At 45.8% G+C, this 144,179-nt stretch overlaps 3 protein-coding genes, 1 long non-coding RNA gene and 1 pseudogene across 4 annotated transcripts; 2 read left to right on the forward strand and 3 right to left on the reverse strand.

Moving 5' to 3' along the window:
* The first annotated feature begins 7,675 nt into the window (after positions 1-7,675).
* On the forward strand, positions 7,676-17,942 carry CHMP2A (charged multivesicular body protein 2A). The gene is made up of 6 exons (XM_066607401.1): positions 7,676-7,801; positions 9,469-9,651; positions 11,876-12,055; positions 12,978-13,108; positions 13,897-13,958; positions 16,117-17,942. Exons 2-6 carry the CDS (start codon positions 9,484-9,486, stop codon positions 16,236-16,238), a joined length of 663 nt encoding a protein of 220 aa, XP_066463498.1. The 5' UTR covers positions 7,676-7,801; positions 9,469-9,483; the 3' UTR covers positions 16,239-17,942.
* A 2,682-nt stretch (positions 17,943-20,624) lies between these two features.
* Positions 20,625-56,236, reverse strand: LOC136632475 (uncharacterized). Its single transcript, XR_010793171.1, has 3 exons — positions 55,987-56,236; positions 31,342-31,437; positions 20,625-21,227 (listed from the first exon to the last, which is right to left on the reverse strand). It is a non-coding gene; the product is annotated as an uncharacterized lncRNA (long non-coding RNA).
* Positions 56,237-85,830: 29,594 nt separating this feature from the next.
* On the reverse strand, positions 85,831-87,178 carry LOC136631422 (heat shock protein 30C-like). Its single transcript, XM_066605709.1, has one exon. The coding sequence runs from the start codon at positions 87,018-87,020 to the stop codon at positions 86,376-86,378; it is 645 nt and encodes a 214-aa protein (XP_066461806.1). The 5' UTR covers positions 87,021-87,178; the 3' UTR covers positions 85,831-86,375.
* A 1,913-nt stretch (positions 87,179-89,091) lies between these two features.
* Positions 89,092-90,075, forward strand: LOC136631423 (heat shock protein 30C-like). The gene has a single exon (XM_066605710.1). It carries the CDS (start codon positions 89,256-89,258, stop codon positions 89,898-89,900), a length of 645 nt encoding a protein of 214 aa, XP_066461807.1. The 5' UTR covers positions 89,092-89,255; the 3' UTR covers positions 89,901-90,075.
* Positions 90,076-109,690: 19,615 nt separating this feature from the next.
* Positions 109,691-110,273, reverse strand: LOC136571751 (heat shock protein 30C-like; annotated as a pseudogene).
* Between the last annotated feature and the right edge of the window lie 33,906 nt (positions 110,274-144,179).

A 144,179-nucleotide genomic window follows, 5' to 3' on the forward strand; every position in this document is an offset into this window, starting at 1 on the left:
CTCAACAACCCCTTTAAAATCAATGGCAATTAAAGGAAATGTGCAATCAGAAATATAGATTTTGTTTAAGATTTTTTGACAGTCCCCCTCCACTTCCAGATCAGTCTAAATTTAAACAATCCTGTTGTGTTGCAGTTTTCACACTGATGGCTACTGCTAAGCCTAAGGCCTCATGTCCACGGGGAAAATCAGGCCCGCTACGGATTCTACATGTAGAATCTGCAGCGGGTCCCTCCTGCCCCGCGGACATGAGGGCTGAAAATAGGAATTTAAAAGAATTTACTCATCCGGAGCGGGCGGGGAAAGTCTTCTCTTCCTCACGGCCGGATCTTCTTTTTCGGCCGGCGGATGAACTCGTCACGCCGGCGGCACGTCGCCGGGCACATCCGCCGAGCCGAAGCAAGAAAGATCCGGCCGTGAGGAAGAGAAGACCTTCCCCGCCCGCTCCGGATGGGTAAATTCTTTTAAATTCCTATTTTAGGTCTCCCGCGGATCCGGACGGCTTCCATAGGCTTCAATAGAAGCCCGCGGGAGACCCGCATGAAAATGGAGCATGGTCCAGATTTTTTTCATGCTCCATTTTTTTTTTTTTTAAATCCCTTTTATTGACCATCCGCGGGTATTTATCTACCCTGCGGGTGGTCAATGCATCCCTATGGGGTGCGGATCCGCGGGCAGGAGAAGAGTTAAAATCTGCTGCGGATTTTAATTCTTCTTTTGCCCGTGGACATGAGCCCTAAGGGTACATGCACACGAACTTGCCTCCAATCCAAGTGGGTGCATGTACACAGGCTTTTTGTTTTACTTGGACTGACAGTCCCAAGAAAAAAATCGCAGCATGCCATATTCTTGTGCTATTTGCGTTTGAAAATTGGCCATCCGTATGCGGTATTCAGTACATGAATGGAATGTCAGTGTGCTGTCCAATCCAAATTGCTTTTGAGGATCTCAGGCGCAACCTTACCGTGTGTACATATACCTTAATAGTCTTCCTGTTCTGTAGAGATAGCTTCTCAGAAATCCTCTATCACAGGCAGGATTACAATAAAAGATAACACAGGATCCTTCATTCACTGTAGGTGATGGTCACCTCTCACTACCTCCTCCTTCCTGCGCACTGACCTCCGTGCAGGTTACAGAGCATGCCCACAACATTCCCAAAGAAGTTCATTTTCCAGTCTAGTGTCTATGGGGCTGCTATACAGAACAAGAAGTGTCTATTACTAGTGGTCAAAATATTTAAAGAGGCACTAACTTTTCAGACCATTTATGCTCCTCTAATGGCCTGTGTGTCTCATCAATCTTGTAGTATAATTTCATTTAAAATGTTTGCTTGACCACTGTAAATCAAGTTTGAAGTGCTTGCTATTAAATATCTCCCTACCAGCTTCTGCAATCCACTGCCTGTTGTTAAGCATTCAGCTTCTCTAGCAACCAGGATGTTAGGATGTCATCTTGGTTATGTGGAAGGGGCCATCTTCACATGCTGCTCTCTATATATACACACACCTACACTACCCCTCTTGGATCTGCAGTCAGTGTGTACCTTTTCCAGATATTTTATTTTCCTAACCTGGCATGTGCTGTTTTTATGTTGTAGGCAAAGCAGCATAGTTCTTATCGGACTTAATCTTTATTTGTTGGCTTATTAGGTCCCGTGTGTTTGCATGGTCACAGCATATATAAAGATCTAGTAAAGCAGCTAATAAGAATCAATCCAATAAGAAATATGCTGCTCTGTCCACAGCAAACTGGAGACACATATATGCTACAACATAAAGCTAAGTGCACATACCATGTAGAGTAAATAAAACCTTAAAGAGGCAGTTTGTGTACACACTGGCTGCAGATCTGAGGGCTGTGGAACTGCAAGGAAGTTAAGTCTGTGAGGACAGCCCATTCACCACAGAAGACTTCCAAACGTCCTGTTTGCTAAAGAAGCTGAACGCCTAACAAGCAGTGGATTGCAGAAAGGCTGCACTTCAAATTTGGTTTACACTGGTAAAACAAAGTACATTACAAGGTTTATGAGATGCACATAAGTTACACAGTCCTTTAACGCTGCACGATAAACTGGAACAACCATGTGACCAGCGGTGAAGTAGCGATCATGTCTAGTCTGCTTGCCATGCATTTACACTGTACAAGAATTGGGTTGTTTCGATTGATCATTGGATCATAATTGTGTCTCTAGTCTTACATTCTGCCTCTCTGTTCTAGTCAGCAAATCGTTACACCTGCTTATCTGAAAGGATTTAATGCAGACTAACGGCTTTTAGGTCTGAATGAAAGATCCGATCGTAACGAATACGATTTCTAGATCAGTCGCTGTACACCTAACAATTCAGTGGAAGCATTCAACCTAATGATGATCCGCATAATTGTGTTGTCGAAGGGCGCGTTCGCACATTGTGGAAACACTGCGTTTCCGCAGCAAAACCACAGGTTAGACTTACAGTAGTTACAGCGGCAAATCCACAGCATTTGTTCCCTCTACATATGAACAGGATTTGCTTTATTCTCATTCGGTTTAATAGGAAACGTTTCCGCTGCACAAAAACTGCAGTGTTTAAACGCAGCCTAGAAGGGGCTTTAGTGTCCTTTTAACAATAAGCGCCATTTTCTGATGACCTGTCTCCTGTTAGTTGTTGTAAACTATACCACTCAGTGTGAAATGGTGCGACTATCTCCACGCTGCTTGCCTGAGTCTGTTGTAGATGCTTTACCAGGCCAGCTCAATAGGACAATCCTATCTGATTATCTGGTTACTATGGATACATCTTAAGGGCAATAGCCTTTTGTATGAGCTAATCAAACAACATGTTTAGCAACCGGTCTGTTTTGGCTGAATTGACTGCATGACTATTATGGGACTACACACTAGGTCTGTTTGTAGTCTGTAGCTATGGAGACACTTGGCTCTGCATAGGAGCTGTAAACTCAAACAGTAATGCAATGTGAGCTAAAATCTGGATGTGGAACCATAGGTTATGACTTCTATGTCTGTCGTGCTGGGATAACGGTCAATAAAAGCCACAGTTTTATGGATACTGGATCCCCTTCGTTTTTTCTTTCTATGTTCTTCTGAGCCAAACAAATCCTTGTATCTACATAATGCAGGTGAGATGGAAACTTTCATATTTGTTTTAGGGTGTGTTCACACAAGCGGATGCTACCCGAATCGCAGAGACCCTCCATCCATGCGCTGTGCAAGGTCTCGATGCAAGAGAAAAATCGCCCATGTAAGTTGACCTATTAAAAATAATGGGTTCTATTTTCGTGCACATTTGTGTGTCCTCGTAATGTACAAAACTCACTCGATTTGTATCAGCTTTGTGACTGCCGCCTTATGGGTCAGGAGGGGTATCGTCGTTCCTTAAAGATAGCACCCAGAAGGTGTGAGGAGACTATAAGGGCATGCGTACTCCTCTGGGAAATATATGCAACTAAGGCCGCCTGCACACGGGCGGAAATCCCGCGGCGGGATTTCCGCCACTGAAAGTTTGCATAGGAGTGCATTACAATACGCACTCCTATGCAGACGGCCACGGTTTGGCCGCGCAAAATCTCGCGCGGCAAACAAACCGCGGCATGTCCTATTTTTGTGCGGGGCACGCACTCACCCGGCCGCCGGCTCCGGTCTGCGCATGCGCCGGCTGCGCCGCAGCCGGCACATTAAAGAGCCGGGGCCGCCAGGTGCGGGTGAGTACGCGCTCATCCCTGCAGGCTCTCGGGTCGGGTCCCGCGGCGAGAATTCTCGCTGCCGGATCCGACCCGCTCGTCTGCAGGCGGCCTAAGGAAGATGGAACAATTCACTAGCCAAGCCGGGATCCTACTGCACACTGATGAGGGGAAAACGCCCTGAAACAGCTGTCTGTATATGGATTCTGGCTTGGTTTTCAATTCCCATCATTGTTTTAAAGACTTGTTTAAAGGGTCTGACATTGATTAGAAGGAATGCTGCCATCCAATAGGTGGCGCTGCAGAGGTATTGTTCCATCTTCCTTATTTGCTCCCTTATGGAGACACTTCGCTCTGCATAGGAGCTGCACACCCAAACACTAATGCAGTGAGAGCTGCAATCTAAATGGTTATTACGAGACCTTTGCATTTTTGCCCCTGGTCCTTGCTATACAGGACCCATACAAAAATGTAAAGGTAAGCCTATGAATAGCGTCTAGCTCCTATTTGTGACTAAGAATGTTTGTAATGTCCATTCTCCATGGGAGCTTACAGTGAGTGTACCAGGGTCTGATGATGCGTTACATTATGTCACCAAAATTTTGATTGACCTCTTTCACAAGCGAATTTTTGGCAATAGCATTCTGTGTTATCAACGGTCCTAAAGGTAGACTTTATGGGAGCCTCTGTACCAGGCCCAGGTCTCCAACCTATAGAAGATGTTCTAGCATGTTGCTAGGATGCCATAATTGATCAGGAACTTTTGAGCCTCAGAATAAACGAGCCTGTGACCCATCTGCTTCTCCACTGCACAGTCGCTTTGCTAGGTAACCTCCACATCGCCCCGCTCACATCATCTGGTAGGAAACTCCCATTTACACCATGTTCACACGTGTTGGATCCCCTGAAAATCTGCACTAAATAATGCAGATTTCAACCCCCCTCCACCTTCAATTTGAAGAGGTGAAAATCCACAGCCTAAACTGACAAGCTACAGAGTTATAATCCGCAGCACAGGTAAATGTATTTGCATGCAGCGTGTGGATGGGATTTCTGGAAGTCTCATCCATGATGCTTGTACTCTAAAATGCTGTGGATTAAATGCAGCCAATTCAGCTGTGGAATATCTGCAATGTCTGAACACGCTCTAAAGCCACCTTCACACGGGCTACAAACTCATCGCTACAAAACGCATGTATCTGAAGCCCATGGTTTCCAATTGGTTCTTTCAGGCTACAAAAGATCTCATGTGAAAGAAACCACTGTAGCCTGATTTTGTAGCCGGTGTGAAACAGGCCTAAAGCCAGCTTCACACGTGGAGTATTTGCTGCCGGCATTCCACAGTGGAAAATCTGCAGCATATGCACTTACAGGGTGCAGATATGGCCATGGTTTTAATTGCAGATCTGCAGGATTTTACCCTTGTTTTTCAAGGATTGAAATCCGCAGTATAAATAGACATATTGTGGATCGAGAATCTGCAGTAGCAGTTTTCAAAAATGCTGCAAATTCGTTATGTAATTTCCACTCGTGCAGGATGTTTTAGAGACCACCTCCCCGTGGCTCCTGCTGTAAATACTGCAGCACTTCCGCATTTAGGGTGCCTTCACACTTGCAATCGCGATATCGTGGTTTTTTGCGCAAATGTCAATAGGACTTTCTAATGTCTTTTTAACATTAGAAAGTGCTATTGACATTCATGTTGAAAAAACACAGCGACATCGCGATCACAAGTGTGAAGCCACCCTTACGTGGTGTGTAAAGCTGGCCTAAAGGGGTTTCCCAAGCTTTAGTAAAGTGTGGCACAGCTAACTGGATAGAAGAATGCAAAATCACATTCCCCTCATATGACCGCTGTGCCCAGTGATTGGCTGCAGGGGCTTCCTAGACCAGAGCCGCGCTTGCTGGAGAGAACACGGAAAAGGTGAGCAATGCTTTCTTCTATCCAAGTGTTAATACATCTCGTCCGCACCCGCCATGGCCGGAGGTGTAAAGTGAAGCTCCAGGGCTTGGCAGGTGGTCTGACGTTCGGCAATACGATGCGATTACAGAGCAGAGGATCATATCTAAGACCGTTTTGACACAGACAAGAAAATCGCGCACGATTTGTGAGTTGCATGACACACAAATCTTGCACTAATATTCTTTTGAATAGAGTCATATACATGAGTTTTTTTTTGTTTTTTTTTTTACCCCGCATCGTACTGTGATGCGGGGAAAAGAAAATCACGGCACATCCCATCTTTGGGTGTGACCTCACATCGCATTACCCACAGTTTTGAATGGGGGCGGCTGCAGCATCGCACCACATGCTATGTGATGTGAGGTGTCCCTGCTGAAAACAATTGGAGGAACTCCACGATCGCTACTGCAGCGAGCCAGAGGTAGCTCGATTGGGTGGCATCAGTTTACACTTTGTCACAGTGGCAGCTACTCTGACAGATATGGTGACTCGCACAGCAGGTGGTTTGTAAGAGTCTCTGGGTAGCTTAGGTACTGACTGATATCTGTACGTGACGCCAGTGCCTTTATAGGAGAAAAACTTTACTTGTGGTAGTGACCAGTCCAACTCGATGCCAGTAGACGGAAGGCATGCAGTTTACTATGTAATGTCAGGTTATAGAGACGGTTCCCCCCTTGTAAATTTGGGAGCAATGATAAGTTACATTGTATCCACATTGACAGTGTCAGATGTCTTACTTCTCCCAGGGTGAAAGTTATTTGGATACAATAAAGATTCCCTTTACTCTGTCTGGAGCTGTCAGCGACTGGCTGGAGGGCTCATGCAGGGTACATTATATCCCACTGTTAATTAACTGCTCAAGGGGAGGTAACAATCAGTATTATGGTGACCTTTCTTCCTGACTGGCTCCAATTTCCTTACTCAGAATGGAGGAGAAACTCCACTACTCTCTGTTCTTCCTCCCTCTATCTCTTCTGATGACACACTCGCTGTCTCACCGCACTATATCCCTCTCCTGCTCTTGTCTTTGTGTCTGCTCTCAATCTCCAACTGACAGCGTACGCACACTAAAAAAATAACCTTTTCCATGTGGACACGGGTGTTGCTAAGCACCAATCAGTAAGCTGTTGCTAGGATAGCTATTTCAGGAATAGCAGCTTCTATCTCAGGTGGGGCACCTCCTATGTCCCCTAGAGGCTCATAGTGAGATCCCAGGACCTTATTAACCCTCTGACTACCCTGTAGGACCCTCCACTACTTCCCTGAAGTGATGCAATCGGTTTTGATATAAAAACACCTCACATCTGCAGTGAAATTGCACTCGGCCGCGTGAAATAAGCCTTGGGGGGGCTGCACATGGGCGTATCTGCACACACAACACGCAGCGGATAGAGCTCATTGATCTCAATGGGCTCTTTCTCAAAGTTCTTCTATGCAAATTGTGCTTGTGTGAATAAACGCTTCTTTATTTTTGAGAACATTTGCGCACCCAAAGTCTGCAATGCACACAGATATATGTGCGGTTATGCTCAAAACACTGCGCATACCCATGAACACTGGCAGATGGTTAGGCTTATTAGCCTTCTAAATCAGGGCAGAGGTGACTCCCCACCCGTGTGAACGAGCGGTGCCCGCGCAACAACGCTCAGTCTTTGTGCAGGCATGGGTGCAAATACATTGCGCACGAGCCACCGCCCTACAAACTAGGTTGTGGTGAAAAACATGGCTGTTGTCCATAGCAACCACTTACATACTTTTATTATCTAGGTTTAATGAGTTTGGCTGTCCAGGAATATATATAATGAGCCCCCAGTCCCGCATCACTGCCAACCAAATCCTACAACACGGCCACAGCTGGACTAATGCCCAACCAGAAGCCATACTGACTGCATTCCGAGCACTGAAGAACAAGTGGGCGCACAGAACATGTCTCCGCGGCGGCCATTTGCTTGAAGACCACGTTGTATTGCACCCATAGCTGACAGTGACGTCACGCACTGCCGCAGGCAGCCCCTCCCCTGCAACTGCCCTAGCCACGCCCCCGGTGACGCAGCGGCGCTCCCGCGTCCCCCGTGACCGCTGACGTCACGGACCGGACAAACAGGAAGAGAAGTAGGGAGATAGGAACAGAGAGCGAGCAGTCTGACCCGGACGGAGGTTAGTGACGACGGGGCTGGGCGGTATGTGTCCGGCGGTAGGGAGGGGGACCAGTAGGGGGCGTTGTGGCTTGGGGTCCACAGTTTACTAGTCGTTAAAGAGTACAAAGCTGGGTATGTCCAATACTGTGATTGCCAGTGTCATGCTGGGACTTGTAGTGCCCTTCCTGTACAACCTTTATAAATACTTGCTGTCAGTGAAGCGCCATAACTGAGCCGATGTGACAGATGCTCTGCGCTCACACGGGCTGTCGATCCGTTAACGACCTTCATCACCGCGCAAAGAAATGTGTTCACTGTTGTTTGTAATTAATATATTCTGCGGGTGGCGCCAGGAGGTCAGGGGGTGGGGACGGTGTCAGGCGGTCGGGGGGAGGGCAGTGGCAGGAGGTCGGGGGGTGGGGACGGTCCCAGGAGGTCAGGGGGTGGGGACGGTGTCAGGCGGTCGGGGGGGGGGGGGGGGGGGGTGTGTGGCAGTGGCAGGAGGTCGGGGGTTGGGGATGGTCCCAGGAGGTCAGGGGAAGGGGACGGTGTCAGGGGGAGGGGGGCTTGGAAGGAACCATTATCATTCATATAATCGTCTAGTGTAAACGCGGCCGGCGAGCGATAATTTGTCTGCTTCCCATTCATGTTATGCCGGCGGTAAACCCTTGTTTGCTGCTCGTTCTGTGTAAAGCCGTGCTCACACCACCAGCACGCAGGCATGACGCCATGACACGTGTACTTGCTGCGCCCGCCAATCCCCATGTTCTGTCTCTGCGTGTGACACGTAATACGTGCCAAGCAAGAGCGTGCTGAAATGTTTCTCTTTCACGTAATACGCCAAAAAAGCGCTGGTGTGAGCATCCCAATACACATGTATGGGGCACTGGCGTCACGGGTGGTAAATGTGCAACGCCCATACGCCCGGAAGACGATCGTCACAGACCAGCCCAGGGACTTTCAGACTCCCTGACAGGCCAGCGATAGAGCGGAAAACCGATTATCTGCGCGTATAAACGGACGTCTTTGGAACGCAAACGGTTTGTTCGCCCATTTCTACTTTTAATTCCTCTGTGTAAAAGGACCCTAACTTGTTGCCTAGCAACAGGTGACCGCCCAGCGACTGCAAGCTCTTCTGGTCACCTCCCATACTAGGGAGGAGCCGCTGGACCCCAGAACACAAGGGGACCTTCATCCTAGAGATCAGCGGCGCCCCAGCTACAGGACCACCAACAAGGGATATAAAGGTCCCTTTACCATGCTAGCTACTCAGCGTGAGGCTTCATCCCTGATGCTCTGTGTCCTATGACAAAACTTCCTGTCATCCACCTCTGATGGACATTGTAATGACGCTTGTCACCATCCACGTCATCGTAATCATGGTAGCTACATGTAGATATTGTGGATCTCAATTGCTATGGCAGGATGGTGATAGCATAGAGCAGGAAGTGTTGTCATGGGGACACAGCAGCAAGTATCGGGCCTAGAACTTCAGGGAATGGTCCTTATACGTGGGACAGCTGTCTCTTGTGAGTTCATAGGAGAGTGATGGTCACTGTGGTCACGAGTCCCTGGTGTTGGCGACGACATCCTACCGCAGGGAGTGACTATCTGGATAGCCCCTTCAAGTGGCTGTTTTTCTGAGGGTCCGTGACTTACTTGCATCTTAATGGTTCTTTCCATCAGATCTAAGAAGTAAAGATGGATTTTTTATTTGGCCGCCGTAAGACCCCAGAGGAGATGTTGAGGCAGAACCAGCGGGCCCTCACCCGGGCCATGAGGGAGCTGGACCGAGAGCGGCAGAAGCTGGAGCAGCAGGAGAAGAAAATCATAGCCGACATCAAGAAGATGGCAAAACAGGGGCAGATGGTGAGTGAGGAGGGCGTCTGTGCTGTGTAGGCGCTTAACCCCTTAGGCCTCATGTCCACTAGCAAATTGAATAGCGGATTCCGTGGGTGAAATTTTGCCCATAGGAAATCATTTGCCATCTGCAGGTCAATTTATTTGAATTTTGCACCTGCGGATAGCATTTTAATCGATTTGCGTTTTTAACGCGTGGAAAAAAAACACAGCATGCTCCATTTAAGACCCCCTGTGCACGGGCGATGTGAAGTCCCACGGCAGATCTCCGCCGCAGGAGCCGCTGCCCGGGAGCAGGAGACGCCGCTGATTCTGCACCGGTCAGCCCTATCTGATAGATAGGCTCGCATGCTGCGAATTGCCCGCTGCGAACAGAGAATCCCAATGATTCTCCGCTCGTGGAAGGTGCCGGCGCTTTCCATAGCAATGCTATGGAAAGCGTCGGCCGGAGTGATTCGCCGGCGGTAAATTCGCCAGGGGAAATCACGCCTGTGGACAGGCACCCTTAGTGCGGATTCCGTGCGGATTGGCCACATTGCTATCACATAAGGCCTCCCTCACACAGGGCGTTTTGTACACCATTTAACTCTGCCTTTTCAGCCCAGCGCTAAACGCTGTACAAGGCTCCCATTCATTTCAATGGGGCTGCTCACACAGGGCTGAAAACGCAGCGCCTTCCAACGCTGCGCTTTGACAGCGATGCATGTTCTATTTTGGGGCGTTTTCAGCCCTGCGTTGCCCATTAAAATGAATGGGCAGTGGTTTCAGCACTGCTAAAAACACGGCAACACTTGGTGCCTCGTTTTTGGCAGAGTTAACCGCTCGCTGATTTTCGGGCTTAGGGCTTGCAATAGAAGCCCTGCCCCGAAAATCAGTCCCAGCTACTTAGAGGAAAAAAAGAAAGCAATACTCGCCTAGCCACTGCGGTCCGGGTCGCGGCTGCTGGTCTCTGCCGCTCATCCGGGCTTCTCCAACACCCCCAATTCTATTGCCGTAGGCCAGGTTTGAGAACCCCGCCTCCAGCAATAGAGTGCTGTGATTGGGCATCGAGGGCGCCGACAACCAATCACAGCCCTTCATTGACTGTCTCAGCCAATCGGCGCCGGCAAGCTCTGAAGGATTGTATTTTTCTAGTGGACATGAGGCCTTAAGGACCAGACACTCTTTAGAGGTTTTACTGTCCTATTTCTATTTTTTTGTTTTTTTGTTTGCATCAACTATATATATATTTTTTTCCCCCCCACATTTTTTCTTTTTCTTTTCTTGTTCTGTTAAGTTAAAAAGCTTTTAATTTTCTTTTCCTCTTAATTTGTAGTTTGTTTTTAAAATTTGTGTATTTACACTAAAATAAAGTTCAGGATCGGGTTCCTCATTTTGTTTCAGATGTTTTGATATATTTGTATAGGTTTGAATTACAGGGCGTGTGTGGCAGCACTTTGGGTTGGTATTGGCGGTGGGTCATTTTCTTTGTTTCATGTATATATTTTTATGTTCTGTAATTTTTCTTAACAACTGTGTCTCCCAAGGTGTCATATAAGACCTCTGGGGGTCATTCACATTGTCCTTTTTTTGTTGTTGTTGTTCCACTGTAGCTTGGGCATCAATAGCAGTCTCGTTATAGGGTAACCATCGTGACAACTGTCACTAACAGAGCAGGGTCTGCTAGGACCCTGCAGCTCCACTGTTACGGGGGCACCCAGCAGGCACGTGATCGGAGGGGTGCATAGTGGAAGTAACGCTTCCACTTTTTCTCTTTAGTACATGGCTATATAGCCTGGAAAGGAGAAGGCAGGAGTGGTTAAAAACTGCTTCTCCTCTGGGTCCTCTGCTGTGTCTGACATCTGAGGACTTGTCCTGCCCCTGCTTGATTGCAGAAGCTTAAATCCCACGCCGTACTTTTACTATTGGCGGGGCTTAAAGCCCAGAACCAAGTGCCGTAAATTTACTGTACTTAGACCTTAAAGGGTTAATACCGTACAGGAATCGTGACTACATGGGCCACAATGGTTGAAAGTAAGCCACTGTCCCCTGTTATCACCCAGTGTTGGAGAGGCTTTTTAGTGTTTATCATTGAGTTGATAGACAGCCGATTCAGAAGACTCTCTGCCCCTGTGATCTCCTTCAGACGCGTATGGCCATCAGTTGCCCCTCTTATAACCCTGCTGCACCTGGTGCCGCTTTTCTCGTTGTCTGGTTGTACCTCGTGTAATGACTCTGTTTCTGTCTTCCGCAGGATGCTGTGAAGATTATGGCTAAGGACTTGGTCCGCACACGACGATACGTGAAGAAGTTCATATTGATGCGAGCAAACATCCAGGCTGTGTCTCTAAAGATCCAGACCCTGAAGTCTAATAACTCCATGGCTCAGGCTATGAAAGGGGTGACTAAAGCCATGGCCACCATGAACAGACAGGTACAGAGTGGCTCATCTGCCCCTTGCTGTGCATCATTAGGTGGGAGCTACAGATGTATCCATGACCCGCCTCTAGACTGCCCACCGTAAATCAATAGTGGGCCATCCTTAACCCCTGACCAGTGTATCTTTACAGAATGGCTTTAAGCAGTCAGTGTGATCTGGTGCCCAGTAGTCAGGGACCCTGATGAGAAAGCATCTGCAGTTTTCACTGCTTCTCTCTGCCCTGTTCTCACAATGCTACACATACAATAGAGGTACTGCCTCTACTAGTCATGTGACAAATCATGGGATCGCCGGATGATCCTAGTCCCAGCACAGACCTAGTGATAATAGTGCAGCCCCAGCTACAATGGAAGGGTATGGTTCAAGTCCACTCTTGGTCTTTTCTCACCTCTTGAGGGACAGAGCATTAAAAGCTAACAGTCATAGTCCTAAATGAATGCATACAAAGATGGTGAAAGGTGTACGGTCCTAAAGGCACATGAGGCAGATAATAGCAGATGGCTCCAACTTGTAGCTTCACAACAGCTGAAGAACCACAACTCCCAGGATATCCTGGAGGGTCCCAGATGGGAGACCACTAGTGTATGGGATGAATTGTAGTTACATAGGTTACAATCAAAGCGGCTCTACAGTGTGAGGATTCCATCACATGGCTCCCCATATTCGGGAGGAGGTGGACTATTGCTGTAACTAGTTATCCCTAAATATTTCACTGTTGGATGGAGCTTGGTTGGAACCAATGTGCCCAGAAATGTGTCACTGGCTGCTTCCACTTTACCTTCTCTGTGAAAGTTCTTATCAGATCACTAAAAACGTCAAGTTGGCTTCACAACCCCTGGTTTGTATGATGAAGTATGGAAGACTTCATCTTGGTCTCCTGACTTCATGACTTTACTTTTCCTGCATTCTCTTTTAGTTGAAGCTTCCTCAGATCCAGAAGATAATGATGGAATTCGAAAAGCAATCAGAAATTATGGAGATGAAGGAGGAAATGATGAATGACGCCATTGACGATGCCATGGGTGATGAAGATGATGAAGAAGAGACGTACGTAGATTTGTCCCTAAGTTTGGTGCCCTTCAGATTTGAGTGTCCTTTTAGTATGGACTGCAAACAAACTGAAGACAATGCCGATAGTCAAATGAATTATTATGCTTAATGGGCAAGTCCACTTAAGAGTGACCTTCTGTCCTGTCATGGAGACAGAAGGTCACAGTGCTGCAGTCTGTGGGCTCAGGTCACTGCTGATTTTCAAGGCTATAGAGCCCTTTGTCTTGGCGCAGAGCTGTCGGCCACTGGATGCATTATTTGAAACACAGGGACCTTCAATGTAATGAAGCTTTGTTAGAATGTCATGATTTCCTGTAAATGAAGATGCCAACGGGTGTCCTGAACAGCCAGAGCCCCTTTGTGTTGAGATCATTGGTGGTCCCAGCTGTGTACTTATACATCTAATGGTTGTTTTTTTTTTTTTGTTTTTTTTTTGACGTCTCACCACCATCCTTTTTTTTTTTTTTTTTAACTTAAGCTATTTGAACTTCCATCACATCACAATGAATTAAAATCGTGGTGACGACAGATAACACCCCAAAATGTTTTTGTATTCTGTCTATCTGTATAATGGGCCTTACCACATCATCCTTATCCAGTTATTGATGGTAGTAATAGGGGTGATGCTCTGACAGCCACTCATATATGTTTATGTGGTTGCCATCACTATGGAAAAAAAAAGAATCTGGTGTTCTTATAATGAGTGCACAGAATGATGGAGGGGTTCCCCATAAAGCACCTTGTCCCATTAGTGTCCTGTAATGACTGTGGTCTTTCCTCTGCAGGGACGCTGTGGTCTCCCAAGTCCTGGATGAATTGGGCCTGACGCTGACTGATGAGCTGTCCAGTGAGTACTTTTTATCTGTTGTCTTTACCTTGGCATTTACTTTTGCTGCATTTTATTTTTTTTTTGCTCCATGGGACTTTTTATATATTAGAGATGAGCGAACCTACTCGGCCACGCCCCTTTTTCTTCCGAGCGCCGCGATTTTCGAGTACTAAAATAATCTTCATGAAAAAAGCCAGCTAATAATGTTTGTAAAAACTGCATGCAATTGTATAGGTTGTTTGTTTCGTTTTCTTCAGTTTTGTTTTGTTTTTTCACCACTTTCAAAAAATTGCTACTCTTCTATTTATCGATCATTGTAACTGTCTGCAGGCTTGTTTCTTGCACGACATGTTGTATTTGTCAGCGGTACTGCCGATCTCTCTCCATACACACCCCGCATGCCCAGGATGTACATGTATGCCCTGGGTCATGAAGGGGTTAAAGGGATTCTCTGGGAAAACTATTGATATACTCAGCTTAATGTTGGGGGTCTTGGCAGTTGGACTCAAACTAATTACATATTGGTGGTTATGAATGGCTTTTCCCAGAAAACCCCTTTAATCATTTGTATCAGCTGGTGGGTTATGATTGCTGCTGATCCTGTGGTGTCACGTGGCACATCTCTGGGGATAATCTGGGATCTCGAACTTGTTTTTTTTCAGTATTTCAATGACCGACCTTATTTTTGGATTTTGTATGAGATTTGATAAGCAAATATCCACCCACCCCCTACTTCCAACCGCACCCGCAGATATGTGCTTTGTAGGCATTAGATTTTGTTGCAGCCACATAGTTGCAATTTGGTGCCTCACCTGTGGCATTTTCATGTGACACGCTCAGGACAACCAGTGTCCATACATCCTACATGAGCACATGCATGTCTTCGGCCTCTGGCACACTAGCGTATTTTAGGGGAAGTGCGCTGTCTGCGTATTTCCATGCATAACACGCGGCCCCATTATAGCCTATGGGTTGTTTTTTTTTTCACACAAACAGATGGCCCATGTGGGAAGAAGAAAAGAAAAAACCCACATGGCATTCCCATATCCTGTCTGTATCATGGGTGAGCAATGGGACATGTCAGTGTGCTGTGGCCATATATATTGGAGAGCACATGGAATTGTGCCCACATGCTGTTTGATGTGACTTGGGCACAACTCCTAGTTACAGCTAGAGGGCACCTTGCCTTAGTGTATGTTCCCATGTTGGATTCAGATTTTTCCCCGCATTTTCTACCTCTAAACCCGTGGCTAAGCTGCATAATCCTTTAGGCTTGTCAGTGGACAAAATCTGCATGCAGAATATCCAATGTGATAACGCACAGATCCGCTTGAAGAAGTGACATGTCGCTACTTTACATGGATCTGTGAGAATTCGCATCGGAAATTCCACATATGAATTTTGCCTATTGACAAGTCTAAATCCACGTGCGGCTTTGCAACAGAAATATGTAGCTCAGCTGCCAATTTCCACCATGTGAACATAACCTTAGAGTGGACCCTCCTGTATTGGGCATTGTTTAGTCTCAAGGACTTTCTGCAACCACAATTGCTTTTGATGGGTGCCATGTAATACTAGAATTCCCCCCTACAACTTTCTCAGTAATGTGCAAACAGCTAGACCCTCAGTTCATTGTTAAGCTGCTTTCACACGGCGAGGAAATCGTGCGAGATATGTGTTGCAAGATGCACAAATATGAACTCCACTCTTTTGAATTAGGTCATACACATGAGCGATGTTTCCCTGCATGGTACCACGATCCTATGCAGGAAACAAACTGCACCATGTTCTATCTCCCTGAGTGCTCTCGCATTGCAGTGCCAATTGTTTTTAATAGGGACAGCGGCAGCATCGCACCACGTGCTAGGTGCATGTGATGCAACGTCTCCCATTGAAAACAATGGGGGAAACCCTGCGATCCTCCGAAAATCACTACATCCCTAAAGTGTTTTGACATATAAAAGCACCTCGCATCCGTGGGGAATTCACATGGTGGCGAGCGTGATGTGATATGCCATGATTCATGACGTGATATCTTGCTCGCCTGCATGAAGTTAGCGATGGATATATATTTGGAGGATCTGTCATTGCTGACTGTCTCCCCTATTTCTCACCTCTGTAGACATATTCATACCATTTTCTTTGGAAGCTTCTGACCATTCTTTTCCCGTTGCAGACCTTCCCTCTACTGGAGGTTCCCTCAGTGTGGCTGGAGCGAAGAAAGGAGAACCCACGGCCGCTTTAGCTGACGCTGACGCAGATCTGGAGGAGCGGCTGAACAATCTCCGACGGGACTGATATGTCAAACCCTGCACTACACAGACTCTGGGTTTTATTTTTTTTCTGCATTACACACGGGGATGTAGGGGGATGGCTCGGAGCCTCCTATACTGAACGTATTAGAATGGCTGGATTGCATTTGGTGTGTGTATCTCCAGTCCCTGGCCATTGGCTGCCCCAGATTCGGCTCCCGTCCACGCAGTAGTAACTGGACGAAGAAGACTGTTCTGATTTTATATGGTTACTTTGTGTTGCTGAGCTCTTATTCTCGTCGTCCTATCTTTACTCTGCTTTCATACAGGGCGACAGGTCCCGTTTTCTGGAAATAAAACCTGTCTGAAGAACCAAAGCCTTTACACCACTCCCTGTGTGTCCCCAGAGTGCCGCTTCTTAACAAAAAAAATAGGAGCAGAATAGTGAATTGTCTTCATATGTATATATTTATCAGTGATTAATGCACATTATAGTCTTGGTAGCAAAACGGTCTGCAGGAAGACTTGACCATTGCAACCAATCGGTTCCACAATTCATTCTTCCATTGCATTTTGGAAAATGAAAGCGGAGTTCTTCATTGGTTGCGACGGGCAGCCTTTTATTCTGAGATTCATCGCATCCATTGTGTTGATTAAAGTGAATCTCAGCCTTTTAACAATGTTGTTTTAAATTCCTGTATTCTTCTCCGATTTCCTCGTATGTCCTTGGAATATGTTCACATGCAGTGGATTGCCTGTGGCTTTTTTCCGCTGTGGAAGATCCACTACAAGTGAACATAACCTTAAAGTGGTCGGAGCTCCGGTTTTGTGATACAGGGCTCCAAATTGCCAGCTTGGATAGGGTTGAATGACAAAATCTTCCTGCCACCACCAAAAGCGGGAACCTATTGCACAGTGTTTAATTATTGCGTTCAATGGTTAAAAAGTATCCAGTAAGACCCCGTCAGTGGTGGCTGCAGGAAATGCCAGGTATCAAGTAATGAGAAGTCTTGTTGCTTGCTCTCTGTGGCTGCAGTGTGAAGATCATGCTTATTCTGGGGTTACCATTGTAGCCTCAATGGCTTTCTCTGCATGGACTTGTAAGATGGCAGGTCATGTAACTGGAAGTCCATGCACCAGAGATTTACTCATATTTACAAGGCTGCATTGAAGTGTAACTAGACTTTTTAACAACTCCTGATATGTTATAGTGAGAGGTGCTGAGAAACCCATTGATCGCTACAAAGAATGGGCAGAAGTGTTTGTCTGAGCACTGTGCCCATTCGCCTATTTCCATAACTTCTTGAAGTGGTGTATAGGCTCCTTAGAAGTTCTATTGGGTCTGTTCACCACTCGCGATGACACCTGAATAGGCACAGGGCTTAGCTGAGTTCTTCTGTCTAGTCATTTTAGCGACGGGTGGGCATCATAGCACCGGGACCCCAGCGATCGATGCTTTTGACATCACTGTAATGTCAGGAAGAGTTAAATAGTTTAGTTACACTTTAAGGCATAAAGCCCCTTTTAAGTGTGACTAGATGTTTGCACCACTGGATCTCTTCTCTCCCCTTCCCCTGAAATTCCCACACGAGGGGTCAGATTAGCGTTCCCCTGAATTGACAATCTTCATTTACCTTGTACCGGTCAGTCTTACAGGTTCTGACATGTTACAAGGTATGTCGTTCTCATAACTTCTAATGATTACCAGTTTCAATTTTATTTAATAAAAGTGTTGATTTCTTGTGATGGATATGCCTGGGATTCTAAGATGTATGGGCGCCCTTGCTGCTGCGGGCTTTCTGTTTGTGATGCCTATAGTCCTCTGCCAGAACTCAATGGAAAGTTTTTGTTATGGTCATGTCATTGATGGGTTACTTATGTCACATGAAATTATGCTAAGGTTCTGTTCACATGGCAGAAACCAATGCGGATTTTTTTCTGTGTGGATACCGCCTCTGAAAACTGGGGCATAAATCTGTAGCAGCTATGCCAATATATGGCTGAGGATCCAGAGTGCACGTGGACTTGATATCTGTGTGCGTTCCATTGAAGTCAATGGCAGCCGTCTAGCCTGCAGCCCTTTCGCAATGATATTGCTGAAAGGTTGCGGATTTGTTGCTATTGCTTAACGACAATGCCGGAAAAGCTGGGATTTAAAAAAAAAAAAAAAAAAAATTTAACTATTTTGCTCGCCATGCAGGCCATCCGCAGTACAACTGGCGAAAGAAAAAGCAGGTGCGCGCTGATGCCGGCTGAGCACAGGGTTGGATTTGGCATGTGGAATCTGACCCGTCCGTGTGCAGGCGGCCTAAGCTGGCATAGACTGAGCTGTAGTTTCACAACAGGTAGACATGAGCCTTCCCTTCTCAGCTGACTGACCTGGGCTCGGTGATGAACGATGGCCATTCAATGAGACTATGAGTTTTACTATGGCAATTTTTGGATTCTTTCATTTAAAGGGCCTATCCTGGTGCAGGCCTCCCCCTCCGGTATGACTGGTTTCGGTCTGGCATGTATACGGATCTTGTGTGTTGATAAAGTAAAATATGATTGCATCTGCTTCTTCCTCTGACTCACCGACTCGTGACCACTGTGAGGTGTTCAGTGGTTAGATCACCTGCATGCTAGGGCGGCTCCATCGTCATTCAGGTCATGTGTCTTATGTAAGGAAGTAAGAAGACATTGAAGGTGCTTTAAAGGGACACTAATGCTCTGTACAGGTATAAGTGGTTTCAAAGTCTGGTTCTTAATCAGATCGAGGACAGGAAATGCTGGGGGTGAAGTGATTCTATCCCCCATAGCAGTGTAATTTGACCCAATCATAGCTATGCAGGTAGGTGAGTAATCTGAGTCTGTATTGTAGTGGTTCACATCCCACTGAGATTGTGCCACTAAGGGCTGAAGTGCACAAGGCGAATCAACACTGCGTATTATATGCATAAGGGCTTATTCAGACGACCGTATGCGCAAAAAAAGCTTGCTGCAGTGCAATGGATTTGCACATGTATGAGGTTTTTGAGGTAGATTTGCGCTTGTCTGCGCATAGTTAAAGAGGTCTAGATGTGTTCTCTTCCCTGCAGTTTGTGCAATGTTTCACGCTTTCCGTTGTGTATTTGTGCATGTCTATTGGAGCCTTTGCTGTGCAAAACCTAGAAGGATAGAGCAGGTCCTACTTTTTTTTCCACGCACACAAAAAATCCACAATACCTGCGCAAACACAGTCGTCTGAGGAAGCCCTCATACACAGAAGAAATTTACTCGTGAGGGAGGCCTAGGACCATATACTCCCATAGTCTGCTACTTTCAGAACTCCAGAACTACTTGCCGAGTCATCTTTACACTACTGATGGGCTGGGTCCCTCTGGTACGTAGCCACTATTTAAGTAGACTAGATTGACACGGTTTGCTATGCGAACATAAAATGGGTTCGTTCGAATTAGCAGTGTTCCCTGTATGACACCGTGTTGTGATGCTATGGAGGGAAGAAAATTGCAGCATGTTCTTTCTTCTTGCGATATTGCCCATTCCTTTCAATGGGACTAGCGGCGGCAGCAGCAGCGGCCCCATTGAAAACAGTGGAAGAAGATCGTGATCCCCTGCTGCGGCTGTGACTGCTACAGCAGGGGATTCCTTCAGCCCTGCAGGGATGTGAGGCTGCTTAATGTGAAAACGCCTTGCATCCAGGAATTTCCACAAGGATTACGAGAGCGATATCGAGCTGTGATTCACGATCTGATATTGCCCTTGCCCGTGTGAAGGAGCCCTGACTCTGCCTGGCGGTGCTGTTGGCTAAAGCACAACAGCGCCACTAGACTTACCATAGGAACTTTCACCTTGCCTGACAGGTCACTCAATGTATCACAGTCAAATTTTATGATCTTACAGCAGTGGTGAGGATGACACCAAAATCATCCACCAAAGGTCATGGAAAGAGGTCAAAGTGTGGTTCTAGAAAAAGCCTGTAGGCTTATTTATATTAGAGTTACCATAGAAAACAGATCTAAAAAAAAAAAAGAGACCCTAACAACTGTATTGAAAAGGACTTGAAAGTGACTTTACCAGTAGACTTGATCAAAAAGCTACTGCTCTAGGTATGCAGCTCGTATGCAAATGAATGTGTCGCCATGGTTACAGACTGCAGACAAAGCCTCTGTAGTCTGATTCTGCAGCCATGTGTTAAGGTGCTATATCTGCCCCCCTCTTAGTGGGACAAGGAAGAATAGGAGGTGCAATGAGTAAGGGCTCTTTTACAGGGGCAGATAAATTATTCAGATTCGAGACCCAGTGAGAATCTGTATCGTTCAGTGTAAAAGCACAGCAATGATTATCGTTGGGCGGCCTGTGTAAACGGGCCTTAATGGACAGGGCATGGGTTCTGTACACGAATCACCAACCATGTGTAATGGGCATGTAGTTAGGTGACTGGTTTCCATTCAACAGGCAAAACATCTTCCTTTTATTGGTTGATTCAATTTGAACACATTTCTTACAAACTTTACGGGTTCCGGGTCTGATGCTGTTCAGGCCATTGAGTTTAGAGACAGAATAACCGTCCAGTGTGCTTGAGCTTCCTTAACATTGTACAGTAAGTGTACGCACCAGATGGGCAAAACTGATCTACAATGCAGAACCCAGAAATTGGTTATTTAAAAAAGATTTCCAGCCACTTTCTTTCCCGTCCTGATGTCAGTCGTCTTTCCTGTTGAACTTTATTAAACTTTTCTCCTAATGTACGTGGCATCTGCATACAATCATACATGGGAAATAAGATAAATTCTAAACATATACAGTTTCATGATGGTCGTCATGGTTCCGAGGTGTTTGGCGCCCAAGTCTGCGTACGGCCCATTGACAGGATGAGTTGTACAAGGTAGATTAACACAGGTGACCAGCGGCTGGGACACGATTAAACAGTGCAGCATGGAGCAAGGCTCTCCCATCTGTCCATCCCAAGAGAATGGTCGGATTTAAAGGGGGACAGGATGATGGGGAAGTGGAGGACTCGGAACACACAGACCCTCACAGAAATAACAACCTGTTGAGAAAAATTATAAGAACAAAAAATCAAAATAATTCACATAATTACCAAGCAGATTTACAAAAAAACTATTTTCTTTATTCGACCAGAGCTGAAATCACAATTCAGCTTCTTTTTACTAGGAAGGCAACAGCAGGCTTGTTCTCAGACGCACTCCTTACAGCTTATCTGAGTTTCTATTGTTCAGGGGGTAGTTTAGTGTTTCCAACATCAGATGACTATATAGTACTTGTAAATATTCAAAGCAAACTCTGTAGCTACTGCAGAAACCGAGAATGCTGGGAGACTTCAGAAGCATGTGTGTATACAGTAGAATATAGGCTGTAACTCGGGATCACTTCACTAGCAGAATAAGTGCAGCTCTGCAGTAAATGATAAGTAATGTAATACATGTACACAGCGATTCCAGCACCGGAATAGTGAGTGCAGCTCTGGAGTATAATACAGGATGTAACTTGGGATCAGTATAGGGACAGTAAACAGATGACTTCTATATGTAAACTGATTTTGCATTTCTGAAAAAACTTATTTTGTGGAATTATTTACTGTCTGCCAGATTTATCTCCGATGTGAAGCTTGAGGAGGGCTCAGATAGAGCAGTAGGGACCTTCAACAGCATAGCCAGAGTCGCCGGGGCTCTAATGCACTCTGTACTATGGGGCCCCAACGCACTCTGTACTATGGGGTCCCCACCTACTACATGGCATTTACCCAGACTCGTCATAACTGGTGAAGTGAATAATACTGACTATCTAGTGATAATAGCAGGAAGCGAACAGTCAGTTCTTGAAGTGGATGTTATCTAACCAAGAACAATGTGCAAGTCTAATGAACTGGGCCAAATTGTGATGACTGGGTCAGAGCATCTCCAAAGCAGCAGTTCTTGTGGGGCATTCCCGGTATAGAGGGGTTAGTACCCTACCAAAAATGGTCCAAGGCTGGGTGACCAGTTAACTGGAATATATATGAATGGAAAAAAAAATCACTGCTGGCTATGATGGAAAGGTGTCACGTCATCTCAGCTGAACGCCTCTTTCACACAACCATATGCATTTTTACGCTCGCCGCATCACGGCCAAAAAATGTGTGAAGGAAGATTAGCCACGATCAAGTCCTGATCTTATTTAGAGTTTTCTTGTCCATTCACATAGGCTGTGTATCGGTGAAAAAATGTGCTGCTGCGCAGAAATTCCTTGGAAGGCTATTAATGATTAACTAGTGCCAGCGGTCTTTATTTCCCAGCGTTGGACACAGGTAAACCCCCTCCCCTCCCTTTTTTTTCCAGCTCCCATAGAAGCCTATGGGAGTCTCTAGCGTATCTCAGTAAAAGATGGGGAGAGACCTATCTTTTCATGCACTGCATAAAATTGGTCGTTGTTTTTGGAAGCCCATGTCCTATTTTTCCCTGCGCATTTTTTTCTACGTGGCTAAAAATCACTCATCTAAATAAATACATTGGAAGCCAATGCTTGAGATGGTTGTGTTTTTTTTATTTTTTTTAATGCGACTAAATTTGCTGAGTATATACAGTCATGTGAATAAGGTCTAAGGCTCTCATGCCAAACGCAAGGCCCACGGGCTGAATCCAGCCCCCTGCCTCATTTTATGTCATCCACCAGTCGTACGTCAAACCTTAAAGGGGTTATCTAGACAGCACCATCTGTCTGTTGTGGGCGGAGCTAAGCTCCCACCCTCTCCCCGTCCCTTGTCCATAGTCATCAATGGGAGGAGGTGGGACGGGCTAGCTCTTAGCTCTGCCACCGTCCCAACCACTCCCATTGCAAAGAACGAGCTGGAGGAGAGGACAGGTGAGCCTGCGATGGGGAGGGAGGGAAAAGAGGCGAAGGTATGGTAGTCTCGGCGTATATGCGCTGGTACCCATGCCGTTTGAACGGGCGCACAAACGGCCAGCTGATAGCTCGTGGGAAAGAAGCCTTAGCAGTAATCTCTGAGATACATCCAATCTATTGGAAAGTGTGTTTAGGTGTTTTTGCTTCAGTTACCCTATTGGGGTTTTTAACATATAAATAAAGATTATTTTTAGTTAGTTCAGTCTGTGAAGGGTATTTTAGGTTTGGACTATATCTGCCTCAGTTAAAAAGCTTTCTTTTATGTGTGCAAATACACGGTGTATTCGTGCATGCAAACAAGAACGCAGATTGACTCATTGAAATGCTGCACAAATATGCAATGAATATGTAGGTTTCCTGAGTATTCACTGTGTATTTGCCCCCTCCCATTCACTTCAAGGGCCTATTGTGGTGTGTAATATGCATTAAGTAAGGTCATGCCGCATATTAATTTACATGATTGCACATTACGTGAAAATATCTAGTCATGTTAATGAACCTATTGAAATTAATGGGTTCCATTACCTGCATATTATGCATGCAAAAAGTTGGATTTAGACGGGACGAATGTCAGTCAAACGATGCCCAACACTCGTCCCTGCATGTCCTCGCTCCTCTGCTCCTGCATGGGAGCTAGTAGCGCTAGTTCACTCACAGAGCAGCCAGCAGGGTGGTAGGGAGGCTGCAGTAGATTTCTCTCCTTGTGCTCCCCCGCCCCTCTCCATTGACTTAGCATAGTGGCGGTTCAAAACTGAAGGGCTGCTATTTACACTGCTGCATAAGCCATGAACGATAGGCTGATCGCTCAGTGTAAATAGCAGCTGTTCAGTACTGAGCAGCCGCTATGTTATGGCAATGGAGAGGGTGCGGGGGAGTGAGGAGAGAAATCTCCTGCAGCCTCCCCGCTGTGAGCCAGCGATTCTAGCTCCCGTGCAGCAGCATGAGAGCGAGTATGTGTGGGGACAAGTGTTAGGCATTGTTTGCCCGACATTCGTCCCGTCTAAATGGGCCTTTACATTGCACAAATACACTCATGTGAACGCCCCTTACTGTACAATTGCAATTGTCCCTTTGAAGGCAACCATAAGGCTGATGTGGCCCTCAGTGAAAATGAATTTGACACCGCTGGCTTAAGGTAGATTTATACGGGACGACTGTTAGGTGCATTAGCACCTGACAGCCATCCCAGCGACTACTGGTCTTGTGCTTTCACACAGAAGTGATTAGTTGTTTCTTGACTGGAGGCAGAGTGGCTGGGGATTGTTCCGGCCCGACTCCATTCACAATAAACAGGCAGTCACTCAAAGATTGAGCATCTCCTGTTCACACGGCCTGACAGTCACTGAACTCCGACAAATGGTTTGTGGCTCAGTGTCCTGTCGGTGGTACATGGGATAACTATCGCCCAAATTCACTGTTTCCAGCAATAATTGGGGTGATAATTGCCCTGTATGAAGGCACCTTTATTGGGTGTAACCTCAGATCAGAGTGCCCATGCTGACAATTGTCCGTCAAAAGTGCTCATAATGGACAATGGAACAGTTGAAGAAGGTGGCCTGGCATGATGAATCTTGTGGACAGTTGGGTATATAAGCATCATGTACTCCGGGAAGAGATGACACCAGTAGAGATGAGCGAACACCAAAATACTCGGGTGTTCGTTATTCGGGACGAAATTATCGCGATGCTCGAGGGTTCGTTTCGAATAACGAACCCCACTGAAGTCAATGGGCGACCCGAGCATTTTTGTATTTTGCCGATGCTCGCTAAGGTTTTCATGTGTGAAAATCTGGGCAATTCAAGAAAGTGATGGGAACGACACAGCAACGGATAGGGCAGGCGAGGGGCTACATGTTGGGCTGCATCTCAAGTTCCCAGGTCCCACTATTAAGCCACAATACCGGCAAGAGTGCCCCCCCCCCCCCCTCCCTACAACTTTTACTTCTGAAAAGCCCTCATTAGCATGGCATACCTTAGCTAAGCACCACACTACCTCCAACAAAGCACAATCACTGCCTGCATGACACTCCGCTGCCACTTCTCCTGGGTTACATGCTGCCCAACCCCCCCCCCCCTCCCCCCCGCACGACAGTGTCCACAGCTTACACCAAATTGTCCCTGTGCAGCCTTCAGCTGCCCTCATGCCACGCCACCCTCATGTCTATTTATAAGTGCGTATGCCACAGGAAAAGCAGGCACACACTGCAGAGGGTTGGCCAGGCTAGGCAGCGACCCCCCCATAAAAGGGGCGGGGCGATAGTCCACAATGCTGTACAGCAGCAATGAGAAATATAATCCTGTGCCACCGCCATCAGGAGCTGCACACGTGGGCATAGCAATGGGGAACCTATGTGACACACACTATTCATTCTGTCAAGGTGTCTGCATGCCCCAGTCAGACCGGGCTTTTTAATTCATAGACACAGGCAGGTACAACTCCCTATTGTGAAGTCCCTGTGGCCCGACAGCATGGATGGCTCCCTGGAACCCACCGGCGGTACATAAAAATATCCCATTGCATTGCCCAACACAGCTGAGGTAGTAATGTCGTGCTTAATACAGGTGGGCTTTGGCCCACACTGCATGCCCCAGTCTGACTGGGGTTCTTTAGAAGTGGAAACAGATGCATTTATAATTCCCTGTGGACCCACAGCATGGGTGGGTGCCAGGAAGCCACCGGCGGTACATAAATGTATCCCATTGCATTGCCCAACACAGCTGAGGTAGTAATGTCGTGCTTAATACAGGTGGGCTTTGGCCCACACTGCATGCCCCAGTCTGACTGGGGTTCTTTAGAACTGGAAACAGATGCATTTACAACTCCCTGTGGACCTACAGCATGGGTGGCTCCCTGGAACCCACCGGCGGTACATAAATATATCCCATTGCAGTGCCCAACACAGCTGATGTAACGTCAGCTGTAATGCAGGTGGGCTAAAAATTCATTTGATTACACTGTAGGCGAGGGCCCCAAAAAATTGGTGTACCAACAGTACTAATGTACCTCAGAAAAAATTGGCCATGCCCAACCAAGATGGCAGGTGAAACCCATTAATCGCTTTGGTTAATGTGGCTTAAGTGGTAACTAGGCCTGGAGGCAGCCCAGTGTAACGAAAAATTGGTTCAAGTTAAAGTTTCAACGCTTTTAAGAGCATTGAAACGTATAAAAATTGTTTAGAAAAATTATATGAGTGAGCCTTGTGGCCCTAAGAAAAATTGCCCGTTCTGTGTGATTACGTGAGGTTTCAGGAGGAGGAGCAGGAGGAGGAGGAGGAGGAGGAATATTATACACAGATTGATGAAGCAGAAATGTCCCCGTTTTGGATGGTGAGAGAGAACGATGCTTCCATCCGCGGGTGCAGCCTACGTATTGCTTAGGTATCGCTGCTGTCCGCTGGTGGAGAAGAGAAGTCTGGGGAAATCCAGGCTTTGTTCATCTTGATGAGTGTTAGCCTGTCGGCACTGTCGGTTGACAGGCGGGTACGCTTATCTGTGATGATTCCCCCAGCCGCACTAAACACCCCCTCTGACAAGACGCTAGCCGCAGGACAAGCAAGCACCTCCAGGGCATACAGCGCTAGTTCAGGCCACGTGTCCAGCTTCGACACCCAGTAGTTGTAGGTGGCAGAGGCGTCACGGAGGACGGTCGTGCGATCGGCTACGTACTCCCTCACCATCCTTTTACAGTGCTCCCGCCGACTCAGCCTTGACTGGGGATCGGTGACACAGTCTTGCTGGGGAGCCATAAAGCTGTCCAGGCCCTTAAAGACTGTTGCACTGCCTGTGCTGTACATGCTGCTCGATCTCCGCACCTCCCCTGCTACCTGGCCCTCGGAACTGCGCCTTCTGCCACTAGCGCTGTCGGATGGGAATTTTACCATCAGCTTGTCCGCCAGGGTCCTGTGGTATAGCAACACTCTCGAACCCCTTTCCTCTTCGGGAATGAGAGTGGAAAGGTTCTCCTTATACCATGGGTCGAGCAGTGTGTACACCCAGTAATCCGTAGTGGCCAGAATGCGTGCAACGCGAGGGTCACGAGAAAGGCATCCTAACATGAAGTCAGCCATGTGTGCCAGGGTACCTGTACGCAACACATGGCTGTCTTCACTAGGAAGATCACTTTCAGGATCCTCCTCCTCCTCCTCCTCCTCAGGCCATACACGCTGAAAGGATGACAGACAACCCGCATGGGTACCGTCAGCAGTGGGCCAAGCTGTCTCTTCCCCCTCCTCCTCATCCTTCTCATGCTCCTCCTCCTCAACGCGCTGAGATATAGACAGGAGTGTGCTCTGACTATCCAGCGACATACTGTCTTCCCCCGCCTCCGTTTCCGCGCGCAAAGCATCTGCCTTTATGCTTTGCAGGGAACTTCTCAAGATGCATAGCAGAGGAATGGTGACACTAATGATTGCAGCATCGCCGCTCACCACCTGGGTAGACTGCTCAAAGTTTCCAAGGACCTGGCAGATGTCTGCCAACCAGGCCCACTCTTCTGAAAAGAATTGAGGAGGCTGACTCCCACTGCGCCGCCCATGTTGGAGTTGGTATTCCACTATAGCTCTACGCTGCTCATAGAGCCTGGCCAACATGTGGAGCGTAGAGTTCCACCGTGTGGGCACGTCGCACAGCAGTCGGTGCACTGGCAGATTAAACCGATGTTGCAGGGTGCGCAGGGTGGCAGCGTCCGTGTGGGACTTGCGGAAATGTGCGCAGAGCCGGCGCACCTTTACGAGCAGGTCTGACAAGCGTGGGTAGCTTTTCAGAAAGCGCTGAACCACCAAATTAAAGACGTGGGCCAGGCATGGCACGTGCGTGAGGCTGCCGAGCTGCAGAGCCGCCACCAGGTTACGGCCGTTGTCACACACGACCATGCCCGGTTGGAGGCTCAGCGGCGCAAGCCAGCGGTCGGTCTGCTCTGTCAGACCCTGCAGCAGTTCGTGGGCCGTGTGCCTCTTATCTCCTAAGCTGAGTAGTTTCAGCACGGCCTGCTGACGCTTGCCCACCGCTGTGCTGCCACGCCGCGCGACACCGACTGCTGGCGACGTGTTGCTGCTGCTGACACATCTTGATTGCGAGACAGAGGTTGCGGAGGAGGAGGAGGGTGCTTTAGTGGAGGAAGCATACACCGCCGCAGATACCACCACCGAGCTGGGGCCGGCAATTCTGGGGGTGGGTAGGACGTGAGCGGTCCCAGGCTCTGACTCTGTCCCAGCCTCCACTAAATTCACCCAATGTGCCGTCAGGGAGATGTAGTGGCCCTGCCCGCCTGTGCTTGTCCATGTGTCCGTTGTTAAGTGGACCTTGCCAGTAACCGCGTTGGTGAGGGCGCGTACAATGTTGCGGGAGACGTGGTCGTGCAGCGCTGGGACGGCACATCGGGAAAAGTAGTGGCGACTGGGAACTGAGTAGCGCGGGGTCGCCGTCGCCATCATACTTTTGAAGGACTCGGTTTCCACAACCCTATACGGCAGCATCTCAAGGCTGATAAATTTGGCTATGTGGACGGTTAACGCTTAAGCGTGTGGGTGCGTGACGGCGTACTTGCGCTTGCGCTCCAACACTTGCGCTAGCGACGGCTGGACGGTGCGCTGAGAGACATTGGTGGATGGGGCCGAGGACAGCGGAGGTGAGGGTGTGGGTGCAGGCCAGGAGACGGTAGTGCCTGTGTCCTGAGAGGGGGGTTGGATCTCAGTGGAAGTTTGGGGCACAGGGCGAGAGGCAGCGGTGCAAACCGGAGGCGGTGAACGGCCTTCGTCCCACCTTGTGGTGGTGGCGCATGCTGGTGGTGGTGAGGCTGTTGGTGTTGGCTCCCCGGCTGATCTTGGCGCGACAAAGGTTGCACACCACTGTTCGCCGGTCGTCAGGCGTCTCTGTGAAAAACTGCCAGACCTTAGAGCACCTCGGCCTCTGCAGGGTGGCATGGCGCGAGCGTGCGCTTTGGGAAACAGTTGGTGGATTATTCGGTCTGGCCCTGCCTCTACCTCTGGACACCGCACTGCCTCTTGCAACCTGCCCTGCTGCTGCCCTTGCCTCCCCCTCTGAAGACCTGTCCTGAGTAGGCGTTGCACACCAGGTGGGGTCAGTCACCTCATCGTCCTGCTGCTCTTCCTCCGAATCCTCTGTGCGCTCCTCCCTCCGACTTACTGCCCTTACTACTACCTCACTGATAGACAACTGTGTCTCATCGTCATCGTCCTCCTCACCCACTGAAAGGTCTTGAGACAGTTGCCGGAAGACCCCAGCCTCATCCCCCCGGACCCCGGGAACTTTCCAATGGTTGTGCATCAGTGACGATAAACTCCTCTGGTGGGAGAGGAACCACTGCTGCCCAATCTGAGCAGGGGCCCGAGAACAGTTCCTGGGAGTCTGCCCGCTCCTGAGCATGTGTCATTGTAGTGAAGTGAGGAGGCTGGGAGGAAGGAGGAGCAGCAGACAGAGGATTCGGATTTGCAGCAGTGGACGGCGCAGAACTGTGGGTGGACGATAGGTTGCTCGAAGCACTTTCTGCCATCCACGACAGGACCTGCTCACACTGCTCATTTTCTAATAAAGGTCTCCCGCGTGGAACCATTAATTGTGCGATGAATGTGGGGACGCCAGAAACGTGCCTCTCTCCTAATCGCGCAGCAGTCGGCTGCGATACACCTGGATCAGGAGTTCGGCCTGTACCCACACCCTCACTTGGCCCTCCGCGTCCTCGGCCGCGTCCACGTCCTCTAGGCCTACCCCTACCCCTCAGCATGCTGTATTACCAGTGATTTGATTTCCCAGGCAGGAAATAAATTGGCGCAAGCCTGCAGGCCAAATACAATTTTTTCCCTTTTTTTTTAAGGAAAGGCCCACTGCGTATATTCACTCAATAATAAATGTGTTGTTGTGGCCCTGCAATGTGTCACAGAACTGCGGTGTTGCAGAGTTATTATCTACAGCAGAGCGGTGATATTTCCCCGGCAGGAAATACATAAATTGGCGCAAGCCTGCTGTTAAACTTAGCTGGCTGCGTCTGTTTTTTTTTACGTTCTCCACCCAGCACACACGTACAGCCAACGCTGAGGACTGTCAGAGGCAGGCCAAATACAATTTTTTTCCCTTTTTTTTTTAAGGAAAGGCCCACTGCGTATATTCACTCAATAATAAATGTGTTGTTGTGGCCCTGCAATGTGTCACAGAACTGCAGAGTTATTATCTACAGCAGAGCGGTGATATTTCCCCGGCAGGAAATAAATTAAGTGGCGCAAGCCTGCTGTTAAACTTAGCTTGCTGCGTCTGTTTTTTTTTACGTTCTCCACCCAGCACACACGTACAGTGAACGCTGAGGACTGTCAGAGGCAGGCCAAATACAATTTTTTTCCCTTTTTTTTTAAAGGAAAGGCCCACTGCGTATATTCACTCAATAATAAATGTCTTCTGGCCCTGCCTACACAATTCTGTCCCTCTAGTATTAATGCAGGGCGCAATGCTCTGCAGACAGCCGATTTTGAAAAAAAAAAAAAAAAGGGCAACACTGCTAACTGCAGCCTGCACAGTACTGCACACGGTTAGATGTGGCCCTAGAAAGGACCGTTGGGGTTCTTGAAGCCTACACTCACTCCTAACACTCTCCCTGCCTAACCACCACTTCTGTCCCTCTAGTATTAATGCAGGGCGCAATGCTCTGCAGACAGCCGATTATGAAAAAAAAAAAAGTGCAACACTGCTAACAGCAGCCTGCACAGTACTGCACACGGATAGATGTGGCCCTAAGAAGGACCGTTGGGGTTCTTAAAGCCTACACTAACTCCTAACGCTCTCCCTATAGCAGCTACGGCACCAGCAGCACTGTCCCTCAGCTATCTCACAACGCATCTGAGGCGAGCCGCGGGAGGGGCCGACTTTTATACTCGGGTGACATCTGATCTCCCCAGCCACTCACAGCAGGGGGGTGGTATAGGGCTTGAACGTCGCAGGGGGAAGTTGTAATGCCTTCCCTGTCTTTCAATTGGCCAGAAAAGCGCGCTAACGTCTCAGAGATGAAAGTGAAAGTAACTCGAACATCGCGTGGTGCTCGCCTCTAGTAACGAGCATCCCGAACACCCTAATATTCGCACGAATATCAAGCTCAGAAGAGTACGTTCGCTCATCTCTAGACACCAGGAAGCGTTGTGATGCTCTGGGCAGGGTCCTGGTACGAATGTGGATGTTACTGTGACACATACCACCTCCCTAAACATGGCAGGGTGCTCACTCCATAGCCCTCCATGTCCCACATGTGGTGCTCTTACCTCGTCATACGTTAGATTTGCAGTCCCAGAGATTTCATACATTCTTTATAGGCTTGAATTAGATCCTGGCAGTTTTCTTCACCTTTCTCTGCTGCGCTGCAGTAAGAAGAAGAGAAGCGAGAAGTTACAGTTCTGTCTGTCTATGGAGCTAGAAGTCCGCCAAATTATTACTATATTAGTACTAATCCATATTTGTATGGTCCCAACATATCTTCACACAATCGCGTGCGCAAAAACGCTCGCTACAGCACAGCATGTTTGCGGATGAAGGAGGTTGGATAAGGCTGATTTGCGCACCGGTCTGAGCATAGCACTGTACTTTTTGCGCACATGGGGCCAGTTCACGTACGTGACACACCCTTTCAATGGATTGAAAGGCTAATTGGCCGCCTGAGGTCCAGATGTGTTCTTTTCCCCACTATTTGCGCAGTGTTTCACGCTTTCCCCTGCGTATTTGCACACCTCCCATAGACTTCTATGGGGCCTTTGCTGTGCAAAACACAGAAAAATAAAGCAGGTCCGACATTTTTCTGTGTGCACAAAACATGAGAACGAACCAACTGAAATCAATGGCTTCTATTCTCTGCGTTTAGCACTCGTATATTTTGCGCATGCAAAAACACATGCAAATACAGTTGTGTGAAGAAAGCCCTAAGGCCTCATGTCCACGGGGAAAATCAGGCCCGCAGCGGATTCTCCATGCAGAATCCCGCAGCGGGTCCCTCCTTTCCCGCGGACATGAGGATAAAAATAAGATTAAACTCACCTGTCCGGACGCTGCGGATCTGCCCTCCTTTGCAGACAGATCTTCTTTCTTCGGCCTGGCGGATGTGCACGGCACTCCGGCAGCGTGCCGCACGCATGCGCTGGGCACTCTGTTTTTTTTTGGAACTCCTGCTCTCCCGCGGAGCCTGCAGAAGCCGTCCCCACGGGAGACCCGCACTAAAAATGGAGCATGCCGCGGGTGTTTTCCCGCAGACGCAATCCGTGCCTCAGGGGAAAATGACATCCGCAGGTATATAACTACCTGCGGGTGTCCATTGCATCCCTATGGGGCGCGGATCACGCTGTGGGAAAAACGCTGCGGATTCTTAATTTTATTTTACCTGAGGCCTAAAAGTGCTTCAAACTAGATTTGTTCGCTTCTCATGCGTCGTTGACATAATGCAGTCATATAAATCATTGTTGGCTCGTTTACACATCATTGCGTGTAAATAACGATGGCTTAGTCGTACAGTGAATGCAAATGAACGATTTATCTGCCTGTATAAACAGCCTGCACGAGCAAACGAGCAAAATCACTCAGTGTAAAAGTACTATTAGGCTAATTTCATACGGGCGAGTGCGATATCAGTCGTGAAACTCGGGCCAATATCCCACTTGCCAGCGGGCGATTTCCCCACAGATGTGAGGCGGTTTTGCCTCAAATGCGCCTTACATCACTTCAGGAAAGTAGGATCGGCGAGTGTTATCCTTTGTCTTTAATGGGAAACCTTGCATCGCACGCCGTTCAATACTTTGCCGCCCAATTGAAACAATGGGCGATGCATTCCAAGGGAAAGCCCAAAGACAGGACAGACCGCAATTTTTTTCTGCACCGTGATGCGGGAAAAAACTTCTTATGTATATGACTCCATTTAAAAGAATAGGGTTCACATTAACATGAGATTTGTGCGTCTCGTACGATTTTCTTGGCCGTGTGAAAGCGGTCTAAGTCACAGGGTACAGAGACAAAATCAGACATACAGTATTAAACCATTTAGTCGCTGCTTAATAATATCAGTTTCTAGGAACTACAATGTCTGCAGTTGCTTAAGGAAATTGTCACCCAGCTTTCCCAGACCCCTGAATGGCAGTGCAGGGATGGGTATTTGCTATGCCAGTATTTGAAGGTGAACCAAATGTAAAAATGCACTATTTCCTTCCTTGTGTGTAATGTGCTCTGTGATATAGCGCCATCTGGTGATACTGAGCTGCAACATCACATGAAAGACATTGTGCTGTTTCCTGGATTGGTGTTGTTTATAGCCAATTGGACTGCGGCTTTAATTCTTTAACTAAATGGTGTCTCCCAAGAAGCTCATTCTGCTTTCAGATTGTAAAATAACTACAACTGAATGCCGCCGTGGCCGTAACTAGATTACAACGCATTATGTAACGCAGGAGGGTAAAAGACGCTGAACAGCAGCAGTCGGGATGATCTGCAGTCACAGACGTAGTGAGAGACCTGGTGAATTCTGAATGCAGCTCTGGAGGCGGCAGTAATATCAGATATCATGTAATCAGGAGAACTACAAGACACTGAACCTGCAGGGATAGCGTGTAAATGGGACCTCCTGCATCCTGAGAGCTCACTTCCACATAAGAGGATTGGAAAATGTCTGTAATATGTATCCATATCTGCGTCGGTACTTCCGGCTGGAGGCTGTCACAGAATCGGCTAAAAATACAGTAATAAACGCACGCAGCGTTTTTTTATACTACAGCTGGGCAGCTGGGTGGAAAGTGGACAGACTCCATTGTAATCAATGCCGCATGTTGCATCTTTAAGACATAGCTACGAAAAATACGGCCATGTAAATAGATGCATAGATCTACATTAGCTCCGTATTACGGTTCGCAAACCACGGAGCAAATACGGAGTAACAATAAGTTCGTCTGAAAACAGAATTAACGGAAAAAAACAGAATAGTGAATGCAGCTTTGGATGTGACTGGAGTATGAGACCTGATGTCACTGAGGATTAATGCATTAGTTACCAAGCATGTAAATGTCACAAAAGAGCACTTAGTGCTAGAAATACATCTACATGGGATGATGTTTCAGTGCTTGTAGAGGTTCCGAACATCAGGAGAAAAGCAGGAAGAGTGTGATTGGTTCCTATAAGTAGATCCAGTGGATTATCAGGGTTCAGTGTTATAATTGCTCAGTAACTCCCATCGGACAACTCTGTAATATCAGACCCGTTTTGGAATCCAGAAATGTTCCAGAACATTCTTAGCATGATACCCCGAGGCCTGACTGCTTGTAATTTCCTGCTCAGCTTACAGACAGCAAGGACGTAGGTCACAGAGCGGACGGCAGAGTCACTTCAAAGCACGGAAGTCCTGGTGTGTCCTACAGGAGGTATAGGGTTAATCCTTCACATGCATTCCACTAGCACAGCTAGACTTGGAAGGCGACATTCCCTTGGTCCAATATCGCACTTGCCAACGTGTGTTTTTCATGGCAATACAAGGAAATCACATCGCTTCTATGAAATGACGATCCTCGCGCATATGAAAGGATCGCAAGTGTTCCCCATTGACTTCAGCGAGAAAGATCGCCTCTAACTTCCATGCGCATCACACGGTATGCAAATGCCATGCCATGTCTTTCAAGTTCCCGTTGAAAACAATGGGCAAGGCATTCCAAAGGAATGCCAATAGATAGAACACACTGTGATTTCTTTTCCTTGTGTGAATGAATCCATTTAAAAGAATTAAAAAATTTACACAAAACTCGCGCAAGAATATCGCTCGTGTGAATAACTGTAACTCTTGTGCCTGTAGTCGGAGGATAGGGATAGTAGTACCCTTTTACATGCGCTAATTATTTGTTCAGATTCCCACTGGATGCCCCGACTGAACGACGAATGAGAATTTGTTTGTTTCTCACTCCTCGGTTTGTTTATGCAGAAAACTGAATGAAGGATCGGCCCGTGTAAACAGTCAGTTGTTCACTTATGAACGACTGCCTGTTTACTGTGAATGGAGGCGGGTCGGCCAGAACGATCCCCGATCCTCTCCACTCCATTCACTAGCAGTGATCGTTCCTCGGTAAAAGAATGATTAACGTTGGGACAACCTCTCAGGCATCTATGCTCAACGGGTCGTCCCGTGTAAAAGGGCCCTCTGGCCTGCTGCACACGACCGGATTTCAGTTGCAGAATCAATGATTCCAGTATTCTGCACCTATTGAAAAAATACAACATTTGCATGTCTGCTCACGTGAGCAAACAGCGATTGCAATTTCTGCAAGTGGATTTAAAATCGCAGCATGTTCAATTTTTGTGCAGAATCTGCACAGACGGCTTCCATTGAAGGTGTCTGACCTGCGGACTATCCACAATGTCAACAGCGAGCAGCCGCGGTCATCCGCAAAACAGAAAAAAGAAGGTACGCAGGGTCGCCGGGCGGTGTCAGAGCTGGATTCTCCTGCAGGCTCCCACATGCAGAATCCGGCTCACCCATGTGAAGCTGGCCTTACAAAGGGTCGTCTGTCCTCTCAAAATAAAGCTTAATCGTCATATCTTAAACAGTTTTGCAACTTTCTAATATTCTTTGTGATGCAGTTAGTTCCTCGCTATTTCTAAGAGCTCTGCTTACTGTCTGTGAATGAGATTCTTCTTCAGTGACTGATATATCTCACAGCTGAGAGTTGTATCCAGTCTAGATAATCCTCTGTGAACTAAACCTGGACCGCAGACTGATACATTTCACCTGCTCTGATACATTGTAGCAAATTATTCAAAATAAATTATGTAAACAGCAGTACAGTGTGGATTTTCACTCTGCTTTGGATGTGATAACGCTGCCGAATTTCTGCTATGTGTAAACACACGCAAATACCCTTTTTTCCAGTGTATTTACAGAGGAAAATAAAATGTCGAGTGAAGTTCAGAGTGATAAAGTAAAGATGCCAATCTTCAAAAAGACTCAAAAACGAGGTCAGAAACTGCAGGCCAGGAAGTTTAACTCCTGTTGATTCTTTTTAATATATTTATTAACACCCCATAGAATGATTTTGCTGCAGATCTGCAGCAGATTTCTCCCCTTTAATTTCAATTCATCTGCTGCGGATCCACACCAAAATTTGCAGTAAATCAGCTACGTGTGAACGCACCCTTAGAACCCTGTGAAAATAACTCCGACCCTAGTGAAAAGGTTTAGTCTCTGCGGTTAATAAGCAACGGATGAATAAGCTCTGACTGCTTGGTGACATCACTGGATCTATCTTCTGTGCTGATTTAGCTCCAGCGGAGGACACCCCCCCCCCTACCCCAGCATGCTCCATCTTGGTGTCTGTGGGGTTATATCAGCCTCTTGTATGTCAATGTCCAGGTGCCTCCAGGGGTGTCTGTGACGGTTAAGTCACCACCTATTTCCAGAATCACTTTTCCAGCCCAGTGTGTGTCTATAATGTACACTACATCAACTGCAGATGAGCAGTCAGCAGTCCCTTTAACTCAGTTCAAGGCCTCAGAGGTGTAACTATAGGGGATGCATGGGATGTGGTTGCTCCCGGGCCCAGGAGTCTTAGGAGATCCATAAGGCCTCTCTTCTCCATATAGCAAGCCTGGTAGGATGAATAAAGCATTATAGTTGGGCCCCTGTTACAGATTTTGCATTGGGGCTCAGTGGCTTCAAGTTACACCTCTGTCTAGTACGGATAGTGTCTCTTTAAGGATACCACTTCAACTTGTTTAGCAGCTATGGTTTCCACCTTTTTCACACACACAAAAAAAACACTAGCCAAGGTCATAGTCAAGGTCAAGGGGGATGGTTGAGGGTGTGGCTTAGCAGAGCATGTAATAAATATTAGTGATATATATATACACACACACACGCTTTATAAAAAAAAACAGCCCCTAGAAGAAGATGACATTTTGCTGCAAAATTCGTCCTGCAGTTACATCTCAGGTAGATATGCATATCATTAGAGTTGTGGCATGATTAGATGAAAGGTCTTGCCACCTGATTCCCCAAAAGTGGTTCCATCCTTGTCCTATAAAAGGCTCTCAGAGTCTACTTGTGTGTAGCGACCTCATTTTCCCCTTGTGTAGAGCTTGTTGACCACTAGATGCCTCTGCGACGCAGAGAAGAGATTTCACCCCGTTACCAGAGTCTGAGAGGGGCGCATTATTGGAATGTGAGAAGCAAGATGGTTGTATTGATGATTTACCACCACCTAGGCCGTTCTGTCCAGACTGTTAGGGGGTGTCGGGACCAGTGGATGCATGAGAGCACGCACATAAGGTGACCGGGGATGCGATTGACAGACCACCTTTAGAGAGGATTGTGTGATTGTCTAACACATGAGGAGCACCAAATGCTTCATTTTCTGCCATCTTTAGGCAGGTGGCACCATCACTTACGGGCCCCTCTATTTGTCGGGACCATTACCAGGCACTTGGCTGAAGGACATTTGGTCTCACAGCACCCATTATGTATACTGCCTTTGACACCCACCGTTTCCCCTGTTTGCAGTGGTGCCATGAACGATGAAATTGGACTGCTATGGAGTGGAACAGGGTTATCTTCAGCGATGAATCCAGGTTTAGTTTGGGCACTAATAACGGCCGTGCTCGTGTCTGGAGGGTGAGTGCCTCAATCCTGCCTTTGCTGTGGAGCAGCACACCGCCCTCACTGTTGGTGCGATGGTTTGGGGGGCATCGCATACAACAGTCAATCACCACTAGTAGTGGTACGAGGGACAATGACAGCTCAGCGATATGTTCAGGACATCCTGCAGCCACATGTGTTCCTCTCATGGCAGGGCCTCCTAGAGGCATTTTCCAGCAGGACAATGGCTGACTGCACACATAAGGGGTTCACAGGAATGTCTCCACAACATTGCCACACTTCTGTAGCCTGCCCGGTTGCCAGATTTATTGCCAATACGACATGTATGAGACCATCTGAGATGCCAACTTCAACAAGCTACAAGTCTACATGATCTAGAGGCTCAGTTACTGCAAATATGGAGAAATATTACGCAGGATACCATACAGAAGATGTATGTCTCAATGCCCGCCCGTATCATATCTTGTATCCAAGCTAGAGGCAGTCAAACAGGTTACTAGAGCCTCCATGCCCGCCCGTATCACATCTTGTATCCAAACAAAAGGCGGTCCAACAGGGTACTAGAGCATCCATACCTGCCCGTATCATATCTTGTATTCTAGCTAGAGTCGGTCCAACAGGGTACTAAAGCATCCATGCTAGGCCGTATCACATTTTGTATCCAAGCTTGAGCCAACACAACAGGGTACTAGAGCCTTCATGCCTGCCCGTATCACATCCTGTATCCAAGCTAGGAGCGGTACAACAGGGCACTAGAGCCATCATGCCCACCTGTATCACATATTGTATCCAAGCTAGAGGCGATACAACAGGGTACTAGAGCTTCTATGCCCACTCATATCACATCTTGTATCCAAGCTAGAGGTGGTACAACAGGGTACTAGAGCCTCCCTTCAAGGGGTCAGTTTTCTGTAATAAATTATCGTTTTGCTCTGATATTGTAGTCACTTACTTATATCAGCGTTACAATTACACAAAGAAAGTTTCATTCGATTCTGACAACTTTTAGGCGCTTGATTTTTTTTTTACAATGAGTGTACATCTGGATAAGTTGGGGTGTTGAGCAGAAAAGTGGCAAATGGGGCGTAACACTGATAAATGTAAAGTTATGCACATGGGCAGGGAAACACATGTCACTATTACACCCTAAATGGGAAAGCACTGACAATGAAAAGGACTTGGGGAGTTTAGTTAGCTGTAAGCTTAACCCTTTCTAATCCAATTTTGGATTCAGGGTTTCCTAAAAGGCTTTCTCTTTTTGCTGTTATACAATGGTGCCATCTGCTGGCTAAAGCCAGTGTGTGCACCAGAGAGGCTCCAACAGTGGAGTGGCTGGCAATAGACGATAAGAATACCCTGTCCGACGTCTTCTGACATTGGAGCTGTACAAGCTTCAATCAGAATGTAGGAAGACATCAGATGTCAGTGGATTGGAAATGGTTAACTAGAGCAACCAGTGTCAGGAAGCTGCTGCCAAGGCAAATAGGATCATGGGGTGCATGAAAAGAGGTCTAGGGGTGCATGATGAGAAGATTGTTCTTCCTCTTTGCAAGTCACTGACAGACTACACATGAAATACTGTGTACAGTTTTGGGCACCGGTACTCAATAAAGACATATTAGAGCTTCAGCTGGTTCAAAGGCGGGAAACTAAAGTAATAGATGGAATGGGCGGGCTGCAATACCCAGAGAGATTAGGATTATTCACTTTGGAAAGAAGACATTTGAGAAAGGATCTAATAACTACTGTGTTTCCCCGAAAATAAGACCTCCCCGACAATAAGCTCCACCCTGATTTTTGGTGTGGGGTTCGGGCTTGAAGTATAAGCCCTGCCCTGAAAATAAGCCCTAGCTACACTACATGAAAAAAAAAAACAATACTCACCTAGCAGGCGCCGTTTGGGTCCCTCCCGGAACTCGATAAATAATCACAGCCATTCATTACATTACATCATTGAATGGCTGTGATTGGTTCATCGAGCGCCGGCTTTGGTTGGCTGAGGCGGTGCTCCTGAACCAGTGAGAGCATTCACTTGCTGGAGGCGTGGTATTCAAGCCCCGTCACCAGCAAGAGATGCTCGTCGGCATTAAGGACTACACGGAAGCCTGCCGAAGCACCGCTACCCAGCGGAAGGGACCCGAATGGCGCCTGCTAGATAAGTATAAGACACCCCCCAAAAATAAGACCCTGTGCCTCTTTTTGGGAAAAAAATAATATAAGACAGGACCTTATTTTTGGGGAAACACAGTATATATAAATATATCAGGGGACAAGACAGAGATCTCTCCCACCATCTGTTTATACTAAGGACTGTGACTGTAACAAGGGGGTATCCTCTAGCTGCATGTGTCAAACTTAAGGCCCGCGGGCTGAATCTGACCCACCATGTCATTCTATGTCGCCCACGTCATCTGGACGCAGAAGAGCCTTTTTTAGATTAAAGGGTCCTGATTTGTGCCGGGAAGACCCTGTGGTGCACTGTGTACTTTTTTGCAGACTGCTGCTGGGTACGGGGATTGCGGCCGTCATCATGATCCTACACTACGATGTTGGGTGCATGTGGATGGAGCACTGTAGCTGTTACTGCAGCCACTGGAGTCTATGATGTGCCCTCCCCTGTCTGCTTCTCCCACTCAGCGTATCCTGCAGTACAGCTCTGCTTTCTGGGGCTTAGACCATGAGGCGGCTTGTACACCCCAGCTGGTCCTTCATACCATCCTGAAGAGGACAGTCTGTTCCAGCCTGCCTGTCCATATCCTATGAGCCTGCTCCATGGATCAGAGAGAACATTGTGTTATACTGCTGCATACCCCAGTGAGTATGGGCTCTACCCTAAGGAGTTTTTTGGGAACCTTTTGCCAGGTTCTGCTAACTCCTATAATTTTTCCTTTTCACTGACTACCTGGCAGTTTAGAGTCAAGTGTTTGTGTTGGGCGACTTGTGCCCCATTTTTTCTGGACTGGAACCTTACTCTGGTCCATCTGTTCTCTTCCCTTTTTAATATATTCTTTAAAATACAGTCTTACAATTACAATCAGCCCTTTGAAAGCAACCATAATAATGATGTTGCCCTCACGGAAAATAAATTTGACATACAGTATCTGCTCTACGTTTAGAAAAAAGAAGGTTTCTACACCAACATACAGTAGAAGGGGGTTCTTTACTGTAAGAGCAGTGGGGCTAAGGAACTCTCTGCCTGAGGACGCGGTGATGGTGAACTCATTGAAAGAGTTTAGGAGCAGCCTGGACACCTTTCTTGAGTGTAACAATATTATATATCGCATGTATTAAAACCATTGGTTTCCTTCAGATGAACAATTTTTTGACACACCTAAAAAATCGTGCGGCAAAAGATAGAACATATGTGCATTATTTTAACGTTGATATTTCTATTGCATCAAAAGATAGGTCTTATCCTATCTTTTGAGAGACCAACGCAGGAGACTCCATAGACTCCTATGGGAGTCTATGCGTGCTGTCCAAAAAAATCGAGGGAGGGGGGCAGTTTAACAGCAGCTAGCACTGTTAAAAAATGACAGGTGCCTCTAAGTGAGGCATATAAAGTGCCTCTAAGAGGACTTACACACTATGTTACTATATCAGAACAGCAGTGAGATTTGTCTTTAGCTTATAGGTGATTTTCTAGTCTGGATACAATGTTAGCAAAACCTCAGTTGTGAGAAGTACTAGAGCTGTAGAGCTTAAAACGTTTGAAAATAAACAAGAATTTTCCATTAATTAACAGCAAGCAGAGATCTTGAAGATGGTAAGAAAGTTGCAGATGGTTTGGGTACTGGTGCATCTTGTCTCCAACAGCAAAACGGGTGGAGACAAACTGCATGCCCACATCTACGCCCACAACTTGGGATTGGCTGGGCACCAGAATGGGTGGAGGCAAAGTGCACACCCCCAACTTCTGATTGGCTGACCTGTAACATCCACAACCCTTACCGCTGGAAACATACTGGGGTAGGGGAAGCACTGCCGGATGGTTGCTGGCAGCAGTGTCCTGAGTGGGAAAACAACAGCAGCTGCTGTCAGTCCAGGCCAGGAGAGCCCAGCCAAGCGGCACAATGGGGGTCCAAGGACAGCTGTCATTCTGCTCCTCGGCAGAGCCGCTAAGTGTGTCATTGTGGTCCTCCGCATAGCCGGCCATCCTCAGCTGTGAGTCAGGTCCTTGGCATAGCTGGCCAGAACAAGCAAGCACTGGAGCACCTTGGAGCTTGCGGGACCTGACATGCTGTGCGTGGGGAGCAGCCAATCCCCTGCTGGGGGCATCACCTGCACCTTCCCTGTCACTGAGCCAACCCATTTCTCCACCCCTAGTTTCGGTGGACACAAGATGCACTAGTACCGATGGTTTGACTATAAAGAGGGTTTTCAGTTTTTCAATAAACAAGCTTTATCTTTCTATAATGACAAATTATGCAACTTAGGCCGCCTGCAGACGGCCAGGTCAGATCCCGTTGCGAGAATTCTCACAGCAGGCTCCAACCCGTGCCCCTGCAGTTACCACTGCGGCTCCCCTGCTCCCGTGTCTCCCAGCTCTTCTATGTGCCTGCTGCCGCCCAGCCAGCGCTTGCCCAGAGCAAAGCCGACGTGTCACCAGTGATGGTTCTGTGCGGGCCTCTGCGAGACCCGCACAGAAATAGAACATGCCGCAATTTGTTTTCCGTGTGTGTTTTCACACGGACAAATCACGGCTGTGTGCATAGGATTGCAATGCAATCCTATGGCAGCAGGCACGAGCGGAAATTCTGCGGGAAATCCCGCCGCGGAATTTCCGCCTGTCTGCAGGAGGCCTAATTAATTCCTCATCATTTTTAAGATCTCTGCTTACTGTCTGTGAATATGAATATTCTTTTCTTTACTCCAAAGAGCTGAAAGCTCCTACAGATCTCATGCTCCCCCACAATTGCCTGCTACTTCGGTACCCTTGATAACTACACCCTTGTATGCTTTTGTAGGAAACAATTCTGCATGCTAGGATTTATGGATTCATGCTGCCTAGAAATTAGTCGCCTTCATCTGATACTGAATATAAAGCTTGGGTCGAATACCTCAATCTGTACCCCATGTACCGGGGACAGAGCTTGACTCGCCACATTATCCCTGCATAACTGCACCCCGGCTATCCTGCCCTCTTTATCTGTAGCTAATGAGGCCCAGGCTGACTCAGCAACCCCCTTGCGTTCTACAGGGAGTGTCGGCCCTGGGGGTTGTGCTGTCAGATAAACAGCCAGCTCCCTGTCAGTCTGTATCAGCAACCATGCATGTGGACAGCTTCTGGGTGCCAAGTAATCGCCTACATCATGAGCTCCGGAATATGGCCCACGTCTTATCTAACTGAATGCAGGGTGCATACACTTATGATACAATTTGCTTGGAAGATGAGTTTTATTACACTTTTTTATTGTGACTTACACAAGGTGTTGATGCAAAACTAAACCTTGGAACTGCTAGAAAGTTTTTATACTTATGGAACTGGTTGACTATTAAACATATACTGTATAGAAGGATTCTATTGCAGAGGCGATTTTTCAAAAGTGATAACTGGGTTGCTGCTGAATTGGCTCCAGTAACTTCTCATCAAATGAGGACAAGCTGCTCATTTGTACATGTGAAAGTCAAAGTCTGTGGTCAGTTAGGCCCCCTGCACACGGGCGGAAATTCTGCGGTGGGATTTCCTGCAGAATTTCTGCCCGTGCACGCCTGCATAGGATTGCATTACAATACGCAGTCCTATGCAGACGACCGTGATTTGTCCGTGTGAAATCACACGTGGAAAACAAATCGCGGCATGCTCTATTTCTGTGCGGGTCTCGCAGAGGCCCGCACAGAAATGTCACTCCTGGGCCGCCGGCTCTGCTCTGCGCATGTGCCGGCTGGCCGGCGGCCGGAACATTAAAGAGTCGGAGCCGCAGGAGAGGTGAGCGCCACACTGGTCCCTGCAGGGGCTCGGGTCAGGTCCAGGTGCAAGAATTCTCGCAGCGGGATCCGACCCGGCCGTCTGCAGGCGGCCTTAGGGTCCTTTAACATGGGACAATTGTTGGGTGCTTTAGGGCCTGTCATCCCAACGGTGATAATTGTTCAGGGACTGGAGGCGGAGAGCCCCGGAGAGCGCTTCCAACCGCCATCCTTCATTCACAGTGGACAGGCAGTCGTTGTATTACACTTCCTGCTCTTCATTATGGTCAGAACCGACATCTGGTCTTGACCAAAATGAGGAGCAGGAAGCATAATAGTAGGGCAGACTAGGATCTGATCATTTTTTTCTTTCATTTATTCTGGCCTGGGGTTTGAGAGACGGTGTAAAACAGGGTTATGTTTCTTTTATTTACTGAATGGAGTGAATGTCCTTGTCTTGGCGCAATATTTCAAAATTTGCCGCCCTACTTTTAACTTTGCCCTGGGGTCTTACTTTGCCGTGGTCACCTACCACTTACTGCGACACCAACAACAACCTATACCATTTTTCTATAGACTTTGTAGATGCCCAGTTAAAAGGTAGAAAAAGGCCAAGTCATTTCATGAGCGGATCACTGTAACCATGGCGATATGCCAGGGAAAATGTGGGTCACTTGCAACTCCGCCTGAGATAGACTAAGAGCCGGCACCAGCAGAATCTGACATTGTGTTTATAATAAGGTTGCTTGCGGATAGCAAAATATCATTAAAAGCTGCAGTAACAGATGGCCAGGAGGATGCCAACCTGGCATTTATATGGTCATTGCAAGCTTCTTGCTGATAGGTTGATTGTGTGCATGTGGGTGGCATTGGTTTGGGCTTCCGGTCTCCAAATCAGATATGCATGACTGGCAGCCACAGTATTTCTGCTTGTTGTCCATGTATCACAACTGCCATGTATGACACTGGAGTCAAAGAATATCTGTTGTGTGCCTTGTTTACAATTAACCAGTTATGATCCTGTACGTGACGCTGCACTTGACTTACCTGCCTCCCACCCCCCATCCTCCGGCACCAATTGGTATGTGAACCCTGAAAAGTATTTTTCTACAGGTGCTGTTTGCTATGACCTGGTATGATTATTTCCAAGTCACTGCTCACAGCTGCAGTTTGTTGCAGTATACCAGTGTAGGTAAGGCTCTTTTCACACGGCGTCTTTGTCGCTACCTCCCTCTCCATCTGGGGTTTCCGATTTCTATGCAGAAAACTGTATACAGATGTTAGCCTTGAGAACCATAGGGTTTAATGTGTGAGACAGAGACCACTTTGGTTTCCATCTCGACAGTTTTTTAGGCTAATTTCACATGGTGGAGCGTAATGTTGAGCTGATACCGTACTCAGGTATGTGCAATCTACCCGCAGATGCGAGGCATTTTTGTCTCAAAAAATCTTTGCATCACTTCAGGGAAGCAGCAATCCTCCACCGCGGCTTTTAGCCGTGGCGGAGGATCGCGCTGTGTGTTTTCAATGGGAAACCTTACATTGCATTCTAGTTCACCTAGCACGCTTTGTGATGCTTTGCTGGCCCCATTGAAAACAATAGTCGATGCATTCGAGGGAACACCGAAAGATAGGATATGCCAAAAAAATTTCCCGCACCCCGATGCGTATGTGTATGACCCCATTCAAAAGAACCAGGTTCACATTTGTGCGTCTCCAACGCAGAAATCTCATGTGATTTAATCCCCTGTGTGAAGCCAGCCTAAGAGCTCACACCACTGGCGTTATCCCTGCGATGCGAGAGTGAGGGTGAACACCCACTTGCCTTTTTTTAACGCTGCAATATCGCTGCGTTTTTTAAACTTGATTGTCAATGGGACTTTCTAATGTTAACAACGCATCGCAAGCTTGTGCTTTGCAATTTTTGTGTGATGCGTTTTTAACATTAGAAAGTTCCATCGACAGTTGCGTTACAAAAACACAGCAATATCGCAGCGTAAAAAAAAAATGCAGCTATTGAATGACAGATCAGAGCTGCCTCTGATTGCTCACAGTGCTCAGCCAATCAGAGGCAGACCTTTCAGCAGGCGGGGATTTTAAATTTAGATTTTTAGTAGTGCAGGGAGAAAACCTGGCTGGATGCGCCTGAGCCCGGCAGCTGCGGAAAGGTGAGTATATATATATATATATATATTTTTTTTTTTTTAATTTAATTTAATTTTTACACATTTTAGGGATGATTTTCAGGGAAGGGCTTATATTTAAAGCCCTTTCCCAAAAATCACTGCATGGCTTGCCGGCAGCTCATTGCTTTCAATGGAGCCGGCTGTAGTCCTGGCTCCATTGAATTCAATGGGAGAACATCGTGCTCCTCTGCCACAGCTCTCCGCGGGGAGTCCCCTTGTCACTGGACAATACCTATTTGAATCTGGCCTAAGGGTGCACTCACACTGCAAAGATAATCGCTCAAAAGATGGCTTTCGATCATTTTGCATAAACTACTACTTGGCACTAATTCCTAATAGTACCAATTAGTAGCTTGTGAGCCACCAGGAGCTGTATTCAGGGAACACACCACCCGCTGTTTCCTGATTACTTTCGCTTTGATCTGCTGGCAGGACTGACAGCTGAGAACAGCTGATACAATGTTATCAGCTGTAATCAGCTGTCCCCGGGCAGAACACAGCGTGCGGTCCTGTTTATCAGCTGTTCTGCTGAACGATGGTTTTCAAGCAGAACTGAAAACCGTTGTTCGGCAGAAAACTGAAAGATGGGCACATTTACACCCAACGATTATCACTCAAAAGATGGCTTTTGAGTGAATTTTGACCGATAATCATTGTGTCTAAATGGGACATTAAGTCTATTGGAAAGCTGCAGAACATTTCATGATAGGATCATTGAGTGTTATTAACATAGGACTGCTGGAACTGTTACCATACATGCACCTGCTCAGACCAGAGCTTAGACTTTGGCAGCAGGCAGCTGGAATGGCCCTTATACCTGGAATCTGTGATAACAAGAGGGCACTGACCCGAATGGTAATACAGTAGTTACATTTCCAGCAGGCCTGTAATACTGAGAATATCCAAACTCGACCATCAGATTTCATTCCTTTGTAAATTCTCTCTGTAGCACCACTAATCAATCTATCTATCTATCTATCTATCTATCTATCTATCTATCTATCTATCTATCTATCTATCTATCTATCTATCTATCTATCTATCTATCTCATTCACTCTTTCTTATCTATCTATCTCAACTACTGCAACTCACTGCTCATTGGCCTTCCCCGCACCAGACTCTTCCTCTCTAATCCAAACTAAATTCTTCTTCCAATGCAACCGCTTCTCATACGCCTCCGCACTATGCCACTCGCTGCACTGGCTGCACATACATTAAAGAACTTAATTCAAACTCATCACTCTCACCCACAAAGCTCTCCACGGCGCCATACCTACGTATATCGCTTCCCTCCTGTTCATACATCACCCAGCCCACGCCCTGTGCTTTACTAACACAGTCAGACTAAACACCCCTCTAAAATGAACCTCACATTCTCACCTCCAGGACTTCTCTAGAGCAGCACCTATCCTCTTGAACACTCTACCCCAAAACACCCCGACAATCCCTGACGCACAGAACTTCAGACGCGTCTTAAAGACGCAACTCTTCAGAGGGGCATACCAAACCTCCAGATCTAGTCCCCCACCCCCACAATACGGCTCCTGTCCATCCCTATGGCTTTCCACTTTTGCCTATCATGTACCCTTACTGCAGCCTTCCCCATATTTCCTGTACCACCCCCACCCTGTTTGTGTCCTAAAAACTGTATATCGCATGTTATTGTCGCATTGCTGTGTTCCCCCTTGCTCCACCTCCTGCCCCTGTACCTTCTGTATCACCCACCCCCCTTTGTTTCTAAATAATTGAATACCACATGAAACTTTTGTAATTTCTGTAATTTTTGTATTGTTTGTGTTCCCCACATAAGTTGGCACTATACAAATAAAGATTATCTATCTATCTATCTATCTATCTATCTATCTATCTATCTATCTATCTATCTATCTATCTATCTTACATCATATATTTAAGGTCTACTATAATGTGTACATTTTCCTTTTCATTCACACACTAATAAAACATAACAGAAAAGTATGATTGAGGAACTTGTATAGTTGCTACAGATTCTTCCAGTGGTTCAGAGGGCATCTATACTCGTATCTTGGTCATGTTGAGCCCCCAGCCCCGCGGCTCTGCACTATGAGGTTTCGGATGTGAGGCACTGACAGGTTCCATAAATATAACTGCTGTGTAGGGAATTTCATGATACTTCCATTACTTGTTTACTGCTGGGAGATCTAGTGATGTATGAATTATGGCCGTCTGCCCACAGGGAGCAGAACTGGCACTACACCACAGCATCTATTCACTCAACCTGGACAAGTGAGACCATGTAGACCTGCCGCTGTCAGAACATGATGAGAGTCTTAGTTTCTCGACAGCCTGACAGCCGAAGATTGCAGATTGCTGATGTATATAATGAATGTTAAAAGGGGACTTTGTAAGGATTTTGTATCAGATTTTGGTGCAGATCTGCAGCAGATTTCACCCCTTCAATTTTAATTCAATTGAAAGGGTGAAATCTGCTTCAGATTCACACCAAGTTTGCAGTAAATCAGCTACGTGTGAACGCACCCTTAGAACCTTGTGAAAATAACTCCAACCCTAGTGAAAAGGTTTAGTCTCTGTGGTTAATCACCAACAGATGAATAAGCTCTGTCTGGTTGGTGAAATCACTGGATCTACCTTCTGTGCTGCTTTAGCTCCAGCGGAGGCCACCCCTACCCCAGCATGCTCCATCTTGGTGTCTGTGGGGTTGTATCAGCCTCTTGTATGTCAATGCCCAGGTGCCTCCAGGGGTGTCTGTGATGGTTAAGACACTACCAATTTCCAAAATCACCTTGTCCAGCCCAGTGTGTGTCTATAATGTACACTCCACTAATTGCAGATGAACAGTCTCTTTAACTTCAAGGCCACGATCTTTAGTAGGAATAATGTCTCTTTAAGGGTTCCACTTCAGCTTGTTTAACAGCTACGCCCCCACCTTTTTCATGCAAAAATACTGGTCAAGGTCATGCTCAAGGTCAAAGGGATGGTTTAGGGCGTGGCTTAGCAGAGCAGGGTGTGGCTTAGCAGAGCATGTGATTCCACCTTGAAATGCTCTAAGGCCCATTAGAGCATTTCCAGGTAGAGTGACAGAGGCCCACAAGCCCTGTTATAAGGCACCAGTTGCAGACAGCCCTCTATATTGGTGAAATATATATATACATACACACTTTGTAAAAAAAAATCAAGCACCTAGAAGGACTTTTCATTTTGCTGCAAAACTAGGCATGCAGTTCCATCTAAGGCAAATATACAAATGATTTGAGTTGTGGTGTGATTAGTTGAATGGTCTTGCCACCTGAGGCCCTAAAAGTGTTTCTTCCCTTGGCTTATAAAAAGGCTCTCAGAGGCTACTTGCGTAGAGTGACCTCTTTCTTCACTTGTTGACCACTAGATGCCTCTATGACACAATTGGAGAGCTTTTGACGATTATTGCCCACCTCCAGGGCCGTTCTCTATTAGGAGATTTTGGGACCAGTGGATGAGTGAGGGCTTGCGCACAAGGTGACCGGGCTCAGGACATCCTCGACAGATGACCAGTAGAAAGCATCATCCAGCAAGCACGAGCAACTCCACCATCATTACCGACCCTGTGTCTGTCCAAACGATTTCCAGGCATTTGGCTGAAGAACATTTGGTCTCACAGCGCCCATTACATGTACTGCCTTTGACACCCACCATTGCCTCCATTTGCAGTGGTGTCATGAATGACAAAACTGGACTGCTACGGAGTGGAACTGGGTTGTTTTCAGTGATGAATCCAGGTTTAGTTTGGGCACTAACAATGGTCATGTTTGGGTCTAGAGAGCTAGGGGTGAGCGTCTCAATCCTGCCTTTGCTGTGGAGCAACACACTGCCCCCAACACACTGCTGGTGTGATGCTCTTAGGGACCATTGCATATGACAGTTGGCCACCCCCAGTGGAGGTATGAGGGACAATGACAGCTCAGCAATATGTTCAGGACATCCTGTAGCCAGATGTGTTCCTCTCATGGCGGCTTCCAAGACGCATTTCCCAGCATTATAATGCTTGGCTGCACACAGCAAAGGTATCACAGGAATACAACCACAACATTGTCACACTTCCGTGGCTGCCTGGTCACCAAATTTATCACCAATAGAACATGTATGAGACCATCTGGGAGACCAACTTTGAGAGCCAAGGAGTTTACATGATCTAGAGGCTCAGCTACAGCAAATGTAAACTGATATGCTGCAGGATACCATAAGGAACCCGCATGCCTCCATGACCACCCGTATCACATCTTGTATCCAAATCTAGAGGTGGCCCACAGGGTACGAGAACCTCCATGCCGTATCACATCTTGTATCCAAGCTAGAGGCAGTACAATAGGACACTAGAGCCTCCATGTCCGACCGTATCACATCTTGTATCCAAGCTAGAGGCGGCCCAACAGGGTACTAGAGCCTCCATGCCCGACTGTATCACATCTTGTATCCAAGCTAGAGGCGTCCCAACAGGGTACTAGAGCCTCCATGCCCTTCACTATCACATCTTGTGTCCAAGCTAGAGGCGGTTTACAGGGTACTTGAGCCTCCATGCCCTTCCGTATCACATCTTGTATCCAAGCTAGAGTTGGTCCAACAGGGTACTAGAACCTCCATGCCGTATCACATCTTGTATCCAAGCTAGAGGCAGTACAACAGGGCACTAGAGCCTCCATCTGCGCCCGTATCACATCTTGTATCCAAGCTAGAGGTGGCCTACAGGGTACTAGAGCCTCCATGCCTTTCCGTATCACATCTTGTATCTAAGCTAGAGGCTGCCCAACAGGGTACTAGAACCTGCCTACAAATGTTCAGTTTTCCACAATAATTATGCTTTTGTAATCACTTACTTATAGCAACATTAAAATCACACATAGAAAGTTTCATTCGAATCCAACAACTACTTCTAGGGTAGGGGATTTTTCTTTACAATGAGTGTGTGTGTGTGTATATATATATATATATATATATATATATATATATATAAATATATATAGTTTATTTTTGTCAATTAACAAAATGCAAAATCTGAATTAACAAAAGAGAGTTTCAAGTAAAATCAAACTTTGGTGTGACCACCTTTTGCCCTCCAAAACAGCATCAATTCTTTTAAGTACATTTGCACAAAGTCAGGGATTTTGCAGGACTATAGTCAGGTGTATGATTAACCATTCATACCAAACAAATGATAATGCTCATCATTTTTAGATGTAGGTTAAAACACAGTAATTAACTGAAACAGAAACAGCTGTGTAGGAGGCTTGAAACTGGGCGAGGAACAGCTGCATTCCTTTACAAAGGTGAGGCTGTAGAAGACTGTTTCATGTCACCAGTCATACACCATGGTAAGTCCGAGCACAACAACAAGAGACAGGGTAGTTATCCTGTATCAGCAAGGTCTCTCTCAGGCAAAGATTTTAAAGTAGATTGAAACGTAAGAACAAGGCCAAGCGACTCAACTATGCACAGAACATAGAAACTTGGGTGCAGAAAACTGGAACCAGGTGCTCTGGACTAAGAAGGCAAAATTCACTGACGGGCTGAAGAGCTGCACAATAATGAGTGTCTGCAGGCAAAGCTCGTGTGTGGGGGTGTTTCTTGCAAGTTTGGGGCTGCATTTCAGCCAATGGAGTTGGGGATTTGGTCAGGATTAACCCTTTCCAATCCACTGTCTGATTAAATCAGACATTATGATTTAAGGCTGTACAGCTCCGATGTTGGAAGACGTCTGTCGGAGTTCTCTAACTGTATATTGCCAGTCTCTCTGCTGTCTGAGACTATCCATCGTGTCACCTCATGCAGTACTGGCTTTAGCCAGCAAATAGGGCTGTTCTATAACGGCAGAAAAAGAGTAAGCACTCTAGGAAAACCAGGATACAAATTGGATTGGAAAGGTTAATGGTGTCCTCAATGCTGAGCAATACAGAAGAATACTTCTCCATTATGCAATAGTATCAAGGAGGCGTCTGATTGGCCCCAAATTTATTCTGTAGCAGGACAACCACCCCACACTTACAGCAAACATCAACAAGAACTATCTTCAGCATGACGAAGAACAAGGAGTCCTGGAAGTGAGGATATGGCCCCCACAGAGCCCTGATCTCAACATCATCGACACTGTCTGGGATTACATGAAGACATGAAGATTTGAGCAAGCCTACATCAACAGAAGATCTGTGGTAAGTTCTCCAAGATGTTTGGAACACCATCCCTGCCGGGTTCCTTCAAAGACTGTGTGCAAATATACCTAGAACTGATACTGTTTTGAAGACAAAGGGTAGTCACACCAAATATTGATTTGATTTAGATTTACCTATCCAGCCCCGTACCCCATCACAGGTTAATTATTTTTTACCAACAACTAAGGGCCCATGTACACTGAAAGATGATCGCTCAAAAATCGCTCAAACTACAGTCTGAGTGACAGTTTTGAATGATCATCTTTGCATAACTCTAAGTAGCTAATTAGCTACTAAATAGTTAATGCAGGCAGAGTGGAATACCGCCGTGATCCCACTGAGAACTGCCAGTGGGATACCAGCTGAGAGAATCTTATCAGTGCTGTCGGCTGAGATATCAGCCTGCGCCGCTGATAAGAGTCATCACTCAGCTCATTAAAAGACGGCTTTTGAGAGAATTTTGAGTGATAATCATGTCTAAATGAGCCTTAACACTGCCAGTAAAAAATAATTACTGGCACCAGACTCTTCCCATAATAGCCAACTAGGTGATAGACCTATTAACAGCACACAGTATAATTTGACAGAAAAAAAAAATATTTTTGTTAACATTTATAGTAAATTTTTTAAATTAGTATATTTACACTAAAATAAAGTTTCGGAATGGGTTCCTTATTTTGTTTTGGATGTTTTGATATATAATATGTATGGTTTTGAATTACAGGGAGCATATGGCGACGGTTTTGGTTGGCATCAGCTTTGGGTTATTTTCTTTCTTTTGTATATATTTTTACTTTATTCTATAATTTTGTTTTACTCATTTATGTAATTATTTGTTTAATATCTATGTCCCCCATGACATCATATATATATATTTTTATTTGACACTTTTCCACTGTAGCTGGGGCATCCATAGGAGCCCCAGTTACATGGGGAAACAACCCCTGTAGTGACAAGAGTCACTGGCAGAGCTGGTCTGGGTTTGCTACGACCCTGTAGCTCTGCTGTAGCAGGGAATCCCGGCGGTCACGTGACTGCCGGCTTTTGTAGTAGAAGTTATACTTCCACTTTCACTTTTTAGTACCTACGGTAGTGCTCATTGAGCGCTGTGTACTCAGGAAAGGAGGAGGTAGAAAGGGTTAAAACCCCCTCCTGCCTTCTCCTCCAGGTTGTCAGCTGTGACTAACAGCTGACAACCCGACATGCAACTGCTTGATTGCAGGAGCAGGGGCTTTAAACCCGCGCCGTAGTTTTACAATCATCTGGGTTTAAAGCCCAGGACCAAGCTCTGTAAATTTACAGTGCTTGGCGCTAAATGGGTTAACGTGACAATTGTGGAGCACAGCCCATAATAAGTACTCCCCTATGTCTCTGGTACCACCTATACTTTTGTAGTTGCATGAGGAGGAGGAATTCGACAGACACTCATTCCTTATCAGTAATGCCTTGTTGCGCTGTCTTGTAGACACGATCCTTTTGTTCTTTGACCCTCAGCACATGTTCTGTAATGGCCTTTAACTCGGTAGTGGGCAACCATTCCTATTGCTACGCTTGTTGGTGCAGATATGATAATTTGGGCAGTATCTTACTTCCAACTCCTGCACAGGAGCTCCCTCTATGACTCACGAACCTCTGCCGCTCTATATCCATCCTTGAGTGACTCCTCTCAGGGTTACTCTCTTCTGGACTTGTCTCTTTCTAAATGTCACTCTTAGCAGATAAAATAATGTGTTTGCATAAGTGTGAACACTCTCTTATATTTGGGGATGTGCTTGTGTTAGAAATTAGCCAATCACATTTAAGCTCATGTTGAATAGTAGTCGCCACTCCGCTGCCATTATTTACAGGGATTCTGATTTACTCCATATACAGTTCTGCTGTTCTAGTAGGGTCTCCCTGACATTTTGTTAGCTGCATTTTTCAGCAAAAGCCGTAAAGAGCTACAGCATATCACAGGTATCAGTCAGGAGAAGGGACCAAAAAATTTCCAAGACATTAGATATACCGTGGAATGCAGTGAAGATGGTCATCAAGAAGTGGGCTAAGTCTGGCACAACAGTGACATTACCAAGAACTTATTTTATTTAGGTTTTTTTACCCTAAAAAATTTCAGTTTGTTTTTCAATGTAATTGCATAGATAATGGGTCACATTGAAGGTGGAAATTAATCTGAAATGATTACTTCGTGTCAGATATTTTAACATGACAAAAATATGCCATTTTAACGGGGGTGGGGGTGGCTTTTTGTATCCACTTCATTACATTTTATATGGGGCCGTGATAGGACTATGATAGAAATCCATCAGGCCTCAACTGCATCTCTGTATGTCTCTGATTTTATGTGGAGGATTTTTTCTGTTGGATTCAGTACAAGTCTGACAGAAAGGAAATTGTGGCATGCCCCACTGACCTTTGCATGCTTTGAGGTAAAAGGCAAGAACATCTCTGTATAGATGCAGTCTTATGTCGCTGCGCTGTAGCCTTCATACACTCACATACAGTCTCCATGCACACAATTTTTGCAGCTCTGACCTAGTTTCAGGCTGAGAGTCTGATGTTGGAGCCCGAAGAGTTGTAAAGAAGGCAACAGACAATGTGTGATTATGGTTAATATTTTCCAGAAGCTGGAAGTAATTGTCCCAGGCAGCGGAAATATGGGTAAATATACATATAAGAGGTGGATGATAGATTCTGACATTCAATCTCACAGCTAGAAGACACATCCGACATGAATTGCACATTATTACTCAACAATTTGCACATGACCCGCATTAGTACAATACAAATATTTCAGTGATGTTGTTGAATATTTTTAAAATTCAGAATTTTTGTTGCACTGTCCCTTTAATTATATTATATCTCTTCCTTCCTCATGTTTCGTCATGTGGCCTGCATAGATCATATAATCCTGGATCAGATGGGCTCTCACAATTTGATCAAGATGTGCCCTAAGAACCTCATATATATATTAGTGTTGGCATTTTTCTTGGTGCTTGCAGAGTAACTGTTTGCTCTTGCAGTATAGCTGCAGTTACAGTCACCTGCATACACATGTGTTGTAGCTCTCTTTCTTACATTATATAATCCTCCATTTATATTCCATATTAGCAAAGAGAAGTCACAATAATGTGTTTTCTAAAAAAAAACTGAAGATCCGGCGCTCATACTGATCACCCCAAATTAAAAAAATTCACTACAATATCCCAGGCAAACGGTAGACATTGCTATGTGTCATGTTTGATAACTAGATTAATCCAGATTAGAGAAGAAATCTACAGCTGTGTTACCAAATGAATTGCATAATCTAGAACTAGGTTATATATCGCCATCAACGACAAGGATCTGCCATTTTAGGGAAGCCGTCATTTTGTATTACCCAGTCAACTTTATCTATCTATCTATCTATCTATCTATCTATCTATCTATCTATCTATCTATCTATCTATCTATCTATCTATCTATCTATCTATCTATCTATCTATCAATAGATATATCCCTGTATTTACATCCTTCTATAAAATCATCAGGCCAGGCAACATCATGTATGCAGGCAAAAATCACACACAAATGTGCTGACGAAAAGTGACAAGACTTTGGAGTCAAGGACATAGAGTACAAGGCTGAAAATACAAAACAGCGTGTCAGACGTAAGAAAAAAAACAAAACGCTTTTACATCTGCTTGTTATTATGCTACAGGATACGAGTATTAGTATTTAACCTCATAAGAATTATTTTCAATATGAATTTTAAGAAATATTACATAAAAGTGCTGGCCCTATTCTTACATATCATATGGGAGGGTTATGAATAATAATAATACTATGTATCATGATGTATTATCCTATAATATAACACAATATAACTTGATAAAGCATCCAGTAAAGTAGAGTGTGATAATATCATATAAGACAACATAATACAATACAACGTGATGAGATATATATATATATATATATATATATATATATGAAAATAAAATCCTTTATGGTTGGCCAACCTTCTATTTCTCAATTACATGAGGGCCACTCACCATTTTTCCATGGCAGCCTTGAGTTCAGTGCAGGGGCTTTCTACAGGCGCTGTGTTGACCTCTTCTACAGTCGCCGCGGATTCTTCGGCTGGAGCATCGGACATATTGGCTTCTAGATGTTGTCAGTGCGCAGAGCTTGGAACGCTTTACACACGGCTGTACTTTTAGGAGCTCTCTATATGCGTGACTGGCCAAACTTTCCCCCTCAATCCCTATCTGTGTCTGGTAGGCAGTGGACTGAGAGAATTTTGTCACACTGACAGGAGGTAGAGCAAGGCCAGCCCATCAGCAGGGAGGGGTGATAAGAGGACAGAGGTCTGGGAGGGGAGCCGAGTTCCTATTAACTTGGGTGTTGTTAATTCACAAAACCAAAAACCAAAAAAAAATGCTGTTTGATCATTGGGTCATAGAGAGAAGCCATTCTAAGAAGGCTGATAATAGGGAACAATAGTTTGCATTTACAGTTGCAATCAAAACTATTCAACCTCTATTGCAAATTGGGTTTATTTACCAAATTAACAAACTTTCAACTGTTTGCAAAAAAAAAAAAAATCTAAAAAAACATTTTAAATAGCTCAACACAACTAATATGACCTTCATGATAAGAGTCTTCAATACTTAGTGGAGCCTCTTTTGGACCTGCTGCAAACAAGATGCATAGCCAGTCAGCAGCTCCTGACTGCGTTCTTAAGGAATCTTAGCCCATTCCTCATAGGCAATGACCTCCAGTTCACTAATCTTCTTGGGTTTGTGTGCTATAACAACCTTCTTCACCTCCCACCAAAGATTTTCTACCTTCCTGGACTTCTTTGGAAACCAAGGCTTAGTGGACTTTGAGGTATGATTTGGATCATTGTTCTGTTGGAAGATGCAGTGAAGCTAAAGCTTCAGTTTCCTCACAGAAGGCATAGCATTTTCTCATAGTATTTCCTGATACTTGATTGAATTCATGTTGCCCTCCACACACTACAGGTTCCGAGTGCCAGAGGAAACAAAGAAGTCCCAGAGCCTCACCAAGCCACCGTCACTGTGGGTGTTCTTTTCAGCATCTGCTTCATTCTTCCTCCTCTAGACATATCACTAATCCACAGACCTGAAAAGTTTTGGTTTTATTTCATCTCTCCATACAACAAAATTCCAAAACTTTTGTGGCTTATTTATATAATTTTGAGCATTTACGAACTGACTTTTCTTGTGCTTTCAGATCAGCAGAGATGTATGTCTTGCATTTCGGTAATTAATATCTTCAGCATTTAGTATGCACCTTACTATGCAAACGGGAACTTTAGTGTCTTCTGCAGGTCTTTTGAGCATTGTGGACTGCTTGCCTCCTCAGGAAACTGGTGCTGCTGGTTATAGCTTCTTCTTTCTGCCATGTCCAGGTTGTGCAGCCGTGTTCCTTTCACTTTGAACTTGCAAACTATGCTTCCATCTGTATGTCTGGGAACATTTAGTGTGTTTGCTATTTTTTTGTGTCCTTTTCCTTATTTGTGCAAGGCAATGATCTTATCTATTAGTTTTCTGAACCACTCTCTTGACTACATCACAGTTACCAAAGTCCTAGTCAGTCCAGATATGTGTTGTGTTTTATTCTAAGCACGCCTGTTGCAACTAAAGGCCCATTTTGACCCAAGGATTCTCGCTCAAATTTCGCTCAAAACCGTCTTTTGAGCGAAAATCGTTGTGTCTAAACGCACGAACAAGCTTAAAGACAACAATGAGTCTTATCAGGACCACGCGCTGAGTTCTCAGTGGAATACAGCTAATACTATTGTTTCAGCTGGTATCCCGCTCGGAGAACACAGCCGGAGTATGAAGAAGACAAGCGGTCCAGCTGTCTTCTGTATACCCCGCTCGGAGCGCTCAGCTGCATACCAGCTGAGCGTTCCATGAACACAGCAGGAGTATGCAGAAGACAGCGCTTCAGCTATCTTCTGTATACCCCGTTTGGAGCACTCAGCTGTATATCAGATGAGCGCTCCGTGAACACAGCAAGAGTATGCAGAAGGCAGAGCTCCAGCTATCTTATGTATACTCCATTTGGAGCACTCAGCTGTATACCAGCTGAGTGATCCGTGAACACAGCAGGAGTATGCAGAATACAGCGCTCTTGCTGTCTTCTGCAAAACCCACTTAGAGTGCTCAGCTGTGTACCAGCTAAGCACTCTAAGAAGAAAACAGCTGTATGCAGAAGATAGCGGTTCCACTTGTTTTCTGCATATAGCGTGAACCTTCATTTACACACTTATGCAAAGTGAACACTTAAAACTGTCAGTGAAACTGCCGTTTGAGCGAATTTTGTGCGATCATCTTGCCTTGTAAATGCACACAATGATTATCACTCTAAAGATGTCTTTTGAGCAAATTTTGAGCGATAATTGTTGTGTTTAAATGGGCCTTAATAAAGACCTAGATTAGTTATACCAGGTGTGTTTGAGACCTCATCTGATTTGAAAAGGTGTGCCTTTATGAGTGATTCTACTTAGGAAGTTGAATAATTCTGAGACTGCAGTAGTAATTAAAAGTGTCATTTTGTGTTGAATTTCAAGAAAAGACCTGTTATATTAGTTATGTCTTGCCATTTAAACTGTTCTTATTCAACGGTCTTTTTCCAAGCAGCTGAAAGTTTATATGTTTGGCAAATAAACATAATTGAGACCGATTAGATATACTACAGGTTAAAAATTCTTTCTCCTTCATGTGTGTTACTGTGACCTTTCATATATTTATATATAACCAAAGCTGGAGCTCAATAGTAAATTTTATGACATGAGACATACCACAGCAGTCCATAGGGTATCGTTGAGTGTATGACAGTGCAATTTTGTGAAATTTGTCTATGGAAAGCAGCAGAGGTATAAAACAGATAAGATTAGCAGATATTTTATTGCACAAATGATCCAGTCCTAAAGTGTTAAATGTAGGTGCAGCAAAAACAGGTTCAGCACAAAGTTGTCAGATAGAAAAAGCTGATTTTCTAACAGAAGTAAATGCCCAGAGGTAGGAAGACTGGCTTTACACTATAGTGCCAGAGTAACTTTATAGTAGGACGCTGTGCAGTGCTTGCCAAAGGAAGAACTTTGAATAGGTATCCCTACTGTGGGAGCGCAGGGTCTCTGAAAGTATATCAATGTGAGAGTTCAACATGCCCCCACTGCAAAATGCCAAGTTGAAGGAAGTAAATATCATTGGAGAGTAAAACAATATGTGTAAACGCTTTTGACTGTAGTTATAAGATGCTTATTTAAAAAAGGCATCAAACAAACAATACTAAAGTAGAGAGAAACAACACACAAATATTACAAATTATAAAGAGTAAATAAAACAATGCTTGCGGGTTCCATAGACTCTGCACAGCCACATTTCCTGGCACAAGGTCTTGTGTGCTCACGGTTTTGATTCTGCTTCATTCCTGTGACTACAAACTTACCAGCAAAGAAAAAAGCTTCTCTAATTTCAGCCTCAGCACTTTTCAGTAAACCTTTGACGTTCAGTGACCTGTGAGGGTGTTTCTGGCTGGGTAGTAATGTAACTTGTAGATGACAAGAGGCGAGGGACATAGGTAGAGTGGACTTTATAAATCAGTAACATTCTGCGGCTCATTGCAAGTTCTTTGAAGAAACTGCAGGACAATAAACTATCTTACCTCAATATCCTTGCAGTTATGGCTGATTTTGTTGTATTAATTTCTATGACACCCAAGTTGGAGGAGAAGATAAATACTTCCTTCCTCTCTAATGCAACCATTACATTTTCCAGGATTTCTTGTTCCTCCAGTTTCTTAAAGAGAGCCAACCCTCTCTGACTGCAACATAAAGAAACGATGACCATACTAATTTCAGTAGTTTGGCACTGACTGAAGATGGTTTAGTCTTGGAGAACTCATAGTAACAGCGCAATGCCAACACTGACAGGAGTTTAATTTAATCATATGCTGCAGGCTTTCCCAGCCACCAACCCACTGCTGATTGACAGCTTTCTCCCTATGCACAGTAAAGGTGCCTACCCACTACCGCTACGTTTTCACAGTGAAATTCGCAGTGTTTTTTCTCTCTCCAGGTGTCTATAGGACTTGTTAATGTTAAAATCGCAACGTGGCAAAATCACAATTTACCACGACAGCGCGATTTTGCCGTGTCGCGATTTTAACATTAACAAGCCCCATAGACACCTGGAGAAAAAAAACGCTGTGAATTTCGCTGTGAAAAAGAACTGTAGTGGGTAGGCACCCACAAGGGCTGAAAAATCCCCTTAAATCAGCAAACTCCTATAGCCTTAAAGGGGTGAAAGTTCTCTCAGGACCATCACCCTTAGGGTGCATTCATACGAACGTATATCGGCTCGAGCCGAGCCGATATACGTCGTCCTCATCTGCAGAGGGGGGAGGATGGAAGAGCCAGGAGCAGGAACTGAGCTCCCACCCCCTCTCTGCCTCCTCTCCACCCCTCTGCATGATTTGCAATGAGGAGAGGCAGGACGGGGTGGGGCTAATTCGCGTAACTTAGCCCCGCCCCCGTCCCGCTTCTCCTCATTGCAAATAGTGTAGTGGGGTGGAGAGGAGGCAGAGAGGGGGTGGAGAGGGGGTGGAGATGAGACAGAGAGGGGGCGGGAGCTCAGTTCCTGCTCCTGGCTCTTCCATCCTCCCCCCACTGCAGATGAGGACGACGTATATCGGCTCGGCGTGAAAACCAAGCCAATATACGTTTGTGTGAATGCACCCTCAGATTGTTATGCAAAATGATGTGTCCCAAAGTGGGATTTTCTGGTTGGTTTTATGGGCGTTCTTGAGTGGATGGGGGTAGGATGCATGTTGAGAGGTATGCAATAGACAAATACACTTTTGGTCACTGATACCAGATGATGTTTCACCCCCTACACACAGAGAGATAATTAATTATGTCCCTGCACAGCGAGGAAGAGGGTTTTTTCACTACCAGTGAATGAGAAGAGGAGAATCCCCTGGGCCACCAGCTGATAGAAGCAGCATCTCCATGATAGGTAATATGAACAACAATAGTAGCTACTAGAAAATTACTTCCTTAAGTAATTTTAGGGAATCTCTTTCCCTCTCTTCACTTTTTAAGTTCCTAACAGAACTTAAAAAGTAAAGAGAGGAAAAGAGATTCCAAGTTTTCATTTTAACCCTAAGGCTGGGCTCACAGGAACAAATTTGAATTGCGGATTCTGCGATCGCCGTAAAACGCAGGCAATGAAAGACATGTATTTTCGGACTGTTCAACTACTTCCTTATCTGCGATCTTTTTTCCATGCAGACAATATGCTATGCATTAAAGGTACATCCGCACGGAAAAAGGCTCGCATCCGTGATCTTTGCGGCCGATTGCAGTTGTTAACCATTTAAAAGCCCCTGTCAATTCTGACAGCGGCATTTAAATCCCCCGAACAATGTTCGGGGGTTCTGCACGGCCCCCCGCGGTGGGATCGGGGGAGCCATGCAGGTGTCATGGCAGCCGGGGGCCTAATGAAAGAACCCAGGGATGCCTTACCAGACTGCCTATCAAGCCATCCTTGTGGGATGGCTTGATAGACTGCCTGTTAAATTGCAGTATGACGTAATGCTATAGCATTACATCATACAGCAGGAGCAATCAAAGCATCGCATGATAAAGTCCCCCAGGGGGACTTCAAAGTAAAGTAAAAAAAAAAATCAATAAAGTTTTTTTAATTGTAAAAAAAAAAAAGTTATAAAAGTTTAAATCACCCCCCTTTTGCCATATCTATTATTAAAAAATCTAAATTATAAAATAAAAACATGTATTTGGTATCGCCGCGTCCGTAAAAGTCCGATCTATCAAAGTAGCACATTATTTTTCCTGCATGGTGAACGTCGTCCGAAAAAAAAAAAAAAATAAAGAACACCAGAAATGTGTTTACTTTGTCTCCCAGAAAAAACGTAATAAAAAGCAATCAAAAAGTTGTATGATACTAACGGAAACTACAGGACATCCCGCAAAAAATGAGCCCTTGCTCAACTACGTCGACGGAAAAATAAAAAAGTTATTGCGCGCACAAAATGACCGCAGAAAATAATTGAAAAAAATGAAATGTCTTTGAAAAAAAAAAAGAGTAGTACAGTAAGAAAAAAACCTATACAAGTTTGGTATCGTAGTAATCGTACCGACCCATAGAATAAAGTTATCATCTCGCTTTTGTTGCCGTTTGTGTGCCGTAGAAACAAGACGCACGAAAAGATGGCAAAATGTTTTTGTTTTTTTTTCATTTTACTGCACTTAGAATTTTTTAAAAAGTTTTTCAGTACATTATTTGGTACTTTAAATAGCATCATTGAAAAATACAACTCGTCCTGCAAAAAACAAGCCCTCAAACAGTGACGTCGATGGATAAATAAAGGAGTTACGAATTTTTTAAAGGATGGAGGAAAAAACGAAAATGGAAAAAGAAAAAGGGTCCGCGTCATTAAGGGGTTAAGGCCAAATGCACACAGCCAGGTCGGAATCCACATGCGGGATCCCGCAGAGGAATCAGACCCTGTGCCCGGCTAGTGACCACCCTGCGTACCTGTCTGGTCTTCTGTGTGCTGCGTAATGCAGAGAATGCCGCTACGTGGCTAGGTGATGACGCAGCTCCGCGGCCATTTAGAAATTGACAATTTGGAATCGACGCAGGTTGGACAGCTTCCCTTGACTGCAATGGAAGCCGCCTGTGCAAGTCGCGCACAAAAATGAAGTATGCTGCGATTCTTCCTCCACGAGCGGAAATAACAAGTGATTTCTGCTCGTGATTATGGAAGTGCAGCATCTGAGAAGCAGGCTCTCAGCCGAGGAGACAGCGGGGTAGAGAAATGCCTTGGCATGGGGCTCTACCGTCTCCTCCCTAGGGGTAACTCGCAGCCCGATCTCGTCACCAACAGGGGGAGATCACGAATTAGTAAACTTGGTTACCTGTATTCCTGTTTGTCACTGGTAACACCAATGTTCCATCCTCTGCGGTGAATCTTTTAGATGGAATACAGTAGTCCACGCACACAGAGTGACCTTTCTGAACGAGAATTGGGAACGTTCAGTTCTGTCCGTTTACTTAAATGATGATAACAAATAATAAAAAGCAGTTCTTACAGTAGTGAAGCAGGGAGGATTCTCGGGGTATTTGTACATCCACAGTCATAGTTATCTGCAGGAACTCACTCTACCAGTAACTCTCTCTTTCGCCTGTCAGTCACTCACTGGCTTTCTCGCTCTCTGGCAGTTTCTCTATTTCTCCGGACGCACGTGGTTCTTGCTCGGTTCTTCCGGGGTCAAGACCACCTTTCTTCCTCCTCCATGTCTCACTCCTCTCACTAGCTCTACCTGGGATGGGAACCACTCAAACTTTCTCCAACTGAGACTGTAACCCCTAGAAATACTAGGCTCAAACATAACTACACTTTTATATGACACACAGACAAAACAATACATTTTCCAGACATGACCAGACATTAACCCATTCATGCCTGCAGACATCCAATATACATAAATCTGACGCATTATACAAGACAATAGACAAGATAGACATAAAACATATTCTGAGGTGCTGGAGGGGACCCCTAACTCTGGGTGACTAGAGAAGAATAATTTCACATTGCATGCTATGGACAGACATTGCTGCGGAATCCGTGGCCAGACGCCCGCTGTGGATTCCACAGCAAAAATCCGCTTGTGTGCCTAGGGCTTAAGGTTTAAAACCTACAACCTTTATGTTTTGTCCTGGTGTCTCTTTTTGATTGTCCTCTGTAAAAGTTCATTTTCCTAAGTATTATGTACCATGGTTTTCTATAAGTGCCTTACCTGGCTACATTACCGGTGCTTAAAATCCACTTCCCCGTGTTCCTATGACAGCACATACTGTCTAAGCTCCTATCAGTTCAGCCTTGTGATAGAGACGTTGAGTTAGTCTAAACCTGCCCATACACCTTCAATAGCCGTCGGCAGAAAGCTTGTTGGGCCAGTCAACAGCTGTTCCTCCAGACTGCTGATAAGAGGGGAGTACGGCTGGGCTCACACAAACAGGTCGGATTCCGAATGTGAGAGGCCTGCAGCAGATTCTGGCTGTGAGCCTGGCCGGTGACCCTGCGTATGTTACTTACCTATATTGTGGATGACTGCAGAGGCTCGCAGGCGATCATGCGCAGTACAGCTTTTGCTGTTGTTTTTCCTGTGACTTTGCTTAGCGCTGACGCGGGTACTCGCAGCCCATACACAATGTTAATTCCATATGGGCTGTGGGTCGAACACCAACATTGACATCAATGGAGGCTGTCCGCGCAGATTCCGTAGTAAAATAGAGCATGCTGGGATTTTTCTTCCGCTCACAGAATCCACAATTCGTATCCATGATTGTGAAGGAAAAATCGAAAGTACATGCCTTTCAATGCCCACGCTTTACAGTGGAAAGTCTGCGTTAATGCCGGTCACGTAAACTAATTTAAATCTGGTCATGTGAGAGCGGCCTAAGTCGCTATCAAACACTTCTGTGGTAGACAATTTAGGCCAGTTTCATATCTGTGTTGGAACCTTTGGCCGGAGGTTCTGTCAGTGATCCAGCTGAAAATACCGGAAGAAGAATTTCCACTCTTTTGGGTTTTATGTGGACAAAAATTAGGACATTTTTGTTTTTCTGATTTCAATTGTATCATAAGATAATTTTCTAAACTTACACCTGGTTTATCTGTTAAACTAGGCTGAGAGTTGTAATTTCATAGAGTTGTAATTATTACAGGTTTTATACCATGTAACTATCGCCCTCTACTGAGTAAATATGGTACATACTAAGCTTCACTTATTAGACTATTGTTATGTTTTGCTCGGTATTTAGAAAAAAGAAATATATAAAATAACACAAAAAAACGAGTAATTCAAAATGTTTTTATATTAGTTAAATTTTACTATCAGTATACGAAGTACAGGCATTTATATGATTGTCACCAATGTAAATGACATCTCCAAGTACATGGACCCAGGAATAATCAATACCTTGACTGTAAGGAAGACATACAAAACCATGAAGATTAAGACATACAAAACCATCACATATTATGCACATTTACAGACTACACAGGGAGCATGCTATAGAGGAAGTGCAGAAGAAAAGGGGCGCTATCTGTTATTGGCTGTGTAGACATGCACAGAGTTCTCCCTATATTCAGTCAGCAGCAAACAAGTATGGGGAAAACAACCTTAGAAGGAAGGCTACCCATGCTGGTTCCTCCTGTTCTAGGGTAGTAACAATAGACAGACCCTTTATGCGAGTCCCTTGTACACTTGCAAAATTGAGCTCATTACAGCAAAACACATAGGTGACTTTAAATGCAGTGGACTATGGAAGAGATCGCTGCCTACCACCTGGAGCCCAGCCTACTTGGATGGGAACAAGTCTCTCCCGTGCAGCTGGCAGTGCCAGGCACTGAGTCTGAATGCAGAGTTGTCCATCGTTGGACAAGGAACAACGGACATCTTCAGGATTGACGTCCTCTGGAAGCTCAATTTCTCTCCTGAAATCTCGAAATTCGTGGTGGCAGCTGCCATCCTCAGTCTCTGTCTTTATGTCACGTTTTCCAGTCACAGTCAGTCTCCTGCCTTCCGTTTTCACAGTCAGCTCCTCAGGAGCAAAATGACTTGCATCCAAGGTCATTTCAAAGTTCTCTTTTCTTGGTTTGGCCAGTGAAAGAGAGTTGGGCACAGTGGCTACAGCGTATCTGTTCCACGACGGACTCCTTCTGATATCCGTGCTCAGCGGTGGCAACAACTGGGGGACCTGGTGGAATTGCTGCATTCTCCTATCAAGGTCAGCCCTCATGTTTATCATGTCTTCATCCAACTGTCTGGCAAGGAGATCAGTGTCTGGTTCTGGTGCTGGCATGGGATTCCTATAAGGGCTGTAGGAATACCAAAGTTGCCTGTAAGGATACATCTTTTTTGCCTTTTGTTGAGCTTCTGGCAGGATGCCCAGGTGTCTGCTCTCCGGTTGCTCAGTAGTGTAGAACTCCTCAGCTCATGCGTCTTATATATCCACTCAATCCAGTCCTAATTAATAAGTGCAAGAAGAAAAGATGACAGGTTCTTCATGAATAATTTAAGATATATGCTTAAGTCATTGCCCTAATTACATACATCGGGGTGTGACATAACCAGTCGATGGGAGTATGTTCTATAGAACATTGCAGTACTTTTTAGGAGAAGCTATTCTTGGCATTGATAAGACATGAAATATAGTTCCATCGATGTACACAAATTAGGAGAGGTCCGACTTTTGGTGATGGTTCAAATCATAACTACTCTTCTTAGGATATTAGAGTCTAACATTTGTTTGCCTCTTACCATTCTCACTCTTTACAGTTGTGATCTCTTCTCTTGTTTGCTAAGACTGTGGTAACATTGCTGAAAGGGCTTCCCTGTAGGTCCAAAAGGGTTCATAGGGAATAAGGGTAGAGCCAAACTGAGCTTGGGCCTCCTATGTATGTAAACCACATCACAGTCACATGGGCTGGCCATCTCAGTGGAATATACTGCCTTAACCTTTCTTGTATACGTTATATCTCCTTAACACTTTAACTCTTGTCCTCTGGTTTATCTTCCTTATTTCTACTCTTTCTGTCGCATTCACCATCTTTGAATTCAGATATTGAGTTAAGTGGTAACATTCTATCTATGTAGAGTTTGCAACTTTGTCAAAAAATACTGGCCAATGTAAAAGGGGTGTGGTCAGGGGTGGGGCTTATCCAACATATGTTTTATCTCCGTTATTCTAGTGGCCACAAATAGTAATAGTATCCCCCATAGTGGCCTGAATAGTAACAGTGTCCCAGTAGTGGCCTCGGTAGTAATAGTGCCCCCCCTAAATGAAATTCAACTTTGAAGTCTAAATCTTCTCAGGTCTTCCTCCCCTTGTTATTCAAAACTGGGGGAACAAAAATGGGGAAAAAAGGGCGGTGTCCGTAAAGGGTTAAAATTTCCACTCCATTGCTTTGCCATGGCGTGCATAAACTTTAAACATACGCAATGTAACTACATATTTACAATGTTGATTATGCATTCATAGAGAACAATAGGGCTTTCTCATGCATAATATGCGGCAAAATAGAACATGCTGTGTTCTTGTTTGCACATGTATCACACGCAATGAATATTCAGAAATGTGAATGGATCGATAAAAATCAATGTACTTTCATTGACTCCATTCACTGCCTATTATTGCGTACTTCTTGTGTGGCACATCTGTGTCTCTCACGGGTGGCACACTGTGGGATATGCTTGTCTAAGGCCTGGCCTTAAGGGTATGTGATGGATATGTTGCTGATTTTTCAAAGTGAAATTGACGGTGCAAAATCCACAGCACATAACAGTAGTAGCAAAGTAAATGGAATTTTGAGAAATCCTGTTCACATGCTGCTGAAAAATCCAATGCATCAGATCACATGGCCGTATTCTCATGACGTAAAAGTGCCTAGCCAGTCCAATATAGCGATAAGAGTTTCTATCTCGGGCACAAAAGATAGTCCTGGAACTATCTTTTGCAGCTGCATAGGCTCCTATGGGGAGGTGGGAGGGAGTTTAGCAGCATGACTGCTAAACTCCCTTTCTCTTCTTATCTCCCCTCCAGCTGATTCCAATGGTGGGGTGCGGAGCTCCTGAATCCTCCCAGCCAGTAATGGGAGGAGGCGGGATGGGGCGGCGCATAGCTCCGCCCCCACCCCACCTTCAATTGCTGGCCAGGGACAAAGGGCAGGGAAGCTTAGCTCCGCCCCCATCCCACCCCCCCATTGAAAGCAGCCAGAGGGGAGGAGAGAGGAGGTGAGCCGGCGGGGGGGAGGGAAGGGGAAGTGGCCATGGCATGGCGGCCTTGGTGTACGGGCACACAAACATTAGATTCGTGCGCCCATTCATGAGCTTTTACTCCCCAGATCATAGCGTATATAGGTCCCCGTGAAAACGGTGGACAATATACGCTTGTGGGAATAAAGCCTTTTATTGAGGGGGGTGGCAATTGTTTATGCAAGAATAGTGCTAAGAATCCACCCCCCTCAATACAAGGAAGGTGTATGAGTGGCTGTTCATCAGTCTTTGGACCTCCCTGTATATATTTTAAAGGGAACCTGTCACATTCCAAAAGTACCATAAATTAAGTCATGGTGCTGTTAGGAGATCTGCCAGGGAGCTGCGTGATATATTTTTTATACTCACCTGATTTCGTGATCCAGCGCTGTCCTGCAATAAAGTTGGTACATGGCATACACTTGTGTAGCAGAGTTCAGGCCCATGACTCTGAGAAGAGTCAGATTTTCGTGCACCACCGTAACCTCAGAGAAGGGCACTGCTGGATCCAGGGAGCAGGTGAGTATAAAAAAAGTACATCACCCAACTCCTTGTCCAGTTTCCTTACAGCACAATAACTTAGTCTATGGTACTGTGGGGATGTGACAGGTTGCTTTACTGACCCCTATGCTTTACATTGCAACTTTGCTTTTTCATATTAACAAGTATGATTATAGACTACAAGAAGCTACTCCCAGTGTGAAAAGTTTACAAAGAAACCCCCACACATAGACTGAGAGGGAAGAAGTCTCAACAAGGGGTAAGAGCCTGAAGATCTATGTGCACACCATGACAGTAGTGGATGAATCACGGTCTAAAGTTATTGGGCAGATTTTTATTTCATAGGTAAATTCTCTTAATGTTGAGGATCTGACTCTGGCTATGCTGGGAGTTTTACTTCTACATTTATGAATATAATTGGAGTAATTAGTGTCCTGGGTGTAATAATCTGTTCTCTGTATCTGACATGTGAGAGGATCTAAATTTATCGATGAGCTTGAAGTGTGGGAAACGCATTATATCATCTTCATTATCATGTGATATAATGAAGCACGCTGCCAGATAGATAATATATGTAAATCCATGAGCTTATTATGATTCATATTTTCTTAGTGCTAAAAATACAAGCGTACACAAGAGTTCAGATTTAGTTCTGATCTAAGTTTCTTAAAATGATGCAAAGTGTAAAGCTGGTCATGCACTTTAGATAGCCACAGTACCCCATAATGATATTAGCTACAGTACCCCATAATAGTTTCAGCCGCAGTACCCTATAATAGTATTAGGGGCAATAAACAACAAAAAGAAAGCATTTAAACTACTAAAACAAGAAGGCAGCAAAGATGCACTAAAAACCTATAAGGAAAACTGAATTATGTAAAAAGCAGAAAGATGTAAAAAGCAAAGATGGAGACAAATAGACCTATTGTTAGCCCTAGACTGTTCTTCAAGTATATAAATAGTAAAAAGATTAATATTGACAGTGCTGGCCTTTTAATAAATAATGTAGGAAAAATTGTAGATGGTGATGAGGAGAAAGCAAATTTATTTAATAACGTTTTCTCCAGTGTATTCGCAGAGGAAGATAAAATGTCAGATGAGATACAGAGTGATAAAGTAAACTATCCACTACATTTCACCTGTTTAACCCAGGAAGAGGTGCAGAGCCATCTTAAAAAGATTAAAATAGACAAATAGCCGGGTCATGATAGCATGCAACCCCAGGTTTTAAGAGTAATGTGATAGATAGACCCTTTTTTTTTTTTATATTTAAGGACTCAATAGTGACAGGGTCTGTTTCACTGAATTGGTGCGTAGCCAATGTGGTGCAGATATTTAAAAAGGGGTCAAAAGTGAACCTGGAAACTACAGGCCAGTAAGTCTTACTTCCATTGTGGGTAAAATGTTTGAAGGGTTCCTAAGACATGCTATCCTGGAGTACCTCAAGAAAAATAGATGTATGACTCCATATCAGCATGGGTTTATGAGAGATCACTCCTGTTATACCAACCTGATCAGCTTCTATGAGGAGGTAAGCTCTAGACAGGATTGGGTAGAGTCAATGGATCTTGTGTATCTGGACTTTTCCAAAGCATTTGATACTGTGCTGCGTAAAAGGTTGGTATATAAAATGAGAATGCTGCGCGAGAATGTGTGTAAGTGGGTGACTAACTAGCTCAGTGATAGAAAGCAGAGGGTGGTTATTAATATTAGATACTCTGCTTGGGTCACCATTACTAGTGGAGTACCACAGGGATTGGTTTTGGGCCCTATTCTAATTAATATATTTATTAATGACCTGGTAGAACATAGTAACATAATATGTAAGGTCGAAAAAAGGCATATGTCCCTTCAGTGCAGCCTATTACCCCCAATGTTGATCCAGAGAAAGGCAAAAGAAAAATAATGAGGTAGAAGCCAATTTTCAAATTTGCCAATGAATCAAATCTGGCAATTGGAATAATCACTGGTTTAACAACCCTTCTGAAGTTATTATTAATTAAGAAAGGCATTCAGGCCCCTCTTGAACTCTTTTATCGAATTTGCCATCACCACATCCTCAAGCAGAGAGTTCTGTTTCTAGTTGGGTACCACAGAGGGCAGTATTGGGCCCTATTCTTCTTAATATATTTATTAATGGCCTGGTAGAAGGAATGTACAATAGAATATCAATATTTGCAGATGATACAAAACTATGTATAGAAATTAACACATGAGAGGACACAAGGTAATTGCAAGAGGATCTGAATAAGTTGGGGGCTTGGGCAGAAAAATGGAAAATAAGGTTTAAGGGCAAAAACACATGAGCGTGTTTTTCTCCCCTTATATGATCATGATAATCACGGACGTATAATGGTACAAAACGAAACCACTAATTTCAGTAAAAGTTCAGTGGTTGCATTTTAACTATTGGGACTCTTGGCAGTAAATACCATGGCTGAGAAAAGTTAGGACTTACCATATCTTCCCTGCATGTAGTGAATAAATTGGGTGGGGAAGATGGGGCAGCACCTATCCTCCTGCAGTTATTTTCAAACTCCTGCGCTCTGGCGCGAAGTTTGACAAGCCAGCTGAGGGGAAGAAATTCCCCTTGTTCAGGCGCAAGTTTCAGTAATGCATGTGTAGTGTCCTGGATTAGGGACACTGCAGCACTTTTGTGGTCACTTCTTATGTATTGGTTGTTCTTTATTGTAAGAGCTGAAATGTATGTTTCGCACTATATTCTACTTTTTCAGTTATTCTCTGCCAGGTTCTGTGCCCTATTCTCTGTCAGGCTCCCCATCCCAGCGCGTTCTCTGCCCCCTAGCAACAGTCGTTAGGGGAGTGCATAGCCAGGTATCAGCCAGTGAGATAAAGCCTGGGATTCGATGATTAGTCGGCTTCATGTGTTCGCTGGTTAGTAGAAAATGGTATAAAATAGATAGAGGCTGGTGGCTAGAGAGTCCAAGTTTGCCAGAGAGAAAGAAACAAGACCTGAGGAAAACAGAGAGTGCGGTGAGAAGGGGAAAAAGTGTGAGTACCCAAAAGCCCGAATTTCTGGTGGACAATAGAGAGAGAGAGCAGAATTGAGGATTCAAGTGGATAGCTAGTTAACTATGGAAAAGGAAGAACTAATCATCTACCTCAAGAAGTAAAGTGTACTGCTTGTGTCAAGTAACTGGAAGAAAGGCCTATCTCTGGAAAATAAAGTGTTTTATTGTTTCACCATTTAACCTGCCTCCTGGAGTCTCTTCTCACCACTGTTAACATCTGCACTGAGATACCACACTACACTTCAAGGAAAAGGACTGTTTTCTTGTATGTTATTTTTCCCTTGTATTATTATTTTGTCCCTAACAGGTCTCAGCCTGTATATGGACTGGCATCACGAACTTCACAACCTTACTACCGTAAACTGCCCGACTCCGCGGGTAGCACACAGCACCAAGCTAGAACATCATTCACCCTGTGGCGATTTTCCCACAGGCCCAATTTATGAGAGGGGGGAAAAAGAGGAGCCACCGCTGCTGACCTATTTCGCTGTCACCCGAAGCCCTCTGTGGGCCCACCGGTCTATGGGTGCCCCACATGTAAACATGGTGCTTTATATTAGAGCCATATGTTTTAATAGAGCAAGAAGGGGGCAATGTCTCATAGTCCGTACAATGGTTTTGTACCCACACCTTGTATCCACAATTGTATGGAGGTGGTTTTTATCTATCTATCTATCTATCTCAAATCAATCAATCAATTAATGTAATCCATCCATCCCTTCATCTTTAAAATGATATTTTATCTTATTGGGATTGAAGGGGTTAAGTTATGCTCTTCATGCGCCACTTATAATAACCCCTATAATCCACTGTGTATATGGGCTACACTACATATGATGTAACTATAATGTGATCACCTTTCTGTTCTTAATTATACCTGACCTCAACTTGTTCCTTTCCTGGCATCTGAGGATGATGGGTGTGCCAGGCTGCTGCTTGCGAAAATCTGATTCTCAAGAGAGATTTGATCACAAAAATAGTTGCGCAAAATGGGTGTGACACTGAGCTACATGGGCTCATACATACTAGACAGGGAGAAATCGCAGAGGGGCCAGTTATATGACATTCTGAAATACTGAACATTAGATGAAGCCTGTTTGCGCCTTAGTGACGGAGTCAAACTTTGGAAATCTGAAATGTGTCACTTGAACATACAATAACTCTGTAAAGGTTTTGCATATCTAAGTGATTCTGACATTGTTTTTTTCACCACATGTTGTACTTCATATAGGTGATAAAAATAGACCAATAGAATTTGTGTATATTTATTAAAAATTTCAAAATTGGACAAATTTTGGAAAAAAATTTATTTTTTCACATTTTTAACTGTAATATCTCAAATATGTGTAAACCTACTGTACAAATTTTTGCTAATATATGTATTTCCATCTGTTTATTTTATCCTGGGCGCACATTTGAAAAATGTTTTAAGAGACAAACAAATTTAACATTACTTATCAACATTTTAAGGAACACTTTGTTTTCCTTCACCAAGTCAAGATTGCGAAGGCTCATAGAAGCCAGAATGATAGATACCCCCACAAATGACCCCATTTTAAAAACTACACCCTTAATGTATTCACTGAGGGTTGTCATAAGTATTTTGACCCCACAGTTATTTCAGGAATTAATGCAATTTAGAGGAGGAAAAATAAAATTTCATATTTTTGCAAATATGTCATATTAGAGACATATTTTTTTTCTATAGTGCACATGAAAATGAGGATTTACACCACAAAATGGATACCCCCATTTAGGCCCCATTGCCCACTTGTAGAGCCCTTATGCGGCCAAAACCACAGAGAATCCCCACAAATGACCCCATTTTGAAAACTAGACCCCTTAACAAATTTATCTAGAGGTGCACTGCGTATTTTGACCAAACAGTTTTTGAATGAATCTAAGCAAAGAAGAAGGAAAACATTACGATTTTAATTTTTTTGGCAATCCTGTCATTTTATAAACAGTTTTTTTTGTATAGCACTAATAAGATTGAAGACATTCACCCCTAACTGAATACCCCCATTTGTCCCGAGTTCAGAGCCCTAATCTTATGTCCGTATGTACAATGGGGCCCAAACCGAAAGGAGCAGCCGATGGCTTTCATAACAGACATTTTGCTTGAAGACGTTTTAGGACCCATTGCCCACTTGTAGAATCCTTGAGCGGCCAAAACAACATTACAGTCGACGCGCATGCGCAGAAAGTGACACAAAGTCCTAGGAGGACTATATCGCCATGGGACATCGTGGAGGATGGGGGTGAGTATTTTCACCTCCCCTCATGCATCCGATTCATGAGGGGAGGTGAAACTTTAACTTTATTTTACTTTTTACAACTTTTCTGTGATAGCCGTCATCCATTGGATAGTGCCGATCACGGGCCTAGGGAATGGTCACCCTGGGCTCCGGTGACATCTCCTGCTGGAGATTTTAAATGTCCCACCATGATCCTGTCTTCTGCACATGCATCGCCATTTTTCCTTTGGCACACATGCGCAGAGGACGACCGAAGATTTTTTTCGGACCAGATTGACGCGGGACACCGCAGTGGAAGAGGATGAGTACTTTCAGCCCCCCCTTATGGATGCAAACTTTTTCAGTTTATATTTACTTTAATGCGATCGGCTCTATCCATTAGATTGTGCCAATCGCATGACCGGGAGGGGGGTGGTCCCACGGCCCCCCATGACAGCTCCAGCGTGTCGGCTACCTTCGGGAACTGACAGCATGGAGCTGTCACGTCATCAGCCCACATGGCTTTAATCCTCAGGGGATGCATGGTTTTACATCCCTGCTGATTAAAGGCGACTTACCTGGGACATCAAAAGGCAATGGGGACGTCACTAAGAGGTTAAAAGGCATTTCCTCCTCATATATTATAAAAGCACTTGAATTATCCTCTTCTGTCACCAATTACATCCCGTTTTGGGAAAGCTGGGTAGCAAACAGTATTTCTGCCATTACAGTTCCCACAGGGGTCGCCACATTAGAGTCCTGAAGAGCAAATCTGTCTAATTATGCTGTATATAGGTTTGCATTACTACGTTTCATCAGACTGAAAAATCTGAATGACAACAGTAAAGGCAGCCACCCATATAATGGCGAAAAAGAAGAGGCTGACTCAGGGAATTATATGTGTTTTTTAGATTTACTGGTTTTGGCATTACTTTTGTAGCCTTTTCCAGCTGCATGTGTCTCTATAAGACGTCTTCTAAAAGTGGTTTGCATTGAGGCATGAATCACACTAACCAATCTTTCTTGAGAAGTACAGATTTGTCAGTAACCTGGCTTTGTATACCTTTATTTAATGGGCAAAGCACTTGTGAAACCCACACTTCCAATCTTATCATCTTAAAGGGGTTATCTGGTTACTAAATAAGTTTTCAAAATTCAATCACCTGGTTGGGTTGTGCAAATGGGGCATAACCCCACATCAGCTGTAAATGGAATACCAGATGGAGAACATCAATTATAATAGGAGCTGCCAGCTATATTCTTTGCATCAGTTCACAGCAGGGGTAAGCAATTAGATGGGTGCAGACTGAACAAGTAGAGCGTGGAGCTCCCTCTGGTGGGGAAGTTGTGAACTGTATTGACTGAAGTACAAAAATTGCAGTAGGTCAAAAACACATGGGCGCATGCGCTAATATACTTGCTGCATGAACTGTGTTTTTCTTTTTTTTATTGGACTATTTACACTCCACGCTAGTGCGCACAAGTTTGAAAAAAAAGCAGGAAGAAAGGTCCTTCCCTAAATGGGAAAAAATCAGTCATTTGTTTAAGCCCCGAGGGCTTAAACAGATGAACGTGATTGTATCAGGTTTTGGGGTAGTCAAAAAATTGTGCGCAAAATAGGACAAAACAAAACCATTGATTTCAATGGTTTTGTTTCCACTAGCTGGATTTTCACGCAATATTACTAAGAGTGAGGAAAGTAGGCCTTGCCCTATCTTTCTCGCACCTACTTTTTCTACTTTCGTGAAAAGGTAGTGTGGGACCTGTCTTCCTGTTTTTTTTACTGGCGCACCATAGTGTGAAATTTGAATGGTAAAAAAAAAAAGCACCTGGTTCATGCACTAATACGCTCCATAGCTGCGATTGTATTTGCAATGTATTTGCATGCAGCAACCTGTTTTAGCCCTTATGCTACTGAATTCAACCATTGAAATACAAGGATTAAATGCCGCAGCAGATCCACTACAAAAACTGCACCCAAATCCGCAGCATTTAGGAGCAGATTTGGTTACTGCTGTTTTCCAGTATAATTGCTGCAGGTATTCCATTTCGAAGTGCCTGCAGCTATTATGTGTGAGTGAAGGCGGCCCAATTGTTCCTGCTAGTTCTCTGCACTGAAGGTCAGTCATCCCATTTAGGAACTCTACAGTCAGTCTCTCTCAAATTCAGCATGGCAGATAACAGGGGGCAATAGTTTGCATTGAACTGTGGAGTGAAGTCACAATTTAGTTTTCATTTCCATTCAAGGCCCCTCAATACCACCAAATAAATTATCCTTGATTGATTTACAAGCCCTTAAGATTGTCAGTTCTTTTAACACAGATCACATCACACATTGTCTTGTAATTGTTTAATTTTAAACCGTGGTATAATTTTCAATCCTTAAAGACATCAGAACAATAAGCAAAACAGTCTAATAAATAGTGTTATAATGGACGGAGATGCTGTGATACTGTAAATCAGAAGTAATGTAAGGAGCCCCCTCTAGTGGTAATTCTAATATTGGCAACACTACTATGGACACATACCTCTGTCTTCCATCCGATATCCCATTGTACAGACGCATTCTTCCCTAAAAGTTGCGGTGGAATGGGAACCCAAAGTGGCCCTGGAAAAAAATTACAAAGTGTCCCCATGTTCTAAGTGGGACCAAACTGGCAGTAAGTAGGTTTTTACAAAGTGAAATTGCAGCCCCAAAACCTGATATAATGGTGAGTGTATGATGGGAGCTGGAGTTTCCAATTAGATTGCTGCATAAGCTGAATATAAGTGATGTCTTCTGGTCTGAGGAAATCCTTTTCTTCTCCGTCTGGTCTATATATTTATTAATGGAGTGTAGCTGCACCTGAACTAAGGAAATTTCTACCCCTTCGCCGGCCTTACAAACTCTGTGACAGAGCACAGAAGTTTTAAAAAAGCTGCGGGAAGATAATTGCTGCATGATCTTCCCGGCACAATATATTCATTACATATGGGGAAGATGGGGCAGGTCCTATCTTTTCTCAGCCATGGTATTCACGACCGAGAAATCCCAATAGTGAAAACAAAACCATTGAACTCCTATTGAAACCAGTGGTTTTGTTTTGTCTCATTATATGGCTGTGATTATCACGGCCGTAAAGGGGAGAAAAATATGCTCCTGTGTTTTTGCCCTAGCACTGATAAATGTAAGGTTATGCACATGGGGAGGGCATACATGTCATCATTACACACACATGGGGTGCATCAAAAAATGTCTAGGGGCACATGAAGAGAACATTGTTCTTCCTCTTTACAAGTCACTGGCCAGACCACACATGGAATATTATGGACAGTTCAGGTCACTGGTACTCAGGTAGGATATAATAGAGCTGAAGCGGGTACAAAGACAGGCAACTAAAGTAATAAATGGAATGGGTAGACTACAATACCCAGAGAGGTGATCAAAATTGGGGTTATTCACTTATTATTCACAGCTGAGGGGCGACCTAAAAAATGATGTATTAATATATCCAGGAACAATACAGAGATCTCTCACACCATCTATTTATACCAAGGACTGTGACTGTAATAAGGGAGGGCCCTCTACATATAGAGGAAAGAAGGTTTCTACACCGACATAGAAGGGGGTTCTTTACTGTAAGAGCAGTGAGACTATGGAACTCTCTGCCTGAGGACATGGTGATGGCAAATTTGGTAAAAGAGTACAAGAGGGGCCTGGACGCCTTTTGTGAGCGTTACAATATGACTTGTTATAGGCACTGATTACTGGTCAACATGGTTTTTTTCTCACAAGAATATTTAATGGTTCTTCTAGTATTTCACCTCCTGAATTCAAATATGTTGTTAGAATTTTTCCATCAGGCAGGGTTTTGGTAACATTTCTTTTGTCACCATGGTAACAAATGGTAAATGGTAACCTGTTCCTGTCAATACCTCTAATGCATGCTGTTGATATAAAAAAAGGCATATGGAAATCTGAAACTGTTGTTAGAAAAATTCCAGTATTAAAAATATAACTGGAATATCTGTGGAGATTTGATGGCCATGGCTTTATTGCTTGGAATGTAACTTGGATGCACTAAATTCTTCTGTTTCTTGAATGGGACAGCAGGGATATGAAGTCTCAATATATTCGAAAACAATGGCCTAAATGTGCATCTCTTATTCCTGGAGAAAAAAATGTGTCAAATGTAACTTTAATGAATCCTGAAAAAGTGTATTTTCCTCCGCTGCGTATAAAACTGGGACTGATGAAACGATTTGTACACGCAATTGATAAAAATCCTGCAGCATACATGTATTTGAAATCTAAAGTTGGGGCTTAAACAGATGGGCGTGTTTTAGTCCCATTATGCGGCCGTGAAAATCACATCTGCATAGTGAGAGAAAACCACTGATTTCAATGGTTTTGTACCCACTACTGGGATTCTCGCTCTTTAATACTATGAAGGAGAAAAGATAGGACTTTTTTAGTAAAAAAAACCCCATGGTTCATGCGCTATGTCGTAGCGGAAAGCGTATTAGCACATGCGCCCATGTATTTTTTTTCCTTAGGGCTTATACATATAGTCATGATTTTTTTATGTTTTAAAATGTGACAAAATGAAACCATTGATTTCCATGGGTTCGTTTTCACTAGCACGATTCTTGCTCTATATTACTACTGATACGTGCGAGAAAAGATAGGCTTTGCTTAGTAGTTTTTTGTAAGTGGGAGAAAAGATAGGGCAGGACATATCTTTCAGCTTTCCTTTGCGCAATAGTGAAAAATTTAAACAGTAAAAAAAAAGAGCTTTTTATTGGCTCTTACTAGAGATGAGCGAGCACCAAAATGCTCGGGCGCTCGTTATTCGAGACGCACTTTTCGCGATGCTCGAGGGTTCGTTTCGAGTAACGAACCCCATTGAAGTCAATGGGCGACCCGAGCATTTTTGTATATCGCCGATGCTCGCTAAGGTTTTCATTTGTGAAAATCTGGGCAATTCAAGAAAGTGATGGGAACGACACAGCAACGGATCGGGCCGGCGAGGGGCTACAAGTTGGGCTGCATCTTAAGTTCCCAGGTCCCACTATTAAGCCACAATAGCGGCAAGAGTGGGCCCCCCCCCCTCCCAACAACTTTTACTTCTGAAAAGCCCTCATTAGCAATGCATACCTTAGCTAAGCACCACACTACCTCAAACAAAGCACAATCACTGCCTGCATGACACTCCGCTGCCACTTCTCCTGGGTTACATGCTGCCCAACCCCCCCCCGCACGACCCAGTGTCCACAGCACACACCAAAGTGCACCCTGTGTAGCCTTCAGCTGCCCTCATGCCACACCACCCTCATGTCTATTTATAAGTGCGTCTGCCATGAGGAGGAACCGCAGGCACACACTGCAGAGGGTTGACACGGCCAGGCAGCGACCCTCTTTAAAAGGGGCGGGGCGATAGCCAACAATGCTGTACAGAAGCAATGAGAAATCCAATCCTGTGCCACCTCCATCAGGAGCTGCACACGTGGGCATAGCAATGGGGAACCTATGTGCCACACACTATTCATTCTGTCAAGGTGTCTGCATGCCCCAGTCAGACCGGGGTTTTTTATAAATAGTCACAGGCAGGTACAACTCCGCAATGGGAATTCCATGTGCACCCACAGCATGGGTGGCTTCCTGGAACCCATCGGCGGTACATAAATATATCCCATTGCAGTGCCCAGCACAGCTGAGGTAATGTCAGGTTTAATGCAGGTGGGCTTCGGCCGACACTGCATGCCCCAGTCAGACTGGGGTTATTTAGAAGTGGACACATGCAGTTACAACTCCGTGTGGACCGACATCATGGGTGGCTCCCTGGAACCCACCGGCGGTACATAAATAAATCCCATTGCAGTGCCCAGCACAGCTGAGGTAACGTCAGGTTTAATGCAGGTGGGCTTCGGCCCACACTGCATGCCCCAGTCAGACTGGGGTTCTTTAGAAGTGGACACATGCAGTTACAACTCCGTGTGGACTGACAGCATGGGTGGCTCCCAGGAAGCCACCGGCGGTACATAAATAAATCCCATTGCAGTGCCCAGCACAGCTGAGGTAATGTCAGGTTTAATGCAGGTGGGCTAAAAATTACTAGGATTACACTGTAGGCGAGGGCCCCAAAAAATTGGTGTACCAACAGTACTAATGTACCTCAGAAAAATTGCCCATGCCCAACCAAGAGGGCAGGTGAAACCCATTAATTGCTTTGGTTAATGTGGCTTAATTTGTAACTAGGCCTGTAGGCAGCCCAGTTAAAATAAAAATTGTTTCAGGTGCAAGTTTCAACGCTTTAATGAGAATTGAAACGTATAAACATTGTTTACAAAAGTTATATGACTGAGCCTTGTGGGCATAAGAAAAATTGCCCGTTCGGCGTGATTACGTGAGGGTTCAGGAGGAGGAGCAGGAGGAGGAGGATGAATATAATGCACAGATTGATGAAGCTAAAAGGTCCCCGTTTTGGATGGTGATAGAGAACGATGCTTCCATCCGCGGGTGCAGCCTACGTATTGTTTAGGTATCGCTGCTGTCCGCTGGTGGAGAAGAGAAGTCTGGGGAAATCCAGGCTTTGTTCATCTTTATGAGTGTAAGCCTGTCGGCACTGTCGGTTGACAGGCGGGTACGCTTATCCGTGATGATTCCCCCAGCCGCATTAAACACCCTCTCTGACAAGACGCTAGCCGCAGGACAAGCAAGCACCTCCAGGGCATACAGCGCGAGTTCAGGCCACGTGTCCAGCTTCGACACCCAGTAGTTGTAGGGAGCAGAGGCATCACGGAGGATGGTCGTGCGATCCGCTACGTATTCCCTCACCATCCTTTTACAGTGCTCCCGCCAACTCAGCCTTGACTGGGGAGCGGTGACGCAGTCTTGCTGGGGAGCCGTAAAGCTGTCAAAGGCCTTGGAGAGTGTTCCCCTGCCTGTGCTGTTCATGCTGCCTGATCTCCGCGCCTCCCCTGCTACCTGGCCCTCGGAACTGCGCCTTCTGCCACTAGCGCTGTCAGATGGGAATTTTACCATCAGTTTGTCCGCCAGGGTCCTGTGGTATAGCATCACTCTCGAACCCCTTTCCTCTTTGGGTATGAGAGTGGAAAGGTTCTCCTTACTGTCCTCACTAGGAAGACCACTTTGAGTATCCTCCTCCTCCTCCTTAGGCCATACACGCTGAAAGGATGACAGGCAAGCAGCATGGGTACCCTCAGCAGTGGGCCAAGCTGTCTCTTCCCCCTCCTCCTCCTGCTCCTCACCCTCCTCCTCCTCAACGCGCTGAGATATAGACATGAGCGTGCTCTGACTATCCAGCGGCATACTGTCTTCCCCCGCCTCCGTTTCCAAGTGCAAAGCGTCTGCCTTTATGCTTTGCAGGGAACTTCTCAAGAGGCATAGCAGAGGAATGGTGACGCTAATGATTGTAGCATCCCCACTCACCATCTGGGTAGACTCCTCAAAGTTTCCAAGGACCTGGCAGATGTCTGCCAACCAGGCCCACTCTTCTGTAAAGAATTGAGGAGGCTGACTCCCACTACGCCGCCCATGTTGGAGTTGGTATTCCACTATAGCTCTACGCTGCTCATAGAGCCTGGCCAACATGTGGAGCGTAGAGTTCCACCGTGTGGGCACGTCGCACAGCAGTCGGTGCACTGGCAGATTAAACCGATGTTGCAGGGTCCGCAGGGTGGCAGCGTCCGTGTTGGACTTGCGGAAATGTGCGCTGAGCCGGCGCACCTTTCCGAGCAGGTCTGACAAGCGTGGGTAGCTTTTCAGAAAGCGCTGAACCACCAAATTAAAGACGTGGGCCAGGCATGGCACGTGCGTGAGGCTGCCGAGCCACCAGGTTACGGCCGTTGTCACACACAACCATGCCCGGATGGAGGCTCAGTGGCGAAAGCCAGCGGTCGGTCTGCTCTGTCAGACCCTGCAGAAGTTCGTGGGCCGTGTGCCTCTTCTCTCCTAAGCTGAGTAGTTTCAGCAAGGCCTGCTGACGCTTGCCCACCGCTGTGCTGCCACGCCGCGCGACACCGACTGCTGGCGACGTGCTGCTGCTGACACATCTTGATTGCGAGACAGAGGTTGCGTAGGAGGAGGAGGGTGGTTTAGTGGAGGAAGCATACACCGCCACAGATACCAGCACCGAGCTGGGGCCCGCAATTCTGGGGGTGGGTAGGACGTGAGCGGTCCCAGGCTCTGACTCTGTCCCAGCCTCCACTAAATTCACCCAATGTGCCGTCAGGGAGATATAGTGGCCCTGCCCGCCTGTGCTTGTCCACGTGTCCGTTGTTAAGTGGACCTTGGCAGTAACCGCGTTGGTGAGGGCGCGTACAATGTTGCGGGAGACGTGGTCGTGCAGGGCTAGGACGGCACATCGGGAAAAGTAGTGGCGGCTGGGAACCGAGTAGCGCGGGGCCGCCGCCATCATGTTTTTGAAAGCCTGCGTTTCCACAAGCCTATACGGCAGCATCTCCAGGCTGATCAATTTGGCTATGTGCACGTTTAACGCTTCAGCGTGCGGGTGCATGGCTGCGTACTTGCGCTCAAACAGTTGCGCTAGCGACGGCTGGACGCTGCGCTGAGAGACATTGCTGGATGGGGCCGAGCACAGCGGAGGTGAGGGTGTGGGTGCAGGCCGGGAGACGGTAGTGCCTGTGTCCTGAGAGGGGGGTTGGATCTCAGTGGCAGGTTGGGGCCCAGGTTAGAGGCAGTGGTGCAAACCGGAGGCGGTGAACGGCCTTCGTCCCACCTTGTGGGGTGCTTGGCCATCATATGTCTGCGCATGCTGGTGGTGGTGAGGCTGGTGGTGATGGCTCCATGGCTGACCTTGGCGCGACAAACCTTGCACACCACAGTTCGTCGGTCGTCTGCACTCTCAGTGAAAAACTGCCACACCTTTGAGCACCTCGGCCTCTGCAGGGTGGCATGGCGCGAGGGGACGCTTTTGGAAACAGTTGGTGGATTATTCGGTCTGGCCCTGCCTCTACCCCTGGCCACCGCACTGACTCTTCCAACCTGCCCTGCTGCTGCACTTGCCTCCTCCTCTGAAGACCTGTCCTCAGTAGGCTTAGCAAACCAGGTGGGGTCAGTCACCTCATCGTCCAGCTGCTCTTCCTCCGAATCCTCTGTGCGCTCCTCCCTCGGACTTACTGCAATTACTACTACCTGAGTGATAGACAACTGTGTCTCATCGTCATCGTCCTCCTCACCCACTGAAAGCTCTTGAGACAGTTGCCGGAAGTCCCCAGCCTCATCCCCCGGACCCCGGGAACTTTCCAAAGGTTGGGCATCGGTCACGACAAACTCCTCCGGTGGGAGAGGAAGCATTGCTGCCCAATCTCGGCAGGGGCCCGAGAACAGTTCCTGGGAGTCTGCCTGCTCCTCAGAATGTGTCATTGTAATGGAGTGAGGAGGCTGGGAGAAAGGAGGAGCAGCAGCCAGAGGATTCAGAGTTGTAGCAGTGGATGGCGTCGAACTGTGGCTGGTCGATATATTGCTGGATGCACTTTCTGCCATCCACGACAGGACCTGCTCACACTGCTCATTTTCTAATAAAGGTCTACCGCGTGGACCCATTAATTGTGAGATGAATCTGGGGACCCCAGAAACTTGCCTCTCTCCTAATCCCGCAGCAGTCGGCTGCGATACACCTGGACCAGGAGCTCGGCCTGTGCCCACACCCTGACTTTGGCCTCCGCGTCCTCGCCCGCGTCTTCTAGGCCTACCCCTACCCCTCAGCATGGTGTATTACTGGTAGGGCAGAAACAGAACGCTGTAATTAAATGTCCCACTTATTGGCCTGTGGTTGGAGGCTGACTTCCCTTACGGAATGCACAGCAGAGCCAGGAAACTATTTTGCGCACGCCTGTAGTGAGGCGTAGGTGCGTATCACTGAGCTAGTGGAATTCACAGCGCAGAAGCAGTCAAGTCGCCAAAGGGCAGTGGTACGCCTTAAGTATTTGGCTTCCCTTTTTTTAAATGGTGAGCTGAGACAGCAGACAGATACTGTAGGCAGCGTATATTATATATTCTGTTTCCCTCTGGCGCGATGACGGCGGTGATGTAACGGGCAACGCAGAGCCAGGAAACAATTTTGCGCACGCCTGTAGTGAGGCGTAGGTGTGTTTCACTGAGCTAGTGGAATTTACCGCGCAGAAGCAGTCAAGTGTCCAAAGGCCAGTGGTAGGCCTTAAGTATTTTGCTTCTATTTTTTTAAATGCTGAGCTGAGACAGCAGACAGATACTGTAGGCAGCGTATATTATATATTCTGTTTCCCTCTGGCACGATGACGGCGGTGATGTAACGGGCAACGCAGAGCCAGCAAACAATTTTGCGCAAGCCTGCTGCAACACTTAGCTGCGTATTAATTAGGACTACTACCCCCAGCAGACACGCAGTACACTGAAGACAGTCACAGGCAGCCCAAATATAGTATTTTTCCCCAATTTGTTTGAAAAAGCCCACTGCCTATATAGCCTGTATATCTCTTTCACCTTTCCCACTGTCCCTGCCTCACCAGTACTGGCCCTATACTATGTAAAATTACTGCAGACTGAGGACGCAATGCTCTGCACGCCCGATATACAAAAAAAAAAAAAAAGTGCAATACTGCTAAAAGCAGCCTCAACAGTACTGCACACGGTCAGATGTGGCCCTAAGAAGGACCGTTGGGGTTCTTGAAGCCTAATATTACACCTAACACTCTCCCTATAGCAGCAGCAGCATCAGCAGCACTTTCCCTGATCTATGTCAGAATGCATCTGTGGCGAGCCGCGGGCGGGCAGATTTTAATACTCGGGTGACACCTGATCTCGCCAGCCACTCACTGCAGGGGGGTGGTATAGGGCTGGAACATCACAGGAGGAAGTTATAATGCCTTCCCTGTCTTTCTATTGGCCAGAAACGCGCGCTAATGTCTCAGAGATGAAAGTGAAAGTAACTCGAACATCGCGTGGTGCTCGTATCGAGTAACGAGCATCTCGAACACCCTAATACTCGAACGAGCATCAAGCTCGGACGAGTACGCTCGCTCATCTCTAGCTCTTACGCAAATACGCTCCGTTGCAGTGAGCAGATATGCGCATGTGCCCTGTGTTTTAGCTCCTAGTGATGCGAAACTGAAAAAGGGAATTTCTATAGGGCCACAAATAAGATCAGTGATGGATGATAAAAAATATTAAGAAGTGTTAAATCCATTGCAAAAAGCAGCCTGGTTGTCATGCAAAAATATTTGCTCCTCTTTTCTTGGAAATCATAAATCAGAAAACTATTGTGCTATAGTGAGTGATCTTGTGAAATCATACCAAGCTGCAGGATCCAATATATCCTAAAAACTTATGAAGTGCCTGCCAGTCTGTAATATGAACCCATGATGATTCTGTGTTCCAACTTTCAGGATTTGTTTGATCAATTTTGCTCTGTTCTAGTATGCAACTAAAATGTATAAATGAATGAATATATAAGAAGTTAATAAATATATACAGTATATAAAGTATCACACACCTACGGATGTAGCAGGGCTTTATTTGTCATTCAGCTGAAGCGATTTTTGAGTGATAATCGTTGTGGGCTTAACAGCGCAGGATGATCGCTCCAACGTTGAGCGATCACCTTGCGTTCCGAGCGGAGGACACAGAAGACAAGCGGGGACGCTTGCATTCTGCATCCAGCTGTTCCCTGCTCGGAGCGCCCGGCTGTTATACAGCCGAGCGCTCCGAGCGCGGGATGCAGAAGACAAGCGGGGTGGCCCCGCTTGTCTTCTGCATCCAGCTATTCTCTGCTCAGAGCGCTCCGAGTGGGATATGAAGAACACAGCTGGACAGCTCTGTCTTCATCAAGTGGGATACAGCTGAAACAATTGTATCAGCTGTATCCCGCTGTAATTTCCTGATAACTGATTGCTGATCTTTCAGCAATAGCTTAACGAAAACTGCACAATGTCAGTGTAGTTAGACACAACGATTATCGCTCAAAAGATGGCTTTGAGCGATAATCGTTGTGTCTAAAAGGGCCTTAACTGTTTCAGGCTACTTTTGTGCTATTTCTCTCAGTACAGATAATGAATTACTGCTTATTTATATGTAGATTTATAATGTAAGATCAGTATATATGAGATGACAATATCACCATCAGTTGTGCCACATGACAAACTCAACCCTGCTACAACTTTATATAATATACCTAAAATATAAATATACTGGCAACATTTGGAGACAAGTCACAAACTGCTACAAATAAAAACCAAACGCAAATGTAATGTTCTACAATTTATTAAAAAATTTAGGCATCAACAACAGCACAGAAAGAGAAACGAAGACAATGTAGACAATGATTTGATCCGCTCATCTTGGTCCTTACGGCTGCCTGCACACAGCAGGACCAGATTCCACATGTGGAATCCTGCAGCGGAATCCGGCCCTGGGAGCAGCGGCGTCCGCACGTACAAGTTACTTTCATTTTTCATCTGTACTGCAATTGGTTTCCGCAAGTGTGCAGGAAGGATCAATTTACCATCGCATGCTATGGGCGCTATGTGCTCTGGATCCGCCGTGCAGACGCCTGCCGCGGATTCCGCAACAAATAGCCGTCCATGGGCAGGAGTCCTAAAGGTGAACAGCAAATTACATGACATAAATGACGTTGATAAAATGAGGTGATATCTACATGCCCCTGTGAGACAGGAAGGAAAAAAAGACTGAAGATTTCAACCAAGTAAGTAGGAGTCTAGTGAAATGGTGAAGAACATGATAGTCTTGTGTGTTGCTGAGTCCATGAATAAGACATAGCCCAACCACCTTCTCAGGATGAACTTGGACTTTCCTCCTGCTCTCCATTAGATTGGTCATTCTTTTTTTCTGGGGTCTTCTGCTGCCCCTCTACTGGGTTCTGGATAACAGTGATGGGTATTGCCCTCTCTGGGGCAGGCGACAGCGCATGGCGAGGAGCCTGGAAGTGGAGCCGTCCGTCCTGAGACAAGGAGCAGAGCACTTCCTCTGGATTCACATCTTCTGGGAGCTCAGCTTCTCTTCTCCACTCCCTGTACTCATGGAAGTAGCTACCATCCTCATCCTCCTCCTTCTTCTCATGCTTCCCAGACACGATAAGTCTTTTGCCTTCTGTCTTCACTGTCAGCTCCTGAGGAGAAAAGGCACTGATGTCCAGGGTGAGCTTGTAGTCCTCCTTCCCTTCCTTCCTCATGGAGGGAGATTCGCCCTCAGCAGGACGTCTGCTCTGGGCAGCTCTTCTTATCCTGTCCATGTCCATTAGAGGATAAGCCTGGTAGACGGGTTGCATTCTCCTCTCCAGGTCATTCTCCATGTCCATCATGTCCTCTTCCAGCTGCCTGAAGATGAGGCGTGAAGCTGCCGGCCATAGTGTGAGGGCAGGTCTGCTGCAAAGATACAGAGGACTGTGCAAGGACTGGAGGAGTCTGAGAGGAAACATCTCTGGCTGCTTTCTCTGGAGCTTCGAGTCTGAGCTGAGGACAAGATCCCTGGTTATCAGGATCTTCTCTCTGGTTGGCACTGCAGAACGTCCGGCTCCTCTGTCTTATATATTTACTGCTAACGGATCTAGCTGCTTCCAGACACTTCCATGTGTTCTCCGTGTGTGACGTGCAGGGGCGGAGACTCTGGGTACACACTGAATAACATGAGAGGAGGGCGGAGCCAGTGGATTCCAGCATGGAGTGGGGAAGTGACAAGTTCTCCGAGGGGGTCATGGAAACTGGTGGAGATTACTAGATAATTCTTCACTCGTTATATGACATAATCTCATCTTTTGCCTTGAGAGTGTGAGAAGCATACAAAGTATCTAGATAACAAGTTTTAACAGTTGTTCATGAATGGTTAATTCTGTTTGACAGTTTGTTATATCTGTTTCTGGGAAAGCTGGGTGACAACCATATGGATGCCAATATAGGGATTGTTAGACAACTTTCCCATAGTGTGAAAAGCAAATCTGGATGGTTAAAAGCATCCACTGAGGTTAGATGTATGGCCGGGCAGAGCTGCCGTTCAGGAATTTAAGAAAGCTGGATAACTAGCTGTGAAGAAGAGATCTGCCCATTTGTGTGTTACTAGGCCCACCACCATTCTGTACTGCTGCAAAACAAGGCAGATTTACTATTCACAATTAGGAAAGCTGAATTATAACCTGTCGTAGCAGCCCTTTTGGTTGTCACCTATCTTTCTGGAAACACCTCAGAATAATGCACAGTTCTGTCTACAAGCCTGGGATAATCTGCCACTAATGCATTCATTATCCATTACTAAGCCAATGGCTATATAAGCTGATACCCAGCTTTCCCACAGCCCTGAATGGCATGTATCCTAAGTTACAATACAAAGGAAAATAATTGCATAAGTTGGCAGATTCAACATGCAAAACTATAGAAAAATGAATGACATCCCATTTTTGAAGGTTATATTGTAATTTCACCCCATCTTTAGAGATGCCTTAGCATAATGTGGTTTGTCTGTGTCCCTTTTTAAGCTGCCTGCACACAAACCGATTTTTGCTGCGCAGCAATTATCGTTCATAGCATGCTATGGGAAATCACTTTTTTCTGCACACTCGTGGAAACTAATTGCAGTTTCCACGAGCGGAGGAAAAATCGCAGCATGCTCCATTTTTGTGCGGATTCCGCACAGACAGCTTCCATTGAAGTCAATGAAAGCCGTTCGACCCGCTGCCCACCTGCAATTGACATTGTGGACAGGTCGCAGATTTCGCTTCAACACCTAGCAAGGGCACGGGAAGAGAATGAGTTAAAAAAAAAATCTGTATTACGCATGTCCAACGGTGGTTTGCCACGACCATGGAAGAAACAAGTAGGCTGGGGTCACCGGCCGTGTTCAGAACCGGAATCTGCTGTGGAAATCCAAATGCAGAATCCGACTCTGCCATGTGCAGATGGCGTAAATTTGGAGAAGTGATAGAGGAGCATCCTACTGATAGAGGTAACTAAACTCATGAGAGTGATGATACATTGACTCTACTAGTCTTGGAGTAGAGAGTAGGGGTGGCACATTGTATCTATCCTAGAATCCTCCAGCAACCTCCAGCCCACCTAGCTATCCTGCTTTCTTAGGTTCCTGAACGGCAGCTCTGCCCGGCCATACATCTGCATAACCTCAGTGGATGTTTTGAAACTATCCAGATTTGCTTTTCACACTATGGGAAAGTTGTCCAACAATCCTTATATTGGCATCCATATGGTTGTCACCCAGCTTTCCCAGAAACAAATATAACAAACTGTCAAACAGAATTATTAACCATTCATGAACAACTGGTAAAACTTGCTATCTAGATACTTTGTATGCTTCTCACACACTCAAGGTGGAAGTTGAGATTATGTCATATAACGTGTGAAGAATTATCTAGTAATCTCCACCAGTTTCCATGACCCTTCCGAGAACTTGTCGCTTCCCCACTCCCTGCTGGAATCCACTGGCTCCGCCCTCCTCTCATGTTATTCAGTGTTTACCCAGAGTCTCCGCCCCTGCACGTCACACACAGAGAACACATGGAAGTGTCTGGAAGCAGCTAGATCTGTTAGCAGTAAATATATAAGACACAGGAGTCGGACGTCCTGCAGTCCCGACCAAAGAGAAGATCCTGACAACCAGGGATCTTGTCCTCAGCTCAGACCCAAAGCTCCAGAGAAAGCAGCCAGAGATGCTTCCTTTCAGACTCCTCCAGTCCTTGCACAGTCCTCTGTATCTTTGCAGCAGACCTGCCCTCACACTATGGCCGGCAGCTTCACGCCTCATCTTCAGGCAGCTGGAAGAGGACATGATGGACATGGAGAATGACCTGGAGAGGAGAATGCAACCCGTCTACCAGGCTTATCCTCTAATGGACATGGACAGGATAAGAAGAGCTGCCCAGAGCAGACGTCCTGCTGAGGGCGAATCTCCCTCCATGAGGAAGGAAGGGAAGGAGGACTACAAGCTCACCCTGGACATCAGTGCCTTTTCTCCTCAGAAGCTGACAGTGAAGACAGAAGGCAAAAGACTTATCGTGTCTGGGAAGCATGAGAAGAAGGAGGAGGATGAGGATGGTAGCTACTTCCATGAGTACAGGGAGTGGAGAAGAGAAGCTGAGCTCCCAGAAGATGTGAATCCAGAGGAAGTGCTCTGCTCCTTGTCTCAGGACGGACGGCTCCACTTCCAGGCTCCTCGCCGTGCGCTGCCACCTGCCCCAGAGAGGGCAATACCCATCACTGTTATCCAGAACCCAGTAGAGGGGCAACAGAAGACCGCAGAAATCAAGAATGACCAATCTAATGGAGAGCAGGAGGAAAGTCCAAGTTCTTCCTGAGAAGGAGGTGGGCTATGTCTTATTCATGGACTCTCAGTTACATACAAGATAATACTTTGCTCTCCTTCACCAAATTTTTAGAAGCTTCCTCCTATTTGCATTCTGGATAGTTATTTTATGACTTTTTATATTTTTAAACTCCACATTTTCATGTAATAATGTAATATATTTTTCAATAAACTTTTACATTGAATGTTTTGTGTTTCTAGGTCTCTTTTCTTCTAATAAAGCGTTTTACAGTAAAATAAGGTGTTAATAATAGTAATTGACCTTATACACATTTTTTTAGAGTTCTGTTTCTAGGAATGCTGCTTGACAACCAATATGCCTGCTATTATAACTTTCCTAGGGTTTATTGAAGCAGAGCTGTAAGCAGCAGCAGCTGCACACAGGACAGAGACAGGCACAGGAGGGGTTTGACAGGAAGCCCATTTAGATGGTACAAATGTCAGGCAAACGATGCCCGACACGCATCCCGGCACATGCTCGCTTTCCTGTTGCTGCACTGGAGCTAGTATCGCTGGCTTACAGCGAGGCCACTGTAGGAGATTTCACTCTTCACTCTCCCCCACCCCTCTCCAGTGACTTAATATAGCAGCCGTTCAGTACTAAACGGCTGCTATTTACACTGAGCAATCAGCTCATCGTCCATCGTTTATGCTGCATAAACGATGGACGATGAGCTGATCGTTCAGTGTAAATAGCAGCCATTCAGTACTGAACGGCCGCTATGTTAAGTCAATGGAGAGGGGCGGTTTAGCGTGAGGAGAGAAATCTCCTCCAGCCGGCCCGCTGTGAGCAAGAGATACTAGCTCCAGTGCAGGAGCACGAGAGCGAGTATGTGCGAAGACGAGAGTCAGGCATTATTTGCCCGACATTCGTCCCGTCTAAATTGGCCTTAATACGCAGTAAAATTGAGCATGCTTAGATTTTTTCTCATGACTATTAACGTGCAGTTTCCATACACACATGGGGATAGATCAACAAAAATCATTTGAATTTCATTGACTCCACTCACTGTGTATCCCGTGGCCGTGTAACGCACGAGTAATATTCGGATAAAAAATGCCTGTGGACATGAGTCCTAAGGGCTCCCACACACTTGCGATTGCGTTTTTTGTTAACGCGATTGTCAATTGGACTTTCTATGGTAAAAAATGCAATGCAACGCAACTGCGTTTTTGGTGCATTGCGTTGCGTTTTTAACATTAGAAAGTCCCATTGACAATCGCGTTAACAAAAAACGCAATCGCAAGTGTGTGGGAGCCCTTAAGGGTGACTACCCACTACAGTTTTTTTTCACTGCGAAATTCGCAGCGCTTTTTTTTCTGCAGGGGCCTATGGGACTTGTAATGTTAAAAATCGCAATTTTGCGCGATCACGATTTTAACATCACAAGTCCCATAGACCCCTGCAGAAAAAAAAGCGCTGCGAATTTCGCAGTGGAAAAAGACTGTAGTGGGTAGTCACCCTTAGTCAGAGCATCACGGTGATTGTGTAGAACATGCTGATCAGAAACTGGCCTTAACCCCAGGATAGGGGTCACTTGCTGAACGGTGGGGATCTCACTGCTGGGACACCCAAAGCAATCTTAAGAACGGGGGTCCCATGTCCCTCATCCTCCTCACTGCGGGGTTACTGTACACCTCACAATGAGGAGGAGACTGAGTGAAGAACTGGTCATACAAGCGCACCAGCGATCCATTCACTTAAAATGGGACTGCTGAGCACCCGAGAGATGTACCTGCTCAGGTATTTCCATCACTGCCATTGAAATGAATGGAGTGCTGACCATGCATACTCATCCAGCGCTCAATTCAGAGTGATAGCATTGCGGGCAGAGAAGCGATCCCTACAATATCCTGTAGATAGGGGATAATTTGATAATCTAGTAAATCCCTTTAAGGATTCATATTTGTTTTTCCTTCCCTATTTAAAAAAACCTTTCTATTTTTCTGTCTCCATAGACGTTTTTTTTTGCAGGGCAAGCTGTAGTTTCTATTGGTAGTAGCATGTTAGGGTACATACATCTTTTTTTTTTTTTTTAACCGAACATGTATTTTTATTTTTTTATTTTTTTTAATTAAAATCTTTATTTGTAGTTTAAACTTGAGTACAGAAAGAAGAGGGAAGGGAGGGGGTTTACATAATTACTAGAGATAGGCGAGCACCAAAGTGCTCGGGTGCTCGTTACTCGGGACAAAATTATCGCGATGCTCGAGGGTTCGTTTCGAGTAACGAACCCCATTGAAGTCAATGGGCGACCCGAGCATTTTTGTATATCGCCGATGCTCGCTAAGGTTTTCATTTGTGAAAATCTGGGCAATTCAAGAAAGTGATGGGAACGACACAGCAACGGATAGGGCAGGCAAGGGGCTACATGTTGGGCTGCATCTCAAGTTCCCAGGTCCCACTATTAAGCCACAATAGCGGCAAGAGTGGGGCCCCCCTCCCAACAACTTTTACTTCTGAAAAGCCCTCATTAGCAATGCATACCTTAGCTAAGCACCACACTACCTCCAACAAAGCACAATCACTGCCTGCATGACACTCCGCTGCCACTTCTCCTGGGTTACATGCTGCCCAACCCCCCCGCACGACCCAGTGTCCACAGCGCACACAAAAATGTCCCTGCGCAGCCTTCCGCTGCACCCATGCCACACCACGCTCATGTCTATTTATAAGTGCGTCTGCCATGAGGAGGAACCGCAGGCACACACTGCAGAGGGTTGGCACGGCTAGGCAGTGACCCTCTTTAAAAGGGGCGGGGCGATAGCCCACAATGCTGTGCAGAAGCCATGAGAAATATAATCCTGTGCCACTGCCATCAGGAGCTGCACACGTGGGCATAGCAATGGGGAACCTATGTGCCACACACTATTCATTCTGTCAAGGTGTCTGCATGCCCCAGTCAGACCGCGGTTTTTTTATAAATAGTCACAGGCAGGTACAACTCCGCAATGGGAATTCCGTGTGCACCCACAGCATGGGTGGCTCCCTGGAACCCACCGGCTGTACATAAATGTATCCCATTGCAGTGCCCATCACAGCTGAGGTAACGTCCGATTAAATGCAGGTGGGCTTCGGCCCACACTGAATGCCCCAGTCAGACTGGGGTTCTTTAGAAGTGGACACATGCAGTTACAACTCCGTGTGGACCGACAGCATGGGTGGGTGCCAGGAAGCCACCGGCGGTACATAAATATATCCCATTGCATTGCCCATCACAGCTGATGTAACGTCAGCTTTAATGCAGGTGGGCAAAAAATTAATTGGATTACACTGTAGGCGAGGGCCCCAAAAAATTGGTGTACCAACAGTACTAATGTACCTCAGAAAAATTGCCCATGCCCAACCAAGAGGGCAGGTGAAACCCATTAATCGCTTTCGCTAATGTGGCTTAATTTGTAACTAGGCCTGGAGGCAGCCCAGTTAAAATAAAAATTGGTTCAGGTGAAAGTTTCAACGCTTTAATGAGCATTGAAACGTATAAAAATTGTTTACAAAAATAACATGACTGAGCCTTGTGGGCCTAAGAAAAATTGCCCGTTCGGCGTGATTACGTCAGGTTTCAGGAGGAGGAGCAGGAGGAGGAGGAGGATGAATAGAATACACAGATTGATGAAGCAAAAAGGTCCCCGTTTTGGATGGTGATAGAGAACGATGCTTCCATCCGCGGGTGCAGCCTACGTATTGCTTAGGTATCGCTGCTGTCCGCTGGTGGAGAAGAGAAGTCTGGGGAAATCCAGGCTTTGTTCATCTTGATGAGTGTAAGCCTGTCGGCACTGTCGGTTGACAGGCGGGTACGCTTATCCGTGATGATTCCCCCAGCCGCACTAAACACCCTCTCTGACAAGACGCTAGCCGCAGGACAAGCAAGCACCTCCAGGGCATACAGTGCGAGTTCAGGCCACGTGTCCAGCTTCGACACCCAGTAGTTGTAGGGGGCAGAGGCGTCACCGAGGACGGTCGTGCGATCGGCTACATACTCCCTCACCATCCTTTTACAGTGCTCCCGCCAACTCAGCCTTGACTGGGGAGCTGTGACACAGTCTTGCTGGGGAGCCATAAAGCTGGCAAAGTCCTTGGAGAATGTTCCCCTGCCTGCGCTGTACATGCTGCCTGATCTCTGCGCCTCCCCTGCTACCTGGCCCTCGGAACTGCACCTTCTGCCACTAGCGCTGTCGGATGGGAATGTTACCATCAGTTTGTCCGCCAAGGTCGTGTAGTATAGCATCACTCTCAAACCCCTTTCCTCTTCGGGTATGAGAGTGGAAAGGTTCTCCTTATACTGTGGGTCGAGCAGTGTGTACACCCAGTAATCCGTAGTGGCCAGAATGCGTGTAACGCAAGGGTCTCGAGAAAGGCATCCTAACATGAAGTCAGCCATGTGTGCCAGGGTACCTGTATGCAACACATGGCTGTCCTCACTAGGAAGATCACTTTCAGGATCCTCCTCCTCCTCCGGCCATACACACTGAAAGGATGACAGGCAAGCAGCATGGGTACCCTCAGCAGTGGGCCAAGCTGTCTCTTCCCCCTCCTCCTCATGCTCCTCCCCCTCCTCCTCAACGCGCTGAGCTATAGACATGAGGGTGCTCTGACTATCCAGCGACATATTGTCTTCCCCCGCCTCCGTTTCCAAGCGCAAAGCATCTGCCTTTAGGCTTTGCAGGGAACTTCTCAAGAAGCATAGCAGAGGAATGGTGATGCTAATGATTGCAGCATCCCCGCTCACCATCTGGGTAGACTCCTCAAAGTTTCCAATGACCTGGCAGATGGCTGCCAACCAGGCCCACTCTTCTGTAAAGAATTGAGGAGGCTGACTCCCACTACGCCGCCCATGTTGGAGTTGGTATTCCACTATAGCTCTACGCTGCTCATAGAGTCTGGCCAACATGTGGAGCGTAGAGTTCCACCATGTGGGCACGTCGCACAGCAGTCGGTGCACTGGCAGATTAAACCGAAGTTGCAGGGTCCGCAGGGTGGCAGCGTCCGTCTTGGACTTGCGGAAATGTGCGCTGACCCGGCGCACCTTTCCGAGCAGGTATGACAAGTGTGGGTAGCTTTTCAGAAAGCGCTGAACCACCAAATTAAAGACATGGGCAAGGCATGGCACGTGCGTGGGGCTGCGAGCTTTAGAGCCGCCACCAGGTTACGGCCGTTGTCACACACGACCATGCCCGGTTGGAGGCTCAGCGGCGAAAGCAAGCGGTCGGTCTGCTCAGTCAGACCCTGCAGCAGTTCGTGGGCCGTGTGCCTCTTCTCTCCTAAGCTGAGTAGTTTCAGCATGGCCTACTGACGCTTGCCCACCGCTGTGCTGCCACGCCACGCGACACCGACTGCTGGCGACGTGCTGCTGCTGACACATCTTGATTGCGAGACAGAGGTTGCGTTGGAGGAGGAGGAGGGTGGTTTAGTGGAGGAAGCATACACCGCTGCAGATACCAGCACCGAGCTGGGGCCCGCAATTCTGGGGGTGGGTAGGACATGAGCGGTCCCAGGCTCTGACTCTGTCCCAGCCTCCACTAAATTAACCGAATGTGCCGTCAGGGAGATATAGTGGCCCTGCCCGCCTGTGCTTGTCCACGTGTCCGTTGTTAAGTGGACCTTGGCAGTAACCGCGCTGGTGAGGGCGCGTACAATGTTGCGGGAGACGTGGTCGTGCAGGCCTGGGACGGCACATCGGGAAAAGTAGTGGCGACTGGGAACCGAGTAGCGCGGGGCCGCCGCCGCCATCATGCTTTTGAAAGCCTCCGTTTCCACAAGCCTATACGGCAGCATCTCCAGGCTGATCAATTTGGCTATGTGCACGTTTAACGCTTGAGCGTGCGGGTGCGTGGCGGCGTAATTGCGCTTGCGCTCAAACAGTTGTGCTAGCGACGTCTGGACGCTGCGCTGAGAGACATTGCTGGATGGGGCCGAGGACAGCAGAGGTGAGGGTGTGGGTGCAGGCCGGTAGGCACTCGTGCCTGTGTCCTCAGAGGGGGGTTGGATCTCAGTGGCAGGTTGGGGCACAGGGGGAGAGTCAGTGGTGCAAACCGGAGGCGGTGAACGGCCTTCGTCCCACCTTGTGGGGTGCTTGGCCATCATATGCCTGCGCATGCTGGTGGTGGTGGCTCCCCAGCTGATCTTGGCGCGACAAAGGTTGCACACCACTGTTCGTCGGTCATCAGGCATCTCTGTGAAAAACTGCCACACCTTAGAGCACCTTGGCCTCTGCAGGGTGGCATGGCGCGAGGGGGCGCTTTGGGAAACAGTTGGTGGCCCGCGTCCTCTAGGCCTACCCTTACCCCTCAGCATGCTGTATTACCAGTAGTGCAGAAACAGAACGCTGTAATTAAATGTGCTGCTTATTGGCCTGTGGTTGGAGGCTGACTTCGCTTACGGAACGCACAGCAGAGGCAGGAAAGAATTTTGCGCAAGCCTGCTGTAACACTTAGCTGGCTGCGTATGAATTAGGACAACCACCCCCAGCAGAGACCCAGTACACTTGTGGACAGGAATACAGCGGTGATGTAAGAGGCAACACAGAGGCAGGAAAGAATTTTGCGCAAGCCTGCTGTAACACTTTGCTGGCTGCGTATGAATTAGGACAACTACTCCCAGCAGAGACCCAGTACACTTGTGGACAGGAATACAGCGGTGATGTAAGAGGCAACACAGAGGCAGGAAAGAATTTTGCGCAAGCCTGCTGTAACACTTAGCTGGCTGCGTATGAATTAGGACAACTATCCCCAGCAGAGACCCAGTACACGGAGGACGGTCACAGGCAGCCCAAATAGATTTTTTTCCCCCTTTTGGAAAGGCCCACTGCCTATATACACTAAATATGTCTTCTGTCCCTGCCTCACCACTACTGGCCCTGGACAATGTAAAATTACTGCAGGACGCAATGCTCTGCACGGCCGATATACAAAAAAAAAAAAGTGCAACACTGCAAAAAGCAGCCTCCACACTACTGCACACGGTTAGATGTGGCCCTAAGAAGGACCGTTGGGGTTCTTGAAGCCTAAAATAACTCCTAATGCTCTCCCTATAGCAGCTCCGGCACCAGCAGCACTGTCCCTGATCTCTGTCAGAATGCATCTGTGGCGAGCCGCGGGAGGGGCCGATTTATATACTCGGGTGACACCTGATCTCGCCAACCACTCACTGCAGGGGGGTGGTATAGGGCTTGAACTTCGCAGGGGGAAGTTGTAATGCCTTCCCTGTCTTTCTTTTGGCCAGAAAAGCGCGCTAACGTCTCAGAGATGAAAGTGAAAGTAACTCGAACATCGCGTGGTACTCGTCTCGAGTAACGAGCATCTCGAACACGCTAATACTCGAACGAGTATCAAGCTCGGACGAGTACGTTCGCTCATCTCTAATAATTACCCACATTGAGAATTGTTTTCATATACATTTGGTAAGGCGATTGTACTTCAAATAATGAGAGAAATTAGACAATGAGAGAGAAGAGGGAAAAAGAAAAAAGGGAATATGAAGAATACAGAAGTGGATTTCTTACAGGAACAAATAATCCCCCAGTTAGAAATATGTTAGTTAGCCAGCCAACTCATCTCTTTAATATAATGAAGCTATTCTATTTCTTCGTATGACCTTACCTTGGATCATAAAGCAAGCTACATACATCTTTTTGATCGCTTTTTATTACATTTTTTCTTGGAAACAGAATGACCAAAAAAGTTCAATTCTGGTATTGTCTATCCTTTTTGTCTGATGGCATTCACCACTTGGGGTAAATAATGTATCTGTATAGAGTTGGTCGACAGTGGAATTTATTTAGTAACTAGCTGATATACCCGGCTTCGGCCGAGTTAATTTGGTACTGGTGTTTATCTGGTGTTCACACGGAAAATCTTATGAAGTCATGCTTACTTTAGAGATACTGAGGATAAAAATATGTTCAACATTTTGTATAGTTCTCTGCGTTACCCAGGAAACACCACGGGGAGGTAACCATGCGACGTTTCCTTTATATAAAATGACATCAGGAAGTGAGAGAATTTGATCACGTACATAAAATTTGGACACTAAGTCTTTTGCACTTAGAATTGAATAATTGAGTTGGGACCCATTAGCTTTTCCTATTTATGACATAATCAATGCCCGTGCCAAATTTCCCATTTCTATGACACCGGAAAGTGAGAAAATTACATTCCGCATGTAAAATTTGGACGCTAATTCTTTTGCGCATAGAATTGAATAATCGAGTTGGGACCCATTAGCTTTTCCTATTTATGACATAATCAATGCTCGTGCCAAATTTCCTGTTTCTATGACACCGGAAAGTGAAGAAATTACATTCTGTACGTAAAATTTGGACGCTAATTCTTTTGCGCATAGAATTGAATAATCGAGTTGGGACCCATTAGCTTTTCCTATTTATGACATAATCAATGCTCGTGCCAAATTTCCTGTTTCTATGACACCGGAAAATGAAGAAATTACATTCCGTACGTAAAATTTGGACGCTAATTCTTTTGCGCATAGAATTGAATAATCGAGTTGGGACCCATTAGGTTTTCCTATTTATGACATAATCAATGCTCGTGCCAAATTTCCTGTTTCTATGACACCGGAAAGTGAAGAAATTACATTCCGTACATAAAATTTGGACGCTAATTCTTTTGCGCATAGAATTGAATAATCGAGTTGGGACCCATTAGCTTTTCCGATTTATGACATAATCAATGCTCGTGCCAAATTTCCTGTTTCTATGACACCGGAAAGTGAAGAAATTACATTCCGTACGTAAAATTTGGACGCTAATTCTTTTTCGCATAGAATTAAATAATCGAGTTGGGACCCATTAGCTTTTCCTATTTATGACATAATCAATGCTCCTGCCAAATTTCGAGTTTCTATAACACCGGGAAGTGAGAGAATTAGATTCCGCACGTAAAATTTCGACACCAATTCTTTTGCGCATAGAATTGAATAATCGAGTTGGGACCCATTAGCTTTTCCGATTTATGACATAATCAATGCTCGTGCCAAATTTCCTGTTTCTATGACACCGGAAAGTGAAGAAATTACATTCCGTACGTAAAATTTGGACGCTAATTCTTTTTCGCATAGAATTAAATAATCGAGTTGGGACCCATTAGCTTTTCCTATTTATGACATAATCAATGCTCCTGCCAAATTTCGAGTTTCTATAACACCGGGAAGTGAGAGAATTAGATTCCGCACGTAAAATTTCGACACCAATTCTTTTGCGCATAGTATTGAATAATCGAGTTGGGACCCATTAGGTTTTCCTATTTATGTCATAATCAATGCCCGTGCCAAATTTTAAGTTTCTATGGCATTGGGAAGTGACAGATTTAGATTATGTACGTAAAATTTCGACGACAATTCTTTTGCGCTAGAATTGAATAATCGAGTTGGGACCCAATTACTTTTCCTATTTTGCAGATAATCAATGCTTGTGCCAAATTTCATGTTTCTACGACATCGGGAAGTTGGAGAACTTTTGGCGAGTCAGTCAGTCAGTGAGTCAGTTAGTCAGTGAGTCAGTGAGGGCTTTCGTCTTTATTTATATATAGATAGTATAGTAATATTATTCAGCTACTATGTTGTGGTGGTATTATTGGGCATTGTATAGTGGTATTATTTGTGATATTGGTCTTTGTAAAGTTTTCTTGTATTTAGTTACTGAGGTTTCTAGTCTTAAAAGGGTTTTTCTGGGACTAAAGTATTGATGACCTCCCCTCAGGATACAGTAGGTCATCAATACTTAATTGGTGAGGGTCTGTCGCTCCTGATCCCCACCGATCAGCTGACTGAAGAGGAAGCAACACTCCAGTGAACGATTGGGACAACCGAATTTTACTTACCCAGACACATACAATATGTGTGTGTTTGTACTTACAAAAAAGTATATTTTATATATATTATATATATATATATATATATATATATATATATATAGGGAGAGTTAGCTCAGGTAGAGCGCAGGGTTGCAACAGTAGATAAAGTCTATAAAGGCTTGGCCTGTGTTTATTATAGAGCAGAAAATAAACAAAATACAGCCTTAAAGGGGTTGTCTCGCGGCGAAAGCGGAAATTTTTTTTTTCCACTTACCTCCGCATTCTGCCCTGTTAAAAAGAAAGCATAGGTTAGTTTTTAAAAAGCACATTGCGCTTACCTGCATCAGCGTTCTGCAGCTTCTATTCTTCTTTTAAAGATGGCGCCGCTGGTCTTCTCCCACGGTGCACCACGGGTCTTCTCCCATGGTGCACCGTGGATTTTCTTCTCCTTCCTTGCGTTCCATTGCCGATTCCAGCCTCCTGATTGGCTGGAATCGGCAGACGTGACGAGGCGGAGCTACGATGACGACGCGGTGAGCAGCTCTCCGGCACGAGCGGCCCCATTCACCAGGCAGAAGACCGCACAGCGCAAGCGTGTCTAAAAACGCCAGTAGACATCAGAATTAGACGGAGCCATGGCGACGGGGACGCCAGCAACGGAGCAGGTAAGTGAATAACTTCTGTATGGCTCATATTTAATGCACGGTGTACATTACAAAGTGCATTAATATGGCCATACAGAAGTGCTTAACCCCACTTGCTTTCGCGAGACAACCCCTTTAACTTCAGGCATAAACCAAAATCTTGCTTTTCCAGCACTTACTATACAGAGTTCTTCCCTGTCTATACGGACGGCTCGCCGCAGCCGCACAAAAACCACACAGTCCAGTTTGTCCCTTGGGAAATGATAAGGCATCTCATGAGACCAGCAGCGACCAGCATGGCCTCCTCCCTGTCTGCATAGCTTCAGACTTTATGGACTGGGTTAAAGGGGTTGTCCCGCAAAAGCAAGTGAAGTTAAACACTTCTATATGGCCATATAAATGCACTTTGTAATATACATCGTGCATTAAATATTGGCCATACAGAAGTTATGCACTTACCCCCTCCGGTGTTGGCGTCCCCGCCTCTATGGCGCCGACCAAAGCCTTCTTCTGCCTCGATTAGACGCGCTTGCGCAGTCTGCTCTTCTGTCCCGTTGAATGGGGCCGCTCCGGCGTGCTCGCGCTGCACAGCTGGTCTGCGCATGCGGCTGGGCAGTTTGTTAACGCAATCCTATGCAGGCTTCCAGTGGTGGAAATCCCGCGGGAATTTTCGCACGTCTGCAGGCGGCCTAACAGAAATGAAATGCTGCACCATGCAGGGTGCTCAGAGGCTTCCTCCTCAGGCTGTCAGGCACTGGCTCCCTGGAAGCTGCAGCTTTTTATGCCCCAGTAACGGGGTCAGTGCCTACAGCTGCGGTTCCTGAGAACCAGGGTGAAGTTGTGGACTGGACCGCCACCCTGTCCAGACCAAGAGCCTGGGAGGGAGATATACTCCATCCACAACTTCACCCTTTAACTGCCTACTATATATATATATATATATATATATATATATATATATATATATATATATATATATATATATATATATATAAAAGGGATTGCAGAATTGCTGTTTCTCATTCTCCTATTCCCTGCTACCACCCTCGCCAATATGATTCATGAGGTCACAAACCGAGGAACAGTGGGGCTATGCATCACATCATACAGTACTACCTTCCTGACCGACGTCTATAGGTTTCTCACTAGCCAAGCCAGCGAAACAACTGCACATTCACCCCGAAATGTCTGTCTGCATAGGGCTTAATTTTTCTTTCTGGAGAAGACTCTGGTTTTGGTTCACATTCCCAGTCATTGTTACAAGTCTTGTTAAAAGGTTTGACACTGACTTGCAGGAATGTTGCCCTCCATCAGGTGGCGCTGTAGAGGCATTGTTCTATCTTCTATTGTTTGTTCCATACATTTTCCATTTAAGTCTCCTCACACCTTCTAGGTGCTCTCCTTAAGGAGAAACACTACCCTTCCTGATCCAGGACTTTAGAAAGAAACAGCCAGATTACAACAGTCATTCATCCTCAGCCTCATGTATAAGTCCTAATGTGGTCAAAGGTTTGACACTGACTTGCAGGAATGTTGCCCTCCATCAGGTGGCGCTGTAGAGGCATTGTTCTATCTTCTATTGTTTGTTCCATACATTTTCCATTTAAGTCTCCTCACACCTTCTAGGTGCTCTCCTTAAGGAGAAACACTACCCTTCCTGATCCAGGACTTTAGAAAGAAACAGCCAGATTACAACAGTCATTCATCCTCAGCCTCATGTATAAGTCCTAATGTGGTCAAACATGTCTCCTATAGGAATATGACATCTAAATCTAGATATCTGAGATAGTCATAATCGGCATGTCTCATTCTCCTCACTTTAATGCTATTCACATTGCTTGATGTCGTTTTAATGTGGACCCCCACTATCAGAACACAACACAAAAGGAACAAAGAACTGGACGCCATCATCACGTGTCGGCATCTGAGGCGCTCTGGTTTCAATATTTCTTGTAGAAATGTATTATTTTATTTTTGTATGTTTTTACTATTAAAAATTGCCATTCACCCTCAGCCAATGGTATTTGTTTGGTGGTGTTTGTGAGGCATTTTTTGCTGCACTGTCGTATTTGATGCTGCTATGGGTATTTAGTTGATACTGCTGGGGTAATATGGGCGATAGACTGTGAATCTTTTTGTAGTAATGCATTTAAAGGGGTTGTCTCGAGGAAGCAGTGACATTTTTTTTTTTGCCCAGTCCCCCTTATTAAACATACATTACTAATCACCCATGTAAATGCCTTTTCTAGCCGGTTTCTACTTACAGTTCCAGCGTTTCAGCAACTTATAAAAAGTTTCCTCAAGATGGCCGCCGGCTCTTTTCCCGTCGCTTGCTGTAGCCCGACGTGCGCGCTTCCGAGACGCTACCAGCTGTGTCTCCCTGACAACCAGACGCCCCACAGCCACCGACCGGACCCCGGGATTGAACGCGGCCGACCAGTCACCCACCGCCAGGCAGCAGGTAACCGGCGCTAGGCCCCGGCTCCCCCCGCGCTAGGCCCCGGCTCCCCCACGCTAGGCCCCGGCTCCCCCGCGCTAGGCCCCGGCTCCCCAGCGCTACGCCCCGGCTCCCCAGAGGTAGGCTCCGGGGCCACAGCGGTAGGCTCCGGGGCCCAGCGGTAGACCCCGGGGCCCAGCGGTAGGCTCCGGGGCCACAGCGGTAGGCCCCGGGGGCCACAGCGGTAGGCCCCGGGGCCCAGCTGTAGGCTCCGGGGCCACAGCGGTAGGCCCCGGGGCCACAGCGGTAGGCTCCGGGGCCACAGCGGCAGTCCGTCACGCGTCACCCCCATCAGTCCGTCACCCATCACTTACCTGGGCGGCTGGGCTGGGCGGCTCAAGTTTCTGCACCTTCCTCTAAGAGTGGATGGTAGCAGAATGGCCGCTCCAGCGCGCTCCCGAGAAGATACAGCTCGTCTGCGCATGCGCAGAAGAGCTGTAGCGGCGAGCACACTGAAGCGGCTCGTGCTGAGAGCAGAAGACCGGACTGCGCAAGCGCGTCTAAAAAAGCAAGCCGCCAGCGAATTTAGACGGAACCATGGAGACGAGGACGCTAGCAACGGAGCAGGTAAGTGAATAACTTCTGTATGGCTCATATTTAATGCACGATGTATATTACAAAGTGCATTAATATGGCCATACAGAAGTGTATAACCCCACTTGATTTCGCGAGACAACCCCTTTAATGGGGTTGTACCACTATTGTGAGAAATCCCACAGGATAGGGCATAAGAGTGGGTTTAGACAAAATGATTAGCGGTCAAAAAAATCGCTGTCTCCTTCAAATTTGATAGATAATCATTTAGTGTAAACATGGCCAACCATGGAATGATGAACAATAATTTGTTCGCTTATCGTTCATCTCATGCAAACATGAAAATTATTGTTAGCTCATTCGCTATTCGTCTGATTTAAATACTGGTCATTCAGTCATTCTCAGTCACTGGTACAGTGAATGTGAACAACTAAACGGTTTATTTGATTGTATAAACGGGTTGCACAAGCGAACTCTGTCATTGTTCGCTTGTGTGAATGATAAATCATACCGTGTAAAAGCACCCTTACTTGCTGATCATCTGGCGCCTTAATGACCAGGCCCAATTTTGGAAATCTGACATGTGTCACTTTAACATAAAATAACTTCTTTAAGGTTTTGCATATCCAAGTGATTCTGACAATGTTTTTTTGCCACATATTGTACTACATTTAAGTGGTAAAAATAGGCTGATAGAATTTATGTATATTTATTAAAAGCGCCAAAATTGGGAAAATTTTAAACAAAATTGTCATTTATTCATATTTTCAATTGCAATATCTCAAATATATGCAAACATACTGTACACATTTTTGCTAAGATATATATTTCGATTTGTTTACTTTATTCTGGATGCACATTTGAAAAAACTTTAGTTTTTTTTAACCATTTAGGAGACGTACAAATTTAACATTGATTATCAACATTTTGAGGAACAATTTGTTTTCCTACACCAAGATAAGATTGCAAAGGCTCATAGGTGTCAGAATGATAGATAACCCAATGGTTAATGACTAGAGATGAGCGAGCGTACTCGGAAAAGCACTACTCGCTCGAGTAATTTGCTTTATCCGAGTATTGCTGTGCTCGTCCCTGAAGATTCGGGTGCCGCTGCGGCTGACAGGTGAGTCGCAGCGGGGAGCAGAAAGATCTCCCCTCCGTTCCTCCCCGCTCTCCCCTGCAGCTCCCCGCTCCGTGCCGGCACCCGAATCTTCAGGGACGAGCACAGCGATACTCGGATAAATCAAATTACTCAAGCGAGTAGTGCTTTTCCGAGTACGCTCGCTCATCCCTATTAATGACCCAATTTTAAAAACGACACCCCTTACTTTATTCACTGAGGGTTGTCATGAGTATTTTGACCCCCCATTTTTTTTTCAGGAGTTAATGCAATTTAGATGAGAAAAAAAATAACATTTCATATTTTTGCAAATATGTCATTTTAAAGGCAGGTTGTTTTTCTATAATGCACATGTAAATGTGGATTTGTACCCCAAAATGGATACCCCTGTTTGTCCTGTGTTCAGAAATATAACAGATGTGGCACTAATCTTATGTCTGTATGCACAAAGGTGAACAAAATAAAAGGAGCAGCCGGTGGCTTTCAGAACAGACATTTTGCTTGATGGCATTTTAGACCCCATTGCACACTTGGAGAGCCCCTAAGCAACCAAAACGACAGAGAACCCCCACAAATGGCCCCTATTTTGAAACCAAGACCCCTTATCAAATTCATCTAGGAGTGTACTACAATTTTGATTCTTTTGGCAATTGTGTTATTTTAAAAACAGGTTTTTTTGTACAGCACATATATGAATGAAGATTTTCACCCCAAAATGGATACCCCTGTTTGTCCCGTTTTCAGTAACATACCTATTGTGGCCCTAATCGTATGTCTGGCTGCACAACAGGGACCAAACCGAAAGGAGCGGCTTTCAGAGCAGACATTTTGCTTAAAGGTGATTTAGGCCAAGTTGCGCACTTGTAGAGCCCGTGATCAGCCAAAACAATGGAGAACCCCCAAAAATGACCCCATTTTGAAAACTAGACCCCTTAATGAATTCATCTAGGGATGTACTGCGTATTTTGGCCCCACAGTTTTTAAATGAATTTAAGCAAAGTATAAGGAAAAAATTACGACTTTAATTTTTTGGGCAATTGTGTCAATTTAAAAACAGTTTTTTTTGTACAGCACATAAATGAATGAAGACTTTCACCCCAAAATGGATACCCCTGCTTGTCCCGTGTTCAGTAACATACCCATTGTAGCCCCAATTTACTTACAGGACACATGGCTAGGCGTATAATGGAGGGAACACCCTTTGGATTTCAGGGCACAACTGAATTAATTCCAGGCCCCATTGCACACTTGTGCAGAAAAAAAATTGACTCCCTAAAAGTAATCCCCCTCCTCTACACGCTTTTTGGCGTTCCCCAAATCTTAGATAAAAATAATTATGTAAACTGTGGGGGAAGTTGTGCTATGTGAGGCTTCATAAGCTTGGAATCCACTTACGGAGGTCTGCAATGGATCCCAGCTATGAGTCAACTGTGGTCCTGCGTACAGCTGCCTAATGTAACATAGTAACATAGTTAGTAAGGCTGAATGAAGACAATGTCCATCTAGTCCAGCCTGTCTAGCCTCCTGTTTTGTTGATCCAGAGGAAGACGAAAAACCCCAAGAGCAGAAGCCAATTAGCTCTTTTGGGGAAAAAATTCCTTCCCGACTCCCTAATGGCAATCAGACTGTTCCCTGGATCAACCCCTAATAGTTCCTACCTGCCTGTATACCCGGATTAACAAATAATCTTAGATTTATAGCCTATAATATACTTCCTCTCCAGAAAGACATCAAGTCCACTTTTAAACTCCTCTAAGGATTTTGCCAACACCACTTCCTCAGGCAGAGAGTTCCACAGTCTAACTGCTCTTACAGTAAAGAATCCCCTTTCTATGTTGGTGATGAAACCTGCTTTTATCTAAATGTAGTGGATGCCCTCTTGTTACCGTTGCAGTCCTGGGTATAAACAGATCCTGGGAGAGATCCTTGTATTGTCCCCTCATGTACTTATACATGGTTATTTGGTTGCCTCGTAACCTTCTTTTTTCTAGAGTAAATAGTCCCAATTTGGATAGCCTCTCTGGGTATTCCAGTCCAGTCATTCCATGTATTAGTTTAGTTGCCCTTCTTTGAACCCCCTCCAATACCGTAACATCTTTCCTGAGCACCGGTGACTAGAACTGTACGCAGTATTCCATGTGAGGCCTGACAAGTGCCTTATATAATGGAAGAATAATGATCTCGTCCTTCGCCCCTATACCTCTTTTAATGCATCCCAAAACTTTATTTGCCTCTGCAGTATTCCATGTGAGGCCTGACAAGTGCCTTATATAATGGAAGAATAATGATCTCGTCCTTCGCCCCTATACCTCTTTTAATGCATCCCAAAACTTTATTTGCCTTTGCAGCAGCTGATTGGCATTGGTTACTCCAGTTTAGTCTATAGTCCACTAGTACCCCCAGGTCTTTTTTCATATCACTTTTCCCTAGCGGTACCCCATTAAGCGAATATTGGTAACATCCATTCTTGCTGCCCATGTGCATAACCTTACATTTATCAACATTGAACTTCATTTGCCATTTTTCTGCCCAAGCCCCTAGCTTATCTAGGTCTGTTTGTAGCCGTACATTGTCCTCCATTGCATTAATTATATTGTATAATTTTGTGTCATCTGCAAATATTGAAATTTTGCTGTGCAGCCCCTCTATCAGGTCGTTGATAAATATATTGAACAGAATGGGGCCCAATACTGAACCTTGTGGCACCCCACTAGTGACTGTGGCCCAATCGGAGTATGAGCCATTTATTACCACCCTCTGCTTTCTATCATTGAGCCAATTTTTAACCCAATTACACACGTTTTCACCCAATCCAAGCTGTCTCATTTTGTATATTAGCCTATTATGTGGCACGGTGTCAAACACTTTAGAGAAGTCCAGATATACGAGATCAATAGACTCTCCCAGGTCCAGCTTAGAGCTTACTTCATCGTAGAAACTGATCAGATTTGTCTGACATGAGCGACCCTTCATGAATCCATGCTGGTGAGGAGTTATTCCCTTGTTCTCCTTGAGGTGCTCATCGATGGCGTCTCTCAGAATCCCCTCAAAAATTTTTGCCGTTACTGAAGTGAGACTTACCGGCCTGTAGTTGCCAGGCTCACTTTTGGTCCCCTTTTTATAAATTGGAACCACTTTGGCAATGCGCCAATCCAATGGTACAACACCACTCATGATAGTGTCTAGAAATATTAGGTATAGCGGCCTAGCTAACTCATCACTCATCAAAAGCGATTTATCGATTTTAATCTTCTTTAACCTGTTCCGCACTTCCTCCTGCGTTAGGTATGACATATTTTGCGAGGGGTTTATTTTATTCCCCTGTATCTCGTGTGGCATTTCTTTTTCGTTTGTGAATACGCTTGAAAATAAACTATTTAATAGATTTGCCTTCCCTCCATCATCTTCAATGATTTCCCCTGCATTATTTGTTAAAGGGCCAGTGCTCTCCCTGCAAATCCTTTTGCTGTTAATATAGTTGAAAAATAGTTTTGGGTTGTTTTTGCTCTCTTTGGCGATCAGTCTTTCCGCCTCCTCCTTGGCAATTTTGATCGTATCTTTGCATATTTTGTTTTTTTCCCTGTACGATTTTAGCGCTTCTTCGCTGCCTTGTTGCTTTAGTAGTTTGAACGCTTTCTTTTTTTCGTTTATTACCCCCCTTACCGTCTTGTCGAGCCACATTCCGTCTTGTCGAGCCACATAATGTACTGAGCATAACTGCATACTCACTCAGGCGGTCATGCGCAATACACCTTTTTTAGTTTATTTTCACCGCCCCGTCACTTAGTGATGACGCAGCTACCCGCAGCCAGTACACAATGTAGTTGCAGCACCAACTGCGGGTATATCCGTCACCATAGAGACAATGGACTCCGTGTTGCGGATATCCGTGGTAAAATAGAAAATGCTACATTCTGTTTTTTCAAGTGGTTTACGTAATTCTGACCCGCTAATATGAGCAGACTTGTGTAATCCAATGCATTAGATTGATTTGTGTATTACTGGTGATCAAATGCATGCAGAATCCGCAATTCTTATCCGGTCACGTGAGAACGGCCTAAGGTAGATCGTTACCTTTTTATCACGTGTCTGGGGACCGCTCAATAGGCACCCGGTCACTGCTCCAGGTTCTCGGTGACCTTTGGTCGCCGGGAGCAAGGAGATTTTAAATTTCCCAGGTCCTCCCTGGCTCCTGCACATGTGCCTGGCATTTTGACGGTGGGTGAATGCGCAGAAGTCGGGAAGGTTCACGAAGGGGGATCGCGTCGAGGTTCAAATGCAGAGGCCTCAGGTAAGAAGTTTCATCTCCTCTCACTGATCGCATCTTTTTTTTTAACTTTTACGTGATCAACATTATTAAGGGGGAGATGAAATGTTAACTTTTTAAAAATTATTTTTTTACTTTTTTTTAACTTAACATGATCACCTTCATCCAATGGATAACGGTGATCACATGACTGTGAACTGCACATAGTGGGAGAAATAAAGACAATGTAGATGATGATTTGATCCGCTCATCGAGGTCCTTAAACGTGAACAGCACATTACACGATATAAATGATTTTGATAAATGAGGGAATATCTACATGTGAGACAGGAAGGAAAAATGGGCTGAAGATTTCAACCAAGTTAGGCTGGCTCCACACAGGCAAGAAAATCGCATTATTGTCGCCTGCTGCTCTAGTCAGTAAAAAAACAGAATCTAAAACCTATGGTTTACAATGGTCTCCTTCCCATCAGCGATATTTTCACTGATGCGATGTTGCAGAGGATAAAAAAATCGTGGCTCGCTCTATCTTTCTGTGATGTGCGATTGTTTATCTCCCATGAATTCCTATGGAGGCTTCTTTTTATCGCATCGCAACCCTTCAAACGTGTGTTGCGATGTGATGCATTTTTAACATTACAAAATCCCATTGACTTATACGATAAAAAAAAAATTGCATGATTTTATCGTGGGTGGCAGCTGACGTTTACGAATCGCAGTGAATAAATGTGATTTTGCTGTGATTTTCACAAGGCAAAATTGCGTTTGCCCATGTACAGCCATACTAAGGAGGAGGCTAGTGACTTGGTGAAAGACACAATAGTCTTGTGTGCTGCTAAGTCCATGAATAAGCCACAGCCCCACCACCTTCTCAGGAAGAACTTGGACTTTCCTCCTGCTCTCCATTAGCTCATTTGTTCTTGATCTCCGGGGTCTTCTGCTGCCCCTCTACTGGGTTCTGGATAACTGTGATAGGTATTGACCTCTCTTGGGCAGGTGGCAGCGCACGGCGAGGAGCCTGGAAGTGGAACCATCCATACTGAGACAAGGAGCAGAGCACTTCCTCTGAATTCACGTCTTCTGGGAGCTCAGCTTCTCTTCTCTACTCCCTGTACTCATGGAAGTAGCCACCATCCTCCTCCTCCTTCTTCTTCTTGCGCTTCCCAGACACGATAAGTCTCCTGCCTTCTGTCTTCACCGTTAGCTCCTGAGGAGAAAAGGCGCTGATGTCCAGGGTGAGCTCGTAGTTCTTCTTCCCTTCCTTCACCATGGAGGGAGATTCGCCCTCAGCAGGACATCTGCTCTGGGCAGCTCTTTTTATCCTGTCCATGTCCATTAGAGGATAAGCCTGGTAGACGGGTTACATTCTCCTCTCCAGGTCATTCCCCATGTCTATCATGTCATCTTCCAGTTGCCGGCCATAGTATGAGGGCAGGTCTGCTGCAGAGACACAAAGGACTGTGCAAGGACTGGAGGAGTCTGAGAGGAAACATCTCCGCTGGTTTCTTTGGAGTTTCTGGTCTGAGCTGAGGACAAGGTCCCTGGTTGTCAGGATTTTCACTCTGGTCGTCACTGCAGGACGTCTGGCTCCTGTGTTTTATATATTTACTGCTAACGAATCGAGCTGCTTCCAGTCATTGCCATGTGTTCTCTGTGTATGACGTGCAGGGGCGGAGACTCTGGGTAAACACTGAATAATTCATGAGGGGAGGGCAGAGACAGTAGATTCCAGCATGGAGTGGGGAAGTGACAAGTTTTCAGAGGGGTCATGGAAACTGGTGGCGATTACTAGATAATTCTTCACTCATTAGATGACATAATCTCATCTTTTGCCTTGAGAGTGTGAGAAGCACTGGGAAAGCTGGGTGACAACCATATGGATGCCAATATAGGGATTGTTAAACAACTTTCCCATAGTGTGAAAAGCAAATCTGGATGGTTAAAAGCATCCACTGAGGTTATGCAGATGTATGGCTGGGCGGACCTGCCATTCAGGAACCTAAGAATGCTGGATAACCAGCTGTGAAGAAGAGATCTGCCCATTTGTGTGTTACTAGGCCCACCACCATTCTGTGTTGTTGCATAACTAGGTAAATTTACTATTCACAATTAGGAAATCTGAATTATAACCTGTCATAGCGGCCATTTTGATTGCCACTCATCTTTCTGGAAACACCTCAGCTCAGAATAATGCACAGTTCTTTCTACAAGCCTGGGATAATCTGCCACGAAGGCATCAATTATCCATTATTAAGCTAATGGCTATATAAGCTGATACCCAGCTTTTTTTTACAGCTCTGATAGGCATGTCTCATAAGTTACAATACAAGGAAAAATAATTGCATAAGTTGACAGATCTGACATGAAAAACCATAGAAAGTTGGGTGATATTCCCTTTTTGGAGGCTATATTGTAATTTCCCCCATCTTTAGAGACCTACAAACATACACACATGGAAATGAGAGTACCCAATCACATCAATCTACTTCTTACTAGATTGAGAGATAGATACAGCACCCAGCTGTGAATATCAGCTGATGGTGAAATTCAAATCACCTCCAAAGTTATATTCGTGTTAGGATTACCTCATAGGGAAAAATATAGTGCACATACCAAAAAGTTTGGGACTATCTTATCCAAGAATTGTTTCAGATGACTGAAGCCACGCCGTGCAAAAAATGGAATATATGAGTATTGCAATGCCATGTCAAGCGAGTCAATCTCCAAAGGGGTGAAAACACACTCACTCGGAGGTGTGACACCCAATTAATGAAGTGCGATTGTTCTCAGTAAGACAAGCCAAGTAATCTTGTAGACATGATACCTTTTAATGGTTAACAAAAGTACATGATGTTATAGTGAGCTTTTGAACCTACACAGGCTTAATAGAAGAGAACAGATCTAAAGATGTATTTATATAAAAACATATACACATGATCACATGGGAAGGCACAAACATGGTGTACTTAGTTTGCACTTGAAATGAATTCCAGAATATGATATTCTCCACGGATGTAAAAAAAAAACCCTGATATTCATTCCGTTTCTGATAGTTTTAAAGGTGGTTATAAATTTATATTCCCAAATTCTTCTGTGACGTTGGGACTTAAAATTGCCTTTAAGTATAATAACTTTCATATGTTGTATGTAAAGAGAGAAAGACAGAATTACCTGTGGCAAAGCATTTTTCTAGTTACGGACACAACATACAACATATGAAAGTTATTATACTTAAAGGGGTTGTCTCACGAAATCAAGTGGGGTTATACACTTCTGTATGGCCATATTAATGCACTTTGTAATATACATCGTGCATTAAATATGAGCCATACAGAAGTTATTCACTTACCTGCTCCGTTGCTAGCGTCCCCGTCGCCATGGTTCCGTCTAATTTCGGTGTCTTCTTGCTTTTTTAGACGCGCTTGCGCAGATGGATCTTCTCCCTTCGGCTCAGCTCGGAAGCATTGGCGTTTTGGCTCCGCCCCCTTGTACGCGTCATCGCGTAGCTCCGCCCCATGACGTGTGGCGGTTCCAGCCTCCTGATTGGCTGGAATCGGCACGTGACGGGGGCGGAGCTACGCGATGACGCGTACAAGGGGGCATAGGTCTGCTCTACTACAAGGTTGTGGGTGCTGAGGCTGGCACAGGACTGCTCTATTACCAGGCTGTAGGTCCTGGGACTGTCACAGGTCTGCTCTACTACCAGGTTGTGGGTGCTGAGGCTAGCACAGGTCCGCTCTGCTACCAGGTTGTAGATGCTGGCACAGGACTGCTGTACCACTAGGTACCAGGCGGTTGGTGCTGTATTGGTCACTGTGCTTCTGACATATACCCCTCCGCCTCAGTACTGGACATCCAAGCCCTCAGCTGTACGTGGCAGCCCTTATGATCTGGGCACTATGTGTGGTTATGCAGCAGGTTACAGGCGGGTAACGCTGCTGCCCATCCCAGACTATGATGGCAATGAGCTCAGGACGGTCACTCTGCCCCTAACACTCATTTTACAGCTTCGGAGAACTGCAGCACCAGCAGGAAGCGGCGCAACACGCAGGATGAACCCTTTCACTGCTGAATGAAAATGAATGACTCCATTCACTGACAGTAGGCAGCGCAGCGGCTGCTGATGTCACAGGTTGCCACACCGAAAACCCACAGTAGTTTACAGCTCTGAACACAAATCATCGTCAAACAACCAGTCATCGCGTAGCTCCGCCCCCGTCACGTGCCGATTCCAGCCAATCAGGAGGCTGGAACCGGCACACGTCATGGGGCGGAGCTACGCGATGACGCGTACAAGGGGGCGGAGCCAAAACGCCAATGCTTCCGAGCTGAACCGAAGGGAGAAGATCCATCTGCGCAAGCGCGTCTAAAAAAGCAAGAAGACACCGAAATTAGACGGAACCATGGCGACAGGGACGCTAGCAACGGAGCAGGTAAGTGAATAACTTCTGTATGGCTCATATTTAATGCACGATGTATATTACAAAGTGCATTAATATGGCCATACAGAAGTGTATAACCCCACTTGATTTCGCGAGACAACCCCTTTAAAGTCCCAATGTCACAGAAGAATAGAAAGAAATTGTGGAGGTATTGCTGCCTGGTGAAAAGCCCCACAATCGTCATGTATATCACTTAGAAGTTAAAGCATTAATGGCATTGTTAACAAAGGGGCATTTGTTTGGAAAAGTGTGTTATTTTATGTGCAGTGCCCAAGACCTAGGAGAGGCTTAAAGAAAAAAGGTTAAATCAAGATGGTAGTCACAGTGGCTCTGCTGCTCCTCGTGGCAAGGTGGTAAATGAGATCTTGGGCTGATACTACTGCAGTTGCAAAGGGATTAACAGTTCTTATTGTAAGATACCAGTGGAGTCAGGTAGGGCAAGATGTTATTTTGTCGTGACGCCAGCTCATGTACGGGGAGGGACTTGTTCCAAGCAAAACAATAAAATACAATACAATAAAATTAAAAAATGGGGTAGTTGTCCTAGCTGTCCTGGGTGTACTATGGTACCTCAGTGCTGATGTTATGGATGGTGGCTAGCACTCCAGGAAGCAGACTTGTAGGATAAAATCAATTTAACACTTTATTGAGGTAGTGACAGTTATTTCCTGGTAACAGTTACATCATTCACATTACGGTTGCATGGAAAAGTTCAGAGCAGATTTTATTAGAACACAAACTCTATATGCATCATTCACTATAGATTCAGTTAGCTGATTTGGACCGAAAGGCTTAACTTGTTACTGGCTTGTTCCTTTACTCTGACTCAGGTTTCTGTTTCTTTCTACTGATCTTTTCTCCTCTTCTCACTCTATCACTCTCCTTTACAGAAGGGCTTTGCTTTTGAGTATTCACACTTAGATGATTTTCCTTCCTACCGCACTGACTTTTCACGTGTTCATCCACGGTCTCCATCCCAGGCTTCCCTGGACTAGGCTCTCAGCATGGCTTGGAAGGTTAAGGCCTCATGTCCACGGGATAATTGTCATTTAAAATCCACAGCATTTTTCCCACACACGGATGCATTGGACACCCACAGGTAGTTAAATACCTGCGGATGTCATTTTCCCCTTCAGGCGCGGATTGCGTGTGCGGGAAAAAAAACGCGACATGCTCCATTTTAGTGCAGGTGTCCCGCGGGGACGGCTCCCGCAGGCTTCTATTGAAGCCTTTAGAAGCCGTCCAGATCCACGGTACACCCGCGGCGGAATTTCTGCTCTTCGCGTGTGGGAGAGCAGGAGTTAAAAAAAAATGGAGTGCCCGGCGCATGAGCGCGGCACGCTGCCGGCACGCCGAGCACATCCGCCAGGCCGAAGAAAGAAGATCTGGCCGCGACGGAGGGCAGGTCCGCAGCGTCCGGACAGGTGAGTAAATTCTTAATTTTTAGCATCATGTCCGCAGGATAGGAGGGACCCACTGCGGGATTCTCCATGAGGAATCCGCGGCGGGCCTGATTTTCCCCGTGGACATGAGGCCTAAGTGCAGATGTTCTAATGGTTCCTCCCTGGTCTCTATCTCAGGCTCCCCTGGACTAGACTGGCTTAACTCTATCCACTCCTACTCTTATACCCTCTCTCACCCAATCCTGAGCGAGGGGAAAGCTAACTATCCAATCCCTGTACTAGCTAGGGTTGATTGACAGGCACAGCAGAAGGTTAGGAATTCTGCAAAATCATGCAGATTTAAGTTGTAGAAACACTTTAAATTAACCCATCATTGATCATTTAAAGGCACATACCCCTAGTAAAAATGGAGGAATATGAACAATAACATCTCACACTGATCACACATCACTTTAGGACCTGATAGTTGGCACAGAGAGTGCTGGAGTACCCAACTCTCGGGTACTACATATGTATTTTGTTGAATGACAAAAGAGAGATTTTCCTCATATCCACATTTTGTTGTGGCTAGAGTAACGCATCTCTCCAAATAAAATAAATGATGATGTCCGTGTGGAGATACCAAAACCTAAAAAAGATCCTCTCCTTCATGAAATTATCAAGGCCAATGGGTCTTGCAGTAATTTAAACACCAATGCAGCTTGTATGAAAGAAGGTCACTGCAGCAAAAAGTATCCTCCACCCCTGAAAATGATCAAATTATATGAAAGTGGTCGATATGATACATTAGCGGTTCTGAGGCCGTCTGGAGAATTCTGGCATTTCCCATACACAAACACTTTGCAACAGTCGTTCATCTCGCTGTGCATTTGGAAAATGGCCAGCGTATTTATTTTATTCAAATTATTATTATTGAAAGAAATTTTTATTTTAACAATTACGCAAAACTTTTCCTCGCATAAAATTTACAAGACAACAATCCTCTGATTGTATCCACTGTGTTAGGGCTTTTACCCACTAGCGTTTTTTTTTTTAACTCTGCGATATCGCAGCTTTTTTTTCAATGGGACTTTCTAATGTTAAAATCGCATCGCACAAAAATCGCAAGTTTGTGCTTTTGTGATTTTTGTGTGATGAGATTTTAACATTAGAAAGCTCCATTAAAAAAAAACGCTTGTGGGTAAAAGCCCTTAGGGGTTATATTCCTGGGAGATTTATATCATGTGTCCTTCAATGGATTCTCTGGAATTCCAGAACTCAGTCTGTTATATTTCTCATGCTGCCTTGCATGGAAGGGAAGGATGAGAGTGGCATGGGGAGGATTGGAGGGACAGGCGAAGCGTGGAAGAGGAAGGAGAAATGGGGGTGGGGGAAGGACCGGGGAGGGAAGGGGGGAATAAACTTCGGGTCTGACCTTTTGACCCTTTTCAACGGTATAAATAACAAGAAACTAAGTCGACACCCTATTTATTACTAGTTCGATTTCTTGCTTCTCTTCTTTCTCGCGTATTCTTGGGTAAGTCCTAGATATTTGCTCTCAATCATGCTTCTCTAGCCAACATGCAGATCCTCCCCACACCTTCCAGGTCACGTCACACCCCCTGAATCGGGGGGCCCCCTGACATGCATATCTCTATATACTATATGGACATTTTAAAGGATTCCATCCGCATAAGGAAAGTGAGCTTCTCCAGAAACAATTTGAAGGGAGGGGACGGCTGCGTCGATCCATGTCTGGAGGATTGTTTTGACCTCGGCCATGGCCACCATATGTAGGAGCTTTCGGCTTCCTGGCGAGCATCTCAGTTTGTCTGGGTCTCTATATCCAAAGACTGCCCATACAGGATCAAATGGGGCTGCTGAAGTTAGATTTGTAATGGTAAAGAGATGCACCTTGGCCCAAAATCTCAGAGGCCCGCCCCACCTCCTTGCACCTGAAGCACCTATCATCAAGCTCAGTCGTAGAGTTGTAGGTTTATCTTGACATATCTGCTCGAAGGGATGGACTGCAGGCTGTATTTTAGTGCTTTTAGTAGTTGTGGTACTGTCAGTGAATACTGTTTTGGACGCTTCATGATCTGTTTGTGTGTTTAAGGAGTGGTAAAGTTAATTGCGTGTCTACGTGTGTTGGTGGGATACTTTAATTGTGACTGGTTTGACTCTAGCCATTTGCATGGGGGTATTTTCATCAATAATTTGTCCACATAACTCCTCGCCTGTAGGTACAGGAAAAAAGTTATGGGGACCTGTGGGTATTTGATTTGTAGTTCTCCTATCAATAGTACCTAATGCATATTTTTGTGTAGTAGGCACTCAATGTTGGTTATTTCCCCTTGTACCAATATCGGAATTCTCCGCATGATGTATTTGACTGAAAGCGCGGGTTGTTTATCATCGTTAGATATGGTGAAATGTTTGGGTGTAGAGAGGTGGTCCTACAAAATTTCTGCCATGCCTTCCATGTGGACATTAGTAGGGGGGTTGTCCCTGTGTTCTTTCGGGATAGATTGGTATGTTAGGTGTAGGTGTCAGGACCGGTGGCTCTCAGGATCAACGTACCCTCACCACCGGCACCCGGGCTGTGGGGATTTGAGGCAGGGGGACTCCTGTCTTTGTGAACTCCCCTGGCCGCAGGCATCCTGGACACCGCCGGGTTGCTAGGGGCGCAGCGGGTGCCTCCCCGCACTGCGTCCTGTTGCCATGACACCTGGGTGGCTGGGCTTTCTGTTGGTTATGCTGCTGCCGGGTGGCTGGTTCTCCCAGCACCCCATGATATGTTCCTGTGGCTGTCAGGACTCTCTGCCCCAATCAGCTGCTGGGGTGGGAGTTCTGACAGCATTTAAATGCCTCTCTTACCTCCTGTCTTTGCCAGCATTTGTTTGTTCTTCTGCAGCATTCGCGGTCCTTGTTTTTGACTGACTTCCTGATTGAATTCTGTCTTTACCCTGACCTTGCCTTTGCCTGACCCCTTGTACTGCGTACCCTCCTGTTGCTGACCCAGATTTCTAGACAAGCCTTTATGTTGTTTGTCTCAGTGTTTGTTTGTAACCCGACTCCTGCCCCGCTTTCCTAGAGGAGTATAGGGACTGTCGCCCAGTTGTCGCCCGGGGGATAGCCCAGGGGGGCAAGTAGGTAGGGACAGGGGTTGCGGGCAGTTTCCCATGGATTTCCCATACCCGGACCCCAGTCCTTGACAGTAACACTGGCCCAAAAAAAGGTCAGACTTTTGTATTCAACCTCCCATGTTCACTCCTCCTACGGAGACCGTGGCGGCTTTAGCCAAGCAGGTCCAGAACCTGATGAGCCTTGTGCATGACCTGACCACCTGCCTGAAGCAACAGGAATGGGCTTTGTCTACACCCCAGGCTCAGCCACCCACGGTTCCAGTAACTGTTTCTGAGCCTCGGGCTACGTTGCCTGACTTTTTGTCTGGTGAAAGACAGTTTTTTGCCTTTCGGGAAGGCTGTAGCCTGTATTTTGACCTGCAACCCCACTCTTCAGGCACCGAGTACCAGCGGGTGGGAATCGTGATTTTCCACCTGAGAGGAGACCCTCAAAATTGGTCTTTCTCCTTACCTTCTGACTCCCCTACTCGACAGTCATTGGACACTTTTTTTTCTGCTCTGACTCAGATCTATGACACACCCGACTGGGCTGCGTACGCTGTCTCAAAACTGCTGTCCTTGCACCAGGGGCGAAGGTTGGGGGAGGACTATTGCTCCCAGTTTAGACAACACTGCCCGGAGTCAGGGTGGAATGATGCTGCCCTAAAAGATTTGTTCTTGACTGGTCTGTCCGAAGGCCTAAAGGATCTGCTGGTTGCGCATCGTGAGCCAAGAACCCTGGAGCAAGCTATGTTGCTAGCCATTCGAGCTGATCATCGACTAAGGACCAGGCGACCAGCTAGGACCAGTCCGGTCCAACCGGCCACCTCGTCTGAGGATCAGACTGCTTCACTGCTCCCTGCTGAACCTATGGAATTGGATACTATGTCACCTCAGCAGCGAAGGGAGTACCGTCTAAAGAAAAACCTCTGTTTGTACTGTGGAGAATCTGGTCATCCGGTCGCTAACTGCAGGAGGAAGCCTCAGCAGGAAAACTTCTTCTCCTAGTCAGTTGTCGGGAGGACTGTCTAGGAGCTAAGTTACTCCCAGTGGTGTCTAAGATGTTTTTGTCCTGCACTTTAGAGTTCCGTTCTTTCTCTCATGCAGGGCAAGCCTTTGTTGATTCTGGGGCTGCTGCGAATTTTGATTTTGTGGGTCAGATCTCTGTTTCACTGATACACATAGATCCTCCGATTCAGGTGTCCGGGGTAGACTCCACGCCATTGAGGGCTGGTCTCATCGAGTTAATTACCCTGGAGTTAAAGCTTTTTATAGGAGCTTTGCATATGGAGTCCTGCACCTTCCTCGTCATGAAAGACTTGTCGGTGGACATCGTCTTAGGGCTCCCTTGGTTAAGGGAACACAATCCCGTTATTAATTGGGACACGCTGGAGTTGGTCAAGTGGGGTTCCCAGTGTACCAATCACATTAGGCCACTAAATTTGGATACTTGTGTTGTGGAGGGTGTTGAGTTACCAGACTATATCTCTGATTTTGCTGACGTGTTTTCCAAACAGTTATGTGAAGAATTGCCTCCCCATCGAGAATTTGATTGTAAGATTGATTTGATCCCAGGTGCCAAACTTCCTAAGGGTCGGATCTACAATGTAACTGTCCCTGAGAAAGAGTCTGTGAAGGACTATATTCAGGACAGTTTGGTCAACGGGCACATTTGATCCTCAGAGTCTCCAGTGGGTGCTGGGTTTTTCTTCATTGAGAAGAAGGATGGGGGTCTTAGACCCTGTATTGATTACAGAGAGCTTAACAAGATAACCATTAGAAACCAATATGCTCTTCTGCTCATTCCCGACCTCCTCAATCAGGTTTCCAGGGCCCTTTTCTAAGCTTGACCTGAGAGGAGCTTATAACCTAATCCGTATACGGGAAGGAGATGAGTGGATGATTGCTTTTAATACACATCTGGGTTACTTCGAATACCTTGTGATGCCTTTTCGGCTATGTAATGCCCTGGCTACTTTTCAAGGTTTTATAAATTCCATTTTTCAGGATATCATAAGTGTGTTCGTTGTGGTGTACCTGGACGACATCCCGATTTTCTCCTCCGAATGGGAGACACTCCGTGCCCATGTACGAACTATTTTGGCTCACCTCAGGGCTAACAAAGTCTTTGCTAGGTTTGAAAAGTGTATTTTTGGTGTCCAGAAAATATTGTTTTTGGGGTATGTCATTACACCATGCAATATTCAGATGGATGCGGTAAAGGTGAAGGCCATCACGGAATGGGCTCAGCCATTTAACTTAAAAGCCCTGCAGTGCTCCCTTGGGTTCACTCACTACTATCGGAAATTCATAAAAAACTTCTCTGTGGTAGCTAAACCTTTAACTGATCTCACCAGGAAGGGGACTGATGTGAGTACCTGGTCTTCTGATGCTCTTGCAGCTTTCTCTACCTTGAAGGCTGCCTTCTCGTCGGCGCCCCTCCTTTTCCAACCTGACCTATCCTGTCCAGTTGTGGTGGAGGTAGAAGCCTCTGAGTTTGGAGTGGGAGCAGTACTGTCCCAAGGTCCCTCCACACTCACTAATCTTAGACCTTGTGCCTATTTTTCCAGGAAGTTCTCATCCACGAAACAAAATTACGACATAGGCAACCAGGAATTATTAGCTATTATTAAGTGGGCGTTTGAAAAGTGGAAGCATTTTCTGGAGGGGGCACATCATCAGATCACGGTACTCACAGACCATAAAAAACCTCATTTATTTAGACTCCACTAAGAGGTTGAATCCTCGACAAGCCCGCTGGGCTTTGTTCTTTTCATGGTTCAATTTTGTTCTGACTTATAGACCCAGCTCTAAAAATGTTAAGGCAGATGCCTTGTCTAGGAGTTTTGGTTCCCACTGAACCCTCTGAGTCTGAGCGTATTCTCTCCCCCGGGGTGGTTCTCGCTGCTGTTTCCTCCGACCTTTCACCTCTTATACACGCTGCTCAACAATCGGCCCCTGAAGCACTCTGGAAGGCAAACTTTTTGTTCCTTTGTCACTGAGGTTGAAGGTGTTAGAGGAGACGCATGCTTCAATCCTAGTTGGTCACCTCGGTATCAGGGGTACTCAAGAACTACTATCCAGAGTCTATTGGTGGCCTCATATGGCCAGGGATGTACGGTTGTTTGTGTCCGCATGCCCAGTTTGCGCAAGGGGGAAGAATCTCAGGAGATGTCCCGAGGGTCCTCTTCTTCCCTTGCCCATTCCATCCAGGCCATGGTTCCATCTGTCCATGGATTTTATAACCGATTTGCAGTCTTCGCTGGGGAACACAGTCATTTTGGTTATAGTTAATCGTTTCTCACAAATGTCACATTTCGTTCCTCTTAGCAAGCTGCCTAACATCAACCTATTGTCAGAAATATTTATCAAGGAGGTTGTTCGGCTACATGGGATTCCGGAGGATATTGTTTCGGATAGGGGGGTACAGTTCGTCGCTCGCTTATGGCGAGCTTTCTGCAAAAATCTAAATGCTAATTTGTCTTTTTCTTCCGCTTTCCATCCTGAGTCCAACGAACAAACTGAACGCATGAATCAGGAATTGATCAAGTACCTGGGACTTTTTGCTTCTGATAACCAGTTTCAGTGGGTCAACTACTTACCTCTCGCCGAATTTTCAATCAACAACCATGTTAATTCGTCTTCTCAAGTGTCACCATTTTTCTGTAATTATGCTTTCCATCCCTGGTTCTCGTTCTCTGCTCCTTTTGCTATGGACAATCCGGCTGCTGACATATCCTCTGATGAACTGTGCATAGTTTGGGCCTAGGTTTGTAGGAAACTTCAGGATTCCCAAGAGAAACTGCTTCAGTACTCTAAGAAAAGATGCACAATCTTGGCACCTTTTGTGGTTGGGGAGCAAGTTTTATTGTCATCCAAGAATTTGAGACTTAACTGAAGTATGAAGTTGAAAGGCTTATTGATGCCTGATGGGTTAGAGGTGTGCTACAATATCTTGTGCACTGGAAGGGATTTTGACCCGGAGTACAGAATGTGGGTTCCCGCTAGGGACGTGCATGCATGACAGTTAGTCCAACACCAACACAGGGGTTTCCCTCTCAAGCCTCTCGTGGTCTCCGTGCCCTCACCGCCAGTCCTGACACCCGGGCTGCAAGGCAGGGGGACTCTGGTCTTTGTGAACTCCCCTGGCTGCAGGTATCCTAGATGCCACCAGGTTGCTAGGGGCGCGGCGGTTGCCACCCAGCATTGTGTCCCTTTGCCATGACACCTAGATGGCTGGGCTGTCTGTTGGTTATGCTGCTGCCGAGGGCTGGTTCTCTTAGCACCCCGTGATTGGTTCCTGTGGTTGTCAGGACTCTCTGCCCCAATCAACTGCTGGGGTGGAAGTTCTGACAGCATTTAAACGCCTCTCTTACCTCCTGTCTTTGCCAGTGTTTGTTTGTTCTTCTGCAGCACTCAGATTCCTTGTTTTTGACTGACTTCCTGATTGACTTCGGCGTGTACCTTGACCTTGCCTTTGCCTGACCCCTTGTACTGCGTACCCTGCGTACTTAGTGTTTGTTTGCAACCTGACTCCTGCCCCGCATCCCTAGAGGAGTATAGGGACCGTTGTCCAGTTGTCGCCCTGGGGGTTAGTCCAGGGGGGCAAGTAGGTAGGGACAGGGGTTGCGGGCAGTTTCTGTGGGACTTCCCATACCCGGACCCCAGTCCTTGACAGTAGGAAGTTGGGAAGGGCGATCTGAGGGATGAGTTTCTGTTCTATTTGTATATCCGTGAAAACAGATGTTTGTTGTAACCAATCAATGGTTATCCTGGTTATCGCTATGGCATTGTAAGTTCTTATGTTGGAAAGATATATTCCGCCATTTTGTTTTGATTGTCTTAAACTATTAAATTGGATTGTACTTCTTCCGCCCTTCCAAATGGATGTGCATAAGAGTTAGTTTATTCTTTTCTCATCCGCAGGAATGAGGTATATTGGGAGAGTGTGTAATCTATATAGAAGACCTGGGAATGCCATCATTTTGAACAGGTGATATCTGCCTATACATGAGAGAGGGAGTTTCCACCATTTTAGGAGGGTTTGTTCTAAAGCTGTTATGTATGGTTTTATGTTGGCATATTATATTTCATGATATTTCCTCGGTATGCGGACCCCCAGGTATGTGATGAACCGTGTGCACCATTTGAAAGGGTACTGGTGGGTCCAGTTTGGGATATGGCTCCGTTTTCCCCAGGTTAAGAGTATATCCTGACAGCAGACCTAGTTCCTTCAGATCTTGGAGAATTTCTGGGAGTATGTTAACTGGGTCTTTGATGCAAATGAGTACATCATCTGCAACGGCATTTACTGAGATGTTCGGACGGTATGTGTGAGGAGATGTTGATTGTGGTCATGGTTGTCGGTGGAATAATAAGGGGTCCAAAGATAAGTTGAAAAGAAGGGGCGAGATTGGGCAACCCTGTCTGGTTCCGCAGAACATGTCTATCGGTTGTGTGTTGTGTCCATTTATTGTCAGGGTGGTTGAGGTGTCATTTTGTATGTATCCAACAAAATTACAGAAATTTGGGCCAAAGAGTCTCTTCTGTAAGGTGGATTAAAGGAAAGGCCATGACACTTTATCAAACGCCTTTTCTGTTTCTAGACTCAGCAAAAGCGTTTGAGGAGCATGCAAATGGCTAGCCTCAATTGTCGCTGATAACTGTTCAGATATTTTTGCAGGCTTGTCTAGTGTTTACAAAGCCCCTTTGTGATGGGTGTATGATATGCGGGCATATTGTTTGCAAGCGGTTGGCCAGTAGCTTTCTTTTTTAGGAACTTGTAGTCACAGTTCAGTAGAGAAATTGGACGGTACGATTGCATCAGCATCGGGTCTTTATCTGGCTTTAGTATTAAGACAGTTCTGGAATCTAGTAGTGTGTCCACCTGGATATTTTGGGCGTAGATCTCATTGTACAGCCTAGTTAGCGTTGGGACTAACTCTAGTTGTAGCATCTTGTTATATTCATTTACATACCCTGGAGTTTCTGCAATGCCATAATTGCCTCTCTCACCTCAGTCTCTGAGAATGTCTCTTCCAGAGCAGCTCTCTGTTCATCAGTAAGTGTAGGTAGCATCAGGGAGTTTTGCCAGTCCATGATTCTGAATAGAAATATATAGAATTTATATGGAGGTGGCGACATACTGGAGTAAAGGCCTTCCATTTCTGGGTAACTGATGCCATGAAATCCTGGAATATGAGAATTCTGAATTCTCTGACTTTCAGGGTTTATTGGCGTCGGTACTGTCGTAGGATGCTTTCTTTCACTGCCCAGTTGAGATATTTAGCGATCACTTGTCTGAGTCACTGGTCTGGACCTGATGGTCTGTTGGGGTTCAACTCTGTGTTCCCGCTCTATACACAGTCTGTCGGTTGGTATTTCTGAGGATAGGGTCCACCGTTAGCAGGGTCGTTACGTCTTCTCCTGTCACATTCTCCGGAATGCCCACGGACCTCAGATTATTTCTGCGGTCACGGTTTTCCAAGTCCTCTAATTTTTCTCTCTAGTTTATTCTCCTGGCAAGGGTTAAGGTGTGTTCCATGTTGGAGATTGTTATTTCTTGTGAGGTTAGTTTACTTTACAGGTCTGTGATCTTTTGGGCAATCGTGGTGATAAGCGATAGAGCTGAGTTGATTGAAGTACTTCCAACATCCTGTCTATCAAGGCAATGAGAGTTTTTGATACTTCGTGTGCTATTGAGGCAGTGTGAAGGGCCCCCATGTCTGGTATTTGTGATGGACTGTGGCATAGAGGAGTATACGGCAATGTTATGTCTTGTTCTGCATCTAGATCCTGAGTTGTCTGGCTCTTGACCTGGCTGTGGGGGGTCTTGGGTAGGTTTCTGAGCTGATCTTTCTTTTCTGCTTTTGGTTTTTGTCATATTTGGGGGACTTCTATCTCACGCTGTGGTCTGTTGAGGTGTCTGTGACATGCGTTGAGATGATTTCACTGTGCTTAATTTTTTGATGAATCTGTCCATGTCCGCCCCCCTTGGGCTCTTGTGGGTTGTGAGGGAAGAGTCCCTAATGTTCCTGTGTTCGTGCGGGCGTACGGTTGGCCTGTGTATCCGGATCCGAGTGAAATGCGGCGCACATTCAGGTTTACTTGTGGTCTATCATAGGTTTGTGGTGTCGGGCTATGTCGGTTTAGCCATGATGTTCATTGCCATCAGATAATTGCCTTATGTGGTGTATTTAGGATCTGGTACAAAGGGGGATTGCAGGTATTCCCCGCCTGGACTATATTACCACTGAGGGTTTTTGTGGTTTGCGCCTGGCTAACTTTAGTTGTTTTTTTTTACCCTTGGTCTTCCAGAGTTTAGAAAAGTTACTCTTCCTCGTTCTCAGGTGATGATGTCGGGAGAGATTTGTTAAAATGCAGGCATACAAGATGTCCTGCCTCTGGATAGACTGTAATCCTCTTATTTAGAAAATTGGTAGTCAGACATCTCTTTCTTTAAAGGCTCCTCTTCTAGCTTTGCCTTGTTTTGTATGTCATTTAAGATTTCACCACTAGGTGGCAGCAGAGCTCTGTTTTTAGGTAAGGAGTTGATCAGCGTATTTATTTTAATCCAAAGGATAACAATAATTTGCTACAGAAGGTTACCAGCCCCTAGAGAACTATGCGTTTAGCATTTTGTGACCTATGCACAACAGACGATTTTGCAAAAACTATTCTTTATATGAAAGTTCCTCCTTACTATGCATGAAAAAGTCACAGACTTGAGAGGAGAAAAAGTGAAAATGACATTGATGGCTGGCCAGAAGTATAAAGGATTAGGCCTCATGTCCACGGGGAAAATAAGAATTAAAATCCGCAGCATTTTTCCCGCACGCGGATCCGCGCCCCATAGGAATACATTGACCACCCGCGGGTAGATAAATACCCGCGGATGGTATTTAAAAGTGAATGAAAAAATTTCTGGAGCATGAAAAAAAATGGACATGCTCCATTTTAGTGCGGATCACGCGTGCGGAAGCTCATAGAGCACATAGTTCAATTGATCTCCCGCATGAAAAATATAAGACAATTACAGTGCATCTGCACTGCATCCGCAGCCCAAATCCGCGTTACAAATCTGCAGCGGATCTGATTTTCCCCGTGGACATGAGGCCTCAGGCTTTGGGCAGAGTGTACACTGTCCACCCTGATAACGCTGAGTGCTTCTACTTCATAAAATTAGAGGTCCAACGTCACTCTTGGATTTGAAGACTGTTAGGCCTCATGTCCACGGGGAAAAGATTATTTAAAATCTGCAGCGTTTTTCCCGCACGCGGATCTGCACCCCATAGGGATGCATTGGACACCCGCAGGTAGTTAAATACCTGCGGATGTCATTTTTCCCTTCAGGCGTGGATCCAAGTGCAGGAAAAAAAACGCAACATGCTCCATTTTAGTGCGGGTCTCCCGCGGGGACGGCTCCCACAGGCTTCTATTGAAGCCTATGGAAGCCGTCCGGATCCGCGGAACACCCGTACCAGAATTAAAACTTACCTGTCCGGACGCTGCCGAACTTCCCTCCCGTCACGTCCAGATCTTCTTTCTTCGGCCCGGCGGATGTGCCCGAAGCATGCGCGCGGCACTCTGCCAGCGTGCCAAGCAACTCCGCCAGGCCGAAGAAAGAAGATCCAGCCGCGACAGAGGGAAGATCCGCAGTGTCCGGACAGGTGAGTTTATTCTTCTTTTTAGCCTTATGTCCCCGGGAAAGGAGGGACCCGCTGCGGGATTCTGCATGGAGAATCCGCGGCGGGCCTGATTTTCCCCATGGACATGAGGCCTTAATGGTATTGTTCACCCAACATATCAATCAGTCTGTAAGTCAAGTTCTAGGCTTGTTAGAGGATGACAAGCACTAGAATGCTACTATAGAAGAAGCTTATCTTTGTGATTCTCCATTCAGACTACCAGAACTTCTCTCAGTATTGTTGATATTTTGTCAACTATCAGATGCTTTATGTCTTTGGGAAAAATACAAGGATAGCATGTTGAGGGACATAAAGCGTCATACAGTGTCAGAATTGCAAGAAAATGTTTACCACGTGGATGAAATTTATAATAAATGCTTGATTTCTATTAAAGATGCAGTGTTGTCTTTGGGAGGACAATGTTTAGAACACTACGGCTTACCTCAACCTACAAGATGTGACACAGTCTTACAAAGTGGAGATCAGTTACGACTAGAGATGAGCGAGCACCAAAATGCTTGAGTGCTCGTTACTCGAGTCGAACTTCCTGCGATGCTCGAGGGTTCGTTTCGAGTAACGAACCCCATTAAAGTCAATGGGCGACTCAAGCATTTTTGTATATCGCCGATGCTCGCTAAGGTTTTCATTTGTGAAAATCTGGGAAATTCATGAAAGTGATGGGAACGACACAGAAACGGATAGGGCAGGCGAGGGGCTACATGTTGGGCTGCATCTCAAGTTCCCAGGTCCCACTATTAAGCCACAATAGCGGCAAGAGTTACCCCCCCCCGCACTGTCAGCATAAAGATCGTTCTCCTCTGCCACAGCTGGAACAGCTGTGGCAGGGAAGAACGATGTTAGCCCATTGACTTCAATGGAGCCGGCAATACAGCCGGCTCCATTGAAAGCAATGGGCTGCCGGCGAGCGCGGGATGAATTTTCGGGAAGGGCTTAAAAATATAAGCCCTTACCTGAAAATCATCCTAAAATGTGTAAAAATAAAAAAAAAATTATGTCAGCATAAAGATCGTTCTCCTCTGCCATAGCTGTAACAGCTGTGGCAGAGAAGAACGATGTTAGCCCATTGAATTCAATGGAGCCGGCAATAGAGCCGGTTCCATTGAAAGCAATGGGCTGCCGGCGAGCGCGGGATGAATTTTCAGGAAGGGCTTAAAAATATAAGCCCTTACCTGAAAATCATCCTAAAATGTGTAAAAAAAAAAAAAAATGTATACTCACCTTTCCACTGAAGCCGGAGTTCAGCCGCGTCTGGCCGGCAGTTCTCCTGAACTGCTCTGATTAGTATTCAGCAGCCTGGGATTTAAAATCCCCGCCTGCTGAATGAGCTGCCTCTGATTGGTCACAGCCTCACCAATCAGAGGCAGCTCTCACTCACACCCATTCATGAATGGGTGAGTGAGTGCTGCCTCTGATTGACAGCTGAGAGCTGCCCCTGATTGGTCCCTGCGCTGACCCAATCAGAGGCAGCACTCACCCATTCATGAATTCATGAATGGGTGTGAGTGAGAGCTGCCTCTGATTGGTGAGGCTGTGACCAATCAGAGGCAGCTCATTCAGCAGGCGGGGATTTTAAATCCCCGGCTGCTGAATACTACTCAGAGCAGTTCAGGAGAACTGTCGGCCAGATGTGGCTGAACTCCGGCTGCAGCGGAAAGGTGAGTATACATTTTTTTTTATTTTTACACATTTTAGGATGATTTTCAGGTAAGGGCTTATATTTTTAAGCCCTTCCTGAAAATTCATCCTGCGCTCGCCGGCAGCCCATTGCTTTCAATGGAGCCGGCTGTATTGCCGGCTCCATTGAATTCAATGGGCTAACATCGTTCTTCTCTGCCACAGCTGTTACAGCTGTGGCAGAGGAGAATGATCTTTATGCTGACAGTGCGGGGGGGGGGGGGGGGTGTCTCACTCCCGCGCTCACCGGCAGCCCATTGCTTTCAATGGAGCCGGCTGTGGGATCAGTGCACTATGGCTCATAAAGGTGGAATTGAAGTGCTCAGTAGAATCACTACTGCAGTCTCTCCTCCTTCCAGTGGAAGGGAGGACCATGGCAGGGAAGTCTGCAGCATGGAATTGGCTGCCGGCTGCCCTGGCTAATGAGCATCACCTGGAGCTGTACTGTGGGCCACGATGGCTAGACAGCATTCAGTGGGGGCCCCGTGGTGCCCCTAAACCAAGTAACTGGGTCATAGCTGTGACCCCTACTGGTACAGCAGTGTTGTCACACAAGCTTTACAAATTTTCTCTGAGAGAGATACTAAAACATCATTTAGATGCATCCCCAATGGAATAAGGGTCCTTTTATATGCTTAAGCTCCTAAAGTCATCCAATCAATAGCTACTCATGTACTTTCACATAGCAGTGATTATCACTCTGCGAATGGAGGTGGAGCAGGCTGGAGATTGATTCTGCCTGCCCAACTCCATTCACAGTTAACAGGCAGTCATTTAGTGATGATCGTTATTTGATTTTTATGCCTGCATTAACTGAATGACAAACGATAAGCAAATAAATCATCGTTCATCGTTCAGTTGCCGGCAGCATTTACACTAAATAATTGTAAGCAAATAATTATCATTCAGATTCCTGTTATCCAGCAACAATCTGTAATCGTTCCGTGTAAAAGAGCCCTCAGATCTAGGCTGCATTCACACAGCAGTACTTGGTCAGTATCTTGCATCAGTATTTGCAAGCCAGAACCAGGAATAGAACCTGTAGAAAAAAAAGGATAGTGGAAAGATCTGTAAGCTAAAACTCCTGGTTTTGGCTTACAAATACTGCTGCAAAATACTGACCAAATACTACTGTCCCTATTCAGACACAAATAGTTTGACTCTACATGGCGCTGTCAGCAGTTTTGCTGATGCAGAGTTTCATTACTCCTGGACTACGCTGTGAAAGAAACCATATTCTATGTTGAACACAATTTTGTTTACCTTTTATTTTGCCTGATTTACTTGACGTATATTCAGATATTTTTGTAAAGATGATTGCAATGCCTGAAGAAGAGGAAAATCTAGGATTGATCTTTTGTTCAAACAAATGTGTAGCCAGACAAATTGCTAAGTATGGACTTTGTCATAGAAATGTATTAGTACTGTCGTAGGGATGAGCGAGCGTACTCGGAAAAGCACTACTCGCTCGAGTAATTTGCTTTATTCGAGTATCGTTGTGCTCGTCCCTGAAGATTCGGGTGCCGGCACGGAGCGGGGAGCTGCAGGGGAGAGCGGGTAGGAACGGAGGGGAGATCTTTCTCTTCCTCTCTCCCGCCCGCTCTCCCCTGCTCCCCGCTGCGACTCACCTGTCAGCCGCAGCGGCACCCGAATCTTCAGGGACGAGCACAGCGATACTCGGATAAAGCAAATTACTCGAGCGAGTAGTGCTTTTCCGAGTACGATCGCTCATCTCTATACTGTAGCCATTTAAAGGGTGAAGTTGTGGATGGAGTATACCTCCCTCCCAGGCTTTTAGTCTGGACAGGGTGGCGCTCTGGTCCACAATTTCACCCTAGTTCTCTGGGAGCGCAGCTGTAAGCCCTGACCTCATTACCGGAGCATAAAAGACTGCAGCCTGAGGTGGAAGCCTCTAAGCACTTTGGTATGGTGCAAACTGCGTCTATGCTTGTATGGACTTGAGCACCCTGCAAGGTGCCTATGCTACATTGAAAGGACTATTTTGTTTGCTGTGCTGAAAAAATAAAGATTGATGTGAGTGCATCTACTGGTTTGGAGTTCAGTGTGTCGCTGCCGCCCCTCCCCTGGAGGACACCATACCACAGTACATAAAACTGTTTTACTTTATTTGACCTTCTATACATTTAGACCTTGACTAATCTTTGGAGTACTTATAGATTACCAATTACTGATCTCAGACAGCAGATGACTAAGTGACCAAAAGACTGACGTCCCTTCATGTGCTATGAGGCATAACAAGTTATGCATATGTTAAATCTGCATTTGTCTTAAAGGACTATAAAGTCTCTGACAAATAAATGGAATCATTTGCGATTTACACAAGTGGTGTGTGGCATGTCAGTGATTCTCCGAGCTGCTTGTATTAACCCTTAATATGAAACAACAAGAATATACATATAACACTACATTGCACTAACAAAACTTTTTTTATCCACCGGCCACTGAACCCCATAAGGACTAGGCTGTTTTGTACCTTAAAGGGGTTCTGACACAAATAATTTTTTTATGCTTTAGCAGCCATTGTTCCCTGGTGTGCCTAATGGACCCAGGGAACCCATGGGTTAATGGCTGCTAAAGCATAAAAATCTTATACTTACCTGTTCTCCTGTTGTTGTTGACATCGGGGGGTCATCTCCCGGCAGCATATTAGTACTTTCTGCTTAGGTTAAGCAGCCTGACTAGAGCCACCTGATTGGTGCACGCTGTGCAGTCACGTGGTGCCGAAGAGCCAATCAGGTGGCTCTAATCAGCAGCGCTGCTTAACCTAAGCAGAAAGTGCTAGTATGCCTCCCGGCAGGCAGTCTTCTTCCTCCAGCAGCCGCGCCGCTCCGGGATCGCGCGCATGCGCAGTGGAAAGGTGCCCTCTGACAGGAGTCAGGACGGGCCGCGTCTCCACTGCGCATGCTCAGCACTCCGGAGTTCAGCCAGGACGGACGGGCCGCCCACAGCAAGCACTGCTTGTGACGTGCTTGCTGCGGCGGTCCGTCCGTTGACCTCGGAAGTGCCTGACGGACGGACCAGAGCAGGAAGCAGTCTTATTGACCGCTCCTGCTCTGCTTTAAAGGCACAGAAGAAGATGCCGGCTGGAGGGGACATGCCTGGCGATCGGGCCAGGCCAGGCAAGGTGAGTACAATTTTTTTTTTTTCATGTCAGAACCCCTTTAAGGACCAGACACTTTTTATCCATAGGATTTTACCCATGTGGTAGTTTTACTGCCCTATTTTGTTTCCTTTAGGTACCAAAGTTATTTTTGCTGAGTCATTTTTTCCATGACATATAGGGTGATTTTTTAAATACCGTATATACCGGCGTATAAGACGACTTTTGAACCCCGAAAAATCTGCTCTGAAGTCGGGGGTCGTCTTATACGCCGGTAATACCAAAAAAAAAGTGTAAAAAAAAAAAATCATTACTCACCTCCCCCGGCGTTCTGTCGCGCTCCGGCAGGATGTCGCTTGCTCCTCGTCCCCGGCGCAGCATTGCTTTCTGAATGCGGGGCTTGGAATCCCCGCCTCCAGAAAGCTAATACACACGCCGTCAGCCAGTTACAGCCATTCAATGACAGCATTAAATGGCTGTGATTGGCTGAAGGCACACGTGCCTTCAGCCAATCACACTATTCAATGACATCATTGAATGGGTGTGATTGGCTGAAGCCACGTGCGCCTTCAGCCAATCACAGCCATTCAATGCTGTCATTGAATGGCTGTAACTGGCTGACGGCGTGTGTATTAGCTTTCTGGAGGCGGGGATTCCAAGCCCCGCATTCAGAAAGCAATGCTGCGCCGGGGACGAGGAGCGAGCGACATCCTGCCGGAGCGCGACAGAACACCGGGGGAGGTGAGTAATGATTTTTTTTTTTACACTATATTACCGGCGTATAAGGTGACAGTTGGGGGGTCGTCTTATACGCCCCGTCGCCTTATACGCCGGTATATACGGTATCTTTTTCACTGACTTTTTTTCCCCTTGATTTTTAGTTTTATTGGGGGTAAAATGCTAAAAAAATGATTTTTTAACATTCATAGTTATTTTTGTTATTTAGTGTAGTTATGCTAAAATAAAGTATGGGAACGGGTTCCTCTATTTGTTTCTGACACTTTGATATATAACATGTATGGTTTTGGTTTAGAGGGCGCATACTGTGACGGTTTTGGTTGGCGTCGGCTTTGTGTTATTTTCTTTTTTATGTATATATTGTTGTTTTATTGTGTAATTTTGTTTTACTTGTGTATGTCATCATGTTTTTTACTATGTCCCCCAATGACGTCATATAAGACCTCTGGAAGGGAAATACATATATTTTCTTTTAATCTGACATTTTCCCACTGTAGTTGGGGCATCCATAGGAGCCTCAGTTACAGGGGAAAACAACCCCTGTAGTGATATTAGTCACTGGCAGAGGTGATGAGGGTCTAGCATGTCCCTCCAGCTCTGCTGTAGCAGGAAACTGTCGTGTTTGCAGTGTGATAGTGATACAATGGGGATATGAGGGGTTGTTGTTTGAATGAATTGTCCCCTAAACAGTAAATGTAAGATCTAACTGCTAGCTGTACAGATTGAGCATAGTAATTAAGTGTATTACTATATGTGTAATTTTACCTTGTCTTTGAGAGGAAACCATAAACCCTATCTGCTAACCCGTACTGCCTGGGAGTGCTTGGTTTGGATGATGATAGTTATTGTTCTGACTGAGGATCCTGAGATATGAACTACAGATCACTTTGTTGATTGTACTTGGAAGTTTCTTTATTGCCCTAAATTACCTACAACCTACTTCCAATGGAATAAGTTTGCTGGCACAAAGTCTTTCCTGATTGTGACAGATAAACAGGGTAAAATAGACTTGTGTTGTGAGTTGTGGGGGAAGGCATTTTGTAGGTTTTTCTGATTATGGCAAAGTATTTGTGCCGTGAGTTGCAGGGAAAGACAACTGGAAGTCTTTCCCGATTATGACAAGAAAAAGTACTTGTGTCATGGCTTGCAGGATAAACCTGAGCGGGCCTCGCAGGGAAGCGTTGGGTAGGAAGGGGTATCCCAAAAGATAACTAGACAAATAGTGGAAGAGAGTGAGAGCAAAGTAGCAGTGAAAAAGTATCTGAGAATATTGAAGGGCTGTTTCAATGTTGAGAGGTGAAATGGCGAACAGTAGGAGTTTCAGATGAAGTGACATATAATGGCTATTAGAAGTATGCAAGTGGAAATTGGGCATGTGTTGTGTTTTAAGGATCATCCTCAGATGACCCATATTGGGTGAAACATGTCGAACCGCGGTGAGTAAGAATTTTTCTTACCTACGGGTTTTGTTTACTGCTGGCAGTGCCGCTGTCAGGGACTGGGTCTGGGCAGTGGGCAATCCCTAGTCCTACCTGCAACCCCTGTCCCTACCTACTTGCCCCCCTGGGCTAACTCCCAAGGCGACAACTGGGCGACGGACCAGCAGGCTGGTTGGAAGGATCGGCGGCATGGAAACCCTGTGAACTACCGGTTCTGACACCCGCGTATGTATGATGCTAATCTCTACTTCACATGATAAGTTTATTAGTCTGAATATAAAGGAATAAACGTTCCTGCTATTTGTGTAGTGTGAATTTGCAGTTTGTAAGGGCGAAGTATATACTAAAAGTTGACAGTGAAATCTGTTGTGCAATTCTATTACTAGAGAGGGTTAATTTTTTTTTTTACTTCTCTTCAAAGGAGGGAGGGACTGCCAGTTTAGGAGAAAATTACACAGTGAGTCAGGCAGATATAGGTAGATTGAGGAAAGATTTATGAGTTGAAAATTTGTTATATTTTGCAGCACAAGAGAATTAAGATGCAATATTTATTTGTTCTGACATAATGTGTATCTGTTATATTTGTGAATTTGTGTATGTGTTTGTGAATGACCCATGTTTTTTTTCGTAGATGGCTCCAGGTACTGTGAAAATGGGCAAGAAAATTAACTATGCAACGATGAGGTAATTGAAGAAAAACACTCCCTTCCTGGGACTCTGCTCAGCAGGCAGAATTAATGTCACTCGCTGAAGTGGTAAGTCTGTTAAGGTCTGCACCGATTCGAGGTATGTTTGTGAAATCACATTCGATTTCGCACTCTTAAGTCACAGAAGAAATTTTGTTGGCTCATCTGGTAAACCAATCCAGAATGCAGAAGCAGTGTCTCTGTTGTACAAGGCTTTAGCTCTCCTCAAACAGGTAGCTGTCATCAAGGTCCAGGCTTGCACAGAGGAAGTGTCTCCAGAGGCCCTAGGGCTGTGATGGCGAACCTATGACACACGTGTCAGCACTGACACGCGTAGCCATAGTCGCTGACATGCGGCCGCTCATCCCGTTAATGAATACCGGCAGGGGCCGTGACTCCCCTGCTGGTATTCACTAACCAGCACTACTAACAGCGCTGATCCCGACGTGATGTCAGTGTGCAGCCAGGATCCCCCCCCCCCCCCCCGTCCCCCGATGTCTGTTACCTGTTGGTTCCGCGGGAGCGTCCAGGGGAAGAGGTGTCCTGCAACACACTGATGTCATAGTGTGCGCCGGAGATCATCGCTGCTGGCGACGTGCCGAGCACAGGAGGAGCGGAGCATCCACGACGTAAGTACGCGGGTCTCGTGGGGGACAGTAACCGCTGGGGGGCCGCTGTAAGGGGGGCAGGTAATGCTTGGGGGGGCCGCTGTAAGGGGGGCAGATACTGCTGGGGTGGGCACTGTAGGGGGGGGGCAGATACTGCTGGGGTGCTGGGGGGGGCGCTGTAAAGGGGGGGCAGATACTGCTGGGGGGTTGCTGTAAGGAGGGCAGATACTGCTGGGGGGGCCGCTGTAAGGGGGGGGGGCAGATACTGCTGGGGGGGCCGCTGTAAGGGGGGGCAGACACTGCTGGGGGGCCGCTCTGGGTAGTGCTGTCGCTGCTGGGGGGCCGCTCTGGGGGGCGCTGTTGCCGCTGGGGGCTCATCATTACTGAGATAAGTGAGGGGGAGGCAGCGAGAGGCGAGGGCCTGTGCTATGGATGTTTTGGGTTTATTAAATACAGTTATACATTACAATTATACATTTTTGTTATTTTAACTATAAATATCGCAAATTTATGTATTTTTTCTCGAAGTGGCACACCATCCGAGTTATGCTCCATTTTTTGGCGAATTTTGACACACCGAGCTCAAAAGGTTGCCCATCACTGCCCTAGGGAATCAAAGGGTGAATGCAGCAGCCATACTCCCACTGGATACATCATACGTCCCTATGGTTGCAACTGAATCAGGTTTTGATGTCTCTTTGTTGTCCCTTTTGCAGGAACTAGCCCATAGGGGTGAAAAGGAAGAGTGGCACCTGATGAAAAGGGAGTCTGGGAAAAGGTAAACACCTGTGCCTCCCCTAAATGCTCTACTCTATGATATTACATTTGAGCCATAGACCAACTCACAAGTCAAAGGAGGTAATGTATGGTATAGTGTCTTCTGCTTAGATTGCCCTAGGGTTCAACAATGCTGTGACCAAGTTTGTGCATGGCTTGCACGTGATAAACCCAGGCAAAATTGCCAAAGTACCTCCTCGCTGTTACTTCAAGACCAGACTACCTGTTCCAGTGAAATAAGATTTACTGCATACAGCTACTGAAGGTAGGTGTTTTGAAGTTTGTGTTAGTTTGCATAGACCTCTTCTCACATTAGTTAGCGCCATAGCTTGCAAAAAAAAAATGCCAATGCCAAGACTATGGTTAAGAAATTGTTGAATAAAGTAATCTATATATTTGGCAATGTCTGTTTGTTCAAGCATCACACACAAACTGTACGACCGATTGACATGAAATTTTGCACACAGTATAATCTCGACCCGGAGAAGGTTATAGGCTAAAGTAATTTTGAAATGTTGTTGTCTTGGCAACCTTGTTTGCATTTTTTTGCCTTTGCTTGAATTTTAATGCAGCAATCCCCAAATCTGCTTTCACCAATGGATTTTATGTACTCTATTTAGTATTCCTGGTTATTTCCCTTTAGAAGAGTCAGACTGAGCGTTGAAAATTTGTGTTTCAGGACTGCTTTTTAGCCCCAGTCTAACCCTGGTGGAGGCCACCAAACATTTGCCCATTTTGTCCTTCCTACTTTTGCCTTGGATGTCCGTATGGATAACAGTTTGCACAAAATGATATGTCCCCAGACAGGAATACATGAAGCAATTTTATGAACACTGGCCCTCATTTATCAAAACTGTCTAACAGTAAATCAACAAACAATAAAAAGCAGTTTTTGGTGCCCACAGCAACCAATCACAGAGCAGCGTTCGTTTTACCTCAGCAGTAAGAGGATTAAATACTGTTGCCCATAGCAACCAATCACAGAGCAGCTTTCATTTTACCTCAGCACTTAGGATTAAAAGCTATTGCCTATTGCCCATAGCAACCAATTACAGCACAGCTTTTATTTTACATCAGCAGAATAACAAATGAAAGCTGAGCTATGATAGGTTGCTATTGGCAACAAAATATGCCAAATTTTACTCAAATTGGACCAGAACTGGGGATTTGTATATGACAAAAACAGATTTTGTGTTTTAGATATAACATGCCAAGCAAGCGAAGAACCTGTTTGGGCAGAAGGACAACAGCAGCACTTAAAGAAGCAGTGTCCTTCTACATATTTCTGCGTATGTTCTGATATCATCTTCTCTTACTAAAAATGTCACGTTTTGTATTGCAGGCATTCTGTATCGGACACCCAGGCTAGTTTGTATATATAGTGTACCAGAAGTCATAGAAAATAATAGAGGTACACATTTTATTAGTCCCTCTGCTCAGTCAGAACCATGCTTAATCGTAAGACTAAGTTGAGTCACTATGAAGTTATGTTTGGTAGGACCACTGTAACAGGCCTATACTTTCTCTGTGCTATATATCAGGAGTTAACTGTCACTCATAAACAAGTATTTTCCTTGATTCCAGATCAAGACTCAAAAGAAGGGTTGCATAGTTTTCCTTTCAGGTGACTGGGTTGTCCTAAAAGGACATGCCAAAAAAAGTGTGGAACCGAAATTTGATGGTCCGTACCAGATCCAGTTGACAACTGCCGCTTCAGTCAGATTGGAAGGAAATGACAATTGGATACACGCCAGCCACTGCAAGAGAGTCCTCACTCCTGAACCGGAAAAAGACTCTTGTCACTGTTGCTATGTGCTACTGTACACATACACGGACTCAATTGTTTGACATTTATTAGGATACTAGCTGATATACCCGGCTTTGCCCGAGTTAATTTGGTACTGGTGTTTATATGGTGTTCACACAAAATCTTATGAAGTCGTGGTTACTTTAGAGATACTGAGGAAAAAAATATGTTCACCATTTTGCATGGTTCTTTGCGTTACCCAGGAAACACCACGTGGAGGTAACCATGCGACGTTTCCTTTATATAAAATGACATCGGGAAGTGAGAGAATTAAATTACATACGTAAAATTTGGACGCTAATTCTTTTGCGCTAGAATTGAATAATTGAGTTGGGACCTCTTTACTTTTCCTATTTTGGACATAATCTATGCTTGTGCCAAATTTCAGAGAAAGAGAGAGAGAGAGAATTAATTTTATAAAGAAGATTGTGAGGCCTCAAGAAGGTGAAAAATCTGTGATTGACTTTTTGCTCACACAAATGTGTGGCCAGACAGCTTGTTTAATATGGACTTTGTCTTAGAAATGTATTAGTAAATAGCACTTTTTATTATCTGTTCTACTTTATTTGATCTTCCATACATTTAGACCTTGACTAAGCTTAGGAGTATAGATTACCAATTAATGATCTCATACAACACATGACCAAGTGACCAAAAGACCGACGTGGCCACACGTGCTATGAGGCATAACAAGTTATGCATATGTTAAATAGGTGACTTTTGGTCACTTGACTTCAATGTATTTGTCTTAAAGGACTATAAATTCTCTGTTTGACAAATAAACTGAATCATTTGTGATTTACACAAGTGCTGTGTGGTGTGTCAGTGATTCTCCCAGCTGCTTGTATTAAACCTTAAAGGGGTTGTCTTGCGAAAGCAAGTGGGGTTCAGCACTTCTGTATGGCCATATTAATGCACTTTGTAATATACATCGTGCATTAAATATGAGCCATACAGAAGTTATTCACTTACCTTTCCTGCGCTGGCGTCCCCGTCTCCATGGCTCCGTCTAACTTCAGTGTCTAATCGCCCGATTAGACGCGCTTGCGCAGAAGGGTCTTCTGCCTTCGGCTCGGCAGCAGCAGCGTCCTGGCTCCGCCCCCTTGTACGCATCATCGCGTAGCTCCGCCCCATGACGTGTGCCGATTCCAGCCTCCTGAAGCACTGAGTGAGAAGCCAGTGAGAACCCAGAGATTGAGCGGCGAAGTTTGCCTGTCTAAACATTCTGCATGAGCGCTAATGTCCTTAACGGTGATGTCAGCACTTGTGCAGTCGTTTTACCATTATTGTCCTATATAAAAGGGTTATGAGTCAACAAATATTAGTAGTACATGACTTCAACATTTCCCTGTCTAGACTACTACAACATTGTTTTCTATGACCTTATTTTCAATCCTCTTGCACCCCCTCCAATACAATAATCATGCAATGATGCAGTGGAAGGGCTGGGCTTTTAGGCCCAATGTCTACAATATAAAATCCGCACGTGTCTCCCGGGAGGGAGATCCGCAGCTTTAGCCACCCATAGGGATGCATTAGCATCTGCATGGCAATTTAAAGCATGCGGAAAAACTCGCAGCATGCTCCACTTTGTCTGCGGATCTTGTGAGACGGCTTTCATTCAAGTCAATGGAAGCTGTCCCATCCACAGCACAGCCATAGCTGTCACTGTGGCTGTGCCACGGCTCTGCAGGAAAGCAGGGGATAGAAAAATAAAAATTTGCACTGCGTCCTGCACATCGCTGTCACGTTCAGACGCATCCACCGTGCTGAAAAAAGAAGATCTGTCCGGCACAAAATCTTTTTTTCTCTCCATGTCTGCGGGCAAGGCTGGACTTCACTGCAGGATTCAGCAGTGGAATCCGTGTCTGCAAGTGGACATGAGGCCTTACAGTTCGTCTAATTAAGAGCAGAGGGGAGCCAAGACTGGGGACCAGATCAGGAGTCCAGAAACAAGGCTAATGTCCAGCAGGAGAGCTCCTGGGTTCAAGCCCTTACACATTGGCTACACATTGTCCAAAGAATCCAGTTTAGAATATTATCAATATTCTTGGAGAGCCTTGTATGACAAGGCTGCTCACAATTTGTCCCCTCCATCCATGTCTGACCTAATATCCCAATACTTCCCTATACTCAATCTCCGATGCTCGCGAGACCTTATTTGCTTTCCTCTAGTCTGCTCTTCAAATAATCATCTCCAGGACTGTCCAAGTGCCTCACTTGTACTCTGGAAGTCACTACCCCAACACAGCAGACTCTCTACCACCCGGGAAAGCTTTGAAAACAACCTGAAAACCTACCTTTTCAGATAAGTATACAACCTACAGTAACACTACTGCCACCACAACAGGAGCATCTTCTACCCTGACCTACTGTTTCCTTCCTACTCACTTATAGACCGTGAGCCCCTGTGGGCAGGATCCTTTCTCCTTCTGTATCTGTCATTTAATTGATGTAAATTGTGCCTGTCATTTTATATATGTAATAAATTTAAAAGGTTTCTGTCACTAGGTTCATAAAGTTTGATTCAGAGCTGAGCTCCGTCTCACAGAGGCGGGTTGCGCCGGCCTCTCCCTACCTGCAACATGCAGAGTGAGAGCTGTCATCCAGCTGTGGCGGAGACAACGAGCATAAACAAGATGGTGGTCACGGATGGCTCTGCGGTCTCTCTCCAAAAAATGGCCCCTACAGATGCCTCACTTGGGAATGCACGTGATGAAACAGGATTTAGAACTTAAAGGGGTTGTCCTGCGAATGGAAGTTAATCTTATACACTTCTGTATGGCCATATCCACGCACTTTGTAATATACATTGTGCATGAAATATGTGCCATACAGAAGTTATTTACTTACCTCCAGGGGTGCCCCCCCCCCTGTGTTGACGACTCCGTTGTCCTGGCGCCGACCAACGATCCTCTTCTGGCTGCTTCAACAGTCGCACCTGCGCAGAAGGAGTCTTCTTCCTCGTGGACGAGCCTCTGTAGCACGCATGCACAGACGACCTGTTACGTTGCGTGAGCGCGCCGAGTGCCCATTCGTCTACTGGCCGCGGAGAAGAGAAGCAGCAGGAGCGGGAGCAGACGACCGGATGACCTGACCACCAGACCCAGGTGCCTTACCCGGAGCAGTCACCAGGTAAGTGAGGGGGGGGGGGGTAAGTGAGCGCACGTAGCAGAAGAACACCCGTAGGAGAAGACCCGTGGCGCCATCTTTAAAATGAAAATTCTCCAGCTGAAGAAAAGCTGCTCTAGGTTAGTGTGCAGCACGTTTGAAAAAGGTTTTAATGTATATTTTATGCCCTTTGCTCGCTAGGGCGACTGGGCAGAAAAAAAAAAATTTGCTTTTCCCGCGGGACAACCCCTTTAACCCCTTCCCGCTCCTGGACGTACCTGGTACGTCATGGTAGCGGGATACTTTCCGCAACATGACGTACCTGGTACGTCATGTCATTAAAGTGTCGCCGCGGTGACACAGCAGTGATGTCTGCTGACATAGTCAGCAGACAAGTGCTGCGTCCGGGCTGGGGACCAATCAGAGTGGTCCCTCCCCCACGATCGCTGTGATTGGTCAGGGAAAAACTCCCTGACCAATCACAGCGCAGCAGCGGACTTCGCGCTGTTTACAGTAGGGGCTCCATGTGCAAGCATCCGGTGCTTGTAGATAGAGCACCTACTGTGATAAAAAAGAGCGATTAGTGTGTAGATTAGGCAGGGAGAGCGTGATCAGTGTAGTGTAGTGTAGTGTAGTGTAGTGGAGTTAGTGATCAGTGTAGTGGAGAGGAGTTAGTGATCAGTGTAGTGGAGAGGAGTTAGTCATCAGTGTGGTGTAGTGGAGTGAGTGTTAGTGATCAGTGTGGTGTAGTGTAGTGAGTGTAGTGAGTGATTGATCAGGCAGTGTAGTGTAGCAGAGTGGAGTGAGTGATCAGAAGTGCAGTGTAGTGTAGTGAGTGAGGGATCTGTAGTGTGTGATCAGAAGTGTAGTGAGTGAGCTGTAGCGTGCGATCAGCAGTGTAGTGTAGCGCAGCGTGTAGTCAGTGTATCCCTTGGTGTAAAAAAAAAAAAAAGTTCCTGTTGTTCCCATTTCGTTACCTGTCCCGTCACCCGTTATTAGTTAGTGTAGCGTTTAGTTAGTCCGTCTAGTGTGTAGCGTGTCGTTAGTCCGTGTACTGTCAGTGTATTCGTCTGTGTAAAAAAAAAACAAAAAAAACAAAAAAAGTTCCTGTTGTTCCCATTTCGTTACCTGTCCCGTCACCCGTTATTAGTTAGTGTAGCGTTTAGTTAGTCCGTCTAGTGTGTAGCGTGTCGTTAGTCCGTGTACTGTCAGTGTATTCGTCTGTGTAAAAAAAAAACAAAAAAACAAAAAAAGTTCCTGTTGTTCCCATTTCGTTACCTGTCCCGTCACCCGTCATTAGTTAGTGTAGCGTGTCGTTAGTCCGTCTAGTGTGTAGTGTGTCGTTAGTCCGTGTTGTGTCAGTGTATTCGTCTGTGTAAAAAAAAAAAAAAAGAAAAAAAAAAAACACTTACGTGAATACACCACATAAGTTTCCGCGATCTTTCCGACCCCCGTCCCGTGGTCACCCCATCCCGCAGTGTCCCATCTAATAAAACTTTTTCCCCATGTGCCCCATTTTATATAAATATGGCCCGCAGGAGGTACACTTCAGAGGAACTGTATGCAATCATTGCATCAGACTCGGACTCAGGTAGTGGTGATGACGACCCCACTTTTTTGGCATTCTCCGACTCCTCATCCTCATCCTCATCCAGCGAGTCTGAGCTCCCTGCACCCCCGAGAAGGCGTCCAAGGACCGCCACTGACCTCAATGCATCAGATGCTCACTGGAGTACCCCGGAAGATTACAGACCCCAGATCCCTGATTTTATTGGGAACCCAGGGATTCAATTTGACACGGAAGGGCTCAGAGGGAAGGACTTCTTCAAGTTTTTTTTTTCTGAAGAGTTCATTGCCCATATTGTTACCCAGACGAATTTGTACGCCCAGAATTTTATAGAAGAAAATCCCACCTCCAGCTATGCCAGACCCGATAAGTGGACCCCTGTGGATGCACCAGAGATAAAAAAATTTTGGGGGCTTATACTAACCATGGGGCTAATAAGGAAGCCAACAATCAGGGCGTACTGGTCTACCGATATTTTGTACCACACCCCAATGTTCCGCATGGCGATGTTGAGGACGCGCTTTGAGTGTATTTTAAAATTTCTGCACTACAATGACAACCAGCTGTGCCCCCCCAGCGATCACCCCAATTACGATCGGTTGTATAAGATCAGGCCCGTAATAGACCATTTTAACGCCAAGTTTGCCCAGGCGTATGCCCCACAGATAAACATTGCAGTAGACGAGTCCCTGGTACACTTCAATGGGAGGCTAAAATTCCGCCAGTACCTGCCCAGGAAGCGGGCACGGTATGGTGTGAAGTTGTACAAGCTGTGCGAAAGTACATCAGGGTACACCCACAAGTTCCGTATTTACGAGGGGAAGGACACTAAAATTGAGCCCCCAGAATGCCCCCCCGTGCTGGGAGTAACAGGGAAAATAGTGTGGGAACTGGTGCACCCACTATTAGACCAGGGTTACCATCTGTACCTGGATAACCTTTATACCAGTGTCCCCCTGTTTCAGTGCCTCGCTTCCAGAGGAACAGTGGCATGTGGCACTGTTCGGAAAAATCAAAAAAGCCTCCCTAAGACGCTGCTTGGGCAACTGCTCAGAAGGGGTGAGAGCCGGGCCCAATGCAGCGACAATGTATTGTGCGTTAAATATAAGGACAAGAGGGATGTCCTTATGTTGACGACAATACACGGCCACAGCAGTACCCCCTGCCCAGTACGAGGTACCAGTGCAGAGACCCCCAAACCAGACTGCGTCCTCGACTATAATAAGTACATGGGAGGGGTCGATCTATCAGACCAGGTACTGGAGCCCTATAGAGCCATGCGGAAAACACGGGTGTGGTACAAAAAACTGGCCGTGCACCTCGTACAGATGGCACTGTATAATGCCTACGTGCTGTTCCGAGGTGCAGGCCACAGGGGGACATTCCTTGAATTTCAAGAGGAAGTTATCAAGGACCTAATATTTGGGGACCAGGAGGTGGGGGAGAGGCCCAGTACTTCTGGAAGCGAGGCCACAAGAATTGTACCAGGGCAGCATTTTCTCAGTGAAATTCCCTCCACTGCGACGAAGGGAAGGACCCAAAAGAGGTGCAGAGTGTGCTACAAACAGGGGATAAGAAAAGACACCATATACCAGTGTGAAACGTGCCCCACACAACCCGGCCTCTGTATAAATGAGTGTTTTAAGATCTACCACACGTCCTTGAAATTTTAATTTTTTTATTGCCCTGACGTTTTACCCTGATGTACTTCGCACAGCTTGTACATAAAGCCACATGCTAAGTCCTTCCCTTCTGAGCCCTGCGCCCTAAAAACAGTTTAGATTCACATATGGGGCATTTCCCTGTTGGGTAACATCATGGGTTACGTTTTCTCCTTCTGCCCCTGGTAAAAAATAAAAATCTGGGCCTAAAGCTGAACATTATTGGAAAAATGTGAATTTTTCGTTCTCAACTCAAATTGTTAAAAAAAATTTCTCAAATACCTGTGGGTTCAAACCGCTCACTACACCCCTTAAAAAATTCCCTGAGGGGTGTAGTTTCCAAAATGGGGTCAGTTGTTGGGGGTTTCAAATGCACTGGTACCTCAGGGGCACTGTAAACACTACATGGGGTCTGAAAATTATTCCAGCAAAATCTGCATTCAAAAAGCCAAGAAGCGCTCCTATCCTTCTGAGTCCTGCCATGTGCCCATACAACAGGCTACGTCCACATATGGGGCATTTCCGTGTTCGAGAGCAACTGGGTAACGCATCA

This window comes from Eleutherodactylus coqui, chromosome 6, assembly GCF_035609145.1.
Source record: "Eleutherodactylus coqui strain aEleCoq1 chromosome 6, aEleCoq1.hap1, whole genome shotgun sequence".
NCBI lineage: Eukaryota > Metazoa > Chordata > Amphibia > Anura > Eleutherodactylidae > Eleutherodactylus > Eleutherodactylus coqui.

What these genes read in the sequence shown, in the direction of transcription:
- CHMP2A (XM_066607401.1), top strand. Translation starts at nt 9,484, where the DNA reads ATGGATTTTTTATTTGGCCGCCGTAAGACCCCAGAGGAGATGTTGAGG. An exon ending in TGGCAAAACAGGGGCAGATG is followed by an intron (nt 9,652 to 11,875) that starts GTGAGTGAGGAG and finishes TGTCTTCCGCAG; the next exon opens with GATGCTGTGAAGATTATGGC. An exon ending in GCTGACTGATGAGCTGTCCA is followed by an intron (nt 13,959 to 16,116) that starts GTGAGTACTTTT and finishes TTCCCGTTGCAG; the next exon opens with ACCTTCCCTCTACTGGAGGT.
- LOC136631422 (XM_066605709.1), bottom strand. Translation starts at nt 87,020, where the DNA reads ATGTTTCCTCTCAGACTCCTCCAGTCCTTGCACAGTCCTCTGTATCTT.
- LOC136631423 (XM_066605710.1), top strand. Translation starts at nt 89,256, where the DNA reads ATGCTTCCTTTCAGACTCCTCCAGTCCTTGCACAGTCCTCTGTATCTT.